The sequence below is a fragment of the Halichoeres trimaculatus genome, unplaced genomic scaffold, assembly GCF_033239565.1.
Source record: "Halichoeres trimaculatus isolate MK-OKI-2021-1 unplaced genomic scaffold, fHalTri1.1 fHalTri1_scaffold_10, whole genome shotgun sequence".
Lineage (NCBI taxonomy): Eukaryota > Metazoa > Chordata > Actinopteri > Labriformes > Labridae > Halichoeres > Halichoeres trimaculatus.
In genome coordinates, this window is record NW_027437187.1 from 36,396,230 (window position 1) to 36,497,391 (window position 101,162).

General features: G+C 39.1%; 2 protein-coding genes across 2 annotated transcripts; one reads left to right on the plus strand and one right to left on the minus strand.

Annotated features, from left to right (window-relative positions):
* Positions 1 to 17,683: 17,683 nt before the first annotated feature.
* On the plus strand, positions 17,684 to 51,986 carry slc6a15 (solute carrier family 6 member 15). Its single transcript, XM_074677264.1, has 12 exons — positions 17,684 to 17,844; positions 19,176 to 19,674; positions 27,967 to 28,124; positions 29,378 to 29,504; positions 29,590 to 29,771; positions 40,583 to 40,693; positions 42,493 to 42,734; positions 43,035 to 43,233; positions 45,545 to 45,737; positions 45,974 to 46,133; positions 48,202 to 48,364; positions 50,733 to 51,986. The coding sequence occupies exons 2-12, from the start codon at positions 19,374 to 19,376 to the stop codon at positions 51,111 to 51,113; spliced, it is 2,217 nt and encodes a 738-aa protein (XP_074533365.1). The 5' UTR covers positions 17,684 to 17,844; positions 19,176 to 19,373; the 3' UTR covers positions 51,114 to 51,986.
* A 1,775-nt stretch (positions 51,987 to 53,761) lies between these two features.
* On the minus strand, positions 53,762 to 100,533 carry lrrk2 (leucine-rich repeat kinase 2). Its single transcript, XM_074677531.1, has 52 exons — positions 99,682 to 100,533; positions 97,063 to 97,148; positions 95,943 to 96,052; positions 94,159 to 94,247; positions 93,920 to 94,057; positions 92,200 to 92,334; positions 89,902 to 90,033; positions 89,291 to 89,410; positions 87,450 to 87,610; positions 87,278 to 87,360; positions 87,066 to 87,172; positions 85,627 to 85,756; positions 85,123 to 85,247; positions 83,954 to 84,081; positions 83,333 to 83,477; positions 83,108 to 83,247; positions 81,252 to 81,380; positions 80,848 to 81,018; positions 80,449 to 80,713; positions 79,243 to 79,431; positions 78,806 to 78,921; positions 77,257 to 77,329; positions 76,911 to 77,107; positions 76,571 to 76,821; positions 74,273 to 74,421; positions 74,090 to 74,183; positions 73,832 to 74,018; positions 73,573 to 73,754; positions 73,282 to 73,502; positions 71,266 to 71,393; positions 70,865 to 71,083; positions 70,583 to 70,784; positions 69,230 to 69,318; positions 68,927 to 69,114; positions 67,144 to 67,298; positions 66,917 to 67,063; positions 66,622 to 66,813; positions 65,042 to 65,188; positions 64,803 to 64,915; positions 64,532 to 64,722; positions 64,276 to 64,436; positions 64,011 to 64,181; positions 62,517 to 62,617; positions 62,217 to 62,429; positions 61,934 to 62,127; positions 59,747 to 59,819; positions 59,478 to 59,668; positions 57,956 to 58,108; positions 57,425 to 57,651; positions 55,711 to 55,779; positions 55,481 to 55,621; positions 53,762 to 54,163 (listed from the first exon to the last, which is right to left on the minus strand). The coding sequence occupies exons 1-51, from the start codon at positions 99,863 to 99,865 to the stop codon at positions 55,497 to 55,499; spliced, it is 7,686 nt and encodes a 2,561-aa protein (XP_074533632.1). The 5' UTR covers positions 99,866 to 100,533; the 3' UTR covers positions 53,762 to 54,163; positions 55,481 to 55,496.
* Between the last annotated feature and the right edge of the window lie 629 nt (positions 100,534 to 101,162).

Genomic DNA, 101,162 nt, shown 5'->3' on the forward strand with positions numbered 1-101,162 from the left:
TCCATCAGCAAGCCTTGTCCACTCCGATTAGGCCCAGGCCCTTTGTCGGTGGGCAAGGTGTTCGTCGCTTTTGTCCAAGTGCACAGAACCCAGACAGCAGCCAGACAGCGCCAAGCTGCAGATTTACACAGCAGATTACGCCAGTCAATGGCGGCTCCGGCCCAAACGCAGCAGAGGTTTGGATAGCAGCCGTGTGTTTACTCTGTCAAGGGTTTTCTGTTACTCGTCTGTAGCCATTATCTTGGTGGCCACTGGGCCTATCAAGCCTATCATTTCCATCAGGGGCTTTGAGCAGAAAGAGGGTTGGAGGGAAAATTCACAACCACCCATACCAACTTTGAACGCACAGGTTGTGACTTTTAAATTCAGGACACCTTCATGCACTGGATCGTCATTTTCTGACCTTGCTGAGTCCAGAGAGAAAGCACTTCTCATGCGTGAACTCCAGCTGACATTTCAAACCCCGGTCCTGGAAAATGGATGATTCTTCTCAATGCCCTGATCCAGATTAAAGGCTTCAGAGTGAGGCGACTCCTGCGTAGACCTGATGGTAGTTAAAACATGTTAGATGCACGTGAGGTGGTGGCGAGGGGGGGAAACATATTTAAGTAAGCTAATCCTGCACGAGCCCCATTATAAGCCTAATCACTCTTATCTTATCAAATTCTTGCATGCATGAGCAGCCGATATCTGGTTAAATCTCTACAAATTTCCAGAGCTCAGCGCACACGGGGAGCGGAGCGGTTCAGCCGGTTCATCCTGAGCAGCCTCCAAACCGAGCTTATGTCTCCTCTCGTTGGAGGACAGAGCAGTGCGCACACATTTGGATTGTCTGTTGGAGTTATCATTACCCTGTCGCTGCCACTTTAGAGCTTCTAAATCTGCTTCAGATGACTGAGGGATTATTGGAGTCAGAGTGAGCCCCTAACGAGCTGAGGGCCGGGACCTCTCAGCTCCAGGTTTACAGGAACGGGCTGAAGAGTTTTCATCAAGATTTTAACGTTTTTATTTATTAAAGTCACTGAAAAATAAAATCACACGGAGAATTTCAGTGAGCAGCTTCGTTTAGGGCTAACGGCTTTGATAACTCCACTTTTATACATTCACTCCCCTTTCCCTTCTTTAGTTCCCTCATTTTTCCTTTTTCAGTCCTTCCCTTCCATCCTATCCTCCTTTCCTTTCTTTTCTTCCCTTTGATTCCTTTACTTCCTTTTGTTTCTTCCTTATCTCCTTCCTTCCTTCCTATTTCTTTCCTTCATTTCCTCCCCTCCTCTCATGCTTTCCCATCCCTCCCTTCTTCATTTTATTCATTATTCCCTTCCATTCCCCTCCTTGCCATCCTTCCTTTATTTGTTTCATCCTATCCCTTACTTTCTTTTCCTTCCTTTCTCCCTTTAATACCTTTTCCTACCCTTTTCTTTCCTCTCTTTCCTTATTTAATCCCCTTTTTCTTTCCTTCCTTTCCTTTCCTTTCCTTAATTCCTATCTTCCTTCATTTCTTACTCCATTATTCCATCCCTTTCCTACCTTTTCTTTCCGCCTTCCCTTTTCCTTTTTCCCCTCCCTTCTGTCCTTATTTCATTTCTTTCTCACCTCCTTATTTCCTTCATTCATTTCTTTCCTTTCTTTCTTTCCTTCATTTTCTCCTCTCCTCTAATCTTTTCCCTTTCTTGCTCCTTTTTTCTTCCTCCCTTCCCTCCTTTCTTCATTTTTTATTACTTTCTTTCTTCCTTTTTTTCCTCCCTTGTTATTTTATTCATTACTTCCTTGCTTCCCTTTCTCCTTCCTTCCCCTCCTTTCTTTCCTTCTCTCCTTATCTTCCATCCCCTGCTTTCCATACTTCCTTTATTCGTTTCTCCCTTCCTTCCCTTCTTTTCCTTCCTGTCTTTCTTCATTATCTTTTCCTACCCCTCCTTCCTTCTTTAATTTCTTCTTTCTTTCCCTCCCTTCCTTTCCTTAATTCCTATCTTCCTTAATTTCTTTCCTTCACTATTTCATTCCTTTCCTTCTTTTTCTTCCAGTCCTCCTTTTTCCTTTTTTAACTTTCTTCACTTTGGATCATATCTTATTTCCTTTCCTTTCCTTTCTTCTTTCTTTTCTGTCTTTCCTTCCTTTCTTCCTTACTGTTTTTTTCCTTCCTTCCTGCAGCTATGTCAGCACATTGAAATAGCCTGAATATGAAACAGCTCTGCTCAAATCCTGATCCTGATCCTGCCATTGAAACATCCTGACATATTTCCCCCACAGCGCCCCCTAATGGAGAACATGTTCCTTGGTCAGAAGCAGAGTTTGCTGATGTTTACGCAGCAGGTAACACCTGAGGGACAGGTGAGTGTCTGTTGATGATGGTATGAGGAGGTTTGAGCACTGAGGGACTGATTCTTACAGCGATCACAGAAACAAAGAGTTCACAGACTGAGCGTTCATACGGCTGCTCTTTGTCTGGACTCTCCTGGCCTGGAGCATCCACTGAGATCATCCTCTGCACGAGTTTTTCCCTAAAGCATAAAATCAGACAGTGAAACAGTCAAACCTCTGCTGCCACTCCTCTGGTTCGTGTACATTCATTGCACCGTCATGCATAGAAGCTCCCACCCACACGGCGCCCAGGAGGGATAAAGTAAACCATCTAAACAGCGCTTGGCTCAGGTCGCTGTTGGCTCTGTGATGTTCTCTGTTGAGTCTCATGATTCGTTCTTGGCCTCGTGTCACAGGACAGTTTATGGTGAGAGAGGAGACGAGGCTTTACAGAAACTAATCCTCTCTTTGAAAACGCATCTCCACCTCCAGCCGGACAGCCAGAGCCACAGCGCCGCCATCATGGCGTTGAGCTCTGTGTGCACCACATTTACATGAAAGCTTTAACGGTTTTCTCTCCGTATTTGGAGCCGGTTGTTACTTTTTATTTCTCATTTATTGGTCGTTGACGCCAAACTGCAGTGGTGTTTTTAATTTTTTGCTCCTGTGTGTGTCTGGAGATCCTACACAGAAGATTCCACCTGTTAGCAGCCTGTAGCATGTTGATGCTAACTGGTGTTGGGCCTGGTGTTCCCTGTGAGCTGAGAAGAGATGACATTGACCTGTCCTTCCTTCCATCCATGGTCATGGAAATAAAAGGGTCAATCCCAATTTTCAATAGAATAGAATAGAATAGAAAATGATTTATTTATCCCCAAGGGGAAATTCAGGGGGAGTTACAGCAGCAATCAAGGAAACAAAAGTAAGAAAGTGTACAGAAAGTTTAAAAAGCTCCATAAGAAAATAGATGCTGACAGCTTGTCCATCATTGTCCAGTTCAGCCAGCCTCCACCTCCACAGGGTCCAGGACTGAGCTTCTTCAGCAGTCTGTTCAGTCTAGCATGATGCTACTCTGCCCTCTGGTATTACCTCTGTTGCTGGGTTAGCACAGCTAGCTCGTCCATCTTATTGGAGATAGATCTTACGTTCCCAATAACGATGGATGGAAGGACAGGTCCGTGTCGTCACTTCTTAGCTCACACCTGAGAACCAGCACGTCGTCCTCACCTCCTTCTCCTTTACTTGTGGGAAACATCTGGCCTAGCACCAGTTAGCATCGACATGCTACAGGCTGCTAACAGCTGATTTCACATGTAAAGAATGCAGCCATGGTTACATGTAGGATCTCCAGACAAACACAGGAGCAAAAAGTAATAAAAAATAAGCCATACAAAGTAAAGACCCACTCCAAATGATGACAAAAAAGTGATAAAAAAAATTACAAGAAACAGACAAAGAAGACAGGCAGCCATAACCAACAGGGCGGCACCGACCAGCCAAAGAGAAAAGCTAAAAAAAGCCCCAAAAGCTAACGTTAAGCTAATGTTACAGTATTCAGAAGCTATATTATGTAGCTTCTGGATACTGTAACGTTAGCTTATCATAGCTCATGCAGCTTAGCCAACAAATCATTCAACCACCGCAGCAAAGTGCGTCCACTACGAACCCGTCACCTCGGTCTGACATCAGTGTAGCTATTATTAGCTATAGCTGTTAGCTAGGGTTGTTAGCTAAATCGTTATCATCAGCGATTTCAAAATAAAACCAACAGTTCATTCCATTTCTCCTCCTTCTTTCCTTTATCCATCTGCTCCCTTGCTTTCTTTTTTAATTTCCTTTTCTTCTGTCATCCTTTGCATTCCTTTCCTAACTTTCTTCCTTCCTTCCCTCCCTTCTTCATTTTATTAATTGCTCCCTTACTTCCTTTTTTTCTGTCTTTTCTCCCTTTTTATTTTATTCATTACTTGCTTGCTTCCTTTTTCCTTCCTTCCCCTCCTTTCTTTTCTTCTCTCCTCATCTTCCATCCCCTGCTTTCCATACTTCCTTCATTTCTTTTCTCCTTTCCTTGCCTACCTTTATTCATTCCCTTCTTTTCCTTCCTGTCTTTCTGCATCACCTTTTCCTACCCTCCTTTCCTTCTTTACTTTTCCTTTTTCTTTCCTTTCCTTAATTCCTTCCTTTGGAAACATCACTAATATATACGTGGAGTAGCAAAGAAATGAATATGTGATTAAAAAAAAAAAAAGTCATATCATGGAAAATTTGTTAAACCCCTTGGTTTCAAGTGAGGTTTTGGTTTGTTGTTGTTTTCAGGGCCGCGTAGCTCTTCAGCTCGATTTTACAGATTTTGGGACACCACTTCATTAGACGTGCAAAACCAAAGGCTAAAGGGTAGAACTGGTATTGGCTCTAAGATCTTTCTCCATAAGATCGACAAGCTAGCCATGCTAACCCAGCACCAAAGGGCAGAGTAGCATCATGCTATCCGCAGACATGGCTAACGGAGCTAACACCAGACACCCAACCCTACATCTTACATGAGTTTTTTCTGTAAATAGCATGTGTTGCCCACCTACAGTTCCTCTACAGTCCACTAGGGGGCTGCAGCTAACGCTAATATTGAAACACAGGTGTGTTACCTGCTCTTTTAATCAAAACTGGAGCTGATTTTACAAAACGAAAGCCACGCTCTGTTGAATTAGACTTGTAGATAACAGTTTATTCACAAGTTAAGGAAACTGTCAGCTTGCTTATGCAGGTTTAAGTCTCTTCAGTGCAGGATTTTGACTTTCCAGACCCAGCATTGAGTCCACGTCTGAAATCAGTCTGATAACGAGCTAATCACAGCTCACAAAATGACATAAGAGCCCGGTGACACACGAGGAAGCAGAGCTGTAACAGAAGAGCAGAGCATCAGATCTCGACCTGTGACCTTCAGCTCTGAAATCTGAAGTTCCTCCAAAGAAAAGGGATAAAAAGAAGATTAAAACCCTCCTGTGTGAGAGTGAAAACCGCTCTGGAGTAACCCGAAGTGAAAAACTAGAACACGCTGACTCGGTTGAGACACAACATGGTGGAGGCAGATAGCATTTATCACCAGCTCGTGTTTCCACTCTGACTTCTCCCGTCCAGAGCTCCGGCCGTCAGCGCTTCACACGGCCTCGCTGAAAGAAACACACACTCAGCTCGATCAAGGCTGAGAGGCTGAGCGTCACTGCGGCATCACAGCTGAGTGTTTGCTTTAGTTTTATCAGAGCTGCTCCTCCACTATCACAGCAACACACACACACACACACACACACACAGAGACACACACACAGCGGCTTCAAAGCTGCTCCCAGACAGCACATGAAATACTCTTTGTTTCCCTCTGGGTGAAAACTAAGCTTCTCAAAACAATAACACACACACACACACACACACACACACACACACACACACACATACATTCCAGGTTCGTTAAGTTGTGGAGTCTGGTGTGTCACTTGAAGTTAAAAATAGTTTTTCTAAATATAAATACATGGCAGGTTTGGAGAACAATGTACGATGTGACCTCTTTAAGTTCATCCTGCTCTGTTTCTGATTCACTTTAATCCCATTTTATTATCACCGCTACGCCGATGACGCTTAACTCAAGAGATCCCATCTTAATCACATGTGGTAACAGCGTTGTTCAGTCCTGTTTTTTTCAGAAATATAGGAAAGATAAAGTGTCTTAAATCAGCCAAAGATCTTGAGAAACTCATGCACACTTTAACATCTTCCCATCTGGATTACACCAGTATCCCACCAGAACCAATCTGTGGTTCAGCGTCTTGCCCGTTATGAAGGATGCTGTAGACTGAAGGAGCAGGAATCAAACCACCAACCTTCTAATTTAGAGACACTGACGTTACAGTTGCCACGGTAATTTCCTGTAATGCTAAATTCTTGAAGCAAACTCATTGGATGTCCAGCAGTCCTTTCCTTGAGGCTACTTTCTTTCTCTAAAGTCCCTGTGAGGAGTTTCTGAGTGATGTTGAAAAAGTCCCTCTTCTAGATATTTCCCTGACAAAGTTTTTCAGAGCAAAGAGAGATCTGTGTTTTTCTCTGCTGAAAACAACTTCTGTGATTAATTTTGTAGTGATGGTGGAGACTGGAGGCTAACTGTCAGACAGAAAAAGGACAGAAGAGCAGAAGAAAGAGAAACAGGAGAGAGATAGAGCACGAGCTAAAGGCCCAAAAAATTAAATAAAGGCCAAAACATGAGCTAAGGCTAAAACACAAGCTAAGGCTAAAACACAAGCTAAAGGCCCGAAAAAATTAAGCCTAAGGCTTTAATAAATAGAAAAGGCTATAACAAGCGTTTAAGGCTTCAACACTCTCTAAAGGCTAAATCAAGCATTAAAGTTAAAACAGAAGTTAAAGGCTAAAACACTAGCTTACGGCTGAAAAACAAGCTAAAGGCAAAATAACACGAGCTTAAGGCTAGAACAAAAGCTAAAGGCTAAAACAAGAAGTCAAAGCTTAAACACAAGCCCAAAGCTAAAACAAAAGCTGAAGGCTAAAACGCAAGCTAAAAGCTAAAACACTAGCTTTTAAAGCTTAAAAACAAGCTAAAGGCTGAAAATAAACAAGCATTAAAGTAAAAACAGAAGTAAAAGGCTAAAACACTAGCTTATGGCTAAAAGGCTAAAACAAGAGCTAAAGGCTAAAATGCAAATTAAAAGCTAAAACACTAGCCAAAGCTTCAACATAAGCTAAAGGCTTAAAAAAACAAGCATTAAAAGTTAAAACAGAAGTTAAAGGCTAAAACACGAGCTTATGGCTGAAACACAAGTGAAAAAAAAAAAAACCACTAGCTAAAGGCTAAAACACAAACCAAAGGCCACACACAAGCTAAAGGCTAAAACATGAGCTAAAGGCTAAAACATGAGCCAAGGCTTAAACAAGGTCTAAATGCTAAAACATGGTCTAAACGTTCAAACATGATCTTAAGGCTAAATCATGGGCTATAGGCTACAACACAAGCTCAAGGCCAAGACACACAAGCTAAAGGCTTAAACCTTGGTTAGTGTGTTTGTGCTAATGTAGCCTCCAACCCACAGTCAGCAGTTATTCTGCAGTGGTCTGTTCAAACTTGAGAGTCTATCAATAAAATGAAGAGTGAGGTTACGTTAGCTCTGCTTGGTGAGGTTGGAGTTGGTAGATGAGCTCTGGTAGGACAGAACCAGGATTCACTAACGTTACACGTTACAGACACGTCTCAGAGCACCGGACTGTGAGGAGAGAGAAATATAGCAGCTGCTAAACTACGCTACAAACTGACAATGATTTAAAACTTTAAAAATCTCCATGGTAACCTTTATTTCAGATGCTGTCTCTTTAAGGCTTCCTACTCCAAACACCCCCTTCATTCTGATTGGCCAGCTGCTGGGAGGCCTGCAATGGGCCGACATTGGTGGCATCACTTCATGAGGGAATATCTTGTTAAGATCAGAGTGTTTACATGAGTTTACAGACAGATAAAAATCTGCACATGCTCAGTTTGAACATCCAGGACTGTGACTTAATATCCGTGTTTAGCATATAGGAAAGCAGAATACCCCCTCTTTAATGTGCTTCCACCTTTTGATTAGAAATGCTGGTTGATTCCCATTGGCTGAGCCCATGTGACTCACTGAAAACCAATCTGCCTTAACTTTCCATCAGAGAGGTGTGGGAGGGGTGACCTCGTGACGGCTGGACGGCGTCGTGTTACCAAAGTCAGGGTCGGTTCATGAAGAATTCAACAGGTAGGAAAGGTACGCCGCCATCTGTGACTGCTCCTGTGTTTACCATCACAAATCAGAGCAACAGCGGAGGAGGACATCGAGTACCTGTTCCCAACCGCACGTCTGTGGCCATTTTTAATCTCCTGTCACATCTGACGGATTACATAAGGCTGTGAGAAGAATGCCGGTTCCTGTTTCCCATCCTCGAGCGTTCGTTTAATGAGAGCGTAACTCTTTATTTTGGGTTATAATGTCAGAGTACAAACTCACCCACTGAGTCGTCAACAAGTCGACCTCCTGATCCACCAGCTCCGTCTGACGCAGCTGTGTTGATCATTTCACCAGCTGTGAAAATAGCAAAATCAAGATCTGAGGAGGCGGTAAACAACTCTGAAGATGAGGAAGAGGATGGATGAATACACATTAATCAGACATGACCCAAACCTCCTCAGATAAAGGGTCTAACCGGAGCAGGTCTTCACTGTTTGATAGCAGAGGGACCTGGCTGTGGTAACTTGTGGCCTGAACACGTGACTAAAGTGCAGCACGCCACGCAGTCAGTCCCATGACAGGATGTAAAGAACGAGGCATCCTCCCCACCAGACGGTTACATAACGGTTTCTTCGAGTGTGACCTGATTCCTTCATATACGGTCGTCTATTAACACTGAGATACACACGGCACAGAAACACACACACACACGTCGTTAATCTGACTGACAGCATCATCCATGACAGACGTCTGGACGTCTGATAGAAGCCTCTTATCAAACCTGTCGCCTGTCAGGAAACTTAGACTACAGGCTTTGGCACAGGTAGTTTATGTCTTTTTTTAAATAATATGAGAGAAAACATCTGTAAATTGTTTTTTTTCAAGCAAGATCTAACTTTATTAAAAACAACTTCAAACTTTAACTCTTCGTTATGCTCTGAACAACCCTCCGTCTTAATCTGCAGCTTCACTGATTATTCTCAGAACAGAACAGGAGCACCATCATCTTTATCAGGGACATCCCTCTGTCTGTGGGACACTGAGCTCCACTTTATGATGTTTACTCATAGATCAGGCTTCAAGGGTTTATTTTCTGACGTTTGCTGCCATAAAAGTTGTATTTAGGATAATATTCAGCAGTGGTGTGCACAGAGGGGGGCCCCACTGGCCCAATTGTTACTAATGCACACTAGAGTGCCCAACATATGCTCTAAAGAGCTAAAATGTGAACTTAAGTGCCCAGTGTCCTCTCTTGAAAGCCAAGGTACATACAACAGTGCCCTTTTGGAGGTCGAAACCCAAGCTAAAATTATAGCACATGCTAAAGTACCCTTTTGGGAGGCAAAAACGTACACTAAGGCGCCCTCTTGGGAGCTAAAACGTACCTTTTTGAGAGCAAACACCCATACTACAGTGCTCTCTTGGGAGCCAAATTGTGTGCTTAAAGTGATACTCTGGGATGAGGGTACTAGAGCCTTATTTAGCGGTGTTTTTGTGTAAAAGTAACGTGCTGAAAATTCTCTAAATAAAGCGTGAATACAGACCAATATCAGATTTTTTTGGTGGGAGTCCATTTATTTGTGTTTTTGGTCAAGTAAAATATGGCCCCGTCTGAGTGCAGAGGAAACCTGCAGAGGAGCAGGGAGGGGGTGTTTGGTGTGAGCGCTCTGGGCTTCTGCTGCACAAAAACACTGCTGTAGGGGTAATTTCTGCCCTAAACCTTGTGACAGGACCCAACTTGTTCCATCCCAGAGTATCACTTTAATTGGCTTTTTGGGAGTAAAAACTCACACTATAGTCAAAAAACATGCTATTGTGCTCTTTTGGAGGCAAATTCCCACGAAAAAAAAACTCTTTGAGGGGAAAACAGCCATGCCAAAGTACCTTTTTGGGAGCAAACACCTGTAGTATAGTACCCTCTTGGGCACCAAAATCATCTGAGGGGCCGTTTACACGACAACGGTTTTAGGGTGAAACGCAAAAGTTTTGTTGCGTTTCAGCCTCGCGTTTAACCCAGAAATGGCGTTTCAGCCGACCTAAAACACTAACTTTAAAAAATGGCCTCCAGAGTGGGATTTTTCTGAAATGCTCCGGACACCGTTGCCGTGTAAACAGTAAGCCGGCGTTTTCAGTGGAAACGCTGACATCACACTCTGCCTCACGCGTGTGCATACAACAGTACAACAGTACAACAGTACTATTGTTACGATCGTCGCGATCTACCGTGTTGCACTTGTGCTGCTCAAGCTGCTGAATCTGTGACTGTCTTTCAACAAAATGAGCATCTGTTGCTCCACTTTTTAACTAAGTATTCCCCAAAACACCAGATGATCGGCCCAACTCTACTTCGGTGGAGGTCTCCCAAAAGCGGCTTCTGGACGAGACAGTTATAGCCCCATCTACAGGCCTGGAATGCTTACTACAGCGTTTTCAGTCCCTCAGCATTTCCATGTAAACGAAGATTTATTTCACAGCATTTTAGCGTTTTCAGATGAAACGTTGTCGTGTAAACAGGGCCTGAGAAAAAAGGATAAACAGAGGCTGAAAAACAGGAGCTAAAAGTCAAAAAATTAAATGAAGGCCAAAACTTGAGCTAAGGCTAAAACCCGGGCTAAAGGATAAAACACAAGCTAAAGGCTTCAATAAGCAGTAAAGGCGAAAACACGAGCTAAAGGCTAAAACACAAGCTTAAGGCTAAAACATTAGCTTAAGGGCTAAAACACAAGCCAAAGGCCACACACAAGCATTTAAGGCTTAGCCATTAGCTAAAGGCTAAAACAAGCATTATAGATAAAGCAGAAGTTAAAGGCTAAAACTCTAGCTTATGGCTGAAACACAAGCAAAAGGCGAAAAAAAAATACAAGATTAAGGCTAAAACAAGAGCTAAAGGCCTAAACACAAGTCTAAGGCTAAAACAAAAGCTAAAGGCCAAAGGCCACGCAGAAGCTAAAGGCTAATATTAGAGCTTTAGGCCAAAACATGAGCTAAAGGCCAAAACATAAGCTAAAGGCTAAAACATGAGCTAAAGGCTAAAATGTGAGCTAAATGCCAAAACACTAGCTGAACACTACAATACACGCTAAAGACTAAAACGTGACCCAAAAGCTTAAAAAACAATGTGCACTAAAGTGGCTTCTTGAGAGACAAAACTGGACACAAAGTCAGCACCAACACTAAAGTGCCCTTTTTCAGGCAAACCCATGTTAAATTGCTTTTTCAGAGTGAAACTGCTCTCCAGTGCTCTCTTTGGTGTCAAAATGTGTGTTAAAGTGGCTTCTTTGGAGTCAAAACCCTGCACTCCAGTCAAAATCTACACTAAAGTAACCCTTTGGGAGCAAATACCCATTTCAACATGCTCTTTTGGGGGTAAACACCCACACTTATGTGCCCTCTTGGGCGCCAAAATGTGCGCCAAAGTGGCTTTTTCTTGAGAGTTGAAACCCACATTACTGTCAAAAACCACGCTTAAGTGACTCTTGCCCGTGTAAGAGAATGACTGGCTTGACTGACAGGTGGGCACCCTGTAAGTGTTAGCAAGGAGGCTAAAGGCCCACCTTTTGAGCTTCAAAACTCTGTATCAGAAACAAATAGGTGATGTCACAGAGGCTAGGTCCATATATTATACAGTCTATTCAACTTCAACTTCAACTTTATTTTATTTGTATGGCACTTTTCATGCTTGTGCAACACAAAGTGGCTCACAGAGGATAAAAACAAAAGGGAAGACCAAACAAACAAACAAAAAAAAAAAAAAAAATGGTATCATACTTGCTAATGTTTTATGCTAATAGGAGTTAAAATAGGGAGCACTGTATCAGATTAGCATCACCACTGCTATAATTTCCAGTCACAAGCCTATTTTCCTTTATTGGTCCGTGACCTTCTCGTTTGTACTTGTGCAAACACCGTGCTAACAATCTAAACAAGTCCTGCAAACATTAACTCGCTCATGTTCCCAGCGTTGATTACCTGCTGATGTTTTTATGTCAACAGCTCATTTATTGCTTCAAAGCTCATGACATTGCCTAAATGTTGGGATGCTGATACACAGAACTAAGACAGTGAAGTGTTAAGCTTCACAGTGCTAACTTTAGCATAGTAGTATTAGCATTGTTAGCATGAAACATGAGAATCTTAGCCTGGAGGAATTGATGTTTTCTCTCTTCCTGAGCTGATGATGATAACGCCTGCTAGCAGCTATCACCATCATTTAAAGTGAACTTCAGGGTCATCAGCTAAGCTAGGTAGCCTCTGTTTTTACTGATGCTATGATCAATGGTTTTCTGTCACTGCTCTCAGGGTTTCTCCGCCCTCCTCCTGATGAGTAAGAGCTATTAGTCAGGATCAATACATCTCCTCACGCTGCTCTCAGTGAAATCCTGCAGACGCTGAAATCTGTCAGTATCTTCCTCCTCTGGTCCAACGAGGGCAGAAAGCTGCGTTCAGACTCCTCATCCTCTAACACAGGGCCGTGGACTGGAAGTAATGGGATCTGTGTGAGCATCGAACACACACTCTCTCACACACATTTTGGCAGAGCTACAGAGATTTATGTAATATGTCCTTGATGCACCTGATACACTATGGGTGGATGTTAGCTCACACCGGGCACTGGGTCAGATCAGGGCGCAAACACGGGCGGTCTTTGGTCTCTCCTTTCCGAAGCGCAATTGTATGAATTACAATGAATTAGCCAAAGACAATAAACACAGACTTCCTGTGGAAAAAAGAAAGCAATGTGGAGGGTTTCTAAAAAACTGGAGATAAAATTAATCCTAGAAAGACGACAGTGAATAAATATATCTTAATCAATCTAATGGTGGTAGACATTATTGACAGGTGGGATGAATATTTAGTTCAACTAAATGTTAACGCAGGATTTTATTTAGTGTCAGCGTCTTTAATCATCAATACCCTCTGTGAGAAAAATAAAAAATCATCAACTTCAACATGTTCCAAAATTTAAATATTTGAACAAGTTGCAAAGAATTCAATATTTTCAATGATGCTAAAAAAATCAAAAAATTTAAAAAATTCAAAATAAGTTATTAAAAAATACACAGTTTTTCCCAAAAATTTTGCAAATTTGTTTTTCCAAAAATAGGATTTAAATATATTTCAAAAATTTGCAAAATCTTCAAAAACTTGGAATTATTTTCAAAATCTTAAAAAAATCAAATAAATTGAACTAAAAATTTGCAAAAAAAAAAAAAAAAACTGCAAAAAAAAAGTAATTAAAATGAAATCACCTAAATATTTTAAATGTTTAGAAATTTTCCAAAATTTGCAATTTTCAATATTGGAATTTTATAAATTCTCAGTGATTTCTTAAATTTTAAAATAATTCTTAAATTTTATATCATATATTGATTATACTGCTCCACTCTAGATTTTTTAATTTTTTTTTTTCAAATCTGTATTTTTTTTTCCAGATTTGTCTTTAGTTATCTTCCTAGGTTTGTAAAACTTCGGGATGTCTTGGTTTCTTTGTTTTTTAATCAATCTGCAAATATTTCTGAAAAATTTGGACAATTTTTAATGTCCTACATTCTAACCAGTTGCATAATTTAAGAATTTTTGGAATTTCAAAAATTTGAAAAAAAAAAAAAAAAAAAAAAGGCAATAAAAATTATGCTTTTTTTTCAAAACATCATTTAAACTAAAAAAAAAGCAAAATATCTGAAAAAAAAAAAAAGAATTTAAATAATTTGCAAAAATTTGCAAAACATTTTCAAATTTGCAAACAGCTTGCAAAAATCAAAAAGACAATTAAAATGAAAAAATCACACAAACATTTTTAACTCTTTAGAAATTAAAAAAATGCAAAATTTTTAAAAAATTAAATTCAAGTAATTGTTTTATAATTTTTTTTTTAATTTTGAATTAATTTTTCGATTTGTTATCATATATTGATTATGCTTAGACTTATCATTTATTTATTTATTTATTTATTTATTTAATCTTAAACTTTCTTCCAGATGAGTCTTATTGTAGATGTAGTTATCTTCCCAGGGCTGTAAAACTTGAGGTTAGCCACAGGTGCATGGAAAGTTGGTGGGCTGTTGATGTTGTAGGAGGTGAAGTAGAGCGGTGGCAGGCTTTGTTGACAGATGGGATGAAGATTTAGTTCAACTAAATGTTAACACAGGATTTTATTTAGTGTCAGTGTCTTTAATCATCAATACCCTCTGGAAGAAAAATAACAACTCTTTATTCCAATAATATTTTTTAAAGCTACAAGGAGCCACTGCAGAGGAGTCAAAGAGCCACATGAGGCTCTAGAGCCACAGGTTGAAGACCCTTTGTATTTTATGTATTTTAAAAGAAAATATGAGTAGACAGCTGCATTTATATCTAAAATGTACTAAAATTTAAAATATGCACAGTAGTATCATGATCATTTAACCAGCTCCTGGTTCTTTTGGTGCTGTCGGCAGGAGCCAAGTCCTTCAGCTCTCCCTATTTCTTGCTCATCTTTTCCTCCCTCACTGTCTCCTTCTTCTCTTCTTTCTCTGCTTGGATCCAGCAGCACGAACACAACACTGTAGACCACGACGATCGCAGCTTTTCCACAGTTTACTGCTTATACGGTAACGGCAGCATTTAAGACAAAATCCACTTTTAGGTCGGCTAAAATACTGTTACGAGATGATACCGCTCAAAATAAAGTTTTTCTTTGAAATGTTGCCCCAAATAGGACAGTTATTACCAAAATGTGTTGTTTCCTCAGCCTGACCTTGATGTGGTTTTACGTTTGATGACACCCTCAGCCGTGTTTCAGCTCTGAGTCATCGCTGCCGTCTGCATCTGACAGTTTCTGCTCTGGAGCTGAGAGCAATACTCTCTGAACCACAAAACTTCACTTTGACTCAACTGTTTCCCGCCAAAAATCTCACCTTCAACAAAACAGCTCAATGGAAAGCTCCATCTTTAACAGCTCAGAGTTTAGATAACTTAAAGAGAAAGACGACGGACCCACAGTTTGTGTTTGTTTCAGAAATACTTCATCTTTTCCTGATTTATTTTTCTATAAGCTGAAATGACGGTGATTTAAGCCTACCTAGGACAGAACTAAAACACTATGATGTCGAATTCTGTTGGACGATCTGTGACTTAGTTTAACCCATTCGACCAGAGGATCCCAAACTTTTCTGCCTGTGACCTCCAGAATATAAGAGCTGGAAACTGAAAACTCCTTGCTGTGGGAATACACGAACAGGCCAATCCAAAAAACAGAGATAAATGAACAAAAAGGCCTTAGATTTTTATCTTTTAGCTTTAATCAGCTGATCAGACAACCTCTGGCCTCATATTGCTGTGTTTCCTAAATGAATCGGCCTTCACTGTTACCGTGGTTACCTGGTTTAGTCACCTCAAGGATCTTTAACAAAGAATAATAGATCAAACAATTTCTGAATGTTTTAAGATCAAGTTTTACTGATGTTTATTTTTTGATTTTTTTAATATAATGGAGGATACATGCAGCTAAAACCTCCATGTTGCTTATAAATTCTAACGAGCAGATGTCTTCGACTTTGATCGCCAAAGGATGCAAAGGAGAAAAACAGTATAAAGACAACAAATGGAAAAGTTAAGTGGTTAAAGAAGCTTAATCCAAATAAATTCCAGATATTTCCCTGAAAATTATATGAAGGAATTTTTCATAATTTATTATTATATTATAATTATTATAACTGTTTTTATTATTATTATTATTATTATTATTATTATTATTATTATTATTATTATTATTATTATTATTATAATAGATTTGTATTAATTTTTTATTTTTCTTTTAATTTTTTAAAATTAGTTATTCACTGTCTGGAAGTCTGTCTTTACTACATCCTGCGTAGAATAATATGTAATGTTTTTGTAGTATATGTAGTATTTGATTGATTTGTATAAATTTCTTTTTTTTTTTTTTTATCAGTTTTTCACTGTCCTGGAGTCTGTCTTCACTACATGGAATTATCTGTCATGTTTTTATAGTATATATTTTGTTAAAACAGGTAAAAATAATCATTAAAATAGTAATAATTATATATATATATATATATATATATATATATATATATATATATATATATATATATATATATATATATATATATATATATATATATATATATATATATGAATGAATATGAATTTCCCCTCGGGGATAAATAAATTATTTTCTATTTCTATTTGTATATATATATATATATATATATATATATATATATATATATATATATATATATATATATATATATATATATATATATATATATATATATATATATATATATATATCTTTTAAAATTTACTGTATTATTATTTTTTATCATTATTATATATTTTTTTATTATTACTATAACTTTTATTGATTTGACTGATTTGTATCAATTTCTTATTTTTCTTTTGATTTTTTTTTTTATTTTAAATTTGTCTTCAGTACGACCTGTGTAGAATAAACTGTATAATATTATAAATAAAAAATCTGAAAAAAATACATCTTTAAAAAAATGTATATTTCTGTTGTTCTTCTTTTGTTTTGCGTTTTTAATGTATTGCCATCTACAAATATTTTCATTTTAAAACTAAAAGCAGTCACTCAAAGTCAAACCAACACTACAGGAGAACCCTGAGGTACATAAAAACATATTGCAACTCTTGTTGCCAATAGGATTAAATAGGTTAAAGAAATACTTTTTTATGTGTCTTTTTATGACATTCAGCACATTGTGTCTCCTTAAGTGAAGCTGTGTGCTCTTGTGTGACCTCCCTGGCCCGATGAGCCTTGAAGTTATTCATGTTTGGGTATCAACAGATTGGCAGGAATGGAGCAATTAAGAAACTTTAGTTGTGTTCCTTTAACAAGGTGAAGTCTAATAAACTCTCTGAAGTTCTGATCTGACACTTAACTGTAAATCTGTGTGTTTTTTAATTTAATAATTCAGCAAGAAAAATGAACTTTGAAGATTTTCCTCTAGAGGCAACAATGAGTGGATGACTGTGAATGTTTGAAACTTCTCTTGTGGCTTCTCAAGGCCAACACTTCTCCATTAAACACACACAGAGCTAAATATAGAGCCTTTATAACCTAAACTGAACCCATACGTTGTATTAAAAATGTATTTTCAAAAGTCCTTCCTGTTTTGTCTGGTCTTTATGTAAATTTCCTTTATTTATTTATTTATATCTATCGCAGTACCCACGAGGATTACGCGGGTGGATGACGCGCAAATTCCGACCTTGACACAAAGCTCACGTTTTTATACATTAAAAATCCCCCCACGAAAGCTTTAAGGTCTGACATGTAAGGGTTGTATAAATAAACTGTGTGAGTGTGTAAATAAACTCGTTTCAAAGAGAAGGACATTTATAAACATAGGCACATTGCTTTATCCGTGCGCCAGCCCATTTCCTCTCGTAGTGGAGCGTACCAAGTGGGTTACAGGGGGGTTCGGGAAATCTAAGATGATGGTTTAACCTTTATTTAAGGATGTTTCTTTATTTTTTTATTCGAATGAGACTTTTTAAGAGGGTGTTTTGTAATTTTTGAGTTGAAAATGAGGATTTGGATTTAAAAGGGGGTCTTTCTCCAGGGGCGTTGGAGGTGGGTTCCCCCTCTCATGGCGCTGTGCGTCCGCCTGAGATGTACAGAAAGTCAGCGAGCCGCCGGAGCAGCAGCACTCACCGGCGAGACTGGTTCATAAAGACGCACATTCATAATGTCTGCCCCGTGCATGTGCTCTCACAATTTCATCCCTTGAGACTCATCACTCCAGAAAAGGACGACTGTTATTCCAAAGCGGTGAGTACGACCCACAGCATCCTCATTTTTCTCCATCAGGGTGTTTTTTTTTTATTAGCCAAGCGTGGTGAGAGTGAGGGGATGTGTGAGGCTGACGGAGGGACCAGTGCGCCACTGACTGAATGATGAAACATCTCACATGGATGTCATGAAGGCAGGGCGGGAGGAGGGATTGATTTATCGGCGTCCCTCAGGGGAACACTTTGTGCCTGGGTCCATCACAGAGAGCCACATGGCAGCCTCCACCGCCGCTCTGCGTATTTCTTCTTCTTTTTTAATCCGCATTTTTTCCTCTGTCACTTGAATGGCCCGCCCGTTTTTTTTTTTTTTGTTTTTTTTTTCTGATTCACCATCCCTGAGTCATGTGTAGACATCCTTTGTGGGCTCAGCCTCTATGCTCCCATCCCCAGCCTCCATAAAGAGCTGCAGTGAAGGTTACTCAGCATCAGCGCTGCTTCTCAGGCTGCTGTGTTGCGTTCACGGGATTATGAAACGACGGCCTTTGCCTCATACAAACCAGGCTAATCTGGAAGCGGTAACAGAAATCTATTAATCACTTAATCCTCAGGCGTGCTGAGTTCTGAGATATGGCTGAACATTCTCCTGTTTTTGGGGAGTGAGACGTGAGATTAAAAGATGAGTACAGAGCTAAACTGAGGCGCCTCTTTCCAGGATGCTGGATGTTAAAGATAAGGATGTTGCGCACCTTAATCCGCCTTGCGTCCACACCCTTGTGTGCTGGATAAATCTAATAAAATCTCATTTTGTTGCGCAGCTACGCACCCTGATTCGGCCTCCTTCTATTCTGGAAGTTGACATCCTTTCCTGAATGCTCAGAGGGCTTTTCCCATCCCAGAGTGCTGCGCAGGAGAATGAGTGTTTGGGTTCGTATGCAAATGGCCTCCTCATGTCAATTATTCAGGAGGCTGGAAACGCGATAGTCTCCACTCCACGACCTGTCCCTTTGTCCAAGTCCGCGTCCAGCAACTCCCAGCCGCCTCCTACACCCCCAGGAGGGCAGGCTGCTCTGAAAGTACCCCTTCAAATGTTGCTGCCAAAGCCGGACATGTGATTTTCCATGTGAGAAATAACTCTGCGTACAAAGAAATAACTCTGAGAGGACTTTTAAAGTCAGCTCAGGTTATGAGGAGAGGGAACCTTGAGATTAAAAGACGTCAGATGTCAGGTCTTTGATCCAATGTTGAGTTTTTGAGCTGGTTTAGGTTCATTCGAGGTAAAACCAGAAGAATCCACCTAAACTGGACTCAATCGAGAAATTCCTTCCCAGGTTGAACTTTTACTCACTCTACGTTTCCTGTTTCCTTTCACAGACACTCGGTGATAATGAGGAAGTAAACCCACATCCTCCCCCATTCATCTTTCAAAAACTGTTCACAGAAACTGAACCAAACCCCCTCTGAAAGGTGCACTTGCACAGTCCAAAGAGACTTTCCCCAACACGCCCGGCCTCGCCCTCCAGAAACCAATAAAAAAGACGTTCCACCCCTCGCGCTTGTTTGCTATATCAAATGCCCAAAAACGGCAAGGCCGTCAAGAGAGAGCTTGACGAGGATGTCACAGAGTCTCACAAGGACCTGCTTTCCAACGAGGACGCCTGTGACGATTCCTTCAAGAAGACCTCGCTGATCGTCAACAACCATGAAGGGGACGAGAAAGAGTGCGACGTGGAGGAAGGGGGCTCGGACGGCGAGGAGGAGGAGCGCCCAGCCTGGAACAACAAGCTCCAGTACATCCTGGCTCAGGTTGGCTTCTCTGTAGGCCTGGGCAACGTCTGGAGGTTCCCCTACCTGTGTCAGAAGAACGGAGGGGGTGAGTCCGTGGTTACAGTGACGATACAAAGCTAATAATGTGGTTTTTAAGTCAGGATGTGAAACCCAGAGCCAGAGGTTGCTCGGCTAAGACTAGGGACAGGGGAAGTTAGTGAGGAACCCTGATTTATCCGTCTGTATGAATCAAAAGATGGTCATGGGTGTTGTGGTTTTGGCTACAGAGGTTCAGACGCAGGAGCTGATTCCTTTAATTTCAACACAATAACTTTAAAATTAAAGGGAGAGGCAAGATTCACAAACAGATAAAGCTACACAAGGAAGTTTGGGCTTTAATCTCCCTGAAAGGTTTCAATCAGCCTAGTAAATTAGGCTGTTTGAAACTAGAAGGAGTACTTGGTTAGATATCAGTCGATCGCTATCGAAGGGTTGACGACCCCTGTCCTAAACCATTTGGACTAAAAACCAAGTCTTTCCTCAAACAAGATGCAGGTATCTGACTCTTTTGGAGACAAAATAAAAACAAAAGTCTTTGGGCTTTGGAATTTCGTCAATGTGAAGAAAACAGTGAAGAATTTAATGGGAGCGCAAATGGCCCAGCGGTCTAGGTTGGGCCCCATGAGGTTTGCCCATGAGTGGGTGGCCATGGCCTGTTTCCCACGTCGCTCCCATAGACTGTAAAAAATTTGGACGTCATCTCACGCGGCTCGAATTGGGGTCTCCACGAAAACTGCTCCCCCTGGTGGCTGGCTGCAGTATAGGTCAAAAATTTAATCCCCCCAGTCATCCCAGATGGGCTGTAGTCAAAACTAAAAAAAATAATACACCTAATAGAAATGTTTCTCACGTCCAGTTGTTGTGGTGATTTGAAGATATTATTTGGCTGTCTTGTATTCAAGTCCTCTTTTTTCTGAAAACTAATTTCATTAGTTATACGAGACAAAAAACGAGGCTAAATGTCACATTTAACAACAATTGACAGCTGACGTTCTTGTGTATTTTTTTCGGGGATTGTAAAATATGTCTGGAGGAGGGGCCAAGAAAAGATTAGACTCTAACCTTAAAGGCATGAAAAAGCTCAAACAAAATGACTAAAAAAAGGAAGAATAGAAAAAGCTTAAAGGTACAAAGAGCTCAGTTTTGGTATATCTGTGTGCAATAAATACTTTTATAGGAGATAATAATAAAATATCTCACACCTCGGACGTTTGAAGGCCAAGCAGCAACCTCCGGTCTACAAATATGAGACAGCTGTTAGTTTGGAGACTCAATGCCCGCCCCTCTTCCAATATGGCCGCGTCAGCCGGTTGACGGGTGATGTCAGGGAGACTGCGTTCATTTATTGGACCGTCTTTGGTGGAAGAAAAGGTGTGCTACACTGCAAAAACTGAAATCCAAACAAGTTTTTATGTCTCTTTGAATGGGTGTGTATGTGGTTTCTGCTGTGTCTTCAGCCAGCCCCCTGTGGACACGCCAGGAACTGCAGCTTTAACACTTTGGCATAGGATTCCTGTTTTAAGACCAGGGTTGGGTCCCAAATTGGGTACTTTTATCCTGTCCGCACAGATTCACGTAAATTTATACGGTACTATGTTTCGGGATGGGTACCTTTCACTTTTGAAACGATACGGCATCGATGCCCAGTACCTGGCAATCGGTACTGGTACTCAAAAGTACCAATTTTTGGCACTATTTTTGTGTTTATGTGGTAAGAAATATCAATTTGTTTAATAATGAAAGATATATTTTTTTCAACTTAGCATATTTAATCTTCAACTTATAACCTTGTAATGCTGTATTCATGTCCAGCATGGAAAATCGCCTACTCTTCCACTCCCCCACAGTCACAAGGATGCGTTTAGGTACCTTAACATGGTACCTTTTGATTTTACATGAATCAGTACCTGGCACTTTTGACAGAATTTGGTCGGTACCTATGAAAGTACCTAATTCGGTACCCATCCCTAATTGTGACTGTGAGGATGTGGAAGAGTAGGCAATTTTCCATGCCGGACATGAACACAGCATTACAAGTTTATATATTAGGAAAGAAAAACATGAAACAAATTGATATTTATTACCACAAAAACACGCACAAAAGTACAAAAAATTGGGACCATTGAGTTCTGATACCGATTGCCAGGTAGCAGGTATTGGTACCATATTGTTTCGAATGTGACAGGTGCTCATCCCTATTTAGGACCAGGGGTTGACTGTAAAAAAGTCAAATCTGAATTAGTGATTATGTCTTATGGCAAGATATGTCACCTTTTTTTGTGAATAAATAAATGAATAATGCTAATATCTTAATACAAGGAACTAAACAGGTATATTTCTTACCACGCTGGCATCATTTTTGTCTTGAGTTTCCTGAAATCAGACATTTTTCCGGACTTGTCAGCTGAATATGGCTCATATGAAAGTCTAATAAGACCATTTGACTGAAAATAAGACTTAAAGACTTGCTTAGATTTCAGTTTTTGCAGACTGGTGCCACCTTAAATGTGAGACTTCAAGCTACAATTTCTGCTCCCAACTCTTAGAAGCTTAAAGTGGAGCCTGATGATAACTCCTGAAGTGCAGATCTGTAATAAACACACAACAAAATGAAGCAGCTGTGTTATATAATAAAGCTGTGCCAGCTGAGAACAATCTATCTTATTTAGTCTGTCAGAAACACTCAGTGACCTTCAGGATGGACAGAAGAGTCATGTGACCACCTGTGTGTCTGTTAGCGCTGCAGCTAGTCTCAGCCGGAGCAGATATGAAACCTCTTAAACTGTCGTCAAAATGCAGCAAAGCGCTCTCTGCCTCCAAAACGTGTCGCTCTAATAATAACAGCGTCTGATGCTGCAGTCACACCACGTCTCTCATGGCGTCCTCGGCTGAACCCGTGCAGTGTGCAGCAGGCGGCGTGGTTGTTGTAGGATGAAGACTCACTCCACTGTTTACATGTGTCCTGTGAAGGTGATAAGGTGTTGTTTTCCACCTGGAGATTACGCAGAGCTCTCTCTGTCTCTAAAGCTGATTAAATGAAACCGTCTCAGACAGGAGACAAGCTGCAGCTCAGAGTCTCATTTATGGTTTTAATCCTTCAGCATTCACAGAGTTAGACTGGGAACCACAGCGACAAACCTTCACGCCACAGCCCAGGTCCCCTCACTGCCTCTATCCAATCAGAAAACATCAGCAGAGACAGACTTTTGGAGGAGAAATAATTGCTCTGCATGGCTTAAACATTATCTTTCTTTCCCGTATGATGCTGCAGATTTTCTTTGTCTTCAAGCTTCAATATTTTCTACACCAGTCGGCAGGAAACGACTTCACTGACCTCACTGAGAGGCCTGAATATTAAAGGCACCATGAGGAGTTTTCATGTCATGTTGATTTTGGCGCCCCCTTTGGATTAAATTGGTATTGTTACTCAGGGATGTGGACTACAGGAAGCAAATAAATAAAAACAAATCTTTTGACCTTTATATTCTGATTCATTATTTGTAAGCTAGCTTACACAGGGGGAGTAACTGGTTTCACTGCCCCACACTGAAAATTAAACTGCACTTGACGAGATTTAAATCCTTATATTTATATATTTGCTTCGTTACTTTCTTATTATCCCATCCATATTATTTGAGCTCTAATTTGACCCTCTTCGGCCAAAAAGTTTGATACAATACCAAACGTGACCCCAAACATACCAAAACGTGCTCTCTAGCGCCACCTTGTCACACTAAAACAGCTCTAATAGCCAGTAAGAACTTCATAGAGAGATCAAACCAATGTCAAAATGTTCGTCTCACTGAGACGCACAAATTATATCCAGACACTTTGGACCTATCTTGAACAGGAAGTCTGCAATTTGCCTTTCAAAATAAAATGTGGCCACATTTTTGGGCCTTTTTCAAAAGTTATCTTCTCCCAGGCCATAAATAGTATCGGCTTGAAATTCACTCAGATGACAGATTGAACCCTGCTTCACAAAATTGCTGTAGGAATTATTTGTTACTTATATGGTTTTTGAATGACGAGCCCTCAGAGTCGATGACCCCCAAAGAAGCCCTTTCAGCTTCCCCTATTAGAATGAATGGGAGGGGAGGATCCAGCTCCACACAAGCTGCAGCATTTGGACCCCTAGACAAAAAGTAAAAGTGGCACAGCTTAAAAAATGGCATGGATGGATTCCTGACAAAATTTACCAAAAAACTATCTTAGTTTAGAGAGATTGGGTCAAAATTGTGGCATCTCTGCGGAGTTGTTTCTAGAACTTCAGTCACTTTCACTCCTGAGAGGGCAGCAGTTGGTGATGATGTCACAATGATTAGGAGTTCCGTGCAGCTGGTCATGTGACCATGTGAAATGATACATGATATCAATTATAATACCTCTAAGAGGGTCAGAAAAGGATTAAACCTTGGCAGTGGAGGTGAATTAGGCACATAATTATAAAAGTGTTTTATCTTTTAGTTTATGGTATTATCTTAAATTAAGGATGAAAATGTGTTTTTTGTCTCAGTTTATCAGAGGATCTTAAAACTCAGTGAAAAAAAAACAGTTGATATCTTAATTGGTTCCCTCATCAAAAGTCTTGTCACAATATAACTTATTTCAAGATTAAATTATTTGTAAAACGTCTATTAAAAACTGGTTTTAACCAAATTAATTGAATGAACTCCTGGTAGTTTCTCATCCTGAAGCCCTTTATGCTAATTTATATCACAGAATAAACATAAAAAGATCAATGTTTTCTTTTCCCTAGACATTTATCTGCGAAAACTAAGATTACACAATAATGTACTAATTTATTTTTGCTTATATTTAGTATATTTAACTCGTTATTCTGCCTTAGGGAGTTTGTTTTCTATCAAATTAATTTAAAAATCAGATTTCTTCTTGCTTTAACACTTGGGAATACTTCTCAAGGCCCTTTAATTTCTAGATCTAAGAGTGCCATGATTCCAACTCAGATGTCACAACAAATGTCTTAAAAACGTAAATATTAGAGTTTAAAACAAAAGCATAACAGTTACAGTGCAGATTGGTGCTGAAAATAGTTGTTATTTTTAATTTTATATATTTTAATAAAGAGAGATTTTGCAGACCTGGTATTTTCTCAATGCAAAAACTGAAATTGAGTCTTATTAGACTTCACATGAGCCACATTCAGCTGACAGGTGCAGAAAAATGTTTGATTTCAAGATACTTAAAAACAAAAATGACACCTCAGCTGCTTAAGAAAAACGTAAATGAGTTTAGAAAAAGTTTGTGTTCAGTTTTTTTTTGGTTTTAATATATTATTAATACTTCCAGAAACTCAACGACAAACTCTTTTTGTTGTTAAATTACTGAAAAAACTCTCCACATGGTGAGTTTTCTATGATGAGAGCCAGAAACAGGGTCCACTTTTAGTGTGTGTGTGTAAAGTGACAGAGCTGAGCGCGCTCAGTTGGAGTCATCACCTCTCTGGAGTCTTTCATGTGTTCAGGTCTGGTCTAACCAGCTCTGGTCCTCCTGCTGTGTTCAACTGTAATTAGATTAACATGAGACAGGTCTGTGTGTGTGTGTGTGTGTGTGTGTGTGTGTGTGTGTGTGTGTGTGTGTGTGTGTGTGTGTATCCAGGAGCCCTTGTGACAGAAATAACCCTTTAATTAGCACGATGAAAACATGGTGAATAAAAAGAGTGAGCTCAAACTGACAGCAACAATTACCATTTCCATGAGTCTGTTATCAGGTGACGGTCTGAAGAACAACCCACAGACCTGTTCCCACCCTAAAGTCCTAAAGTAGAGTCCTGGATCTACAGCGTGTGTGTGGTGGCAGAGCGGAGAAATCATTATTTTTACTCGTCTGATCAGAGCGAGAAGGAACCCGTGCTGCTATTTTAGGAGACAGATCTGTGATGAGGCTGTTTGCTTTCTCAAAGTGCCATCAAAGCGTTCAGATGTCCAGAGGAGACAGTGGAGGGCTGAGCAGACAATGGAGAGCAGGCGGGGGAGGGGATGCTTGGAGTTGTGTACTCTGTGAACCAGAATAAGAAGTTTTAATATTAGAAACCTCACAGTTTACTGTCCGCACACGTCCTGTCTCAGGGCGGAGCAGCAGGACTCAGGAAAGGATCTGAATGAGCGTCCCGCCATCAAACGATGTTGAAACTGACCCTGAACAAACAACACACCTGTGGAGGAAGTTTTGACGCCGTAATCAATGACTGAAGGGTTACAGTAAGACTTTAAAACAACATTTGATGTGGTGGTTTCGCCCGTCACAGGGAGGGGGAATTTTACGTCATCTTATTGTTGAAATGAGGTAACACCTCAAAACGTTTGTTTTCAAGACTTTACGTCTGGTTTTTCCATGAGTGGGCTGAAGGTTTGACACAAACACCATGTGGCTCTTTGACTCCTTTTAGCTTTAAAAAATATCATTGAAATAAAGAATTTTTATTTCTCTTACAGAGGGTATTGATGATTAAAGACACTGACTCTAAATAAAATCCTGCATTAACATTCAGTTGAACTAAATCTTCATCCCATCTGTCAATAAAGCCTGCCACCGCTCTACTTCACCTCCTACAACATCAACAGCCCACCAACTTTCCATGCACCTGTGGCTAACCTCAAGTTTTACAGCCCTGGGAAGATAACTACATCTACAAAAAGACTCATCTGGAAAAAACACAGATTTAAATAATAAAAAAATAAACGATGAGTTAAACAGTATAGTCAATATATGGCATCAAATTAAATAATTATTTCAAAATTAATGAAATTAAAAAACGTTTGCAAATTTTCAGAAATTTTTTGAGTGTTCAAAATATTTGTGATGTAATTTATATTTAATTTTTCTGAGATTTTTGCTAATTTTTTAAATTTCTTGCAAATTCTTTAATTTGATTTTTTGCAAATTCTTTAATTTGATTTTTTTGCCATTTTTCAGATTCAGAATAAAAAATAAAATTTCTGAAGATTTTGCAAATTTTTGAAAATTATCAAAATTCAGTTTTGGGAAAAAAAATAACACTTTTTAAGTTTTGATAATTTTTTTTGCAAAAAATAGCATATTTAGTAGTTACTTATTTCTAACTTTTTTTTTACTTTTAAAAATGTAAAAATTTTAGATTTTTTGCAACTTGTTCAAATTCTTAAATTGGAGCAGTAAAATCAATGTATGATATCAAAATGAAGAAGATTTCTTAATTTAAGAAATTTCTAAAGAATTTATTTTATTCAATTCATTAATCTTTCTTTTAATTTTTGCAATTTTTTGCAAACTATTTTATTCAATTTTTGACATATTTTTCAAATTTAGAAAAAAAAATCAAAATTTTATAGATTAAGCACATTTTTGAAAATTATTTAAATTTCATTTTTGGAATTTTTTTCAACAATGTTTTGAAAAAATAGCATACACTTTAAATTACTTTTTTTTTTTTTTTTTTTTTTTTTACAAATTTTTGAAATCCCCAAAACTATTAAATTAAGCAAGTTGTCAAAATGCATGACATTTAAAATTCTTCAAAAATATTTTTGAAATATTCGCAAATTTATTAGAAAAAAAGAAATAAAGACATCCCAATTTTATTCATATAAAAACCTCTTTGTTTTGATAATTATTCACTCAATTTTTACTGTGTATAGAATTTTACACACTTTTTGGTCTTTATTGTGAAGATAAAGTAGATTTTGTGGCTCCGGAATGACTTTAATCCAGGTGAGCTGGGGGAAAATGTCTGTAAATGGAAAGTAAAGGTTGCAGAGCCCTGTACATGAAGCCAAAGTTTCTGACGTGTTTCAGCAGCTGAGGGTCTCAGAAAGAGGAAACTTCCCCTCCTCTACCTCTCACTGTACCTCTCTCTGTGTAGCAACAGGAAAATAAAGAAGCGCTGTGTGTAAAACGTCGTCTAACCAGCGGCTGCTTCTTCCAAACAAAGAGTTTTAGTTCCTCTCGTCTCTCTGGGCTGTCATGTGGTTGAATGTCTCTCTGCTCGCAGGGACTCGCCGCCCTCTCTGACTGCAGCGCTCTATTACAGCCTGTCGTAATGTTAGTCATTCACCCTCAAACCTTAATTCCACAGAGGCACGCTGTCTTTGTAATGCACCTCCGAGTAATCCCTCTGTAATTTAGGTAATTTCAGACTTCAGTGTGTCTCCAGGATTATTCGATTGCCCCACACACAGATGCAGCTCTGCAGATGTGTGCACATGTGTGTGTGTGTGTGTGTGTGTGAAGCAGACAGGGGATAAGAAACTGGTGCACGTGGTGTTTTCAGGAAGCAGTTTGCTGCCACCTCACAGCCGATGCCTCCTTCCTTTAACTCTGTGTGTGTTTTGATTGACAGGAGCGTACCTGGTGCCCTATCTCATCCTGCTGGTCCTGATCGGCATCCCGCTCTTCTTCTTGGAGCTAGCAGTGGGGCAGCGGATCCGCAGGGGCAGCATCGGGGTGTGGAACTACATCAGCCCTCGACTGGGGGGCATCGGCTTCGCCAGCTGTGTGGTGAGTCTCACGTCTGTCGTACAGAGAGGTACAAGCGTGATGGTTTCACAACACCGCAGCAAAACAACAGGAAGGACAGAGATCTAGGTCAAGATAAAAACAGATACATATCAATACATTAATCAGCAATCAGACATTACACAAGAGAAAGAAACTAGAAAACAGTTGTAGTGGTTGAAATAAAAGTCCCCTCTTCTTTTCTCCAGAACATTTGGAAAAAAAACATTTTTTAAGTCATAACATTGTTGCATAATTATTGAGTTAAAAGATCTTTTTTTAGTTTTTGCAATATATATATATATATATATATATATATATATATATATATATATATATATATATATATATATATATATATATATATATATATATAAAACATTTTTTAAAGAATTTTTACAGCTTTTGATGTTACAATTTATTTAAAAAAAAATTCAAAATAACACAATTACATGTCTTTAATTTTTGATTTTTTTTTTTTAATTATTGTTTTTTTTTTCAAATCTTTATAATTCCAATTTTTCTTATATGAAGTACAAAGTTCTCTTGAAATATTTTCAATTTTTGACAATGCAATTTTTTTTAACTTTCAAAATATCAAATTCATTTACATTTTTTCAAATTTACTCGATTTCATTTTTCTATTTTTTTTGCAAATTACTGTTTCTTTTCAAATTTGTATAATTCTATTTTTTTCATATTTGAACTATCAAGTTTTTTTGAAAATTTGGATATTTTTGACATTGCAATTTTTTTTTACATTTTTAAAACTTTTGACATTAAAAATTCATTTAAATTCTTGCATATTTACTCAATTTTATGTTTTTATTATTATTTTTTTTTTGCAAATTTATTAAATGTAAAGTTTTTTGCAATTTTTGCAATTAAAAAAAAATTAAAATACTATTTTTGAAATATCCGTAGATCAGGAACTATTTTTTTTAATTCTATTTTTGTAGAACAGAGTGTTTTGACAAGTTGACAGATTCATGGATTTTACCAATGTATGGAAATATTGAGGTTTGAAAATCTACACACGCTCAGTTTGAACATCTGGCGTTGGTACTCTAAATTCATGTGGTAGATAAGAGAAGCAGACTACCCCCTCTTTAATGTCTATAACTGCAATGAAAAGCAGAACTTGCTGTTGATAAACTGGTACAAATGGATTTACAAATAGTTGATAATGTTAGACTTTACATTGACTTGTTTCCTTACGTGTATCTGAAGTGGGCCTGCCTCTCTCGTGTCTGTAGGTGTGCTTCTTCGTGGCTCTCTACTACAATGTCATCATCAGCTGGAGCCTCTTCTACTTCTCCCAGTCCTTCCAGCAGCCTCTGCCCTGGAAAGAGTGTCCTCTCACCAAGAACAACAACATTACACGTGAGTCAGAAATTAAAAAAAAGAAAACAGACTCTGAGTGTTTTAAGGTTCAAAACTTGATGTAAATTCTACCTTTTGTCAAAAGATGTGCAGCCAGAGTGTGAGAAGAGCTCAGCGACCACCTACTACTGGTACCGCGTGGCCCTGGACATCTCTGACAGCATCGACGATGGAGGAGGACTCAACTGGAAGATGACGCTGTGTCTGCTGGCGGCCTGGTCCATGGTCTGTCTCGCCATGATCAAGGGAATCCAGTCATCTGGAAAGGTGAGTGTGGTTTGTTCAGGTTCCACTTCAGGTTTCAGTTCAGGAGAATTAGATATAAGCGTGGCCGACGACAGTGTGGTCGGCTTTTAGAGGAAATGGGAAGGGGAACAAAGGGAACAGTGGGAGGAGGTTCACTGGAACTGTCTGTTCAAGTGGCTTAGAAGCAGAATATAGACTTGGGCCCAACTTCTCCATTTTTATTGAAATACAAGATGTCCAAGTTCAGTGAAGAGCTTGAAATGGTTCAAAGGTAAGTGTTGAACTGTTCTGATCAATGGAGGTTGATCAAGCCATGAAAGTTGGTGCTACCAATTCCCACAGGTGTCCCAAGTTTTCCCGGACACAGCGTGGTACCAGACCCTCATGGTCAGCGTTACTGAACAGTATCGTTCTGCAGAAAGTCGTGTAACGCTCTAAAAATGAGCAGAAAAAGACGATTCCTGCAGAAAGAGAGACAGAGCATCAGAACATTTCTAGAAAGAGGTCTTTGCTCCAGAGAAATGAGGTCAAAGAAAGTCAAGAGGCTGGATCGTCAGGCCCCACCAACGGACTACTGAAGACCCAAAGATGGAGTTATGGACTAATGAACCAAAGTTTGAACTATTTGCTTCATCATCAAGATTTCTGTACGCTGTATGTGGAGCAGGATAAGGACAGGATAGTTCCTCAGTGAGGGACATCAGATGGGCCTGTTTTACTGGATCCAGGGTCCGGGACTTGTACAGAGTGATTGCCAGGACCACTTTAAGAAGAAAGAAGAAGTGAGTCAGCTTGGAAACACGGCATTGCCAGCACCAAAAGGACAAGATTGCAAATACGAGCGACTGCTCCTTGGCATCAGGAAGAGCCAGATGAAGTGGTTTGGGCATCTGGTGAGGATGCCTCCCCCAAGTCTCCCTGAGGAGGTGTTTCAGGCACATCCAGCCGAGAAGAGATCCTGGACAAGATGGAGAGATTATACCTCTTGTCTGACCTGGGAATGCCTCGGTATCCCCAGTGGTGGGTGTTACTAACGCCTTTAGTTTTTCCAACAACATATTCAAACTTTATAACGCCGTAACCCGTCACCGACAGTGAAATGAGGCGCGTTACTCTGTATCCGTCACATGTTGACACGTCTTTAACAAAGAGCTGATGCTAAAGTCAACTTTTCCGCAACAAAAATCCCACAGCTACCTGTGAGCGTCTGTGTAACCTCAGTCAGAGAGGATCTCACGTAGCGTCTTTGGATCAAACCAACTCCAGGGAGAGGGGTGGATGCTTTTCCAGGTTTTGTTTCTTTAAAATTAGGGTTTAATCGAGAGAAATTACAAGTCGGGAGTGGAGCCAGAGACAGGGTTTTAGAAGTAAACAGACACCACTTCAACGTCATGGATGGAAAAGGCAAAAACACACAAGAACATTATATCCCAGAGCAAAACCTTCTCAAGAACTGACTTCTTTACAAAATTTAAGGTTTTTCAAAAAAGTTACGCTATAATTACTTTCCCTGGTAACTTACTTTTTTGGAAAGTAACTGTTAGTAATTACATTTTCAAAGTAATTTGCCCAACACTGGGTGGAGCGGAAGTGGCTGGGGACAGGCATTGCTGCCACCGCAACCCAGACCTGGATAAGTGGTGGAAGATGATTGGACGTAAGAATAGAGATGTTCTCGTTCAGAGTGACTTCTGCAGACATCCCCTAGTGGACACTCCATGAACTGCACTTTTTTTTTTTAACTTCTCTTTATTGTTTTTTTTCCTTTGTTGCATACAAATACAGAAATAATTAAAAGATATAAATAATTGCATCTGCTCACACGTTCATGGTATGACATATAGGTATACACATATATACATGTATTTACATATATAGATACACCAGTACACTCATAACACAATTGTACATACACACACACATTAACTTCAAGAAAAAAATAAAATTAAATAATATTAAAAAATATATATACATATAGTGCAATAAAAATTAAAAAAAAGAATAAGAGAAAAATACAATTTTGATATTAATAATTTGACAAGGAGGATGCTACTTGGTTTTTTGATTTGGTTCGACTTATTTTTTCATGGGGTTGTTTTTGTTGTAATATTCTATAAACGGTTGCCATATTGAGTGAAACATGTTCATCTTTCCACTCAGAGTGAACTTGATTTTTTTCTAATTGTTAGTGTTTTATTACATCATTCATTAAAGCTCGATAAGCTGGAGGATTTTTATGTTTCCAGTTCAGCAGAATCACTCTTCTTGCTAGCAGCGTCACAAAACATAGCACATTTTTCTGGTCACTTGACAAAGTAAGTTCCACCACCGCAATAATTTGGGTCTGGTTTAATTTGTTTCTGGAAAATCTCAGACAAACTTTGAAATATTTTGATCCAGTAGGTAGCGATACATGGACAGGACCAGAACATATGTGCCAGCTCCCACATAGGCTTTATATTTTTAAGAAGGGGCTTTTCCGCCTCTACATTTTCAGTTCTGCAGGGTTGAAGGATGACACATGCATGTAATCACGACATGATAGCTCTATCTTGCCGTATCAGTATCTTGTGCTTCTCTGACTGGAGGTCATACGCTAAAAAAAGGAGGGAGATGAAGGAGAGCTGGAGGGAAGAAGTGGATCACTACAGCTGCCCTGAATCGTGGCAGCTTGACCTATTTTACGACTCAAACACAACTTTTGTCCCCTGAAGAAAAAAAGGAACAAGGCTGTGTTTCTGGCCAAGAGGAAAATCCTCTCACACATCATTAGCTCACTGTAAAGGTGGAGGCTTAGCGAGCGCTGATGTATCGGCGATCGGTGAGAAGACACAGCCGCTGTAAAATGACTTGACAAATTTTTCTAATGATAAAGCTTCAGATAGAAGCCTGAGGCCTCATGTGATCCTGTGTGTGGGATTTCTGGATTACTTTATCTCAGAGTGCTAAAGCTGACAGTAGCGTGACTAGCATCCGGAAGGGATTAGCCCATTAGCCCAAAGGTTAGCGTTAGCCGCGTACCCAGCCCACTCCTCTCTTTTTACAGGTGATCTCTATCACTCCACACTTTCCCGTATCATATGACGAGCATTAGACCGGTGTGCCTCCGAGGTCACGGTCGAGTTTGCGCTAATTGGAAAAAATGGTGAAAGTTTTTAATCTTCCTAGAGAGTAAGCTTTGATGGGAAGTCATTTGATTTTGGTATTATCCCCTCTGCTAATGCCAGACCTGCAGAGGGTTACTGCAAAGTTTGGGGTCAGGATTAATACAGTGTGTGTGAATTTGAAGTTTCCAGCTGCTGAGTCAGCTCGCAGGGTAATTTTCCAGACTTAACCAAACGAAAAAAGTCTTAGTAATCGAGCCAGAATCTCTAACAATGAGCTCCAAACTCTGCAGATCTTGATTTTTTCGTTTTTGCAGTAAGTTCACGGCTACATGCAACTGTTCCCTGAACGAATGCACCAACAAATCCTGTCCGCAACCTGTTGGCAGGTTGGTGCTGCTTCTGAATGTCTAAATTCAAAACTCCCAAGTCAGTAAATTACGGTGGCCAGTAGGTGTCAGCCGATTTGCAAAGGCAACGACACGAATGCAAATGCAAAAACACAATGGAACTGCAGCCAGATCAGAAGTTAAGAGGACAGTTTTCCTAACAGACAAAGATAATTGTGAAAGTAAATAAATGATTTTTTTTTTACCTTCAGCTATGATAATTATAGCTTTTTTGCTAACGTTATTGATCCCTGAAAATAAATATTAGATGACAAATTTTTCCAGGAAATAAAAAATATAAGTAGCTTACTATGAAGGATATCACAAGGTGAGACCCTTACAAAGCTTTATTTATCATAGATGAAGTAAAAAATAATAATAATAATAACTTTTTTTTTAACTTTCATTGTGGCTGGTCTTCCATTGTGTTGTAGCTTTTGTTGTGGTGTTTGCAATCATGTTGTGATTTTTGCATTTAAGTTTTTGCTCCCTTGTATTCATCTTGCGGCCTTTGCATTTTTGTTGTAGCTTTTGCTTGTGTTGTAGCTTTTGCATTCATGTTGTGGCTTTTGCAGTTGAGATTTTGCTCTTGCATTCATCTTGTGGCTTTTGCATTCATGTTGTCGCCTTTGCATTCACGTTGTGGCTTTTGCATTCATGTTGTGGCTTTTGCATTCATGTTGTGGCTTTTGCATTCATGTTGTGGCTTTTGCATTCATGTTGTGGCTTTTGCATTCACGTTGTGGCTTTTGCATTCACGTTGTGGCTTTTGCATTCACATTGTGGCTTTTGCATTCACGTTGTGGCTTTTGCATTCATGCTGTAGCTTTTGCAGTCAAGTTGTGGCTCTTGCATTCATGTTGTGACTTTTGCATATGTGTTGTTGCAGTTGTATTAATTTTTTTGCATCTTGCATTTGTGTTGCAGCTTTTGCATACCTTTTTCGCTCTTGCATTCATGTTGTACCTTTTGCATTCATGTTGTAGCTTTTGCATATATGTTGTGGCTCTTGAATTCACATTTTTGCTTGTTGCATTTTTTTTGTAGCTTTTTCATACCTTATATTTGCTTTTGCATTCATGTTGTGTCTTTTGCATTTGTGTAGTCGCTTTTGCATACCTGATTTTGCTCTTACATTCAAGTTGTGGTTTTTGCAAATTGTCTGACACCAATCGGCCACTGTCATAAATGCCAGTTCGACAAAAAGACTAGATATGAAAAAGTTCATCTTACCACAAAAACTTCTTTTTGCACCCTCTTCAGTCGCCCCCTGCTGGTCATTGGAAAGACAGCAGGACATTTCTGCTCAGACGTCACCTCCTTTCTGTAACTTCAGTTCTTTCTAATATCAATAATAATCTTACATTTTATCTGTTGGCGCCTTTCATGACACTAAAGGTCACCTTACATAACAAAAGCAAAGTTTCGTAAAAATAAAAACACAATCAGTTACAGTAAAACAACAAACAGCGGGAGTGAGGATGGTGTGAGTTCTGGACCATTTGGAGGGACTAGAGAGTTGTCAGTGGTTTTTGAGAAGTTGGGGGATTTTACCAAAGATGGTTCGGAGCCAACAAGGAGGACTTTTGTTTTGTTACTGCTGTTATTACTGTTACTGCTACTACTTAGAAAGTTGTTTGGTTTGGAGGAGAGGTGGAGCTGGGTGTCATCGGCGTAGCAGTGAAAGTGAATTCCCAATTTCTAAAAGATGTGACCGAGTGGAAGGAGGTGGATAATAAAAAGGAGAGGGCCCAGGACAGAGCCCTGGGGAACGCCAGTGATGAGTGGGGTGAACCACGACCTGAGATTCTTGATTTGAACAAACTAAGTGCGAGCAGAGAGGTATGATTTAAACCACCAACCCATAAAACCACGAGGAGGGAGTCTGTTAACGAGAGTGGAGTCAGAGATTGTGCTCAGGTCTTATCCCAGCAGCTGCCCGCCGTTCCCCTTTCCCGCCACATTCATCACAACAGACAAAACAAGATGGACGCCTGGAACAACAGAGGTGCTCTAATCTTGGCCCGAGCCACAGTCTCATTTCCCCTGCCAGCCACAAGCTGCTGGAAATGTCACAGATAACCACAATCGCTGTCACAATCAGTCTCAGCGCCGGTGGAGAGGATGTTCAGTCCCGTCTCTGAGATACCGGAGCTGAAAGGATCCTCTGAGACCAGGACGACCAGCACCCACGTGTTGGGTGAGTGTCAGAAATCTGCCAGAGAGGAACCGCGCAGGCTGCTGGGGTGGCACAGTTTGCCAGATGGTCTTCCTTTTACGACCCGGTGCGTTTGGACGGCGTTTGGACGGCGTTTGGAGCTGTTCGCAGCAGAAATGGGCACGAACTTCCCCTGGAAGAGGCCGGCTCCGGGCGACTTTGAAGTTTAATCAGCACAGTGCGCCACAAAAGAATATTAATGCCCTCTCCATCCGTCTCCATTCGTCTCCACAAAAGGCTTTTTTTCCTTTTTCCAAAGAATATCCCTACAGCGATCGCTCCCAGTGTGTGTGTGAGTGTGTGTGTGTGTGTGTGTGTGTGTGTGGGTGGGCGTGAAAGGGATCAGACCATTTTGGTTACCATGGTTATACGCGCTCTTTTGGCTTGGCTTGATTGTCAAGGGTGTCAAAAAGAGGAGGGGAGGAGGAGGGTGATTAAAATGATGGAATTTAAGCTTTTGAGGTATAAAAACACCATCTTTAGCATCAAATTATCATCAAAGAACTGCAAAAACTGAAATCTAACAAGTGTAATTGTTGTATTTATTCTTAGAATTTGTCTTAATACAATACAGTGTACCTTATTAATCCCAGAAAAGAAAATCTACAGTGTCTGGTAGGTGTCAGTCGATTTGCAAAAGCAACAACACAAACAATACCTTCAGCTATGATAAATGTAGCTTTGATGCTAACGTTACTGATTCATGAAGCTAAATGTAAGATGAGGATCTTGCATTTGTGTTGTGGCTTTTGCAAATCGTCTGACACTTGCAAGCCACCATATAATCCTGAGTCACAGAAGCAAAACAAAAAAGTGAAATCAAGAAACAAGTGCAAAAAATTTAAAATATATAAATAGAATAATAAAACAAATGTCAACTTGAAGAAAAGAGTTCACCAGAGACGACAGCTTGGCCACCATCCACTCACAGCAGGTGAAATCCTTTCTGGTGTTAGCTCTGTTAGCCATGTCTGTGAATAGCATGATGCTACTCTGCCCTCTGGTATTCCCTCTGTTGCTGGGTTAGCATGGCTAGCTCGTCCATCTTATTGGAGATAGATCTTACGTTCCCAATAATGATGGATGGAAGGACAGGTCCATGTCGTCACTTCTTAGCTCACACCTGAGAACCAGCACGTCGTCCTCACCTCATTCTCCTCAGCTCACAGGGAACATAAGGCGTAGCACCAGTAAGCATTGACATGCACGGCTGGCTTGTCCATCTTATTTAGGAATGGGAATCGAAAACCAATTCCAGTTGAGAATCGTTGACAGTTCCATCAAAGAATCAATATCATTAATCTTTTTGCTAATCAATTCCCTTATCGATTCCATTCAATTGACAGGGTTCAGAAGCGTCAGAATTGTGCCTTAATTTCAATTACACCAACTGCACAACCTTAAGTGAGATGAAACACCAGCAACTTGCAGAAGCAGTTATCTTTACTGGGATATATGTTTGGCATTGTTGCCACTGAAAATCAGACCATTTACCCACATGCCAAATTTGCTGGAATCGATAAGGAAATCGTTACAGAATTGGATGGATTAGCAGGATTGTTTACAGCATTGGAATTGATAAAATCTTATCACCCCTAATCTTATTGGAGATAGATCTTATGTTCCCAATAACGATGGATGGAAGGACAGGTCCAAGTCGTCACTTCTTAGCTCACACCTGAGAACCAGCACGTCGTCCTCACCTTCTTCTCCTCGGCCCACGGGGAACATAAGGCGTAGCACCAGTTAGCATTGACATGCTACAGGCTGCTAACAGCTGCAATCTCATATGCAAACAATGTAACCATAGTTACGTGTAGGATTTCCAGACACACAAAGGACCAAAAAAAACCAAAACAAAACAGAACAAAACACTGCAAACGCAACCAGTTTGGTGACCAACAAATGAGACAAAAAAAAGGACAGACTCCAAATACAAAGATGGCAAAAAAAAGAAGAAAAAACAAAAAAATTGACGCCTGGACTACTTAAAAAAAAAAAAATCTGCCAATAGGGTATGAAAAATGTAACTTTGCAAACAATTGAGATTTCATTTGTGTATTGTGGTATCTTGAAACTGGATATTTTTCTTGACTTCTCTGCTTTTCTCTCTGTTGCTGAGTTAGCATGGCTAGCTTGTCCATCTTATTGGAGATAGATCTTACGTTCCCAATAATAATGGATAGAAGGACAGGTTGATGTCATCACTTCTTAGGTCACAGAGAACACCCGTCCTTGCACCAGTTAGCATTCACATCTTACAGGCTGCCTACAGCTGAAATCTCATGTGTAAACAATGTAACCATTATTACATGTGGGATCTCCAGACACACACAAGAGTAAAAAAACATTAAAAAAAATAAATAAAACAATAAAAAAAGACCCTGCAAATGGTATTCTCTCTCTTGCTGGATTAGCGTGGCTAGCTCGTCCATCTTATTGGAGATAGATCTTACGTTCCCTATAATGATGGATGGGAGGACAGGTCGATGTCATCACTTTTTAGCTCACAGAGAACACCCGTCCTAGCACCAGTTAGCATCCACATCTTACAGGCTGCTAAAAGCTGAGATCTCATTGATATTTAATATCTCATATCTAAAGAGAAAAATGAGGTCTGAATTGCTGTAACAAGTAAAAATAATCTGCCAATGGAACAAGAGAAAAGTTTCTTGTATTAAGACATTCTTCTAGTTTCAAGCAATTTTTTATTATTTTGCCGGCAGATTAAGTTTACTTGTAACAAGCAATTCAGACCTCATTTTTGTCTTTACATAACTTGAAACAACATTTTCTGGACTGATGAGTTGAATGTGGCTCATATCAAATACAACAAGACAATTTTACTTTAAATAAGACAAAAACACTTGATAAGATTTCAGTTTTTGCAGATTACTGACACCTTCACCAGTCCGCCTTTAATCATGAGAAAACTTCACTCCCTCAGTGTTTGTGTGGAGATAATGTCACAGCTCTGTGTGTGTGTGTGACCTTTCCAAGCCGCGCACGTTATCTTCAACGACACACAATCTCTCATTCTCTCCTTGATGGAGCTGAGGACTGAGGTTACAGAGGAGCAGATTTCTGCTTATCGCTGATCGCAGCCTGTCTGGCTTTGTTCAGACCAAGGCTGAGAGCGTGTCGTCAGAAACAGAGGGATCCAGGCCTGACAGGTTTGAGTCCCACCCCCCAAACATCACAAAAGGACAGCGCTTCATTACAGTGTCTCCTTCCATTCAGCGTACGGACCACCGTGTGAGAGTTTTCAGCGTGTGTGAATCAGTCAAACCGAGCGTGTGACTCAGCCCTGAACCACACAGCCAGTCCTGTACGGCAGCGTGTCACAGTCCAGCCTCTGAGTCAGGCCTCTCACCGAGTATTAACTCGTCTAACAGAGGCGGGAGAGGCCCAGCGTCTAATTAGCAAGATAATTGGACAAAGGGGCTCACGCAGGCAGGGAGGCTCAACCAGAAGAGGCCTGAGACCCTGCTGCAGAGAGCTGCTCAACTTTTTTAACACAGATGAGGTCATGGAAACACGTGAGCAGCATCCTCCGTAATATTCATCAGAAACTTAGAGAGGAAGACCACAGGAGCTTTCTGAACACAGCACGATGTGAAAACACAACACCTTTTTTTTGTAACGCCGTCAAGATCAAACCATGAACATTAAGACATCTACACAGCTGAAGTCACACAAGTATCAGGATTTTTTGTTTTACGATTTTTATTTATTTATTTTTCATTAATTTCTTTATTCAAATTTAAACCTTTTATTTTAGTCTTTTGTTTATAACAGAGGATTGGCGCCACTTAAAAAAACAATACAATTTTATTAAATTAATCCTATAAATTTATGACTTTATTCTCTTAAATTTATGACTCTTTTCTTGTGAATTTATTAGATTAATCTTGTGAATTACCTTTTCTTCTGCCTTTCTTTAACATGACCCTAATCCTCCATAGTATTTGTTTAAAACAAAAAAAAAAAAACTGGGTCAGAAAAGAGTTACTGCTTCTCTCCAGCAGAGGGCAAAACGTTTTATTTGTCTATCTTTTTCTTTTTATTTATTTATTTATTTTAATTCAATTATTTTCATTTATTTATTTATTTCTTATTATTATTATTATTGTTTTTGTTTTTTTTGTTTTTTTTCTGGGGGGGGGGGGGGTAATGGCTCCTGATATAGTCCTTCGACATCATTATCATCAACATCATCATTTAATTCATTCACACAGTCTGGTGTTATTTTATAATTCTATTAATCAATTTTTCTTTATTTATTTTTATTTTTTTATTTAAATTTAAACCCTTTATTTTAGTCTTTGTTTATAACAGAGGATTGGGGCCACTTAAGAAAAAATTAATAATGATTTATGAAAGTAGTCTTACAAATGTATGACTTTGTTTTTGTAAATTTAAAGCTCTTTTCTTGTGAATTAATGAAATTAATCTGGTAAAAAAAAAAAAAAAACGTTTCGTCCTTCTTATTTAACCTCTGTAGTATTTGTTTATAAACTGGGTCAGAAAAAAAGTTACCGCTTCTCTCCAGCAGGGAGATGTTTTTTTTTTTTTTTTTTTTTTTTTTTTTTGGGGGGGGGGGGGGGGGGGGGGGGGGGTGTCATCATCTTCAATTTATTTACACAGTCTTCTGGTGTTATAAAAGAAAAGTAAGAATCTCAAAAATCAGAAATATCAATGATGCCATGCTGAAATGTGCTATATAAATAAACTTGCCTTGCCTAATCGACATGTGACGTATTTTGAATCTGGGGAATAAAGAGATTTAAATTGTAAAGTTGGCTGCATACAATTTAAAAACCAAATAAATTAACTTTCAAAATTTAAATCCAGTCTCAAATCACGCTCTCCAAATTCAACAAAATTACTCAAACTCCTTTTCCAGCAGCTTGAATCTCAGCCCATATGGGACCAGGTTTGATCAGAGAGATTTTCAGTGAGTCACAGGCGAATGTCTGACAAATGCTTCAGTAAAAAGTGTTTGAGGTCTAACTTGGACACAGTCTGTCCCAGTGTTCTCCACATTAAGGGGGATATAATGTGCTGTAATGTGACATGTGGAGTGACTGAATGCTAACAGCTGGTCTGATTGTCTTACAGGTGATGTACTTCAGCTCCCTGTTCCCCTACGTGGTGCTGTTCTGCTTCCTGGTGCGCTCTCTGCTCCTGGAGGGCTCCATGGACGGGATCAGGCACATGTTTACACCCAAGGTGAGGCAGCTTTCAGGTCGCGCCGCTGTTTCCTGCAGGTAGAAAGGTGTGTCTGACTCTATAACAGTTTTACAGTTTGGAGTGTGTGCATTTTAAGACACTCAGAGAAACATCCAGAGGTTTTCTGCTGCCACACTTTAACTGAATTCTCAGACAGTCAGAAAAAAAAAAAAAAGGTGAACTGACTCTGAACTCAAAATTAAATCCGCGCCCTGATTGGCCGGCTCCTCGGCAGTAACCAGCCAATGACACTTCAGGCTGCGGAATCGTGTCGCCATGGAAACTGCAGGAGTTACTGAGGCTTTATGTAACCGAGCAGGCGAGAAGACGTTCACTCACAGCTCGCTCTGACCGTCTGTCTGGATCATGTGTCTGCTCAGCCTCGGCGGTTGACATTTTAAGGCTTCAAAAGACGCGCTGCCACCATCTTCTCCCTCTGTGCCTGCAAACATCAAAGTCCTGCTGCGCGTGTGTTCGGCTCTTTGTAACAGAAAACCGTCACAGAGACGCTGTCAGGACGCCAGCTGTCAGACGGAGAGAACACAGACGAATGTTAGTTTACATCCAGCACAGACAGAGTTAAAAGAAGTTTAACAGACTGTCTGATTAATAAAGGATGATTTAAAGTAAAGAGGTTATGAAGAGGATAATTTATGGTTAGCACATGGTTAGAGCAGGGGTCTGCAACTTTACTGTCATAGGAGCCATTTTACCTCAGATCTATGGAGGTCAAAAACTGCCCAAATTTAAAATAAATAAAAGTGTATATAAAAACAAAAATAGAGAAATATATACATATTTAAATACATAAATAAATAAATAGAAATATTTTAAAAATTAAGATTTACTAAAAAGATAAATAATAATATATAATTAATAAATATAAGTAAAAATAAATACAGAAATATATACAAAAACAAATGTAAAAATATCACTATATATATTAGTAAATATGGAAATAAGAGCACTTCGCTCTCAATTTTTTTTACTTTTAGATTTATATATTCATTTTAGGCAGACAATGCCAGCATAAAATACAAGAGGAAATGTTATTCAAATGAGAGGGTGGTCTTAAGTGTGTATGTCTCACCTAGGTCAAAAAAATTAACCAGCTACAAAATCAACTTTATCTTTATAAAAAACACGAAAATTCCAAACAAGTAAGTAAATGATTGTATGTGATGTCTTAGTTTTTTTTTTTTAATCATTCGCAAAAATTTCAGAAAATAAAATTTCAAATATTTCCAAAAATTTAAAAAGATTTTTTTAAAAGTTAATTAATTTTAAAATTATTTTTTTAATGTGATGTATTAGTGTTTTTTTTATTTTAAATCATTAGCAAAAGTCACAGAAAATAAAATTTCAAATATTTCCAAAAATTTAAAAAGATTTAAAAACAATTAATTTTTAAATATTTTTTTAATTTCAGATTTGTCACAAAAAAATTCAAAACAATTTTAAATGTAAAAACTGCAAACCTTTCTAAAAATTGTGATGTAAACAAATTGCAAAAAAAAATCAAATTAATTCAAAATCTAATAAATAAAAAATGTTTTAAAAATAAATTAATTTGCAAACTTTTTCAAAATGTCAAAAACTTGCAAAAAAATATTTAAAAAATTGAAATAAAAAATAATGATAATCCACAGAAATTTCAACAATTTTGAATTTCTTTAAATTTGCTGGATGGAGCTGTGACAGCAGCTGGGAATTACGAACAGGACAGGAAGACCATGAAATATTAGCAGCTGTTTCCTGTGTGACTGAACTAACCCTGATCTCTCTGTGTCCTCTTTCAGCTGGAGATCATGTTGGAGCCAAAGGTTTGGCGAGAAGCCGCCACACAGGTCTTCTTCGCCCTCGGCCTGGGCTTCGGCGGCGTCATCGCCTTCTCCAGCTACAACAAACGGGACAACAACTGCCACTTCGACGCCGTCTTGGTGTCTTTTATCAACTTCTTCACCTCCGTGCTGGCCACCCTGGTGGTGTTCGCTGTCCTGGGCTTCAAGGCCAACATAATGATCACCAAGTGTGTCTCTATGTGAGTACCAGTTTCCTCCGTCTGTGGGTGGTGTTAGTTTCCAGCAAAGCTCTGAAGGTTCAGATGTGAAAGACGCTCACGGTGACGGGGTGATGTTTTTTTTTTAGAGGGTGAAATTTTTCTGAAGTGTTGACACTTTGGCTCAAACTGTGGCTGTTGCAGGGAAACTGTTGTTTGTCTATTTTTATGTCTGTGGGTAAACCTTTGTTCTCCATGTGTGACGAGCCTGTCACTGCATTTCTTCATTTCTGAAAACTGTTGCTATGTTCACTAACTGTCCCGCTTTTTGTCTCTCTGTAGAAACACAGATAAAATTGTGACGTTGTTGGGAAACGGCATCGAGGAGAGCCTGATCCCCAAACACATCAACCTCTCCGTGCCCAGCCAGGTCAGCAACGAGGACTACGCTGAGATGTTCCAGGTCATCAAGATGGTGAAGGAGGACAAGTTCCCCGACCTGGGTCTGAACTCCTGCAGCATCGAGGACGAGCTCAATAAGGTAGTCACGGAAACACGAGACGATTCCTTAGAGACAAGACGATACGAGCAGGAGTCTGCAACCTTTACTTCGATAGGAGCCATTTTTCCTCAGCTCACCTGGATTAAAGTCATTCAGGAGACACAAAATCTACTTTATCTCCACAATAAAGACAAAATGTGGATAAAATTATAAACAGACTAAAAATCTAGTGAATTATGAAACATTTTTTTTTTTGTGTTTATAAAGTTGTAAAGGCTTGTCTTAATTTTTTATTTTTAATAAATTTGAAAATATTTTTTAAAAAGGAGAAAAATTCAGTAGTGTCATAAATTTCATAATTTGCAAAACTTAAGAAAATTTCAATAAGTTGCAAATATTCCAAAAAGTTTGACATTTCAGAAATTGAAGACATTAAATAAAAAAAGAAATGGAAAAACTATGCAAAAATTATAAAAGCTCCCAAAATATTGATGTTTCAAAATTTGCAAAATGCTCATGAATTTGATAAAAAAAAAAAAACCCTTAACAAAATCAAAATTTCATAAATTTGCAAAAAACATTTTTTCAAATTATGGAATTCAAACAATTTGTGAAATTTTTAGGAATTGAAAACAGTTTTAATAAATCTGCAAAATTTAAGAAAATTTCAAGTAGTTGCAAATATTCCAAAAGTTTTGAAATTTCTGAAATTTGAAAAGAAAAATCATAAAAGAAATTGGAAAAACTGTACAAAAAATTGCAAAAAAATCCCCAAATATTGAAATATCAATAATTTGCAAAATGCTCATGAATTTGCAAAAAAAAAAAAAACTTAAAAAATTGTTTTTTCAAACGTTTCCTAAATTTTAAGAAGGTTGTTATAATTTCAAAAATGTGCATTTTCTTTCAAAAAATTGGAATTTAAACAATTTGTAAAACCTTTCAGGAACTATAAACATTTTATAAATTGTGAAATATAAGTAAGTAAGTTGCAAAATTCGAAAAGTTTTGAAATATCAGAAATTATAAAAAGATTAAAAAAAGAAATGGAAAAAGTGCAGAAATTTGCAAAAATTCCCATAATACTGAAGTTTCATAAAAAAGCACAATGCTCATGAATTTCCAAAAAAAAAAAAATTGAAAAAATCATAGTTTCAAAAATTTCCTACATTTTCAAAAGGTTGTTTTAATTTCAAAAAATTGCAAAAATCATTTTTCAAAATAATGGAATTCAAACAATTTGTAAAACTTTTCAGGTATTAAAAAAAACTATAATTTGCAAAATTTAAGTCCCAAAAATTCCAAAAGTTTTGAAATATCAGAAATTATAAAAAGATTAAAAAAAGAAATGGAAAAAGTGCAGAAATTTGCAAAAATTCCCATAATACTGAAGTTTCATAAAAAAGCACAATGCTCATGAATTTCCAAAAAAAAAAAAATTGAAAAAATCATAGTTTCAAAAATTTCCTACATTTTCAAAAGGTTGTTTTAATTTCAAAAAATTGCAAAAATCATTTTTCAAAATAATGGAATTCAAACAATTTGTAAAACTTTTCAGGTATTAAAAAAAACTATAATTTGCAAAATTTAAGTCCCAAAAATTCCAAAAGTTTTGAAATTTCAGAAATAAAAAAAAAATAAATAAAACAAAATTTTTTGCCAAAAATCCCAAATATACAAGTTTAAAAAATTGGCAAAATGCTCGTGAATTAGCAAAAAAAACTTTTGAAAATAGTTATTTAAAAAATTTCCTTAATTTTACAAAAGTTGTTTTATTTTCAAAAATATGCCTTTTTTTACATAGTTGTATTCAAACAATTTGTAAAACTTTGCAAAAATCCTCAAAAAAACATCATTTTATTATAAATTTGCAAAAACATAAAAAAAAATTGAAATGTAAAAAATACACAAAAATTTTTCACAAATTTCAAAATTACAAAAAATAATTAAAAAAGTTTACATTTTCAATAATTTCTTACATTTTAAAGAAAAATTTGAAAATGATAACATATAATGGTTATATTGCTTAACTCATTTTTTTTTTATCTGTATTTTTTTCCAGATTTGTCTTTTGTAGATTTAGTTTTCTTATCAGGGCTGTAAAACTTGAGCTTAGCCAGAGAGTTGCGGACCCTTGTTTATGAGAATGCTGCTGGAGGCAGAGTGAAGCTAATTCCTTCAGATTCTTATCTTCTCATCCCAGCCGTCCTGTCTCTGCAGAAGTAGTCATGATGTCTTTAATGAAGAGGGGAAATAACTAACTCATAATTTGCTCTTTCTTTTCAATGTTTTTGCAAATGCTAAACACTTAGCATTTGTTTGTTTCTAACCCGCCCTCTCTCTGTAACAGGCGGTGCAGGGCACAGGTCTGGCTTTCATTGCCTTCACAGAGGCCATGACCCACTTCCCCGCCTCGCCGTTCTGGTCCGTCATGTTCTTCCTCATGCTGGTTAACCTCGGCCTGGGCAGCATGTTCGGCACCATCGAGGGCATCCTCACGCCGCTGATCGACACGTTTAAAGTCCGCAAGGAGTTTCTGACAGGTGGGGAGTCCTCTTTTTATCACTAACTAGGAACAGGTATCATGAAGGTATCATGTAAAGAAGTGGACACGTAGAGATCATCCTCTGGTTGCTCACACACGGAGCCAGTGTTGGTAACACGTCTTGCAAAATTGGGCGGATTGTCTTAGGAAACAGGAAAGTGTCCATAAGCTCTGCAGCTGATCTCATCATGGACTGTGTCTATCACTGCTCATTAACCGTCTCCTCTCCTGCAGTGGGATGCTGCGTGTTGGCCTTCTCCATTGGCCTCCTCTTTGTTCAGCGCTCAGGGAACTACTTCGTGGCCATGTTCGACGACTACTCGGCCACTTTGCCGCTGCTCATCGTGGTCGTGCTGGAGAACGTGGCCGTAGCCTGGATCTACGGGATCGATAAGTGAGTGAAACATGATCTCACTCGTTATTTAGAGCATTAAAACGAAGTTTAAGGTCAGGATTTGACTCTCAAAAAATGGCAGGTTTATGGGTTTTTAGAAACAAATAAGAACACCACAGCATCATCAGCATATTGATTGATTTTTTTAAAGGTAACTCATTATTTTTGGCATTAAAACAAAATTTAAGAATGTGTAAACTGCTTTCCTGTTTTGTAAACATGGATTTAAAGTTTAGGTAGCCTCAACTATTAAACTGTTGAATGGTGAAACCCAAAAATCATGACAGGTATCTAATAATTCACCTTCCTATAAGTTTTGACAGTGAACTGATGAAACAAGTTGTTTGCGATGAAATATCATCTTGAGGTAAATTTAAGAGATCTCATTTCTAAACTTGATGATATGGGTTTTGTTGTATTGAGTAAGTTTATGTAGAGTAGACAGTCACCTTGGTCTGACATCGGTGTAGCTGTTATTAGCTATAGCTGTCGCTATAGGGATGTTAGCTAGATCGCTATAACAAGCAATTCAAAATGAAACCAACAGTTCTAGATAAGGCTAATATTAACATGGGGGAGCAAATAATTGTATAGGTGATAAAAAAAAAAGTCCATATCATGGGATATTTGAACATGCAAAACCAAAGGTTAAGGGATGGAATCGGGATAGGCCCAAACTCTTGACACTGTAAAAAAACTGAGATCTTATCAAGTGTTTTTGTCTTATTTCAAGTAGAAAATATATTTTTAGACTTATTATGAGCCACATTCACCTGACCAGTCCAGAAAAATGTCTTGTTTCAACTTTTCTGTGTCTGTTGGGATAAATAACCTCACTTCCGTGTTTTGTGGTGTTTGCATTTGTACTGTCGCTTTTTGCATTCGTGTTGTGGCGTTGGTGTCTGGTGTTAGCTTTGTTAGCCATGTCTGTGAATAGCATGATGCTACTCTGCCCTCTGGTATTCCCTCTGTTGCTGGGTTAGCACAGCTAGCTCGTCCATCTTATTGGAGATAGATCTTACGTTCACAATAACGATGTATGAAAGGACAGGTCAATGTCGTCACTTCTTAGCTCACACCAACCCGTTGTCCTCACCTCCTTCTCCTCAGCTTACGGGGAACATAAGGCTTAGCACCAGTTAGCATCCACATGCTACAGGCTGCTAACAGCTAATTTCACATGTAAACAATGCAGCCATGGTTACATATAGGACCTCCAGACAAACACTAGCGCTAAAAAAGTAAAAAAAATAAAATAAAAAAAAATGAAACACTACAAACGTAACCAGGTTGGTGTTCTTGACCAATATATTAGACATAAAAAAGTCACGCAGACTCCAAATACAAAAATGGACAACTTAAGTGTCATTTTTGCATTGTGATATCTTGAATCTTGTGACATTTTTCTGGACTTGTCAGGTATTAAGACTAATAAGACGATTTTGACCAAAACTTGTCACATTTAAGCCTTTTAATCAGTTCAGCCTTTACACTGGAAAAACTGAAATCTTATCAAGTGTTTTTGTCTTATTTTCAATAGAAAATGTCTTTCTAGACTTAATATGAGCCACATTCACCTGACCAGTCCAGAAACATGACTTGTTTCCAGTTATTTAAAGACTAAAATAAGATCTGAACTGCTCGAAGCAAGTAAAAACAAAGTTATCATATCAAGTAAACCACAACATCATCGGCATATTGGTCAAAGTTTTGAGTAATGACTTACTTTGCAGATGAGTTTAACCTTTGAGGCAGTTAGGGTAATTTTTAAAGTGTGTGTTTTATCAGTGTAAATCTGTGTGAAAGCTTGAGTCAAATTATTGGAAAACTATGTTTTTAATTTTGCAAATGAAGTGAAACCATAAAAGTCTGGGCGTTTCCTCCTGAAGTCCACTGATTGAGTAATCATTAAAGCTGTATTTACTCAGTGACATCATGGACATGAAGGTGGTATAAAAATGGCACAAAGGCCGTCAGGGTTTAAAGAATTATGAAACAATTGTGAATACTCCACCACCAACATGTGATCTCACCTCTCGCTGTGTCTCCCCCTCTGTTGTCCCCCCAGGTTCTTTGAAGACCTGAAGGACATGCTGGGCTTCACTCCGTACCGTTTCTACTACTACATGTGGAAGTACATCACGCCCATCCTGCTGCTGGTCCTCCTGGGCTCCAGCTTCGTCCAGCTCATCATGACGCCCCCCAGCTACAGTGCCTGGATCCAGGAAGAGGTGGGTGACTCGCTCTTTGCCTCGTGTCTCTCCTGGGGCTGGAGTTCAAATGGGGGGTGGAGGTTTTCCCGCTGGAGTGAGCACAAAGTGAATTAAAGGGTTCAAAGCGCCACACTTTGACGAATATTCACAAACAATAGGTTGAGGCTGTTTGAGATCCTCTCTGAGAACGAGGAGAGCTGCTCCTGCTGGAAGATTCAGAGCCAGATGGGACAAAATGTGCCAGCATGTGCTCCGTAATTTGTCTAGCAAGTGTAACACTTCCCAGCTCTCCAAAAGAAATGATTAAATTAACCTGCAGATGAGCTCGTCTGTAATCTGCAGCGTGGATTTCAGACATGCCGTTTCAGGAGGGCTGCAAAAGTGATTCTTTTAACATCAAAACATCTTAAATTTATTAAAAAAACCTCCCCTCCACTGAGGTAAACAGATAACTGTAGACCTCAAAAATAAAATTATCGCCCCCCCTCATGCTGGTTTCACCTCCACTGTCAAGGTTTCACTCCTTTCTGAGCCTCTTAAAGATATCAAACTTAAGGTGATGTCATATTTCCCTTGCTCAGTCACATGACCAGCTGCACGGAACTCTCAATCAGTAAGTGACATCATCACCAGCTGCCGCCCTCTGAGGAATGAAACTGACTGAAGTTTTAGAAACAGCTCCTTATAGATGCCACAATTTTGACTACATCTCTCCAAAAATAAGATATTTTTGTAGTTAATTTTGTCAGGAATCCACCTATGTCATCTTTAAAACTGTGAGACTTTTAATGTTTTGTCTAGGGGCCCAAATGCGGCAGCTTGTGTAGAGCTGGATCCTCCTCTCCCATTCATTCTAATAGGGGGAGCTGAAAGAGCTTCTTTAGGGTTCACCAACTTCGAGGGCTTGTTAATCAAAAAATGTTTAAGAAACAACAAATTCCTGCATAAATTTTGTAAAGCAGAGTCCACTCTGTAATCTGAGTGAATTTGAAGCTGATACCATTTATGGCCTAGGAGAAGATAACTTTTGTAAAAGGCCAAAAATGTGGCCAAAATTTATTTTGAATGGCAAAGTGGGGACTTCCTGTTCAAGATCGGTCCAAGGTGTCCGCACAGAATTTGTGCATCTCAGTGAGACGAACATTTTGATGTTGGTTTGACCTCTCTATGAAATTCTTACTGGCTATTAGAGCTGTTTTAGTGTGTCCAGGTGGCGCTAGAGAGCACGTTTTGGTATGTTTGGGATAAACAAAACAATTTAGAGCGTAAAGACTGGACAGAATAATAAAAAAAGAAACAGAGCAAGGTTATATATTTAACACTTCTAATTATAACCTTTGTATATGTAGTCAAGTGCAGTTTAATTTTCAGTGTGGGACTGTGAAACCAGCTTCTACTCCCCTTTTGTAAGCTAGCCAACAAATAATGAATCAGAGTTTTAAGATCTGTTTTCATTCATTTGCTTCCTGTAGTCCACATCCCAGAATAACAACACCAATTTTATCCAAAGGGGGCGCCAGAATCAACACGGCATAGAGGCCCAAATGCTGCAGCTTGTGTGGAGCTGGATCCTCCTCTCCCATTCATTCTAATAGGGGAAGCTGAAGCTCTTTGGGGTACACCGACTTTGAGGGCTTGTTATTCGAGAACCGTTCAAGAAACAACAATTTCCTACACAAATTTTGTAAAGCAGGGCCCACTCTGTCATCTGAGCGAATTTGAAGCCGATACCATGCATGGCCTAGGAGAAGATCATTTTTGTAGAAGGGCCAAAAAGGTGGCTTAATTTCCCTTTGAAAGGCAAATCCTGTTTGAGAAAGGTCCTTGTGCATCTCAGTGAGACAAACATTTTGACGTTGGTTTGGTCTCTCTATGACTAATCTACTGCCCATCAGAGCGGTTTGAGTGTGCCAAGGTGGCGCTAGGGAGCACATTATGGTATATTGAGGGGTAAATTTTGGTATTGTATCAAATTTTTTGCCGAAACTGAGGTGTGTGCTGATATTATTGATTTTTGACGGCGAGGACTCCAATAACGGCAGCAATGCCCCAGTAACAATGCTCTGTTGGGGCGTTAGCCTGGCTCATGCTTAGCGCTAGCCCAGGTTTTTCACCATTATTGCAAAAGTCCCATTTTAATTGCTAATGTCTGGACATGCATACCAGCCCAAGATATTTTCAGTTTAACATCAAGAACATAATTCCTACACAGAAGTAGGACGAGGTGTCCTGTGACTTTACCTCCTTACGTTTCATGACTCAGGCTTTCATTCACCAACGCACTGATCACAAGACGTGATCTGAACACGCTGCAGGGCCTAAATTCCTCAGAGTCTTCATGATCATCACACGTCTGACTCTCTGACCTCTGCTTTCTCTCCTCCAGGCCAAAGAGAAGAGCCTGAGCTTCCCTCCATGGGGCATCGTGGTCTGCATCTCCCTGGTGGTGATGGCCGTCATGCCCGTGCCCGTGGTCTTCGGCCTGCGCTACTTCAACATCATCGACGAGAACACTAGCGGCCTTTCCACCGTCTCCTACAAGAAGGGCCGCATCATCAAGGAGAGCGCACGGCCCGAGGAGGACGACGACGCCAGCCTGATCCAAGGCAAGTCGCCCAGCGAGGCGCCCTCGCCCATGCCCGGGAACAGCATCTACCGCAAGCAGAGCAACGGAGGCGGTCCTGATGCTGACACCGCGCCGAACGGCCGCTACGGCATCGGTTACCTGATGGCCGACATGCCGGACATGCCTGAGTCGGACTTATAGACTGACTGAGAAGCCCCGCCTGGCCGTCCCGGCTGGCCCTCCCCTCCTCCACCCCTCTGCGTGCGTTTAGTTGGCTGTTACATCGATGTATATTTCACTCGTACTGTATATTCTCTGTAGATATCGTAGCTGCTCTTACTCGTCATCTCTGAACCTTAGCTGACAGTCGACAGATAAAAAAGAAGAAAGTGTGGGAATCCTCATCCTCATCCTCATCCTCGTCCTGCTTGGCTGTGTCCCAAACCCTCCTCCACCTCCTTCGCCCTCCAGCCTCCGCCCGCTCCTCTCTGCAGGTTAGAAAAGGTGTCAGCAATAAAGGTGAACAAACCCACAGGGAGGAGAGCAAACTGGAGGGTAAGGGAGACGGGAGGCGAGGATTGGAGCCGTACCTGTGTCTGTGGGCCGTGTAACTCATGCCAGTCTGTCGTCCTGCTGTAAAAACGTGTGTTCATTCTGACTAACCGACCTGCTGGCCAACAAGTACTAAGATATTAGCAGTGTAGCCGCTGTGGATAGCGTAAGGATGCAAACAGAACGTAGACGGCCTTTGGAAGCACTCCCATGATTGTCTGCAGAATAAAGTGTGCCTAAGTAGTTTATATTTGTTTATAGAATACATGACAGACGCTGTATATTTAAGGTATTCTGTAAATACAATATAAATATTATAAATATATTTATCTTGATAGTTTGGATATCAGAACACCATGTTTTTAAGGTTCAGAGGTACTGCAAATCCTTAACTCTCGTGTCTTTGTTTTTTACTAATGTGCTGTCGATGTTTGTGAGGACCGAGTCCTCCCTGTACATATTTTTTTCCATGAAATGGCTTCAGATGCAATGTCTTTTTTCCCGTCAAGATTAAAGATCCAGAACCTGAAAATCTGCTTTTTCATTTGAGTCACTTCTGTCGTCTTTTTGGGCTTTTTCCCCCGTTTTAAGAAACAGGGACAAAAACAAACAACAACAAACATGAACTTTCACAGATAAGCTAAAAGTCACTCTGAGGATTGTCTTAATGATCTTAAAAAAGTCTCTAAAGCACCGACAGATTCCTAAATGCTACTTCTTAGCTTTCTGATCAGGACAAGCCAGACCAGGTAGATTTACAGCACTTTGAAATCTCCATGACAACACCACGCCGGCTGATGAAGTTTAGTAGAGAGAAGAGTGATCTGTGTTTTTCTCTGCTGAAAACAATTTCTGTGATTAATTTTGTAGTGATGGTGGACACTGGAGCCTAACTGTCAGACAGAAAAAGGACAGAAGAGCAGAAGAAAGAGAAACAGGAGAGAGATAGAGCACAAGCTAAAAGCCAAAACAGGGGCTATAGGCTAAAACACAAGCTCAAATCTAAAACACAAGCTTAGAACTAAAACATGAGCTAAAGGCTAAAACACAGGCTAAACGCTGAAACACAAGCTAAAAACTTAATCACCGGCCAAATGCTAAGACAAGCTAAAGGCTGAAACATAAGCTAAAGGCTAAATAACTGGCTAAATGCTTAAATATGAGCTAAAATTCAAGCTAAAGGCTAAAACATGAATTTAAGGCTAAAACAGAAGCTTAAGGCTAAAACACAGGCTAAAGACTTAAACACTGGCCAAATGCTAAAACAGGCTAAAGGCTTAAACATGCCTGAAGCTACAACACAAGCTAAAGGCTAAAACATGCTAAAGGCAGAAATGTAGGCTAAAGGCCACAACACATGCAAAAGGTTGAAACATGCTAAAAGCTGATACACAAGCTAAAGGCTAAAACATGCTAAAGGCTGAAACAAGATCTAAAGGCTATAACATGGGCTAAAGGTTCAGCTACAAGCAAAAGGCTAAAACATGAATAAAAGGCTAAAACAGAAGCTAAAGGCTAAAACACAGTCTAAAGACTTAAGCACTGGCCAAATGCTTAAACAGGTTTAAGGCTTAAACATGCTAAAAGCTACAACACAAGCTAAAGGCTAAAACATGCTAAAGGCTAAAACATGATAAAGGCTGAAACACAAGCTAAAGGCTAAAACATGGTCTAAAATACGAGCTTAAGGCATAAACATGAGCTAAAGGTTCAGATACAAGCTAAAGACTTTGACATACATTTAAGGCTAAAACACAAGCTAAATGCTAAACCCCAGGTTAAGGTGTTTGTGCTAATGTTGTCTCCAACCCACAGTCAGCAGTTATTCTGCAGTGGTCTGTTCAAACTTGAAAGTCTATCAATAAAATGAAGAGCCAGGTTACGTTAGCTCTGCTTGGTGAGGTTGGAGTTGGTAGATGAGCTCTGGTAGGACAGAACCAGGATTCACTAACGTCACACAGAGCACCGGGCTGTGAGGAGAGAGAAATATAGCAGCTGCTAAACTACGCTACAAACTGACAAAGTTAGCTTGTTGTCAGGTTTTGAAGTGTAGCTCTACCTAACTGTTGATAAATACCTTACCTCGAGGAGCTGGATCTGGGAAAAATAATTGTTCAGAGTCACGTCTTCACCACAGTGTGCGTGAGAGTCCGGACGAAAAGGTGGCGCTGCAGTCGGATTAAAACAGATCCTCCTTACAGCACGTTTTAAAAAGAAGCATCAGGAAATATAAAATAATTGAAACGTTACGGGTTTAACTAACTCTTTCATTTGAGTGATTTTACTTCACTTTCTTTTGTACACAATTCATTTACAGAAAAATAACATTTGGTGAAACACGAGACATAAAACCTGTGACCGAATCAGGCAGCGTCTGAGACGTCCTGTGTCAGTCGTGGAGTGATGTGCGCCAAACACAAATAAGAATAAATAATCAAATATACAATTACAGAGCTTTTTCTTTGGCTTTCATTCCAGTTTGTTTGTTTTCTTCCCCCGTCTGTCCCTTTAAGAAACAAAGATTGTCTTCATTTAGTGAGTCTGCATCACCTCCACGGTGAGAATCAGTCTGACTGATGTGTCGTGGTTCGCTTTTCGTACTTGCTCAGTGCAGAGGTGAAGTTCTTATGGCTGACAGGAAATGAGGTAAAACGTTTCCTTCAATCCACCGGAGAGTTGATCCCTTTTCCATGAATGCTCTGTGAATGTAAACATGAACAGAGGTTAAATCAAAATATAAAGGCAAGAAAACAAAGAATGTTTGGTGTGTTTTTCTGTGTTGAAGACCCTGAGTTGACTAAACCAAGCTAAGGATGGTCCAAACTTATGACCCCTACTGCAGCCAGCCACGAGGGGGAGCAGTTTTAGTGAAGACCTCACTTTGAGCCGAACAAGATGGCATCCATTTTTTTACAGTCTTTTACAGTTTTTATTAAGTATAATAAGATCATAGCTTAAAGATACTGACAGAGATGGAGGAGAAACACTTAATTGAATAACTGAATCTTATTTGCTTATTGTTGTGGCAGATGCTGGGCGGATGTTGTGGAAGATACTGGGCGGATGTTGCAGCACATCCAAGGCGGATGTTGTGGCAGAAACTGGGCGGATGTTGCAGCACATCCTAGGCGGATGTTGTGGCAGAAACTGGGCGGATGTTGTGGCAGATACTGGGCGGATGTTGTGGCAGATACTGGGCGGATGTTGCAGCACATCCTAGGCGGATGTTGTGGCAGAAACTGGGCGGATGTTGCAGCACATCCTAGGCGGATGTTGTGGCAGATACTGGGCGGATGTTGCAGCACATCCTAGGCAGATGTTGAGGCAGATACTGGGCGGATGTTGTGGCAGAAACTGGGCAGATGTTGTGGCAGAAACTGGGCGGATGTTGTGGCAGAAACTGGGCGGATGTTGTGGCAGATACTGGGCGGATGTTGTGGCAGAAGCTGGACGGATGTTGTAGCGTTAGCTGTACCAGTGGCAGGGTATCTTAAGCTTGCCTGTAACTCCAATTTCTGAGCCTTACTTATCCAAAAATTGTCTGAGGCTAATATCTCAAAAATCTTCTTAGTTCGGACTCTCTTAAATTAAGGGACCACTTTTATAATAAACACTGAAAACATTTCCTCTCGTGTCCTTAGAAGAATAAAAACACTTCAGAAAGAAATCTGGACACAGGCTTTCATATCTCATATCTCAAAAGGTCAGATAACAAAAGTTGGATAAGAGAGGAATAAGAAGGTTGGTTTGTCGTCTTAGTAAATGAGATAAAGTCAAAAATAAACTGAGTTAAGAGAGAACCAAACTTTACTGAGCCTTCAGGGTCAAATCTTACTGTTACACAACGCAAAATTACACAACAATACTTTTCTGGGTCATAAAAACTGTAAGATATCGTCCCTGTCAGGTGAAACTGTGAGCTCTGTGAGCTCTGTGAGCATGGAGGTGTAGTGGAGTAAAATGATGACTGAGGGATCATCGTCTGTGGTCTTATTGAGGAATGAAAACACGCTTACGGTCTGGCGTGTGGACTCAGACGTGATGCAGCTGCTCTCTCATCTTGGCGGCGATCTGCTCTCTCTTCTCGCAGTGTTTCTGCAGGTCTCTGACCTCCAGGGGCAGCGTGCTGTTCCACACCATCAGCACCGACTCCTCGTCTGAGACCACAGACAAAGCAGCTCGTGAGACCAGCGTGGAGAGACCAACAGAGCCAGATGTGGGACCAATAACAAACCAGCAGACTCACCCAACTGGTTCTTGTCCTGCGGGGGTCTGCGGCTCAGGATCAGGACCACGTTCTTCCAGTTTAGTGTTTCTGTTCCAGAGAAAGAGACCACTGCTGAAACCTTCATCCCATCTGTCAATAAAGCCTGCCACCGCTCTACTTCACCTCCTTCAACATCAACAGCCCACCAACTTTCCATGCACCTGTGGCTAACCTCAAGTTTTACAGCCCTGGAATAGTCGCTGAATAAAAAAAATTGGCAAACATCAAGACATAATAAGTTGAGAAATAGTATCAAAATAAGTTAAGAAATTCAAGTATTTCTTTAAAATTTGGAAAATTTATAAAACTGAAAATGTTTTTTTTTTTTTTTGCAAATCACTGAATATTTTTCACATTTTTTTAAATCAATTTTTTTTAAGTATTTTGATTTTTTGGAATTTTAAAATTTTTGCAGTAATTTTAAAGTGTTTGAAATTTTTGAAACTTTTGAAATAAAAAAAGATAATTTAACAGATTTATGAAACTTCAATTTTGTTTAAATTTTGGGATTTTTTTCTAAATTTTGAAAATTATTACATGTCAAAAATTTTGTTGAAGACAATATTAAGAAATCTATTACTTTTTCAATTTCTTTTAAAAAAATTTTTCACATTTAGAAAAAAAAATCAATTTTTTTGAAGATTTTGCAAAGTTTTGCAATTTTTTAAAACTTATTTTTTTTTAAATGTCCTCAATTTTTTGCAAGTTTTTTTTTTAATTCGGCTTTTAAAAAAGAGTAAAATTTAATTAAAAAATTAAAAGTAAAATTTTAATTCAGTAAAGTTTTCTAATTTGAATTATTTTTGCAAATTTATTAAATAAACATTTTGTAGAAGACAATATTTAAAATCTATAACATTTCAATTTCGTTTCTTAATTTTTCTTTTTCACACTTAGAATAAAAATTCAATTTTTTTTAAAGATTTTGCAAATTTTTGCAGTTTTTGAAAACCTAATTTTTTGAATGTCTGCAAGTTTTTGCAAGTGTTTTGAAATATCACTTTTTTGAGAAAATGAAAATTTTTGAAATAAAAAATCATTATAAAATATCAGCAAAGTTTTCGAATTTTAATTCTTTTTACAAATGTATGTACCCTTTTTGCAAATTTTGGAAATTTTGCCTGAAAATTTTTGAAAATTTGCACACATTTTTTTTTATTTTTGCAAATACATAAAAATTGCAATTATTAAAATAAAAAAACAAGACTTCACTCGTACAATTTTTTTAATTCAAAAAACTTCTTTTTCAGATAACTTTTTCCAAATTTTAACTGTGTATAGAATTGTATTTACTCTATAGTCTTTATTGTGGGTTACTGGGTTACTTTTGGGTTTTTATTTTCTAATATTTATGGGACGTAGGACACAGGAACAACTGAGCATGGCCGAGGAAACTTAAACTTTTTTTATCATTGAGACCAGGTTACTAGTTGTAGTGTCACCTCAGACCTCTTCCTGTCTCCAGTCTTGAATCCTGAAAGAAACTCCCCTCTGAGCTTTTTTAACTTAAAAACTCAGCTATGTAAAGAATAATCATCTCTGTCTTTTTCCTCCTCTTACCCAAAGTGAGGACTATAACAGTTAAATCATTACTCTTTAGTTAATTAAAGGAATTTTTCAGGTGGCACTATGCTGGTGTGACATTAAAATTACAATCTTAAATCTTGCATTATCGCCCGTTTTCTGAACCCACCTATGAGTGCAGATGTGAGGCAGCGGATGGAGCTGCAGCTGGGGCTGACGACCTGCAGAGTCTGATGTTTGGAGAGCTCCAGCAGCAGCAGGTGGCCCCCCCTGGTGCCGATCCAGAGAGTTGCAGCGCTCTGCACCAGCAGGGCCTTCACTCTGGCCCAGGAGGGAGTCGCCTCAGCGGGCAGCTCTGCCTCGCCGTCCTGCCGGCCCCGAGAGCCGGAGCTGTGTCTGCAGAGGAAGGAGTCAGTTACACATGGATGAAACACGTGATTTTCACATTTCTGTATCAGACGCTGATCCTTAATACCCATCCAGGCGTCTGACATGCAAATTAGAAACCTCCCACGTGTTTTATGTCTGCTGGCAGACGCACTAAGATAGAGAAAGACGAGGAGCTTAAAAGAGACTTTGATGAATCCCTGATGCTCCTTTTGTGAGTGGTACCCTGTTCTTGTTTCATCTTCTGTTTTTAATTAACAGAGTAATCAGAGGAAAAACACAGATCAGTCACTGATTAATGATTCATGATTACCTGATGATCTGAGCACAGTCGATGCAGTCCACCATCCTCTCACTCCTCTTGTCCCAAACCTCAACCGTTGCCGCTCCAGCTTTGCTCAGGTAAACATTTTTATCCACGACCATCCGAGACACACACGACTCCCCGCTCAACGACCTCTGCTGCCTGGAGGAACACATACAAGCACATGTATGAACAAAACTACCGTTAAACTTGACTCCTTTTGCAGTGGCTCCTTGTAGCTTTTAAAAAATATTATTGAAATAAAGAGTTTTTATTTTTCTTCCAGAGGGTATTGATGATTAAAGACACTGACACTAAATAAAATCCTGCGTTAACATTTAGTTGAACTAAATCTTCATCCCATCTGTCAATAAAGCCTGCCACCGCTCTACTTCACCTCCTACAACATCAACAGCCCACCAACTTTCCATGCACCTGTGGATAACCTCAAGTTTTACAGCCCTGGATAGATACTACTTGTAGAAAATTGGCAAACAACAAAATTGATGGGGTGAGCAGTAGTGTCAATATCTGTAAAGACAATCATGTATTCCTTCAAAACTTTTTAAAATTTTGGAATATTTTTTAGGTTTAAAGATTGTAAAGAAATAATTTCAAAATAATGTTTTTTTATTTTCAAATTTAATTTTTTTTTTCATCTTTTATTTTTTAATATTTCAAGATTATTTTTTATTTTATTTCATTAAATTTATATAATTATATATTATAAATTATTTTAATTCTTTTTTAAGTTTTGCAAATTTTTGACATTTCATACATTTTTTAAATTTTTATTTTTTTTAATTTTTAAAATTGAATTTTTCAAGGTTTTTTAAGTTTTGCAAATTTTTGACATTTCAAATATTTTTGAAATTTTTGCACCTTTTGCAATTTCATTTTTTAATTTTTCCTTTGCAAATTTAATATTTTTTTGTTTTTGCTATTTTTGTAATTTTTGCAACATTTTAAATTTAATTAAAAATTTTTTTTTTTTTCATTTTGATTTTAAATATTTCAAGATTTTTTTTAAGTTAAGCAAATTTTCATAATTTCAAACATTTTTGCAACTTTCAAAATTTCAATTCTTTAATTTTCTTTTGCAAATTTATTCAATTTAATTTTTTTCTTCTTTTTGCAATTTTTTGAATTTTTTGTAACATTTTAAATTTCTATTTTCTTTAAATAAGTGCATTTTATCTGAAATAAAAAGCTAAGACATCACACGTTTAATTTTACAAATGCAAAAGACTTCTTGTTTTGATAACTTCTTAACAGATTTTAACTATGTATAGAATTTAATACACTTTCTTGTCTTTATGGTGAAGATAAAGTAGATTTTGTGTCTCCTGAATGACTTTAATCCAGGTGAGCTGAGGAAAAACGGCTCCTATAAAAGCAAAGGTTGTACATGGATGTATAAACTAGGGATAAACAGATTTTTGATTCTTGTAGTTTTGAGTCTGAACTACAGAATTCCCTGCAAAGTCAGTGACTCTGCTCATTGTTGAGCTGCGTTGAGCTCCTGACTCACTGGAAGCTGAGGTTGGGTCTGGTGTCGATGGCCTTGCAGATGTCGTAGTCCGCTGTGAAGGAGAGGATCTTTGTCCCGCAGCCGGCCCACACACACCTGCTGTCGAGGGAATGCACTGACTGACCCAGACACATGACGGGCGTGTTGACGTTTCCCACTGTCACAGTTTTAACCGGCTGTCCGTTCTTCTGCTGGGTGAGGAAGAAAAGATAAAAACCTAAGGATACAGCTCAGGAACAACAGGTCTTTGTTTAACATTTAACATTTACCTTCAGCACAGAGTCTTCATAAATGGTGAGAACTCCATCAGCTGTTCCCACCAACAGGTAGTTTTTCCTTTGGCTGAAAGAAACAGGTCAAAGCATCTTTGAGCACGTTTATCTTGATTTATATAAAAACAAGTCCTTGAAAAGCATTTTGGATGATGTAGATCAGAGGGTTCAAGCAAAATTAAACACTTCTGACAATTTTTGAGACATTCAAAATGATGTTTCTGAACTTTTAAACAACAAGAATTTAATAACAAACAGCAACTTTTCTCCATGAGGTCCCTCAGGGCGCCGTTCTAGGTCCTACATTATTTTCCTTTTACGTGTTTCCTCTCAGTAATATGATCTGCAAATACAAGTTAACTTCAGCTTTGCCTCCTCATATGAGCCGGTAATGGGTCAATCATTGCAATCCTTTACAAGCAGAATAAAATCATGGTTAGGCTACAAGGAGGATCTGTGTATTTGTTTGTGTTAGCTCATGTTTCAGCCTTTAGCTTGTGTTAAAAATTTAGACCATGTTTTAGCCTTAGGATTGTGTTTTAGCCCTTAGCTCAAGTTTAACCTGAAGCCTTTAGCTTTAGTTTTAGCTCTTAGCTTATGTTGTAGCCTTTAGATTGTGTTTAAGCCTTTAGCTTGTGATTTAGACCTTAGCACATGTTTTAGCCTTAAGCTTTTGTTTAAACCTTCAGCTCATGTTTTATCTGTTAGCTTAAGTTTTGGCTAGCTTTTGTTTGTGTTTTATCCTTTAGCTTCAGTTTTAGTCCTTAGCTCATGGTTTAGCCTTGAGATTGTGTTTAAGCCTTTAGCTTGTGGTTTAGCCCCTAGCTCACATTTTGGCCTCTAGCTTTTTTTTAAACCTTTAGCTCCTGTTTTATCCTTTAGCTTCAGTTTTAGTCCACAGCTCACGGTTTAGCCTTAAGATTATGTTTATGCCATAGCTTCTGTTTAAGCCTTAGTTTTAGCCCTTAGCTCACATTTAAGACTTTAGCTTTTGTTTAAACTTTTGGCTTGAGTTTTCGCCCTTAGCATGTTAAAGCTTTTATCCTGTTTTAGCACTTAGCTTGTGTTTTATTCTATAGCGTGTGTTTTAGCCTTTGGATTGTGTTTTAGCGTTAAGCCTGTGGTGGCTGAGCCATTTTCTAGCCTTTTAGCTTAATTTACTTTTTATTCAGCCATTAGCTTTTAATATAGCTTATGTTTTAGCATTTGGCCACTTTTTAGCCTTTAACTGTGTTTTAGTCATTGTTTTTTTTTGCTTTTAGCTTTTGTTTAAGTGTTTAGCTCCTGTTTTAGCCTTAAGCTTGCGTTTTAGCATTTAGCCTGTGTTTTAGCCCCTAGCTTGTATTTTTTTAGCCATTAGCTTGAATTTTTAACCTTTAGCTTGTGTTTTAGCCTTTGGCCTGTGTTTCAGACTCTAGCTGTTTTTTTGGCCAGTATCTTATTTTTTTAGCCTTTAGCTTGTTTTCTTTAGCCTTTAGCCCGTGTGTTAGCCTTTAGCTTGTGCTCTATCTCTCTCCTGTTTCTCTTTCTTCTGCTCTTCTGTCCTTTTTCTGTCTGACAGTTAGGCTCCAGTGTCCACCATCACTACAAAATTAATCACAGAAATCGTTTTCAGCAGAGAAAAACACAGATCTCTCTTCTCTCTGATAAACTTCATCAGCCTGCGTGTTGTTGACATGAAGACTTCACCGTGCCATAAATCAATCTGGTCCTGCTCGACCCGATCAGGAAGCTAAGAAGTAGCATTTAGGAATAACCAACATTGGTGCTGATAATCTCATTCTGAAGTGTGGATTAGGCGTTTCCAGCTTCATTGTTTGATATATTTATAAAGGAAGCTAAGTAATGGAAATAGCAGGTGTTAGAAAGTCTGATTAGAAACCCTGAAGACTGAGTCCTGACCATCTCATGATGCCTTCAGCTTAACCACGATTAGATGCCAACGTCAGTCAGGACAGTCGGCTTATCCAAATCTCTGTCTGGACTCCTCAGGTTTTCATAATCCTCAGATCACCTTGGATTAACATCATCCCCAAACGCTTCCATCAACACCTCCCAAAATCTGGATCCAGAGTCTGTTTCCATCAACACCTCCCAAAATCTGGATCCAGAGTCTGTTTCCATCAACACCTCCCAAAATCTGGATCCAGAGTCTCCTGCATCGCCTCTGTTTCTGACTCTTACTTGCGTCGAGGGTGAACGTGGAAGTAGAGCGAGGTGACGGCGTCCGTGACCCTCTGCAGGTGGTGCCAACGCGTCACATCCTGAGCGCTGATGACCACCAAGGAGCCAGACTGTGTGCCCGCCACCAGCCAATCACAGGGCTCATTTGGGATTTGGACGGTCGCAAGGCACAAGACCGGACTGCAGTCGATCTCCTGCAGGAGGAACGGGGACACATGAAGTGTTTTTAACAACAGAAGTCACAGGTGAGAGTCCAGTTCCCAGGTTCTGATGGGACCTGTACCTCTGTGGTGACTGCGTTGGTGTCCAGGTCCACGGCCGTGACGGAGCCGAGTCTCTGGGCGCTGCTGCCTCCACCCAGCCAGACTCTGTGGCTGCTGGAGGGCCCGTCGCCGCTGTCAGAGCTCACTGTCAGACACTCGGCGTTCAACGCCCGTGTGACCATGAGCTCCCTCATCAGGCACAGCATCCCCCCAGAGTTCAGCCGGTCGAACACCTGCACGTGGTCCAGAAGACGCCAACATGTCAGCTGAGTGAATAGATTTGTCTCGTGTTTTCCTAGCAACAGCTGTCGGGGTCTCACCTGAGCAGACGTTGGTCTACTCTGGGGTCTTTCCTTCAAACAGTCTTTCATCAGAGCCTGGAAGCCGGGCCACGGAGAGCAGCCGTAATGTTTCACCGGATCTGTGTTTGAGACAGAGACAAAACATATCAGTCCAGCACCTTCGGACTGAAACAGACGGATCTTACTAACAAAATTAATCTCAAGGAATAAATTCAGTGTTAGTTCTGGAAACTTAAAAAAAATTGATTTTCACTTTAAATTCCTTTTTATATCCTCTTAAAAGTTGGTGTTGAGGTTGTACCAAGGGTTTAAATCTCCATTTCCCTCTTTTAACACTATCACTATGTGATATCTTAGTTTTAAAATTCACATTTTGGCTTCCAAGATGACACTTCAGTGCACTTGTTGGCTCAAAAAGGAGCACTTTGGTATGCATTTTGGCTGCCAAAGATGCACTTTAGCACATTTCAGCTCTAAAGCGAGCACTAAAGCGCATTAAGGCTCCAAAGAGGGCATTTAAGTGTGTATTTTGGTTTCAAAAGAGCACTTTAACTCACATTTTTGGCTTTGATCAGGGGACTTCAAAACACATAATTGCGCCAAAGTGGGCAGTTTAGCGTGTTTTGGTTCCAAAGAAGGCACTAAATTTCCCATTTTAGCTCCAAAAAGGGCAGTGTAGTGCGTATTTTGGCTCCCAAGAGGGCACTTCAGCAGATTTTAGCTCTAAAGCAAGCACTCTAGCACAGGTTTTGGCTCCCAAAAAAGGTCACTTTAGTATGCAGTTTGGGTCCCAAGGGGGCACTTCAGTGCACATTTCTGCTCTAAAGTGAGCACTTAAGCACATTCTGGCTCTGCAGTGAGCACTTTAGCATGTTTTGGTTATAAAGAGGGCAGTTTTGTGTTTTTTTAGCTCCCAAGAGGGAACTTCAGCACATTTCCGCTCTGAAGTGCCCACTTTAGCGCGGGTTTTGGCTCCCAAAGAGGGTACTTCTGTATTGTTTTTAGTCCAAAAATAAGAACCCAAGCGCATGTTTTGCATCTCAAAAAGGCAATCAAGTTTGTGTTTTGGCTCTCAAGAGGGCACTTTGGCACACATTTTGGCTCTGGAGAGTAGGGATGGGTACTGAATTAGGTACTTTTAAAGGTACCGACTGAATTCTGTCAAAGGTATCAGGTACCGATTCATGTAGAACCAAAAGGTACCATGTTTAGGTAACTAAACGCATCCTTTTGACTGTGATAGAGAGGAAGAGTGGGCAATTTTCCATGCTGGACATACACACATCATTGCAAGACTATATATTGAAAAAGAAATATTTTTAATTGAAAATTGGTATCACTGCCACCACCAACATTTCCGCTTTCTCACAGAAATCTAAACATACACTGGTCAGATTTTTCATCATCAGTGAAGTGTTATAACTCGTCTTCATCGTGGAGAAACACACCGTTGCACAGAGACTTTCTTTAAACGTCTTATTCAAACTTCCCTTAAAGGACTCAGATTCTCACCTGGTAGTTTTCCCTGCACTGCGATCTCGTCAAACTCGCTGGGAAACTTCATACCGTCAGAGATCCGCTCCCCACACGTCATCAGGTCATAGAGCAGCAGACCGAACGAGAAGACGTCAGCCTGCTGGTTGTAGATCACGTTTCCCCGAGCGACTTCAGGAGCTCTGAACCCTGAACGAAAAACACACCTTCGTCATTTTCCAGAAGCATAAGTACATACGTCATGAAGGTGATCTGAGGGATGTCAGCAGGTGTGAGGTCTCACCTGGTGTGCCCTCTGAGCTCCTCACTCCCATGCTGCAGCAGTACTGGGCGATGCCGTAGTCCGTGATCTTAGCGATGATCTCAGAGTCCGTCTTCAGGTTGAAGAGGAGGACGTTGTGGGGCTTCAGATCCCGGTAGATGATCATGACTGAGTGGAGGTACCTGCTCACACGGATTAAACCAGGACAAGGTTTGAAAGAAGAATCATCTCATCGTCTCACCCTCCAAAAGATACGAGCTGTGTTTTTTTTTTTAACCTGAGTCCATCGGCGACCTGCAGGGCGATCCTGTGCTGCAGCTTTTGGTTCAAGCTGCCGTTCTCGTGCTCAAACAGAGAGTCCAGAGATCCCCGCAGAGCCAGCTCCATCACCAGGACCTGAGGAGCCGAGCCGGCTGCTAGGAGACCCACCAGGCTGGGGTGACGGAGGCGGCCCAGCACCGTCAGCTCCTGCAGAGAAACACAGAAGACTTTAAACCCAGCTTTAATCCAAAAATGTAACAGCTAATGGATCTTTCTCTGTGTGGTACCTGTCTGAGGAGCCTGTAGATGTAGAGCTCAGAGGCGTGCTTGTTAAAGATTTTCACAGCAACTTCTTCGTTTCTATAGACGCCTCTGTAGACCGTGCCAAAGCCTCCGTCTCCTGCAATCACATGAAACACGCTCATGTGTCATCTTCAACATCCTCGAGCATGCATGAAAAAAAAGCGGCTGTAAGAGGCTGTGTCTTAGTTTTTAAGGTTTTGTTTGAGGAGTGGTGGAAACGTACCCAGTCGATTCTCTATGGAGCCATCCACCAGCAGCTCCTCGCTGTCCAGGATCGTCCCTGCAGGCTGGTCACTCAGGACCAGGTCCGGGGCGATCTGAGAGATGGGGAGTGTGCAGCGAGGATCCTCTGGGCTGACCAGCAGGAAGTCTGGGACACGATCCATCCACAGAGAGGAGAGGTTAAAGGTGGGACCAAAGAGATTATGGAGCAACATGATTTGTGTAAATGCATCAATGAAATGTGTGAACTGGATTTTCGTTCACAATTATAGATTTGCAAACACATACGTAGAAGGGGCACTGATCTGTGTATTATTGTACACATTTATGAATTTGCATCGACATTGGTGGATTTACTACACATTTTTAGATTTGTGTGCACATCTGTAGAGTTTTGCATGTATGCTTGGATTTTTAACCACATTTTTGAATTTGTGCACACATCAGTGGATTCACACACACATTTGTGAATTGATACACATACATTTAGAGTTTTTGGATTTGTGCTGACATTTGTGTATTTGTGTACACATTTGTGGATTTTTTGCACATTTGTGGATTCATGTGAATATTTGTAGATTTTTGTACAAACTTGTAGATTTGTGCAATCATTTGTGGATTCTTGAACATATTTGCAAATTTGTGAGGATTTGTGAATTTGTTCACACATTTGTGGATTCTTTGCACATTTTAAGATTTGTTTGCACATTTGTTGATTTGTGTGCACATTTGTAAATTTGTGTGCACATTTGTAGATTTATGTACACATTTATGGATTTGTGTGTACATTTTTAGATTTGTGCGCACATTTGTAGATTTGTGCACATTTGTGAATTAGTGCACACTTGTTGATTTGCATGCACATTAGTTGATGTGCTACACATTAGTGGATTTTTCTCACACATTTGTGGATTTGAGCATATTGTTGGTGGATTTGTGCACATGTTTGTGGATTTGTGCACATTTCTGAACTCTTGCACACATATGCAGATTTGTGCACATTTGTGGAATTTTGCACATTTGTAGATTTGTGTACATTTGTGGATTGTATCTGGATGTATCTGTAGATTTGTGTGCTCATTCTTGTATTTGTGGATTATTTGTGGATTTGTGCACACATTCATGGACTTGTGCACTCAATTGTAAATTTGTGCACATTTGTGGATTTGTGCATATGTTTGTGGATTTGTGCACATTTCTGAACTCTTGCGCACATTTGCAGATTTGTGCAGATTTGTGGATTTGTAGATGTGTCCATAGATTTGTGTGCTCATTCTTAGATTTGCTACACATTTGTGAAATTTTGCAAGCATTTGTAGAGTTGTGCATGGTTTTTTTGGAATTGCTTACATATTTGTACACATTTGTGGATATGTGATCCTTGTTATGGATTTGCTCACACATTTGTAAATAGCTCAAACATTTGCAATTCTGTTAACATTTTTGTGGATCAGTTTAAGCACTTATGAATCCACTCACACATTTGTTGATCAGTTTGCATGTTTATGGATGCATTTAACAAACAATTTTTCTACGATGATAGCTCCATAAGAGATGTGTTTTAGGAGGAAGACAGGTTACCGTTGTCGAAGTGCGTGAAAAGCTCCTCCAGCAGCATCTTGCTCCACTCCCGCCCGTCCTGGAAGCTGTAGAGAGCCCACTTCTTCAGCAGAGCCTCACCGCTGCCGTGCATGTCTGTGTTCAGCAGACCGGGAAACCACTCCTCCAGGAGGGAGTCGATGTGATCCACCACCTGACCCAGCAGCACCCGGCCTGGAGGAGAGCGGGAATGGTAAAGTCTTTGCTTTGCATGAGCGCATTAAACCAACGAGACAAAGAAAATTTAACACATCCGTTTGTATCAAAGGTACTGCACCTTTTCGTGAACAGGGCACGGTGATCCGGACGAAGCTGGAGGGATGTTCGTCCACCGATGCTGCTTCGACCAGGCAGTACGCCTCGGGGGACCAGCTCAGGTAGACTCCTCTCCTCCAGTAGATCCTGTTTGGTCTCAACACTTTTTCTGGATGAAAGCATCAAACAGTCAACATCACAAATCCCTGAGCTGAGCGTCTGAATTCAGGTGTGTTTTCCTGAAGTTACCTCTTCCAGCGAGCAGATAGGAGGAGAACTCCAGCAGGCGCGTGATCTGACGGGACCAGTAGTCCATGGGGAAGTACGGCATCTCGTACAGACGCACGATCACCTCCGAGTTCTCACAGTGAGGCAGATCGATCACCGGTCTGTGCTTGGACAAACTGAGAAGAGACAAAAAGTGAGACAATTTTAATTTTTAGTTTTGCTCTAATAAGTAAAACATAAAAATGGCTACGAGTTGTAGGATTTTATCATGAGAAAAGGTCACATATTCATAATTTTGTTTTACTTTTAAAATTTTCTCCTGACTTTATTAATGACTTCTTCTCTTCAAGTTATGAGGACAAAAAAAATCACAAAACTGAAGGAAAAATAAAAAATGAGTGGGATTTCTAACTTTTAATTTGAGCTTCTTTCTGATGTCTCCTAATTTTATGAGAATGATAAGTTAAGACATAAACTAATGAGAAATAATGAAGATGTTGAGTTAATTTCTTTTTTTAAGATTACAGATTTACTTCTCATGGTTTTGTAACTTTTTCCTAAAATCTATGAGCTCACAAAAATGAGAACGACTTCCTTTTTATTCTCATAAACTTGCGACAGCAGAATAAAAGCAAAAATATATGAGAAGTCGAAACGGTGTGTACGACTTTTTTAAAATGTTTTTATTTATCTTAAATGTTTGATTTCTCTTTAAGTTATGAGAAAAAATACTGAAAAAATCAGAAGAAAATATAAAACACAAGTTTGGTTTTAAACTTTTTGTATTCGCATTTCTCTCTGACGTCTCCTAATTTTATAAGACAAAATTATGTCATAAATTAATTAATTAACTTTATTAAGTATATATTTGTTTTCTGAGGTTACACAAAAAAATTAGCAAATTTTATGAAAATTTAGAAATAGATTTATGAGAAAATGTCACCAAATATATGTTCTCAAGATTTAATTCTCATGGTTTTGTACAATTTTCTCTAAAGTCTATGAGAAAAAAAGTAAAAAATTTATGAGAACGACCTTTATTTTTATTCTCATAAATTTGTGAACTGAGAATTAAATCTTAAATTCATGAGAAAGTTAAAATGTTGTGCACAACTTATTTTAAGATATACTTTTATTATCATTATTATAATTATTATTATATATATTATATTTATTCTTATAAATAAAATCACATTTATAAAAAAATATCACTACTAAATCATTTTTAAAGATTTTTTTTCTTATAAATGGTTGAATTTTTTTTTCATTTAGATCTGGGGAAAAAAAGTGGATAAAAAAATTCAGGTTGGAAAAAATTAAAATATAATGACTTCCATTTTTTTCTCATGGTTTTGTAACTTTTTTTGTCTTTAATTAATTGAAAAAAAAACAAACATTCATTATTATTATCAATAATAATAATAATAACAATAATTATAATAACAATTTCACCAATAAACCACTTTAAAAATATATTTTCATGTGTCACTTATTTTTTCACATTAATGGGAAAATAGTCTATGAGGTCACAAAAATGAGAACAATTTCACCTTTTATTCTCAGAAATTTGTGACAGTCTCATAAATTGAGAACAAAAACAGAGAATAATGAGAACAACTCACAATCCTTAGCATTTCTTTTCAAGATTTCATTCTCATAAAATGTCACCCCTCTATAAGTTATGAGAAAAGAATTAAAAAATCTTTCATTCTCATGGTTTTGCTTATAAAACCGATTCAAACCTCCAGTCTGGACTATAAAATGAGACCCTCAGAGTCCATGTCCCACTGAGTGTTTGTCTCACCTGCTGGGAACCAGCAGCTGGTCGTCACCAAAGGGCAAAGCGATCTGAAACTTCTCCAGCAGCTTGAAGAACTGCGTCAGGTGGCTCTTTGGGAAACATTTGGTCTCAGAGAGAAACTTCTCCACCATGGAGCGCTGAACCACTCCTTTAGGATGCTCCCAGAAGCCCCCGCTCTTCAACATCAGCTTCTAAACGTGGGGACGGACAAACCACCAGAGTTTAGTTCTTCTCACTTTATCTGAGGCAGGAGTATTTCAGACTTAAAGCCTTAATGATGGTCTGTGTGTGATGAGGTGAGGCTACCTGGGAGATGACGTTGCACAGCCACTGAGGGCTGATGAAGTAGAGGTCTTCCAGCTGAAGGGCGGGATCATCAAAGTGCAGTAAAACTCCTGAAGGGTCAGAGGAGGAAACAGTGAGGTTCAGTCAGATAAAGTTTGTTTCACTCTCTGTTCTTTTTCTGAACTTGTCAGGTTTTTCTCTGCAGGCTTCTTTGAGCTGTGTCCTCTCTGGATGTGAGGTCGGACAGGGTCATGGACTGGGTTTCAGACTTTAACTCTATGCTGTCACTTTTTGTTGATGCTATGTTTTTGCAAATTATTTTAATTCTGGGGTTTTTTAAATGCAAGATTTTGATATTTTAACCTTTATTTTTTTTGTATTTAACACATTTTTTAAATTACAATATGTATTTTTTATCTTGCAAGTAAAAGACGTTTTTGCAGATTTTTGAAATTTCAATTTTTTTGCAATTTTTTTTAAATTTTGCAGAAGGTTATGTCAGACAGATTCTGCAGTGACTGAGAAGCCTATTTTTAAGTAGAAAAAAAACAACAAAAAGAACTGTGTTCTTTCTACTTTTTTATTCAATTTTGCAAATTGTTATTTTTTGGGGGGTAATTTCATGATTTTTTAAATTTTCTTTAACTTTTTTACATTTCCAATTTTGAGTTTTTAATATTTTTTTTAAATAATTTTTTTATTTATGTATTTTTTTGCAAACTTCAAATTTTATTATTATTATTTTTTTCAATTTTCTGTCACTTTTTTTTATCTTTGCAAAAAAAATGAAATGTGTCCTTTCTTCTGTTTTTTTTTTTCAATTTTGCAAATTGTCAAAATTTCATTAACTTAATAATTTCTTAAATTTCCTCTAATTTTTTTAAATTTCCAATTTTAAGTTTTTGATAATTTTTGAAAACGTATTTTTTAATTAATGTAAATTTCTGCAAACTCCAAGTTTTATTTTATTTTCAAAATATATGTAAAATTTTGACATTTTACATTAAAAAAAAAAAAAAAAATTCAAATTTATTGAATAAAAAATCTTAGACACCACATGTACAATTTCATGGATTTAAAAAACTTCTTTTTTAGATTATTATCCACTAGATAACTAGTTAACTACACATAGAGTTTTTTCCACTTTTTTGTCTTTATTGTGAAGATAAAGTAGATTTTGTGTCTCCTGACTGACTTTAATCCAGGTGAGCTGAGAAAAAAATGGCTCCTATCAAAGTAAAGGTTGCAGACCCCTGCTCTATAGCACAGAAAGGGAAACTAGGATGACAGAAGTCTCGTCCTCTGACTGGATATTTCCTTTAGGATCATCACTCTCATACATTTACTGTCTTAAAGAGGTTTGTGAGGACTGACCGGCTTCACTGAGGAAGTGAACGGCGTGCGGCAGCTCAGCCTCCTCCAGCTGCAGCTGACTCTCCTGGACGATCTGCAGCAGCTCCTGGTGCCTCAGGACGGGGAACTCTGCAGGAACCCGGGCTCTCTCCTGCAGAACCCGTCGCTCCAGCTCGACGTAGCTGTCGGGAACCAGCTGGCCCATGACGGGCTGACCCTGGATCTGAGGCAGAGTGGAGCAGGCAGGAAGGTGAAGACGGGTGGGAGGAGAGGAGAGACAGAAAGTAAAATCTGCTCCTTTACTTTGAAGCTGGTGACTTCTCTGGCGATGGCTTTGCGGAGCTTGTTGAGAGAATCCGAGTCCTCGCAGACTGAGACCATGTGGTAGTCTCTGATAGCGGGGAAGCCCTGGTGGTTCAGCAGCTCCTCTCTGATCTTGGTGAGGCAGGCTTGGAGCTGCAGGTCATCGCTCACGTCCGTATGAGTCCCCACCAGGATGACCGGAGACAGAGGAGCTACGGCCTGAGGAGAAGACCAGCAGAGATTAAACCTCAGCAGAGATTAAACCTCAGCAGAGATTAAACCTCAGCAGAGATTAAACCTCAGCAGAGATTAAACCTCAGCAGAGATTAAACCTCAGCAGAGATTAAACCTCAGCACAGATTCATCAGAAAAATGTGAGCGTGTGGTTCAGAGTGTCGTACTTTAATGTTGAAGAGCCAGGGTTTGATGGCGTCCACCTGACCAGCTCCTTTGCTGAGGTTGTAAACCACCAGGTAGAGCGCTCTGGACGTCAGGAAGTGAGGGTGAGAGCCGCTGAGCTCCTCTCCACCTGGGAGACACAGAACCAGGGTGTCAGAGTTTTCACATTTATAAAGGTTTGAAACTCCAAGATGATTTTACTTCATCCTCAAAAAAGAGCTTCTGGCAAATCTGAATTCAGGGATAAGAGCCGAAAAAAACGGACTTGAAATTGTCAAGGTATAAAATACACAGTTGTTTTCTATTTGAGGAAAAAAGTGACACATTTTTCCTTCTTTAAAGCTAAAAGATCTGAACTGACACATATAAGCTAGCTTCTTTTTGACAAATTCAACAAAAATAATACGCCATGTAAAAAAATAAACTAGTGCTAGCTTTTTGAGCTAAAGAGCCATCTAAGAAAGTTTACTAGTGCTAGCTTGTTAAGCTTTTATGCCATCTGAGAAAGTAAAATAGTGCTAACTTTTTGAGCCAATACACAATGGAAGCAAGTAAACAACTGCTAGCTTGTTGAGCTAATATGCCATGTAAGAAAATAGACTGGAGTTAGCTCTTTAAGCTAATATGGCATGTAAGAAAATAAACTGGAGTTAGCTCTTTAAGCTAATATGCCATGCAAGAAAATACACTGGAGTTAGCTCTTTAAGCTAATATGGCATGTAAGAAAGTAAACTAGTGCTAGCTTGTGGAGCTAATATGCAATTTAAGAAAATTTTCGAGTGCTAGCTTGTCAAGCCTTTATGCCATCTAAGAAAGAAAACCAGTGCTAGCTTGTTGAGCTAATACACAATGCAAGAAAGTAAACTAATGCCTTCTTGTTAAGCAAATATGTGATTTAGGAAATTAAACTAGTGCTAACTTGTTAACTTTTAATCCATCTTAGAAAGTAAACTACAGCTAGCTTATATGGCATCTAAAAAGTAAAATACTTGCTTATCAAACAAATATGCCTTGTAAGAATGTTTAATAGTGCTAACTTGTTGAGCTAAAATGCTATGAAAAAGGGAAACTAGTGCTAACTTGTTGAGCTAATGCACCATGTAAAAACGTAAACTAGTGCTAGCGTGTTGAGCTAATATGCCATGTGTAAGACAGAAAAATTGTGCTAGCTTGTTGAGCCAATGTGCCATGTAAGAATGTAAACTAGAGCTAGCTTGTTATGCTTAAATGCTATCTTAGAAAGTGAACTAGAGTTAGCTTTTTGAGATAATGTGCCATCCAAGAAAACAAACTACTGCTAGCTTGTTAAGCTAATACCCAATGCAGGAAAGTAAACTAGTGCTAGCTTGTTGAGCTATAATGCCACGTAAGAAAGTTAACTAGTGTTAGCTTTTAAAGCTTATATGCCATGTTATACAGTAAACTACTGCTAGCTTGTTGAGCTAATATGCCATGTTAGTACTGAGTTGTCATATGGTCCAGTTCAAATCTGTTTTATGTTGAGCAGTGCTCTGTGGGTAATTTTCTGAATCAACTGTTGTCTTGGCACACATTTCTAATGAAGAGTATCTAGCTCGCAGCTGTCTGGTCATGATAAAACTTAACTGCTAAACTCCATCATGTTACTGATTGTTATTCTTTAAAATTTTTTTTTTAGTGTAGTAAAGACATTACACACCACAGCCCAAAATAAAAGTCCAGGGATGACCGGAAGTGCACTTTGATACTCACTACCACATTAAAAGCCTCCGTCATCTGAGGGGTGCATATCATCACTAAGGCAAGTTTTTTTACATGAATTTAAAATTCTGAGGAAAAATATTTTGAAAACAGCCTAAAAGTTCCTTTTCTCTTCTCCTCTTTGGTTATAGGACTCACACAGTAGCGTTCAACGCTGCAGCTGCTGGATCAAGGGTGACATCTAGTGGTTAAATTGAGAAGTGCAACCTGCCCTGTGTTTATCTGTCTGGAGGTTTTTAAACTGACTCTCCACTCTGTCCCCCTGTTTGTTTTCAGACCTGAGAAGTCCCAGACGTTCAGCACCATCCTCTTCCTGTCCCGGTCTCTGATGGTCCAGTCCTGAACCTCGATGCCCCCAGCGGTCTTGGAGTTCACCTGAGAGCGCTTGAGCTTCATGAGCTGCTGGATCATGGTGGTTTTCCCGCTGCCCACGTTCCCCACCACGATGAGCTTCATCCTGTAATACGGCACCGCCTTCTTCAGACGCTGCTGCAGGAACCTGGAGGAAGACCACGCCGTGTGACGAAGACTTTGACAGCTTTGATGGATTCACGTTGAAGGTTACCGACCTGACGATGTCTTTGGTTTTGTTTCCGATGAGTTTGAGGTCGAGCTGGAGTCGGAGTCCGTCCAGCGGCAGGTCCCAGAGTCGGCTCAGTTTGCCCATCTCATCAGGGAGGGAGTGCAGGTTGGCGTTGCGGCTCACGTCCAGGGAGGTCAGACCCTCCAGCAGACCGATCTGAGGAGGGATCTGAAGACAAGACGTTTATTTAACGAGCTGTTTGGAGGAAATCGTTATTACTACTTCCTAACGACTCCTAAACCCACCTCAGAGAGCTTGTTGTCTCCCAGGTGGAGCTTCTCCAGCCGGGCCCACTTATACACGGGTCCACTCAGATCCAGAGCTGTGATGCAGTTCTGACTGAACATCAGCTCTCTGAGGTTGCAGGACACCCAGGATCCAGGACCAGGCAGGGCAGTGATCTGGTTCGTTCTCATGTCGACTGAGCGCAGGCTGGAAGGAAAGCAGAACAACGTGGAATAGATGTAGAGGAGGAGGTCAAACTTTGAGAGAATGAAACTGACTTAGGAAGACCCAGCACAGCCTCAGGAACTTCAGTGAAGCTGTTGTTTGCTAGTTTCAGGGTCGTGATCTTAGAGGAGAGGCCGGACAGGGAGCCTGCAGAGGAGAGGGAACAGAGCGACTGTTTGATGCAGTTTTACACCTGGACTTTCAGCTCAGTGTCCACGCTCAGAGCAAAGACTCACAGATTTTGTTCATGGAGGCGTTAAAAGTCTCCAGTTTGGGGCAGCCGGTCAGGAAGTCAGGGGAGATCCTCTCCACGCTGTTCTTGCTCACATCCAGCAGCTTGATCTCAGGCAGACTCAGAGGAGTGCACAGCTCAGTGAGGGTGTTACTGGAAAGAAGCGAAAGGAGAATTATTCACTATCTGCTGCAACAGTTTAATTATTTATATAAAGTGTCTGTAATGAGGTTGTAAGGCTCTTTAAAGGGCCTCATTTCCTCTTTCAGACTCTGCTCTGGCTCCATGTTTACGTTTTTTAAGAACTGATAAAGTCCATCTCCTTGTTTTTAAAGCTCTACACGGCCTTTATGTTGAAGCCATAGACTGTAAAAAATGAGCTGTGGTCAAACTTTAAAAAATTAATACACATCATAGAAATGTTTCTCACGTCTAATTGTTGTGGTGAGTTTTTAGGATATTATTTGGCTGCCTTGTATTCAAGTCCATTTTTTTTCTGAAAAGTTTTGTTTTCATAAGTTAAAAACGATCAACGATTGACAGCTGACATTTTTGAGTAGATTTTTTTGGAATTGTAAAATATGTTGGGAGGGAGAAACAATAAGTATGGAAGCCCAGTTAAGAAAAATATACATAAACATATATATATATATATATATATATATATATATATATATATATATATAAAGCCAAAATAATCGGATATTAAGGTTATAATTGTGAGATGAAAATTCATTATTATACTATGAAAATAAAATTTTGACTTTTTCTGGAGGAAGGCTTCCATAATCTTTCACTTTTATTTATTTTATAAAGGGACCATGTACAATATTCGACATAAATGTTACCATTTGATGCATTGTACCAGAGTTAGCTTGGAGCTAGTTTACATCTGCAGTCCCTAATGAAGAGATTAGACCAGGGGTTCCCAAAGTAGGGGTCACGACCCCCCAGGGGGTTGCAGAACGCTGAGGGATAATTCAGAATCCTCTAGTCTTACTCCAGATAGGGTGCATCTTTATCCATTAATAATACTTACAAATTTACAACATATAGACGTCAAGTGTCACTAATTAATATGAAGCTTAATGCCGCCCTCTTGTGGAATATCAGCAGGCAAACACTTGATGTTCTTCTCATTCACCGCAGCTCCGTGACGTGACCCCGTGATCACAACATTAGCGACAGTAAACAGTAAACGATTCTTTCATTTTCACTCTTTTTAGCCGTAAAACTGTAAAGGAGCACTGCTTTGACACCGTTACTTTAGGGGTCGCAGGCTTAAAAGTTTGGGAACCCTGGATTAGACCTTAGAAAGAAAAAAAATGCAGCAGTTCCATCAATGAGGTTCTAGAATTTTCATCATCAAAGACAGAGAGCTTTCTGCCCTGATGATGTCACTACATTCCAGAACTCTCTGAGCTCTCTGAGTGTTTTTAAAGCAAACTACAGACCCTTAGCTTTTAAACATGGAGTAGAAACTTTTAGCATTGAACTATTTCATCATAACAATTGTTTTAACATCATTTTTCTATCCTATATATATATATATTTACATTTATATGAGAAAATATTTTTTAGTCTTTATTTTGTCCCTCTGCTGCCCCTGTAGTTTCTTAACATGATTTACAGCTCAAAAAGATATCTATGTTTCTCACTCTGCTGTTTTAGAAAACTCTTATTTCAGCCTCGATCTGAAACACTTTGTTTTAGCTGCTGTCTCTTTAAGGTTCCCTGCTCTGCTATCCCTTCACTCTGATTGGACAGTCCTTTAGAGGCCTGGCAGGGGCAAAGCTATGGGCAGACCTTGGTGTTTGAGGCCCGCTTCTTCAGTGTGTCATTAACCAGTTAAGAGATCCTTAAGTGGAGATCTCGTGAAGATCCTGTGCCACTGGTTGAAGCAGAAAACATGCTTTCTGATTTTTTTGTTTTGTTAAACTGACTGAAATGATTTCTACAAAAACTGCAACTGCACCCACCATTGTTCTTACACTAAATTCAGAGCTCTGGTAACAGCACAGTTTGTCTGTTTTGAAGCAGTTTTCTGAGAAAAGCAGCGTTTTCTCTGTTAGCTATGATGATTGACTGCAGCTAAAATGGTATTTACACATTGACGGGGATGTTAAGGCCTTGATTTCATCCTCTTTATCCACATTAGGACTCATGATGTAACTCTTTTGTGTGTTGTCCCTCATCTGGAAATACCCACTCCACAGATTGTATCTATGAAGCATAAAATCAGAGAAATGTTGGTGTTTGAGTTGTTTTTCTCTCTGGGGATGATTCTAGGAAATGCTCTCACCCCTCCATCACCAGCTCCTCCAGGTGATCCATGGCCCGGCCCAGGTCCTGGGGGAAAGCTGTGATCTTGTTGAAGGACAGATTGAGCTGACGCAGGGATGGGCAGGATACAGCGGGGTCAAAGGTCAGGAGGGGACCCACGCAGTTACGAGAGACGTTGAGCGTGCTCAGTGAGAGCAGAGACAGCAGCTCCACGGGCAGCGACCGCAGCTGGTTCCCCTGCAGGTCCAGGCGGGTCAGACTCTTCAGACTCTGTCATGAATCAAACAGAAGACAGGAAATGAAGCAGATCCTTGAGATGTTTGATAACCTGGAGAGGCAGCGCGTGGCGGATACGTTACCTGGCACAGCGCTGAGGGGAACTCCAGCAGGTTGTTGTGGCTCAGGTCCAGACGGAGGAGGTGACACAGCTGCTGCTGCACAAAGCCGTCGTCCATCAGACAGGACAGAGAGTCCAGCTCGTTCCCTGAAAGGTCCAGCAGGCGGATCCTCTCCTTCTCTTTAAAGGGAGCTGCAGAGCTCTCAGCAGGTCCCAGCACTGAGGACAAGAATCAGAAACAAAACTTTAGACTAATGTTTTTAAAAGGCACACAAAAGTTAAAGACATTCATTTTTTTTCCATTAAAAACACTGACACTCAAAAAAAGGTCAGAGGTCACACAAACTGAGATCTCCTGCTGTGGATACCTTTCTGCACCGAGCCAATCTTCCCATTCCTCCGCTGAGCAGGCTCACTGTGTTCACTCTCATTTAGACCACTCTGAAGAAAAATACAACACAAAAACAATCAATTTAAAACAAAAAATCAAGGGAGATGTCAATAGGATAGATTCTAGCCGCATATAGCACCAAGAATTGTGCTTCATGTGTCCTTCAAAGACAAAGATAATTAACATTTAGTTGAACTAAATCTTCATCCCATCTGTCAATAAAGCCTGCCACCGCTCTACTTCACCTCCTACAACATCAACAGCCCACCAACTTTCCATGCACCTGTGGCTAACCTCAAGTTTTACAGCCCTGGGAAGAAAACTACATCTACAAAAAGACTCATCTGGAAGATAATACTGATTTTAATTCAGTGTGGATGGATTCATTTAACCGACAACTTGCCAACTTCATATAATTGCTTAATACATGGTAAGACATTAGCAAACAACAAAAAAGAATGAAATGAGTAATAGTATTGATATGTTATCAAATTCAAGTATCCTTTCATATTTTTAAAACTATTTGCATTTTTCTTTAAATTTCGAAAAATTTTGAATTTTTTTTTTTATTGTAAAATTTCTTCTTTTTTTATTTCTGCTAGTTTGAACATTTAAAAAATATGTTTATAATTTTTCCCAATATTTTTGCAATTTTTTGTGTTTCCCAGGTTTTTGAGAATGTTTATAATTCCATATTTGTTGGAATAATTAGAAATTATTAAATTTTTTTTTAAAAGTGACAAAATTTGAAATTTCATTTTTTTTTAAAGTTTAACTTTTTGAAATTGTTTGAAATTTTTTTTTTTTTTTTTTTTGGGGGGGGGGGGTAAAAATTTCCTTTTTTTTTTTAAATATTGCAAATTTTTTAAACTCTTTTTTTCTGACCATTCGCAATTTTTTTTTTTTTTTAGCAATTTATAATAAACTTATTTTTGCTGGATTTGCTGCTGGATTATTATACATGCACATGAAAAATGGCAAAATATAGGCAGACAAAAAATGATGGATTGATAAATATTACCAGTATGTGTGTTATCACATTCAAGTATTCTTAAAAAAATTTAGAATTTTTGCATTTTTTATTTGTGCTGTTTTTAATTCATGTTTTATTTAAAATTTTTATGCAAATTATTTTTTTTTGCAAATTATTTTTTTTTCAACCTTTTAAATCTTTTACTTTTTTAATTAAATTTCAAATAATTTAGAAATTTCAAATTTTGGGGGTATTTCTGTAAATTTCCTAAAAATTTAAAGTTTGTGAATTTTTAAAATTTTCGCTCATTTTGGAATTTTTTGTTTTGTTTTTTTTTTTTTTTTGCAAATTTATAAAAAAGAAAACTAAGACATCACATGATCAGTTTCACAAATTCAAAAAACTTCTCATTTAGATAACTATTCACTAGATTTTTACTGTGTTTAACATTTTATACAGTTTCATGTAGTTATTGTGAAGATAATGTAGATTTTGTGGCTCCTGAATGACTTTGATCCAGGTGAATTAGGCCCTATGTGTTTCCCTGTTGTACCTCTGCGCTGGCGTGTCGGCGGCGCCCAGGTTTCCTCTTAAAGGAGCTTCCTGTCAGCTCCTCTGTGGAGTTGTTATGAGGCTTTGGAGACAGAACCCCAGACAGGGAGTCACTTCCTACAAAGTCAAAGACAAACTGAGCTGGGTGCGTTTCAGGAGGACAGATGCTTTAACTTCAGTAATGAGAGCCTCTATAAAGGAAGTCGTCTCCAATCATTAGTGTTTCATTGCCGCTGTAAAGGAATAAACACTGATAATCAGACGTTTCTTCAATGATCTTAAGTCTGACTGATAACTCCTCAGCTCTGCCTTTAATCCAATCATCTGGTTCATAATCTAATAAAGTCTAATTTATAATCTGAGTACAAACTGTTTGACCCTGATACTGGGTTCCTGTTTAACCAGTTTAACTGTGTGGGGCGCTCCTGGAATCCGTACCGTCACTCTCCAGGTCATCGTTGAAGAACAGGCTGTCCTCTGCAGACACGAAGCTGAGGTTAGAGTCGTCGCTCTCTTCGGAGATGTAGCCCGACGTCAGACACGGATCGGCTAAGGATCTGAGGGGACCGCTGCAGCTCTTGGACTTCTGCAAAGACTGGATGTACCTCGCCAGACTCATCCCTTTACCTGAAAGACAGGAAGAGGCAGGAAAAAAGGTTAAATAGACGAAAAGTAAGGTAATGTGCAGGAGGACACATTTCTGGAAACAAATGCTGAACTCTGAAATGCTGAGCCCCAACACTCTAACCCAGGGGTCAGAAACAATTTTTCCTCAGCTCACCTGGATTAAAGTCATTTCAGAGCCACAAAATTTATCTTATCTTATTACAGTAAAAACTATAAAGTGTATAAAATTCTATGAATAGTTAAAATCTAATTAACAATTGTCTTAACAAAAGGTTTTTTGTTGAATTTATAAAATTGTACATTGATGTCTTAGATTTTTATATTGAATAAATTTGCCAAATTAAAAAAAAAATTAAAACTCAAAAATTAGCAAAAAATTAAAATAAAATAACATAAGAAGAATTGGAAAAAATTACAAAAAATAAATAGATAAAGTTGAAAAAAATTGTTTGAAACTTAAGTAAAACAGGAAATTTTAAATATTTAAAAATATCTATTTTTTTCTTTTTTTAAAATTAAATTTAAGAGTAAATTTTAACTAAAAAAAATAAAATACAATTTTATATATAAGAAAAAACTGAAGAGCTTGCAAAAATTTATTTTTTTAAAGAAAACTTTAAAAAGTGTTAAAAACCTGGGAAAAATAAGAAATAAAAAAATAAAAAGTAAGAAATTTTGAAAAATATATATATATTTTTTTTTAATTTAAATATCTGCTAAAATTGCAAGTAATTTTGAAATTTTAGTTGAAAACATTTTTAAATTTAATTACTTTACAATAATTTAAAAATTTGAAAGAACCCCTTATGACATCATCAGCTGTGTAGTTTCCTTGGTGATGGGGCTCAGTCAAATTATAACCTCTGTTCGGAACCCCAAGCTGAATCTCTTGTGACATCATTATGGCATTATGACATCATCAGCTGTGTCGTTTCCATGGTAACCAGTCGTGTCCCAGTCATTCTAATGGACCAACATTTTTGGAAATGTTGAATAATTTACAAAAAAAATCCTCACTGTTGTTGTAGCGCAGACTGAGCGCTCTGCCTCGTTCAGCCAGCAGGGGGCTGAGCCAGGACGAGTCAAGGCGGCCCAGCCTGAAGCCGCCGAGGCAGAGGGCGCTGTTGTTGAGGTCCAGACCCAGACGGCCCAGGAGCTGGATGACCGTGGGTCCGTCATCCCGCTTCACGCTCACAGCTAAAGCTCGACGGAGGTACTGCTCGTGGGCGCCTCGGCTGAGCAGGAGCTCCACCAAGTCGAGGGGGCCGCCTCTCTCACACACCTGGAGGAGAAGCAGGAGGAATTGGATTACAAGTCTGAATCTCCTCTCCTTAACCCGCTCCTCATGACCTGATTTAACGTCAGACTTCCTGTTTATGTCACTTAAAGAGTTTGTATGAGTTCGTGACCTCTGACCTGGTAGATGAGCGACTCCGTTTTGGTCTTCCTGTTGACGTCTGCTCCCAGCTCGATCAGACACTCGGCTAACGTCGTGTCTCCGTCCTCGCAGGCCTTTTCCAGCATGCTGTAGTGCAGCTCGGGGTCGCACCACATCTTGGAGAGCGCCAGGCAGACCGACCTACGCAGCTGACGGCACAGACAGAGGCAGGACGTCAAGTTCAGGAGGGGAAAAGGTCAATTAATCCGTTTATTGCATTAGAGTAAAGGCTTCCCCGGAGTTTTTTGAGGAATGTACTCGTCGTAGACTTTTATCCTACACGCCGAGCACAAAGAACAATCAGGCATCTGTAGTATGTCCTGCACACGTCTGTGATGCTGTAATTGTTTGACCCCACAGTTCATGGGGGATGGTCTCTCACCGGGTTGTTGCTCTGCTCTGGACTCTCCTCTCTGAGCTGCTGGAAGATCAGCCGGTCTAAGTCCTCCCTCTGCAGCTCAGCGGCTGCTCCTGAACAGGCGTCCAGCATCCTCAGAGACACCTGGAAACCCTGCAGAGACACGCAGGTGTGAGGCTGACGATGCTCAAACTCTGACATGATGTTCATCACAAATCACTCATTTCATCAGTTCACAGTCAAAACTTCTAGGAAGGTGAATTAATACTTGTCATGCCAATTCACAGTTTAATGAGACTGATTCTTTAATTGGTTAGAAACTGTAGAAATGTCATATAAATAGTACGACACCAACAGTGATGAAAAACTGCTCATTGAAACGAATATCTAACGTGTTTCTTAAGTATATTTCTGACATCAACCCTCATTTGTCGCCGTCTCTTTTATCATGATGTGAAGTGTGAGAGTTTATCAATCACATCAGTTAACGAGACCAGAGTGAATATAAGAAATGAAGCAGGGAAAAACAAACTACGGTGCAGGAAAAGAAAGAAGAAAAAATGTTGTTTACAGGCCAAATTAGTCTAAAGATAAAAACAATCCTCCCTTATTTCATTCCTTGATTTCCTTCCCTACTTTTTTACTTATTTCCCCCTTTTCTGTGTCCTTCCTTTCTTTACTTTTTCCTTGATTACTTCCCTCCTTTTTCCTTCCTCCCTTTTACTTCCTTTCTTCCTTCTTCTCTCCTTCCCGCCACTCCTCCACCCCTTTCTTTTCCTTTTTCATTTCCTATTTCCTCTTTGATTCCTATCTTTCTATCTTCCTTTTATTCCTTTTCTTCTTTCCTTTCCTTCCTCACTCCATTTCTTCTATCTTTTCCCCCTTCCCTCTCCTTCCTTTCTTTCCTTTTTCAATCGCTTCTTCCTTCCTATTTCCTTCCTAATCTGCACTGCCCTCCTTTCATTCCTTCTTTCCTTTACTCCCTTCCTTTCTTTTTCCCCTTTCCTTCCTTCCTTTCTTTCCTCCCTTCCCTTTTCCACTTTCACTTTGTTCCTTCTGTCTTTTCCCGTAGTTTCCTCAATTCCCTCTTCTTACCTTTCTATTTTTTTCTTTTTTTCCCTTCCTATTATTCCTATTTATCTTTCCTTTCTTTGCTTCCTTTCTTTGCTTCCTTTCTTTGTTTCTTTCCTTTCTTCCTTCCTATGTCTGCTGCCTATTCCTCTCCCTAATTTCCTTCCACCCATTCTGTCCTTCCTTTTTTTTCTTTCATTTTTTACTTAGTTACTACCTTCCTCCCTTTGTTACTTCCCTCCTTTTTCCTTTCTTTTTTCCTTTTCCTTCCTTCTAACTCTTCTTTTTCTTTCTTCTTCTTCCTTCTTCTCTCCTCCCCCCTCTTCTCCATTCCTTTCCATCCCTTTTTCATTTCTTACTTCCTCCTTTCCTTCATCTCCTCCATTCCTTCTTCCTTCTACCCTTTCCATCTTTTCTGTCCTTCTTTCTTTCCCTTCCTTCTTTCCTCTATTTCTTGCTCCCTTCCTTTCCCCTTTTTCCTGTATTTCCTTTCTTCCTTTCCATTTTCCTTGTAATCCTTGCTTCCTTCCTCTCCTTCCTCCCTTCTGACCTTCCTATTCCCTTCTTCTAGCTTTCCTTACTCACTATGTTTGCAGGTCAAAATAGTCTGATTCTGCACCAATCCTGTTCAAATCCAGATCCTGATCCTGACATGTTTCCCACACAGCGCCACGCAGCACTTTACACTGCAGACAACTGACCACTGATCATCTGGGACCAGAGACACCTGAGGGACAGGTGAGCTGTGATGTCATCAGTCTGTGACGATGAACAAGGAGGTTTGAGCTAACGTGTTTCCATGGTCTGACCTTCAGGAGCATCTCAGAGTCTTCTCTGTGCTGGACGAGAGAGGCGACCACGACGGACGCCAGGACGGGAACGATCATCCTGGACAGCTTCTTCCTGGACACGAGGTGGCTGAGCAGGGTCAGACCCCAGTAGTGTATTTCTGAAAGGAGGAGGAGGAGGAGGAGGAGACGTCATGAGGAGTCCTCACTAACAGGAGGAGAACGGTTCCTGATTCTGCTCTGTACCTCGCTCCTGTGGGAACATTTGTAGTGTGTGCAGCACCGTGTCTATCGCCCCCTGCTGGCAGAGCAGGTCCACTGCACCGGTGCAGTCAGCCAGAGCAGACAGAACTTTGAGGCCACTCTTCTGAATGACGGGGCTGCTGATGAACTGAGGAAAGACAAAAAATTAATCAAATTAAAAAATAAATTAACTCTGTGATGATCAAATGAAGACGGATTGTTGTTTTCATGGATTAAAAAACTCGAACGACACGTCTCTAAGTTTAGACTCGTCGTCTGTAATGTTGCATGTTTGTCATTAGTCAACATCCAGAAAAAGACACGTGACAGAAATGTACGCTCTGTTCATTCACACCGACTGGAAAATCATTTATAGAAATGTAATTACATGCTCACGCTCTACAACTTCCTGTGTAACCTCAACAATGAATGGATGAACTGTCGTTTAATGCATGGAAAGGACAAGAGGACGATATGTACCACAGCTGAGTTTCTGTACACTGTGTCTCTTGATTTGTTAGGTCTTTGTGCTTTTATTGCATCGCGCAGAAAGTGCTTCGATGTGCAGACAGAGAGGAAATGTAGTGTGTCAGAGCGCTGTCTCAGTGTTGGCGTGTTTTTTACCCGGTTGAGGACCTCCAGGAACAGAGTGTGAGCTCCTTCCACCACACACTGATTCTTCAGGACCTTCAGCGGCACATCCACCATGTCTGGGTCTGAGACGGAGACGCCGTGCTCCCTCAAACTTCTGTCTGTGGATTCACACACACACTCACAGGATGTGAACACACACAGCTTCTCTCTCAGTCACATTATTGCTTTGTTCTTTTTGTAATTTGAGCCTGTTGTTACGTATTATGTCTCATTTGTTGAACATTTTGTTCCTTCGTGTCTTGAGATCCTATGTGTAACCATAGTTGCACTGTTTTCACACAGGATTCCAGCTGTTAGCAGCCTGTAGCATGCCGATGCTAACCCGTGCTAGGACTGGTGTTCTCCGTGAGCTGAGGAGAAGGAGGTGAGGACAACGTGGTGGTGCTGCAGTGTGAGCTAAGAAGAGACGACATCAACCTGTCCTCATTTTGCCTCAGCTCACCTGGATTAAGGTAAGTCCAGAGCCACAAAAAATCTAATTTATCTTCACAATAGACTACAAAATGGATAAAATTCTAAACAAAATTAAACTCTCGAAAAAAAAACCTTAAATTAAAAAAAAAAAAAAGTAGTAAATAAATTAAATTCTATAAACAAATTTTTTAAATATAAAATCATATAAATATCTTAATAAATTTCAATTATAAATAAATAGAAACATTTTTTTAATTTGTACAATTGTACATGTCTTATTTTCTTTATTTTATAATAAATTGGCAAAAAATTAAAAATATTTCAAGTTTTTTTTTTTAATTTTTCAAATTTCAAAATTTTCAAAAAATCAAAAATTTGCAAAAATGTCAAAACAGTTTGAAATTTCAAAAAATGCAAATATAGAAAAATTAAATTTTCAAAAATTGTAAATAAATATGAAAATTAATAAACATGCAAAAAATTGAAATTTCAAAATTGAATAAAAAGAGAAATAAAAAAAATACTTCCAAAATTATAGAAAATTTTGAAATTTTCAAAATTTGCAAAAATTTCAAAATTTTTGAAAGAATACTTGAATTTGATGACTTATATAGATAATATCACTTTACTTATCATTTTTGGTTGATAAATCCACAAAATTACACCTGTATTACTTCAATGAATCAGCCAATGAGAGTCTTTCCCTGAAATCCACCTGAGCATACCTGGACAGAGGAAGACCAGACTGGCCCGCAGAGCCTCCAGCTGGACCTCGGGGTGGAAGTTGTGGACTTTCATGGTGCTGAGGATCTGACTCATGGCCATGTTCAGCTCATCTAGACCAGCTGACCTGCAGAACCAGAGAGGCTGATTAATTTAGACGGTTTGGTGCTTCTTTATTGATTTGCTTTCGTGCATGATTTTCCAAATGCAACAAGTTTAACCCAGGATGGGAACTGTGTCTCGTTCCCAGTCAGGGTTGGACTCCACCAGCGACGGAAGGAGTCAGGTTCAGGGGTTTTATGATCCTCTTTCTGCTTTTTGCAGATGATGTTGGCCTCATCGAACACTGACCTCCAGCTTCAGTGAAGCAGCCAGGATGAAGATCAGCTCCTCAAAGTCTGAGGCCATGATTCTTTGGACGGGGCCCACTGATCTTAGCTGACGGTACAGACCCAAACAAGCTGTGGAAGATGTGATGCGATGTAAACTGTGTGTGTTTCACTCACCTCCCCTGGAAGAGCAGACAGAGCAGTTTGCAGGCGCTGATGGAAACTTCCACTGAGGTCGAATGTCTCTTCATCATCTCCACTAAGTTAACGTGAAGGCCGCTGGACAGCAGCAGGGAGCGCATTTTATCTGCAGACAGAGCGAAGACGCAGAGTTTCAGAGCATACGCCTGGAAGTCCTTAATCAATGGACTCATTTTCAACCCTCGTGGGTCTCTTTAATTTACGACCATTTGAGGACAAAATGTCATCTACCAAAGCTGCTACAAAAAAATAACATATTTTTTTTCTACTCTCTTTTTGCCCAAATTGTCCAGTTAACTTCAGTCCTAATAAAAAACACCAAGTATAAAATTATCTAAATTATTTTAACCCTTTAAATTTTTTATTTTGGAAAAAAAAGTTAAAGGTAAGGGTAGGATCTGCAGGATTTTTCGTTGCTTGTCAGTTAACACAACATTCAAACTGGGCTCCTCCTCCTTGGCTCAGTGCCAGCGGCAGCACACACCCACAGACTCCGACCATGACTACGTGAACAAACTCACTAGCCCAGAAAACACCTACAGCGTCATGGTTCTACATGAGAGAGACTCAAGAGCCGTGCATCTTACTTAGCATGTTAGCACAAGCTAATCACAGGTATTTGACACATACTTGGTTAGCAGAAAGCTAACTCACGTCGCCCTTCGTCCTGTTCCTGAAAGTGATTGAAAGTGGAGCCAAGCTTCACCCTCGTTTAGGAAAAAGCTTTATCTGTTTGGAGTTTTGTTTCAATTTTGTTGTTTCTCTTCATCCGTGCTACGTCCGCTATTGTAGCTGCTCTGATTGGCTTCTTCCACTCGCTAATCAACACGCACAGCCACTTGCGCTCTGGGCGCTCTGTGATTGGCTGATGTAACCACGCCTAGGTTCCACTCAGAAACATCCTGAAACAACCAAAACATCAACATCCAGGCAGAGGAGGGGGTTGGGGCAGACACAGACACTGACACACATGAATAGAGGCCTGCAGGAAACGACTGAGCAGGAGTATTCCTGTAAAAGTTGACGTTTTGTTTTGTCATAAAATCCTGCAGACTCTACCTTTACCATTTCATGGGCATTTAAAGGGTTAAAACAATAAAAAAAAAATCAAATATTTGTTTCTTTTTTATTAGGACTGAGGTTAATTGAAAAATCTAAAGAAAAAAAAACAAATATAATAATCTTTTCCCTTTTCATATCAGTTTTTGTAGTTATTTTGTTATTTTTGTCCACTACCTCAAAAGGTTGTAAATTTGCCTAATTTGAATTTCAAGATTTTAAACTAAAAATACTTCTTTCAAAATAAAACTCTATGTAAAGTACTACAAACAAAATTACTTCCAAAAATCAACCAAAAAGTTTCCTAAAAGGACAAAAATAACACAGCTTCACCTCTTGAACCATTAAAAACTCACTGTTGTGTGTGATGAGTGTGGCAATAGCGCTGGTAGCAGCTTCGAACACGCCGGGAGACGTGGGGTGGACCAACATGGCCGCCATCAGCTGTCTGTGAACTGGAGTCCTGGAAATAAAACCAAAATATCTAAATTTTAACTCATCTAATCTCACTCTGACTGAGGATCTGAATGATTTCACACTCCACAGGATGTAGGTGTGTGTGATTCACCTCTGGTCCTGCTCCTCCTCCTCTGATTGGCTGACTCCAGCTCCGTGCAGTAACAGGTTGTGGATCGCCCAGCTGGCAGCTTCCTGTGTCGTGGAGGAGATTCACAAAGACTCGTGTTGTTGAAACGATTCAGAGTTAAACGTCTGAGCAGCGTGACGGCCGGAGGACTCACCTGAACAGCTGCTACGTCAGCGTGAAGCTCCAGGGCCGTACAGCAGGCCTCCATCCAGCCCAGACCCATGTCCTCCACCTCCTCCTTACCCCTGTTCTCCTCCTCCTCTCCTTCCTCCGGACCCTGAGCCGCCACCGCTTTGTTCTGCACGATGGTGGCCGCTGATAGGAGACAGATTTGTATCTGAATCAGATTAAGTTTACGGCCTGGTGATCTTTGTGCTCCTATCTTCTAAGAACTGATCATAAATCCACTGGTTCATGTAACTGACCCTGTTTTTCTAACCAGGAGATTATTTCAGAGTAAAAACAGAAAAACACTTTTTTGTTTACAAGTGAAAAATCCTAACCTCGTTTAGTTTAAGTGGGTTACAGCCTCAGTGTATTTTGGGCTGACACCATGTGCTCAGGAGAGGACACACAGTGCTGGAGTTTGGCTCTGTTTCCACCAAGCGGTCCGGTACGGATCAGTACAGTTTGGATGGATTCGGTTAACTGACAACGTGTCAGATTAATATACATGATTGAAACGTGGCAAAACATAAGCAAACAACAACAAAGTGATGAGTTGAGCAAAATAATCAATAAACACTATTACATTTTAGTGAATAATTTTTATTTTTTTTTTAAGTTTTGGGAGAAAAAAAATCAAAAACTGGTAAATTTTTGACAGGTCTTTAATTTTTTTTTTTTTTCAATTTTTGCATTTTTTTTACATTCACATTTTTTGTGTGATTCTTTTGCAAATTATTTCAACTTCTTTAATTTACTGATTTAGGAAATTTCAATATTTTGGGGAATTTTTTGAATTTTAAATTTCAGGAATATTTTCCAAAATATTTGAAATTTGAATTTTTTTTAAGAAAATTGGAGAACAACAAAACATGATGAGTTGAGCAGTAATATCAAAGTTTTATTTATATATATATATATATATATATATATATATATATATATATATATATATATATATATATATATATATATATATATATATATATATATATATATATATATATATACATATATATATATATATATTGGGAGTGTTTTTTACTTCTTAGATTTCAATTTTTATTATTTTTCTTTTATTTTTGAAATTTTAGGATTTTCCAACTTGAAATAAAAAAATTGCAAATTTATTATATTTATTTCATTAAATTTTAAATTTTTTGAAATATTTGCAATTTTTTTCTAATTTCTTGTTCAGATCATTTTTTATTAGATTGTAACTAGGTATACAATTTTTTCCACTTTCCAGTCTTTATTACGGAGATAAAGTAGATTTTGTGTCTCCTGAATGACTTTAATCCAGGGGAGCTGAGGAAAAATGGCTCCTATGAAAGTAGAGGATGCAGACCTCTGGTCTAATCATTCACATTATATGAAGGTCGTGGAAAGTGTTGATAAAGTGAGCAAATGGCGTTTAAGGCAAGAATCTTAGCCATCTGAGAGCAGCTTAAGCTTCAATGCAAGAAAATATACTATTTATCTGTCATTTACAGTTAAGAAAATCCCTCCAGACTTATTGAATAACCCTCTTTTTGTGACTTTTTTAAAACAGACTGAATCTATTTTCAGACAAATGCAGGACAAAAAAAATAAGAAAACAAAAGAAAAAGAGCTGGAGGCTACAGATGTTTAAATTTAGACTCCTGGAAAAACAAGCAGCTGCTGCGTGACAGAGTCTCCACAAACAGCAGACGAGCTCCTCGTCTCTTAATATAATTTCTCCTGTGGAGCTGCTGAGGTGAGCCCATTGTTCTCCTGATCCGCCCTCATCTGTCTGTGTCTGCGTAAACACAGGAGTTAAATTTAGCAGGTGAGAGCGTGGATCCTTACTGAGGTCAGCCAAGCAGGACAGCGCCGCCGCCTGCAGCTCTGGGTTGTCGGGGAAAGTCTGACAGGCTCTGACCGCGACCCTCTGGACGCCGTTCAGCACCAGGATGTTGTAGTAACTCTCTGCAACACGAGGACACAGACTGAACACATGCTCAACTCTCTAATCTCATCTGTACGAGCGAAACACAAACACTCCTGCAGCGATATCACTGAGTGCAAACAGATGAGATCCTCTGGAGTCATTTCCTGAAAGAGTTTACATGTTTTCAACCCCAAGCATCTGATCTGCTCCAAAATGTGAACATAAAATATTTTTGTAATGATTTGTAATGATGTATCACATTAAAAGCTAATTTTCAGGAGCTCGCAGAAGAAAAAGACTTTTTCTCTTGATCCTCTAAACTTGAAAGACTTATAAAAAATAAAAACAGATGACACAAGAAAAACTTCCTCAAACTCAAAAGCTCATACTCGGAAAGATCTGAATCACGGGATCAAAGCGAGAAAAGAGGCAAAAACAAATCAGCTGATTTTCCATGAATGTGTAAGAGTCGTGAAACTGTGAAGACGTTGTTTCATGAAGATGTTTAAACATTTGCTCTGTATCATACCTGACGTCAGCTTCCTGAACAAACGGCACGCCGTCTCCTGCAGATCCTCCACCTCAGGAAATGCGTCCATGGCGGCTATGATCAGGCTGTAGCAGCGAGCGCCTCCTGACATCAGCACCTCCACGTTACTGACTGGGAGAGGAGAACGAAAGGTTTTCAAACCTCTACAGATTCATGTGTTGTTCAAAGCGAGCATCAGAATGGGGAAGAAAGGAGATTTAAGGGACTTTGAACGTGGCATGGTTGTTGGTCTGAGTGTTTCAGAAACTGCTGATCTACTGGGATTTTAACCCACAACCATCTCTAGGGTTTACAGAGAATGGTCCCAAAAAGAGAAAATATCCAGTGAGCAGCAGTTCTGTGGGACAAAATGCCTTGTTGATGCCAGAGGTCAGAGGAGAATGGACAGACTGGTTGGAGCTGATAGAAAGGCAACAGTAACTCAAATAACCACTGGTTACAACCGAGGTCTGCAGAAGAGCATCTCTGAACACAACACGTCCAACCTTGAGGCAGATGGGCTACAGCAGCAGAAGACCACACCAGGTGACCCTCCTGTCAGCTAAGAACAGGAAACTGAGGCTACAATTCACACAGCAACACCAAAACTGGACAATAGAAGATTGGAGAAACGTTGCCTGGTCTGATGAGTCTGGATTTCTGCTCCACATTCAGATGGTAGGGTCAGAGTTTGGCCTCAACAACATGAAAGCATGGATCCATCCTGCCTTGTATCAATGGTTCAGGCTGCTGCTGCTGGTGTAATGGTGTGGGGTATATTTTCTTGGCTCACTTTGGGCCCCTTAGTAACAACTGAGCATGGTTTAAAGTCCACAGAAAAAAAAGAAAAAAAAAGGAAAAAAGAAAAAGAAGAAAAAAAGAGAAAAAAGAAAAAGAAAGGGGGAAAGAAAGGGGGGGAGAAAAGAAAAAAAAAAAGAAAAAAGGAAAAAAAGAAGAAAAAAGAAGAAAGAAAGAAAAAAAGGAAGAGACAGGGGGTAAAAGGGAAAAAGGAAAAAAGAAAAAAAGAAAAAAGGGGAAAAAAAAGAAAAAAAAGAGAAAAAAAGGGAAAAAAAGAAAAAAGAAGAAAATAGAGAAAAAAGAAAAATAAAAAAAGAGAAAAAAAAAAAAAAGTCAGCTGGTAAGTCCTGAGTATTGTTGCTGACCATGTCCATCCCTTTATGAGCACAGTGTACCCATCTTCTGATGGCTACTTCCAGCAGGATAACGCTCCATGTCATAAAGCTGGAATCATCTCAGACTGCTTTCTTCAACATGACAATGAGTTCCCTGTACTCAAATGTCCTCCACAGTCCCCAGATCTCAATCCAATAGAGCACCTTTGGGATGTGGTGGAACGGGAGATTCTCATCATAGATGTTCAGACGACAAATCTGCAGCCACTGTGTGATGCTATCATGTCAATATGGACCAAACTCTCTGAGGAAGGTTTCCAGGACCTTGTTGAATCTATGTCACCAAGGATTAGGGTAGTTCTGAAGGCAAAAGTCTGCACTCATCTTAACCACCATGAGTACAGAGCTTTGCAGCATTTAGCAAGTTACACTGGAGAGGAACAACATCCCTTTAACAGGCAGAAACCTCGGACAGCACCAGACTCATGTTGTTGTGTGGTAAGCCAGGGGGTCCAGAGCTTTTCTTCCTGCAACCCCCAAAATAAAGTTGCAGGAGACTCACAACCCTGTGCCGTGGGAATACACTAATAGACCAATCAAACAAGAGACAAAAAAAACTTGATATCTGTAGTGTAGCTACTTTCTGGTATTATCAGAATCAGAAGCTTCCTTAAACCGTCCCAGCCTTAAAAGACCCCTCTGTGTGTAATAAAAGCACACTCTATTCTTGTCTTCACCATGAGTAAAGAAACAACCAGTTACTTCAGGCCTTCTGATGCTCTTTTACCCTAATTTAATGTCCTCGAAGCTTAAACTGTATCGTCATGGAGATGTAAGAAGACTTTAAACTAATTATCAGAGATACAGCGATGCATTCTACTGGGAATCCCCATGAAGAGTGAACGACTTCCAGTGGCTACTTCCCAGTAAACAGCAGCTCTTACAACACAGCAGCTTCATGAACCGTGTTAATTTGTAGGTCGTCATCAGCTGCCTGGAGCTGGAAGTTGTCAGCGTGAAATATCAAAGTGCATTCCTGACACCTCTCCACACACACATCAATCCATCCATTCATTCACGGCCTTCATGCTCTTCAGGACCACATTTAGACCAAACTCTCCGAGCATGCAGAGGCCCCAGAGACTGGAGCGTGATGGGGACTCACCGGGGCGGGTCAGAGGGAGCAGCGCCTTCATGGCCTGCTGCAGCAGCTCGGGGCTGTCCAGGAAACTCTGCAGAGCGGCCAGAACCACCACGTGATCCTGGTTCTCCACAAACTCCATGAGATGTTCATCACTCACTGGAAACACACATACACACACACACACGCAACATCAGCAACAACATTAACACCCATCACAATGACAGTTCAGCTCCTCATATGTTTGGGGTATCCATGGTTACCAGGGTTACAGTCCTCCAGCAAGACTCAATCGTGATTTTGTGAAAAAAAATAAAAAATAAAAAATAAAAAACAAGTGCAGGAAATGCAGCTACAGTTTATTTTAGGAACATCTCAGATTAAGTTTAAAATTAATTTTTAATTTTAGTTGATTTCTTTTTTTTCCTTTCTATTTTCTTTGTCTTCTTTCGCCCTCTGAATTATCAATTTATTCATTTAATTAATTTTTCATTTATTATTAATTTCTCTGTTTTGTTATCATTAGTATCACATAAATTTTCACTTGGTTTCGAAGTGTTACAATTTAACTAATCTGTATCTTTTATTGTACCTGTTTACAGAAGAAATAAAATTTGATTTAAAAAATTGAGGATATTTTTTTAAATAAGAATAAATAAAAACTGTAACAATAATTATAATAATAAAAATAATATCTATGATAATAAAAATTGTTATTATTTTTATTTTGATAATAATTTCAACAAATAATAATAATATCATAAAAATTATATACTAAGATAAATATAAATAAATTGAAATAATGTATTAGAATGGTTAAAATAATAATAATTACAATTAAATAAATAAATAAAAATTAATAAATAAATAAAATAAATTTGTTTGCACAAAGCTAATGAAAAGTTTTCACTTAGTTTTGAAACGTTACAATTTTATTTATCTTTATCTTTTTTACTGTACCTGTTAACAGAAAAAAAATAAAAATTGATTTTTTTTTTCAAATAATAATAAATAAAAACAGTTAAAATAATAATAATAATATTACAAGTGAATTAAAAATAATAATAATAATCATCATCATCATCATCACCATCATTATTATGGTTATTGTTATTATTATTAAAATATTTATAATAACTTTAAGAAATAATAATATCATAAAAAAATAATTCATTATGATAAATAATAATAAATTGAAATAAGAAATTAAAATAGTTATAATAATAATAATCAAAATTCAATAAATAAATAAGATTAAATAAATAAATAAAAATAAATTTGTTTGCACATAGCTAATTAAAAATTGTGTACCACCTGTTTTAACCTCCAAACACTTTCTGTTGTTTCCTACCTTAGAGGAATAGTTTTGTTTAATGCATCTCAAAACACCTGTTGCATTGTGGCTTCGTCCCAGCTCCAGCAAGTCAATACCCTTTGCAGTACATACACAACTTTCCAAGTTTCGCCAGATGCCAGAAGTGTTACCCATCAATTTACAAAAAGCAGAAGTTGTTCACAGAAACTGCCTACAAACATTCAGAGACTTTCAAAATAAAACAAACTGTGTCTAAAGGTAGTATTTATCTGGACTACAGCAGCAGACAGACATGATGAGCAGAGCCAGACCAGGAGTCAGCAGGTTTGAGGTTTTACAGCCCAACATGAACAAGGAGAGGATCATCATTGTGGTAGGAACATGGTCCTGATGTAAGTCCACATTAGTCGTGTACAGGAAACAGCTCACCTTTCTCCAGCAGCAGCTGCAGAGCCGCACAGCCTTGAAGCTGAACCTCTTCACTGGTGGGAAACGTCTTCATTGCGTGCACCACGAGGCCAAACACGTCCTCCTCCTCCTCCTCCAGGACCAGCAGAGGAATCGGGTCTACAAAACCATGAGCAGCAAAACATGATGAATTTATTTCAGGCGTTCACTTTTTTTTATTCCTGCAAAGATCTGTGATGATAAACTTTCCAAAGTTGTACCTGATGTGAGCAGGAGAGCCAGAGCTCTGAGTCCAACCATGGTCACTTTGCAGTCTGTGCTGTACTGAAACAGAGCCTTCAGGATCTGCCTGAGGAGAAACATCACATCCCAAAGTTACAGGCCAGAGAAAAATATCAGAAACTGAAGTCTGAAATGATCTGAGACGTGTCTGTAACGTGTAACGTTAGTGAATCCTGGTTCTGTCCTACCAGAGCTCATCTACCAACTCCAACCTCACCAAGCAGAGCTAACGTAACCTGGCTCTTCATTTTATTGATAGACTCTCAAGTTTGAACAGACCACTGCAGAATAACTGCTGACTGTGGGTTGGAGACAACATTAGCACAGACAGATTAACCTGGGTTTTAGTATTTAGCTCATGGTTTTAGCATTTAGCTTGTTTTTTTAATCGTTTGGCTCATGTTTTAGCCTTAAGTCAATGTTTCAGCTTGTAACTTGTATTTTAGCTTTTGGCCCATGTTCTAGCATTTAGCCTTTGTTTTAGCCTTTAGCTCTTGTTTTAGCCTTTAGCTTGTGTTTCAGCCCCTTAGCGACTGTTTTAGCCTTTAAGTCCTGTTTCAAGGCTTTAGCTAATGTTTTGGCTTTTAGCTCTTGTTTTAGCCTTAAAGTAATTTTAAGCCTGTATTTTAGCTTGTAGCTCATGTTTTAGTCTTAAGCCCCTGTTTTAGCCCTTCGCTTTTGTTTTAATCTGTAGCTTGTCTTTTAGCCTCAAGCTTTTGTTTCAGCCTTTAACTTTTTTTCCCTTAGCCAGTGTTTTAGTCTTAAGCTCATGTTTTGGTCTTTAGGTTGTGTTTTATTCTTTAGCTTGTGTATTTTAATCTTTAGCTCATGATTTAGCATTTAGCCCTTCTCTAAGCCTCTGGTGCATGTTTTAGCTTTTAACTTGTGTTTTAACCTTTAACTAATATTTAGCATGTAGCTTGTGTTTCAGCCCTTAGCAATTTTTTTAACCTTTAAGTCCTGTTTCAAGGCTTTAGCTAATGTTTTAGCTTTTGGCTCTTGTTATAGCCTTTAAGTCATTTTTGGCCTGTGTTTTAGCTTGTAGCGGATGTTTTAGCCCTTAGCTTTTGTTTTAATCTGTGGCTTGTGTTTTAGCCTCAAGCTTTTGTTTCAGCCTTTAGCTTTGTTTTTGCCTTTAGCCAGTGTTTTAGTCTTAAGCTTGTTTTCTGGTCTTTTGCCTTTAGCTCATGTTTTAGCCTTGGGCCTGTGTTGTAGCCTTTAGCTCGTGCTCTATCTCTCTCCTGTTTATCGTTCTTCTGCTCTTCTGTCCTTTTTCTGTCTGACAGTTAGCAACTTAGACGTTGTGTAAATCAATCCAGTCCTGCTTGATCAAGAAGCTAAGAAGTAGCATTTAGCAATAACCTGTATTGGTGCTGATAATCTCATTTTAAAGTGTGGATTAGGATCAGGCAGATATCTAGAATGAAGTATTTTTCAGGATCACTTTGAAACTCCTTACAGCCTCTTTAAGTCACACAGTATTTCATGTAGAAATTGTTAAACATCACTACACTAGAACTGAAAAAATCAGCACAGCAACAAGTCAAAATGCGCTGAGCTGCTCCTGTGAAATCAACAGGAACTGAGAGTAACAGGGGAATAATTTCAGGTCTGAAACTTCAACAGCTGTTAAAAAAAGCAGACGTATATTAGGTAACATTTTGAGGAGACTGACATTCACTTTTACAGAGCTTTACCACAAACATGTCTGACTTTTCACAGACTGAACCACAGCTACAGGACACATTAAGACCTCACTTACTGGTGTATTCCCAGGACCTCCCAGTCCTTGACTTCCTGCAGAGGTCTGGTCAGCTGGTCCAGTGTGGCGGGGCATATTTCAATCAGCCGACACAGCAACGACCAACCCACCTGTAGCAAGAAGATAACATCATATGAACCAATCAATAATCAAACAATTGTGTTGTACTTTGGATGCATTGTTTGATCACAAGATTTCAGCTGTTACAACCTGTTGCATGTCGAAGCTAACTGGTGCTACGCCCAATGTTCCCTGCAAACTGAGGAGTTGTCAAATCTGATGGACATTTTTTTCTAGTTGACACATATTATATAGTTCTATTTATATTCTTGGGTGTTATTGTTTTGCTGCTGACTCTGAACTTGCTTTCGGGGATTAATAAAGTATGATCTGTTGTATTTTGTTCTGCACTAACCTGCAACTGTTTGGTCAAATGTTGGATCCGCAAGATGCAAAAGCAACGTACTGGCTGACTTTCTAAATGTTTTAAAACTCGCCAATCCTCCCATGTTTCTGACTTCTTCACCCAACTCTAATTTCCTGAGATGCACCTATTTGTCTGTTTTCTCGTTCCACTAAAGTTTCTTGTCACTTTCCCTCTTTTATGCAGCACAACAAGCACGACAATGAACCCAGAGTCCTTCTCTGTTACATCATTGCTCCTGCAAGTAAACAACAAACTGCGCCACAGAAATATGCTTTAGCCTGAGCAGAGCGGGCTGTAGATGACTCATAATGTTTGATAACAGGTCCAACACATGCCCACAGCTGCACAGAGGAGGCTGAAAATCTTCATCTACGTTTGCAAGAAACTGACTCTTAACTTTTCCACCATAAAAATAAAAACCTCGGATCCTAAAATGAGTCCCTCTGTCAGGACCCAGCTGACTTCTCACAATCTGACTTTCAGTTTGAGTCAGGCTGTAATCTCACTTCTGATAAGCTGCTGTACACGACGGTCACGGGACGCCATAAACACGCTGGATCAGATACAGGCATGCCAGCTGCAGGTGACTCCACAGGTGTGTTTTACGTCTTTGTAACTGTAACCGTGCATATTTCTGCTTCTCTTCAACACACATTTATCATAAGGTATCCATGACGCCAAGATGAGCCGTACCTGCTGGACTCCTCGGCTGCTCATGAACGATGACAGCACCACCACGAGGGGGACGTGGACGTCTTTGTCCTCAAACAGTTCGGCTGCTGCAGAGACAGAGACACATTGAAGAAGACAGGATGAGACCACTTAGCTCTGTATGAAGGAACGTGACCTTTGACCCTCAGTAATAATTGGGACTGCACTATTAATCATCCCAGCACTGTTACGTGTCTCATTAGAGGGATGAGGAAAGTATTTGCACTCCAAAATCTGAAATCTAATCAAGTGTTTGTGTCTTATGTCACTTAAAGATTGTCTATGAGACTTAACATGAGCCACATTCACCTGATTAATTCATAGAAAATGTTCATAAATAATGATTATGGTGAATTAAGTACGATAACACAGGAAAAAAGTATTGAACACGCTAACTGAGACTCATCTAATACTTAGTGGAGAAGCCTTTGTTTGCAATGACAGCTTCCAGAAGCTTCTTGTATGTTTGAACTAATGGCCCACACTGCTCAGGTGTGATTTTGGCCCATTCCTCTGCACAGATTGTCTTTAAATCTGGAATATTCTTTAGTGCCCTCTGGTGAACCCTTTTCTTTACTTCTTTCCACAAATGTTCAGTTGGATTGAAGTCAGGTGATTGACTAGGCCGTTCTAACAGATTGATTTTCTTTTTCTGAAACCATTTGAGAGTCAACTTTGCCGTGTGCTTTGGATGGTTGTCCTGCTGGAAGGTCCAGCCACGTCTCATCTTCATCATCCTGGTGGATGGCAGCAGATTCAGATCAAGAATTTCCCCATACATGGCTCCATTCATTGCTCCGTCAGTTATATGAAGTTTGCCAACACCATGAGATGAGAAACAACCCCATGCCATGATGCTTCCACCTCCAAACTTCACTGTTGGTGTAGTGTTTTTTGGCTGATGTGCAGTGACATTTCTCCTCCAAACATGGTCTGTAGTATGACAGCCCTAAAGTTCAGTTTTGGTCTCATCTGACCAGACAACATTCTCCCAGTATTCTACAGGCTTGTCAAGATGCTGTTTAGCAAACTTAAAACCAGCTTCAACATGCCTTTTCTTGAGGAATGGAGTCTTGTGGGCTGAGCGTCCATAGAGGCCATGGCGGTGGAGTGCATTGCCTATTGTTTTCTCTGTAACAATTGTACCTGCTGCCTCCAAGTCTTTCTGGAGCACTTTCAGGGTGGTCCTTGGCTGGTTGAGTCCTCTTCTGACTATCTTTCTGACTCCCTGGTCAGAAATCTTCAAGGAGCTCCTGTGCGTGGCCTGTTGATGGTAAGGTGGTGCTTCTTCCACTTGTGAATAATGGCCCCAACGGTGCTGACTGGAATATTCAGGTGCTTTGATATAAGTCTGTAACCAGTTCCATTCTGATGCTGAGCAACAATCAGGTTGTGAATGTCTTCAGAGAGCTCTTTGCCTTTACCCATCATGAGGTGTGTGCTATTTAACTGCTTGGTGAAAAAAACACCTTTTTTATAGGACCATCAATTTGCTCTAGCCCAGCTGATGTTGGTTTGCACTGATTGGAAGTTCAAGTAATAATTACTGACAGATTTCAGGTGGTATGGTGCATTTCCTGTCCAAAGTATACAGCCTTTCCATGGTGTGTTCAATACTTTTTTCCTGTGTTATTGTACTTAATTCACCATAATCATTATTTATGGACCTGAACGTTGTGATTTCTTTTCATGTGTGGATTATTTGAGTTAATACCAATGTCTGGGAGAAATTTGGTTTGAATTGCATCTTTGGAAATAAATGTATTGGAAAAAAAAGTTGACGCATTCATAACTTATTTTCCTCACTATATATATATATATATATATATATATATATATATATATATATATATATATATATATATATATTTATATATATAAATATAAATATATATAAATATATATAAATATATATATATATATATATATATATATATATATATATATATATATATATATATATATATATATATATATATTTTTTTTTTTTTTTTTTTTAAATTATTTTTTTTTTCCCAGGGAGAAGTGCACAAAGTCCTTTCAGGATAGTTACATACAAAAAAAAATATATATATATATCCTCATCTTATATTTATTACACTAAGTTTCATTTTAAAATATACAAATTAAGAAAAACTAAACAACAGATTTGTGCATTTAAAGCAAAAAATAAATTTTATATTTTGTCTGAAGCATAAATATTAAAACATGAAAGGCTGGGGTGGTTAAATGCCAGTTATTACTTTATTATGAATTGTGAATTTCACAATATGTGCTGATGTTACTGTTCAAAACATCAAATCATGAGTTTTTGGAGTGTTTTTGTTTTCTTTCTCAAAACTGCATAAAAAAAATAACTTTATTGTCAAATAAATTGATTTAACAATGAAATGCAATGTGCATTTTAGCCATTTAGGGTTGTTATTTGCATATATTTAGCTATTTTTGTCAGATATTCTGTGCTGTTCCATGAGGAAACTGTGCACAACACTTAATGAAGATGACAATAACCTCTTAAAACATGCTAAAATGCTAATGTGTGCAGCATTTCCAGAGGAAGCTGTGTCTCATTGAGCTTGCCGCATGGTGCAGGTTTCCTACCATTGTCGGTGTGCGCCAGGAAGAGCAGATCCTGGATGATCTGGATCCATGTTTTGAGCTCTCTGTCTTCCTGTGGGATTTTCAGCCTCACCAGGAGCTTCTTTAACCGCTCCTCCAGCTCCTCCTGGTTCACCATGCTCTTTAAAAAACGCTGGTTTCCAACTGACAGCGGGTTGAAGCGCATTTAAGTCGATGAGTCCAGCCCCAAAAAACAACTTTTAGGCTCCAAAAGGCGTCCACGCTGTCGCTGCATCGCTACAGAAAAGTGTCAGGCATATATTAACATCGCATTACTTAATATGATCCAGGTTACATCATAACAGATGAGCTAGCCGGCTGTCAAAGCTACAGAAGCTGGTTGTAGTTTCGGTTCCCGCGTTAGCATCACCTTCTTCTGCTAACTTTCCCCTCACAGCAGCATGTTCCTCTTTGAGCTCCCACACACTCTGTTTGGGTTGATTCCGCTGAAAATGAGCCCTCTGACAGGCGTGGTTGTCCCTCTTTACAGTCACATCATATGACTCCGAGCAGAGAAAACTTCCCGTTTGTCATAGAGGAAGCTGGACACGGTCACCACGCGTGGCAGCGCCGCCGGGGGAGGGGGAGTGGAGCCGGTAACGTTTCCCGTGAGAGCCCCTGAACCTCAAAAACTCCTCTTCAACCTGTTAACAGTCAAAAAGCAGAAAAGGATTCAAATACAGTCACTTTAACCAGTATCTGATGCTGTGACGGGAGTGTTCAGATTTGATTCCCCTGCCTCTGATTTGCGCCGTAATTCCCTCAAAATTCCCCCTCATGAACATTTGTTTGCAAATTAGCGGGATTACCCAGCGCCTTAACAAAGTTTGTGAACCCCTAAAACTTCCCCTGTGAGATATATTTCAATTCGGCACATTTAGTTCCTGCTAACAATGCGAGAAAATCAAACTTTTTCTGACTTGTTGTTTTCCCACTTTCATGGCTTTCTGCAGTGCGCTAGTAGTAGTGTAATTACGGTACTTCTGCTAAAGTTGTTTACTTTAGTAAAGCATCTGATAAGTGTGCTAAATTCGTTTGTATGGTGGCCCTGAAGTGCAAAATATGAAAAAAAAAGAAAAAAAGAATTAGATTACTATTGCATTCACTTGAAGGAAAAAAAAAAACTCCGGTTTTTCAGAGTAATTTATTCTTTTTTTTTTTTTTCTTTGGACAATAATGGACTGTAATTAATGCTGGCAGTCATTGTTTACACCACGTTGCACCCTTGATATAAACTATAAATTCTAAAGTATTCTCAAATAACTTCAATACTTCTATATTTTTTGCGGTAATTAATTTTGTTTTTCTGATTATTTTTTTTATTGGTTTGTTTTTTGTTATAATTATTATATTCGTTTGTTTTTTGTTATAATTCTAAAGTATTCTCAAATAACTTCGATATTTTGATATTTTTTGCGGTAGTTAATTTTGTTTTTCTGATTATTTTTTTATTGGTTTGTTTT

What these genes read in the sequence shown, in the direction of transcription:
- lrrk2 (XM_074677531.1), bottom strand. Translation starts at nt 99,865, where the DNA reads ATGCGCTTCAACCCGCTGTCAGTTGGAAACCAGCGTTTTTTAAAGAGC. An exon ending in GAGAAGTCACCAGCTTCAAA is followed by an intron (nt 70,785 to 70,864) that starts GTAAAGGAGCAG and finishes ACTCTGCCTCAG; the next exon opens with ATCCAGGGTCAGCCCGTCAT. An exon ending in TCACTTCCTCAGTGAAGCCG is followed by an intron (nt 69,319 to 70,582) that starts GTCAGTCCTCAC and finishes CTGACCCTTCAG; the next exon opens with GAGTTTTACTGCACTTTGAT.
- slc6a15 (XM_074677264.1), top strand. Translation starts at nt 19,374, where the DNA reads ATGCCCAAAAACGGCAAGGCCGTCAAGAGAGAGCTTGACGAGGATGTC. An exon ending in GAATCCAGTCATCTGGAAAG is followed by an intron (nt 29,772 to 40,582) that starts GTGAGTGTGGTT and finishes ATTGTCTTACAG; the next exon opens with GTGATGTACTTCAGCTCCCT. An exon ending in TGGATCTACGGGATCGATAA is followed by an intron (nt 46,134 to 48,201) that starts GTGAGTGAAACA and finishes TTGTCCCCCCAG; the next exon opens with GTTCTTTGAAGACCTGAAGG.